This window comes from Lampris incognitus, chromosome 1 (genome assembly GCF_029633865.1).
Source record: "Lampris incognitus isolate fLamInc1 chromosome 1, fLamInc1.hap2, whole genome shotgun sequence".
NCBI classification, from domain to species: domain Eukaryota; kingdom Metazoa; phylum Chordata; class Actinopteri; order Lampriformes; family Lampridae; genus Lampris; species Lampris incognitus.
Window position 1 is genome coordinate 5245851 of NC_079211.1, and position 144179 is coordinate 5390029.

Genomic DNA, 144179 nt, shown 5'->3' on the forward strand with positions numbered 1-144179 from the left:
GAAACCAGAAACCTGGCGAAACAGCGGAAGCATGTGTGAGTACACTCAGGATCAAATCTAAAAGCTGTAATTCCGGAGTTCTCCAGCAGGAGCTGACCAGAGACCGTTTAGTGTGAGGCATTACCAGTGATACGTGTCAGAAAAGCACTACTCAAGGAAAGTGAGCTAACTCTAGCTAAGGCTATTCGTATGTGTCAAATAAGTGAGCTAGCTGAGCAACGCAGAAACAATCCGACCACTCCAACGCACGCCCCAGTCAGCGTGGATGCTGTCCGATATCCCAAAGCCTTTAGAAAAAAAGCAGAAGGGAGCGTGCGCGGAGTTTGCGGGGGGGGGGGGCATTGCCCCCTCTGGTGGCTGAAACGGGTAATTGCATTGTTTCAAAGATGAGTGGAATAATTACGTTTGGCATGACCAGATATTTTATCACCGATTTCAATTGAGCATCTTAAAACAGCTGTTAAAAAAACAACCTACCCAAATCTATAAAGTTTTCCAGTTAGCTCTCACTCTGCCGATTGGGTCCTCTACCTCTGAGCGAAATAAAAAAAAAGTATAACCATCTCAAGAACCACTTCAACAGCAGTAATCGTGAACACTGATTTTTGAAAATACTGACATATCACATAACATGCCCTGTGATGGCCTGTCCAGGGTGTCTCCCTGGCACCTGCCGCCCAATGACTGCTGGGATAGGCTCCAGCATCCCCATGAGAGCAGGATAAGCAGCTTGGATAATGGATGGATGTGAGGGTTAATACTCCTGTCTGTGCCCTTGACTGAGGCATGGCAAGACGAACTGGAGTTGATCCCCAGGCGCTGCACGGTGGCTGCCCACCGCTCCTAGCCACACAGCTAGGACGGGTTAAATGCAGAGTGTAAATTCCCAACAGGGATCATTAATATCTCTCTCTCTCTCTCTCTCTCTCTCTCTCTCTCTCTCTCTCTCTCTCTCTCAATTCAATTCAATTCAATATGTGCTTTATTGGCATGACATACATTTGTGTACATATTGCCAAAGCATGTAAAACAACAACACAATGATAATAACAATTTTTTCTCTCTCTCAACCGGAGCACACCCACGCAGACACGGGGAGAACATATAAACTCCAGACCCGGGACGAACCTTACCCCGGGGCTCGAACCCAGAACCTTCTTGCTGAGGCGACCGCGCTAACCACTGCGCTACCGTGCCGCCCTCATTAAACTATATATATATATTTTAAATCACTGATAAGCTCACAAGATATATACTTGTAAGCTATATATAATAAAAAATGAGCTGGTCTGACGCAGTTTGTCATAATGATGTAGCCTGTTCCAGAAGCCTCCCAGGTACAGGAGGCTTTTCTGGTGTTTTCTGCTCAAATGAGTCATGGTGATCACGGGTCTGATGAGTCACAGTCAGCTGGTGGAGATGAGGGTGGTCACAAACCACACAGATGTTCTGACGCAACGTGCAGAAAGTGCGCTGCATAACACTGGTCCACTTACACTGGTCCACTTACACCGGTCCACTCACACTGGTCCACTTACACTGGTCCACTCACACTGGTCCACTCACACTGGTCCACTCACACTACTGGTCCAATTACACTGGTCCACTTACACTGGTCCACTCACACTGGTCCACTCACACTGGTCCACTCACACTACTGGTCCAATTACACTGGTCCACTCACACTGGTCCACTTACACTACTGGTCCACTTACACTACTGGTCCACTCACACTACTGGTCCACTCATACTGCACGAAACTCTGCCTGTTCCCCACTTCCACATACACCTTAAGATCTGTCCGCTAGCTCCAAAGAAGACACGCTTCATAGAAGTACAGCACAGATTAACTATAAACTGCAGCGGCTCGCCGACCGGATACTGGCAGTCAGCTGTTGTAGATTTCTTTTACTTTTAATGAAAGTCTGTTGTAGAAGCGGGAAGACATCGGAACCGGAGGGAAACCTCCCAAATCCAAACAAAACAAACCCGATCCGGACGAGGAGCGCCATCAACCCGAGACCCGAGCAGGGAAATCCCCAATGGAAAAGCGCTGTGTCATCCTCGGCCTCCCATTGGCCAGAGCCGCGGAGCTCCGCCTCTTTGTTTACAAAACAGCGGCGCACGTGACAGAGCCGTGAGTGCTGATTGGGCAGTCCGCGGTATAAGAGCCGCGGTCAGGCGGACCGACGCACTAGAAGCCAGAGGACGGAAGAGACTCAAGACCGCCGACGTCTCGACTTATTTGACTTGTTGTCCCGCCCGCTGTCGCATCCGGCCGCGCACCGAGCCGAGTAGACCAGTAGACCAGTAGACCATGTCCCTGACGGTGAAAGCTTACCTGCTCGGGAAGGACGAGGTCCCGAAGGAGATCCGCCGCTTCGTCCTCGACGTGGACGTGTCGTCCAGCTTCGAGTTCCTGAGGGTGAAGGTTGTCGACGTGTTCTCCAACCTCCAGAACGCCACCTTCCAGATGTTCTACAAAGGTGAGTCCAGCGCTCGGTTCCGTGTCCACGGTCCTCCGCAACAACAAGACCATGTCCTGCTTTCCCGACTGTCATCGAGACAGAAACGGGTCGGCCAAGTCCTCCGGCTGTGCCGGACGTTCGCGAGGCGGGCCTGCTCGGTCCGCTTTCAGATTCGTGTGACTTTTAAAACCACGTGAGGTAATGATGGCGTGTGATGGCGTGTGACGGTAATGATGGCGATATGAAGTCTGACCCCCCCCACACACACACACGACACACACAACACAACACGACACAACACACACACACAACACAACACGACACACACACACGACACAACACATGACACAACACACACACAACACGACACAACACACACACAACACACACACACACAACACAACACGACACAACACACACACACAACACGACACGACACACACACACGACACAACACATGACACAACACACACACAACACGACACAACACACACACAACACACACACACACAACACGACACAACACACACACGACACAACACATGACACAACACACACAACACGACACAACACACACACACGACACAACACACACACAACACAACACACACACACACACAACATGACACACAACACACACACGACACAACACACACACACAACACGACACACACACGACACAACACATGACACAACACACACACAACACGACACAACACACACACAACACGACACAACACACACGACACAACACACACACGACACAACACATGACACAACACACACACAACACGACACAACACACACACACACACACAACATGACACACAACACACACACGACACAACACACAACACGACACAACACACACACAACACAACATGACACACACACGACACAACACACGACACGACACAACACACATAACACACACACAACACAACACACCACACACAACACGCGCTTGTGTGGGACTGCCGCGCCACTTGCTGACAGACGGATCAGTTTTATTGGGGACATGACTCGCTGGTGTCTCGCCAGGTGTCCCTGCAACATGTCTGGTTAATAAACGGAGGAACTTGGGACTAAACGGTCTTTTTGTTTTGGCCGGATTAACCAGCGGCCCGCCCCGTCCCAACAAAGGTGTCCTGGGTCAGCACACCTGTAAACTAACGGGGCCTTTATTTACAGTAATATACAGTAATATTCAGTACACAATCAGTACAAACAAGTCCTTAAAAGTAGCGATGTATAAGATGATGTATGGTTATTTAACACACGTGGCTCATCGCCCATGCGAGCCTGTTGTGTGTGTGACCTGGCTCTGAGGTCATGCCGGGAGATGTGGCCCAACCTCAAGGTGTAACCATTCAACATATAAATAGATTTTAACATTTCTAAACGGATCCGAGCCATAATATAGCAAACCTCGTGACACAACCCAGTCTTATGTGAGTGATGAGGCAAACAGGGCGCGACATTAGAGGTTACATAAGCCGAATTATTGGGAGTTAAATGATGGCGTGGAAGGCTCATGTTACACATCTTTCTGGAAGAGTCAAGCCCACTCGGTTTTAGTTGTGTAGCCCAAGATCACAAATGACAAGTTTGCCTCATGGGGCTTTGAAATGGCAGGGATGGTTGTGGACGAACTGCAAAGTTTTTATCAAACCACATTCTTGAGGTGGGCGGCGCGGTGGTTAGTGCGGTCGCCTCACAGGAAGGAGGTCCTGGGTTCGAGCCCCGGGGTAGTCCAACCTTGGGGGTGGTCCCGGGTCGTCCTCTGTGTGGGTTTCCTCCCACAGTCCAAAGACATGTAGGTCAGGTGACTTGGCTGTACTACATTGTCCCTAGGTGTGTGTGGGCTCTGTGATGGCCTGTCCAGGGTGTCCCCCCCCCCCGCCTACCACCCAATGCCTGCTGGGATAGGCCGCAGCATCCCCGCCACCCTGAGAGCCGGAGAAGCGGGTCAGATAGTGGATGGACATTCTTAAGGTATCACATAGTCTAATGTAGTCACGTGGTGTGTTGCTGTGCAGTGTGGGGCAGTGCAACTGGGAGATATGAGGAGGAGGCTGCACACCACACTGCACAAGGCCCCCAGAAGGGTCTTAAGGTCGGAGTATGAAGGAGGAGCGAGTGAACTACGTATTATAATGGGAGGGCCCACAGTAGTAGAGCGTGTGAGACAACGTTCTACTGCACTAATTTCAAAATCTCCAGAAGTTTAAAAAGCCAGTTAGTATTAACGGCAAACTCTCATTGGTATGCGGTAAACTTCAAGTTAACATAGGAATAAGAGATGGAAACTATTACGTACGACCAAAGATAAAAACTGTAATGGGAAGGTGGACCTCCACCTGTAGAACCACGACATGATGGAGTTCATTACAGCATCTCCCTGAAGGACGGCACAGAAGGTTGAATCGGTTCATCTGACATCATCATCTAAGTGACCTCTTCAGTCTCAACTGTACCCCACCCTTATAAACAACACAGTGACTGCAGGTACCCCCACCCTTATAAACAACACAGTGACTGCAGGTACCCCCACCCTTATAAACAACACAGTGACTGCAGGTACCCCCACCCTTAGTATAAACAATACAGTGACTGCAGGTACCCCACCCTTAGTATAAACAATACAGTGACTGCAGGTACCACCACCCTTATAAACTATACAGTGACTGCAGGTACCACCACCCTTAGTATAAACAATACAGTGACTGCAGGTACCCCACCCTTAAGTATAAACAATACAGTGACTGCAGGTACCACCACCCTTATAAACTATACAGTGACTGCAGGTGTCCCCACCCTTATAAACTATACAGTGACTGCAGGTGTCCCCACCCTTATAAACTATACAGTGACTGCAGGTGTCCCCACCCTTATAAACTATACAGTGACTGCAGGTGTCCCCACCCTTATAAACTATACAGTGACTGCAGGTGTCCCCACCCTTATAAACTATACAGTGACTGCAGGTGTCCCCACCCTTATAAACTATACAGTGACTGCAGGTGTCCCCACCCTTATAAACTATACAGTGACTGCAGGTGTCCCCACCCTTATTAACAATACAGTGACTGCAGGTGTCCCCACCCTTATAAACTATACAGTGACTGCAGGTACCCCCACCCTTATAAACTATACAGTGACTGCAGGTGTCCCCACCCTTATAAACAAGACAGTGACTGCAGGTACCCCCACCCTTATAAACAAGACAGTGACTGCAGGTACCCCCACCCTTATAAACAATACAGTGACTGCAGGTGTCCCCACCCTTATAAACTATACAGTGACTGCAGGTGTCCCCACCCTTATAAACTATACAGTGACTGCAGGTGTCCCCACCCTTATAAACTATACAGTGACTGCAGGTGTCCCCACCCTTATAAACAATACAGTGACTGCAGGTACCACCACCCTTATAAACTATACAGTGACTGCAGGTGTCCCCACCCTTATAAACAATACAGTGACTGCAGGTGTCCCCACCCTTATAAACAATACAGTGACTGCAGGTACCACCACCCTTATAAACAATACAGTGACTGCAGGTACCCCCACCCTTATAAACAATACAGTGACTGCAGGTACCACCACCCTTATAAACTATACAGTGACTGCAGGTGTCCCCACCCTTATAAACAATACAGTGACTGCAGGTGTCCCCACCCTTATAAACAATACAGTGACTGCAGGTACCACCACCCTTATAAACAATACAGTGACTGCAGGTGTCCCCACCCTTATAAACAATACAGTGACTGCAGGTGTCCCCACCCTTAGTATAAACAATACAGTGACTGCAGGTACCCCCACCCTTATAAACTATACAGTGACTGCAGGTGTCCCCACCCTTATAAACTATACAGTGACTGCAGGTGTCCCCACCCTTATAAACTATACAGTGACTGCAGGTGTCCCCACCCTTATAAACTATAGTGACTGCAGGTACCCCCACCCTTATAAACAAGACAGTGACTGCAGGTACCCCCACCCTTATAAACAATACAGTGACTGCAGGTACCCCACCCTTATAAACAATACAGTGACTGCAGGTGTCCCCACCCTTATAAACTATACAGTGACTGCAGGTGTCCCCACCCTTATAAACTATACAGTGACTGCAGGTGTCCCCACCCTTATAAACAATACAGTGGCTGCAGGTGTCCCCACCCTTATAAACAATACAGTGACTGCAGGTGTCCCCACCCTTATAAACTATACAGTGACTGCAGGTACCCCCACCCTTATAAACAATACAGTGACTGCAGGTGTCCCCACCCTTATAAACTATACAGTGACTGCAGGTGTCCCCACCCTTATAAACTATACAGTGGCTGCAGGTGTCCCCACCCTTATAAACTATACAGTGACTGCAGGTGTCCCCACCCTTATAAACTATACAGTGGCTGCAGGTGTCCCCACCCTTATAAACAATACAGTGACTGCAGGTGTCCCCACCCTTATAAACTATAGTGACTGCAGGTACCCCCACCCTTATAAACAATACAGTGACTGCAGGTGTCCCCACCCTTATAAACTATACAGTGACTGCAGGTGTCCCCACCCTTATAAACTATACAGTGACTGCAGGTACCCCCACCCTTAGTATAAACAATACAGTGACTGCAGGTACCCCCACCCTTATAAACTATACAGTGACTGCAGGTGTCCCCACCCTTATAAACTATACAGTGACTGCAGGTACCCCCACCCTTAGTCTAAACCATACAGTGGTGTAACGACCCAAACCAACGACCAGTTTCCTATGAAATAGAGCTCCAATGGCCGTGTGTACTGTTCACAGAGGATTTGGGAATGTTTGCAGTCCCAGCACTGTAGGAAATATTCCCTCATCCTCTGGGAACAGGACACATGGCCACTGAAACTCTAGTTAATGGCCACACCCATATTTGCATATGAAACCGGTTGTTGGTTTGGGTCGTTATGCCACTGTATTGTTTATAAGGGTGGGACACCTGCAGTCGGTTGAGACTGAAGAGGTCACTTGTGCCCCTTTTCCACTGCATGGTACCGGCTCGACTCAAGTCGACCCAGCTCGCTTTTTTTGGGGTTTTCCATTGGGCAAAAGTTAGGGATAGTACCCCCGGTACTTTTTATGGTACCACCTCCGTCGAGGTTCCAAGTGAGCTGAGGCGATACTAAAAGGTGACATGAAAATACCACTATAAATAAATAAAATAACATATATGCATATTTATTTAAATATAAATCTTAAAAAAAAAACTAAATACCAGTCAACACGCCCACAAATGGCCAGCGGGGCTTTGCCGTGGGGGGATTCTATCTGCTGTGGAAAACCAAATCCCAAAAGTCAAGCGAGTAGAGTCGACTAGAGTAGAGTCGACTAGAGTTGGTACCATGCGGTGGAAAAGGAGCTTTAGACGGGTGATGAAACGTATCTGTCAGTAAACGTCGTGTGTCCAGATGAACTGATTCAACCTGGGAAGCCTTATTGAGCGGCATCACTGAAGAACAGTGCAGCGGTTCGATTGTTGATTGCAACATTTAAAGATTTAAACGTAGTTATTGTCATGGAAAAGACCCGCAACAGTGAAAGTGTCTTTCTGGATGTGATTAATACACCTGCAAGCGTGCAATCACCCTTTAGCAGCGCATGTCTTCGACCGAGAGCAACTCCCTCGTGTCTCGGTCCTGATTTGATACCCCTGTTCTCACTATCTGGCAATCACCTCTGTTTTTCTCGACAATGCTGTGATCACACATGGTTGATGACCTCTTATCTTTACCCTGCAACCTCAAAGAGAGAGAGAGAGCCGTGAAACCTCGCAAAGCCGGTATGCGTATCCTGAACTCAGTTTGAGCCTCTCACCAGAAACAATGCTGTATTTTTCCATTACAGTTATCACATTATTTTATTGTATTGTTAGTAGTTTTTTTTAAGAGTATTGGTATTATATGTGAACACATGTAGATAAATACACACACACACATACATAAATATAAATACATATATGTAGGTAAAGTATATGTGCCAATGTATGTAGTTTGGTCTAGGTTAGGTTAGCTCTTATTTTCCAATTTATGTAGGTTATGCACCGATCAGCCAAGACATTAAGACCACTGAGAGGGAAGTGAATAACAGTGATTATGTCATTACTATGGCACCTGTCAAGGGGTGGGATATATTACGCAGCGAGTGAACAGTCAGTTCTTGAAGTTGTTGTGTTGGAAGAGGGAAAAATGGGCATGCGTAGGGATCTGAGTGACTTTGACAAGGGCGAAATTGTCATGGCTAGATGACTGGGTCAGAGCATCTCCAAGACGCCAGGTCTTGTGGGGCATTCCCAGTATGCAGTGGTGAGTACCTACCAAAAGTGGTCTGAGGAAGGACAACCGGTAGACTGGCAACAGGGTCATGGGCGCCCAAGGCTCATTGATGCGCGCGGGAAGCGAAGACTAGCCCATCTGGTCTGATCTCACAGAAGAGGCTACTGTAGCTCAAATATCTGAAAAAGTTAATGTTGACTATGATAGACAGGTGTCAGGACATAGTGCGTTGCAGCTTGCTGAGTATGGGGCTGTGTAGCTGCAGACTGGTCAGGGTGCCCATGCTGACCCCTGTCCACTGCTGAAAGCACCTACTATGTGCACGTTGAGCATCAGAACTGGACCATGGGGCAGTAGAAGAAGGTGGTCTGGTCTGATGAATCAGATTTTCTTTTGCATCATGTGGACGGCTGGGTAAATGTGCATCATTTAGCTGAGGAAGTGAAGGCACCAGGATGCATTATGAGAAGATGGGAAGTCAGCAGAGGCAGTGTGATGCTCTGGGCAATGTCCTGCTGGGAAACCTTGGGTCCTGGCATTCAAGTGGGTGTTACTTTGACACGTACCACCTACCTAAACATCGTTGCAGACCGGGTACACCCTTCATGCCAATGGTATTCCCTGATGGCAGCGGCCTCTTTCAGCAGCATAATGCTCCCTGCTACACTGCAGAAATTCTTCGGGAATAGTTGGGGGAACATGACAAAGAGGTCAAGGTGTTGCCCTGGCCTCCAAATTCCCAGATCTCAGTCCGATCAACCACCTGAGGGATGTGCTGGAAAATCGAGTCTGATCCATGGAGGCCCCACCTCACAACTTGCAGGACTTAAAGGACCTTTACGTCTTGCTAATGTCTTGGTGCCCGACACCAGAGGACACCTTCAGAGCTCTTGTGGAGTCCATGCCTCGATGGGTCAGGGCTGTTTTGGTGGCACGAGGGAGACCTACACAATATTAGGCAGGTGGTTTTAATGTGTTGGCTGATCGGTGTATGTAGTATATACCATGTTTTAACAATTACGTGTTGAATTATTTATGAATTATTGTATGTTTAAATGTTTTTAACGTGGACTCTTGGAAGTTTAGCAGATGAGCTAAAAGCGATTCAAATAAATCAAAATCCAGTAAGTTTTGAAGTGATTGTAGGGTCAGACTGGATCACATACCTTTGGATTGACATCATTACCTCTTACAATTAAAAAGTTAGATTGATTTGAAACCTGAATGTCTCGTGAATGTCCAATAATGAAGTACTTTACCATCCTATTTCCACAAAGCTAGCCAATCTAACCAAATTGTGTTTCTAACAAATACTGATCAAGCGTGTGTATATGCATTTAGTGTTAGTATCCTAACACTCATGGTAATACTGTGTACCGGGCGTCCGGGTAGCGAGGCGGTCTATTCCATTGCCTACCAACATGGGGATCGCCAGTTCAAATCCCCGTGTTACCTCCGGCTTGGTTTAGGGTCCCTAAAGACACAATTGGCCGTGTCTGCGGGTGGGAAGCCGGATGTGGGTATGTTTCTTGGTCGCTGCACTAGCGCCTCCTCTGGTCGGTCGGGGCGCCTGTTCAGGGGGGAGGGGGAACTGGGCGGAATAGTGTGATCCTCTCAAGCGCTACGTCCCCCTGGTGAAACTCCTCACTGTCAGGTGAAAAGAAGTGGCTGGTGACTCCACATGTATGGGAGGAGGCATGTAGTAGTCTGCAGCCCTCCCCGGATCGGCAGAGGGGGTGGAGCAGAGACCGGGACATCTCAGAAATTAGGGTACTTGGCCAAGTACAACTAGGGAAAAAAGAGGGGAAACCCCCCCCCCCAAAAAAAAAAAACCCAAAAAGGTTACTGTTTACGTGCAGAGATTGTAATGTTATGATTACACCTATGGACTAATCCAACTTAAAATGACCCACTGCTGGAAAAAGAAGAAACTGGATCAACTTGATTGTGCCGTCAGTGTTACACTTCCAAAGTGGCCCCAATGTTTCTTATTAAAACCTTATTTTCAGTCGCATTTCTCTGTTAATATTCAAACAAGAAAATTCTGATGACCTTTGTAATAATATTTTTATTAAATAGCATTAATTTTATTATTATAATTAATAATTGTATTAATATTATTAATAGTATTATTATTAATATTATTATTATTATTATTTACTATTATCATTATTATTAGGGAATTAATCATTCTAGAATGATTAATTCTTTCCAAATAGAGCTGTTCAAGTTATCTGGTGAAAATTAATGGCGGCACGGTGGCGCAGTGGTTAGCGCTGTCACCTCACAGCAAGAAGGTCCTGGGTTCGAATCCCGGGGTTGTCCAACCTTGGGGGTTACCCCAGGTCGTCCTCTGTGTGGAGTTTGCATGTTCTTCCCATGTCTGCGGTGGGTTTCTTCCGGGTGCTCCGGTTTCCCCCACCATCAAAAAGACATGCATGTTAGGGTTAGTACTCCAGTCTGCCCCTGACTGAAGCACAGCAAGATGAACCGGAGTTGGTCCCCGGGTGCTGCACGGTGGCAGAAGGCTGATCTTGTGAGATGATTGATGTGGCTCTTAAAATTCAGATCACTGTCTAAGATTGCACTGAGATTTCTAGCTTCGCTTTTCCACCCCAGAGACAGAGAGCTGAGATGAGCTGCCATTCTCTGTCTCTGAGTCTTTGTACCAAAAATGAGTATTTCTGTCTTGTCTTTGTTCAGTTGTAAAAAGTTCCCCGACATCCATCGATTAATATCATCGATACACTGGGATCTAGGTCATCAGGGGATAGGGATATGTACAGTTGTGAATCATCTGCATAATTATGGTAATTCACTTTGTGTTTCTGTATAACATGTGCAAGTGGGAGCATATAGAGATTGAACAGCAATGGTTCAGGAATCGAACCTTGGGATACCCCACACATTATACCCGCTTTGTCCAAGGAAAAGTCTCCAATAGACACAAAGAACTGCCTGTCCTGTAGGTATGTTCTAAACCAGTTGAGAACCAGGCCAGAGAGGCTGACCTATTTTCCTAATCTCTCTGGAAAATGTCATGATCAACAGTGCCGAAGGCGGCACTGAGATCCAGGAGCACAAGTACAGATATTTTTTAGAATCCGTGTTCATATGCAGATCTTTCACAACTTTGATAAGTGCTGTTTCTGTGCTATGGTGAGATCCAAAACCTGATTGATAAATGGCTAGAAGGTTGTTTAATATATACATCAGATTATTTGTTACATGTTGGAAAAGGAGTAGGAGGAAGTATACGCTTCATCATCCCTGTATCTCTTGATAATCGGACCTTTGTACTGCTTCTTGAACTGTGTAATGTTTGTACTTTGAGTTCCTGGTTCAAACTGTTCCACAATTTTACCCCACAGATTGAAATGCCCATGCTCTTCAAAGTTGTTCCAACACTTAATTTCCCTCTCAAATTTTATTGCCCTTCTCTGAGAATATTTTTTTGGTATATTACTTGGTAGTAAATTGTTTCTTGCTTTGAGCATTATTTGTGCTGTGTTAAATTCTATTAAATCCCCGAACTTCAAGAAACTTGACTTTAAAAATAGCTTGTTGGTGTGTTCACAATATCCTACATTGTTAGCTATCCTTATGGCTCTTTTTGTAGTATAAATAATGGTTGTAGGTTGGTTTTGTATGTGTTACCCCATTCCTCCACACAGTAGATCAGATATGGTAAAATTAATGAACAATACAGAGTGTGCAATGATTTATGATCCAGAACGTGACTCGCTTTTCTCACGACTGCAATGCTCCTTGCCAGTTTTGCTCGCACATATGTTATGTGAGGTTTCCAGCAGATTTTGTGGTCTAGTATCACACCTAGGAATTTATTTTCATGTATTCTTTCTAGTTGGTTTGATCTATTGGTTGGTTATGGTAGGTTTGTGCTATTAGTCCCAAAATTCCTACATTGAAGATGGTTGTGTGACCAAACGTTGGTATGCATGGTTCTATCCCATAATGTTAGCTAGACTTGGGTTGAACGTTACACAGAAAAAGTTGACGTTACTACTTTAATCTTCATCTCCAGAATGCAACTCAGCATAAATACAGTAGAAGAAAAATGGATAATGTTTTGTCTTGAGTGCTCCATTCACTGCTCCCAGCAGACTGAACTTGTGCATCTTTGGAGACTGGTGGAATCGTGGTGGTGTCAAGAGTTTTGGATTTTTCTCCATATTTTGTCTATTTCAGGAGTTCAGGCAGTATAGGGATATAGAACGGGCACTATTTGATTTATGTTCTTATGAGTTGGGGATGTGTGATGGCAGCTGCGATCTTGTAAATCCACCCATGGATCCCAGCTCCCACCCATATGTGTGGAAGGGTCTAACAAGCGGACTGTGTTTCCCTACAGATGAAGATCAGGACATGATTGCCTTCTCCTCAGACGACGAGCTGATGATGGGCCTGACTTGCCAGAAAGACAACACCTTCCGTGTGTTCATCAAAGGTAGGATGGAACGTTTCATCGTTTGTTTTTTCAGTTCATCGTGTAATGAATAAAACCAACAGAAGAAGTCCCTCGGGTATTTGGTGTGACGTTTCGAGGGGCGTTCATTTTGGATATACATTTCAAATGCTAAAGGTAACCAGTGTAGTCATAAATAATGCTGCTTTCTAAAACATGAAAAAGTAAGGCTTTCCAAATTACTTATGAGGTAGGCCGTGTATGGACCAACGGAGGGAGGTCTGCACATTGACATGCTGTCAAATCTAATTTTTTCGGTGGCAACATTTCGATCATTCCTTTCTTCTGGATTTGCCATTCTTGTCTTGCACCGTAATATTTTTTCTGGTGGGCACATACCTGCTTCCTCTTCTGTAGGCCACGTATGGAACATGTTTATTAGGCTTCAAGGACAGACGCAATGTGTTTTGATGAGAAATGTTGGAACGTTAACAAAAACGAGTGTCGGGCATCCCGTCACCTACCAACACGGGGCTCGCCGGTTTGAATCCCTGTGTTCCCTCCGGCTTGGTTTGGCGTCCCTACAGACACAATTGGCCATGTCTGTGGATGGGAAGCTGGATGTGGGTATGTGTCCTGGTCGCTGCACTAGCGCCTCCTGTGGTCGGTCAGGGTGCCTGTTCGGGGGGGGGACTGGGGGGAATAGCGTGATCCTCCCACGTGCTACGTCCCCCTGGTGAAACTCCTCACTGTCAGGTGAAAAGAAGCGGCTGGTGACTCCACATGTATGGGAGGAGGCATGTGGTAGTCTGCAGCCCTCCCCGGATCAGCAGAGGGGGTGGAGCAGCAGAGACCGGGACGACTCAGAAGAGTGGGGTGATTGACCGGATACAACTGGGGAGAAAATAACAATAATGAGCGTGTTTACAAGGAAAACTACACTGGGTACCTTTCTAAGTAATGTCAGCCATAATGTATTTGATAATGTTCATTCCCTAGAGAGATGTCGTACACGTTGTTCTTGTGTAAAAACAAGTTTGTTGTGAAGTGGACCATTTAAAAATGAATTTTAAAGCAGTTGGTCGATCAGAGAAAAGAATCGGGTCATGTACACAGTCTTCATATCACCACTTCATGTCTGCACAGCACCTCTCAGTTTGTTTCTCAACGTGTGACACCAAGTTTCCTTCGCCCAAACAGAGAAGAGGGAGCACAAGCGGGAGCTCCCCCACCATGGCCTCCCCAACTTCGCCTTCCCCCCTCCCCCTCCTGCTCCCGGGGGCCCCCATGGCCCTATGGTACACCCCAATGTGACCTGTGACGGCTGTGGTGTGAACCCTCTGGCCGGGACCCGCTTCAAGTGCACCGTGTGTCCAGACTACGACCTGTGCTCGCCCTGCCAGGCCATGGGCCTTCATAAGGACCATGCCCTGATGCCCATGTGGGCCCCACTCAGCAACATGTTTGAGGTGACAGCTGCTGTTCTTTAGAAAGGAAGCATATATGGGTGTCCGGGTAGCGTAGCGGTCTATTCCGTTGCCTATCAACACGGGGATCGCCGGTTCGAATCCCCGTGTTACCTCCGGCTTGGTTGGGTCTCACTACAGACACAATTGGCTGTGTCTGCGGGTGGGAAGCTGGATGTGGGTGTGTGTCCTGGTTGCTGCATTCGCACCTCCTCTAGTCGGTCGGGGCGCCTGTTTTGGGGGGGAGGGGGAACTGGGGGGAATAGCGTGATCCTCCCACCCGCCACGTCCCCCTGGTGAAACTCCCCACCGCCAGGTGAAAAGAAGCGGCTGGCGACTCCACATGTATGGGAGGAGGCATGTGGTAGTCTGCAGCCCTCCCCGGATCGGCAGAGGGGGTGGAGCAGAGACCGGGACGGCTCAGAAGAGTGGGGTAATTGGCTGGATAGAATTGGGGAGAAAAAAGGGGGGAGGAAGCATATATTAATTACTAACTGTGAAAAATTCAGTTCCAGTTGTCATTAGGATATCACAGTAATATTGTTCTAAAAACCCTCATCAGATAATAACCCCTCCTTCCAGGGGATTACAGGTATAGATGCTAAGAGTACGTCCACACTTGACTGATAAATTCAACAATCCATCTTTCCCTCGCCGTCCACACTAAGCTGGCACGTTCTACACCGAAAACAGCTGTTAAATAACGCTCCCCAGAGTGGATAGATTTGAAAAGGCCTGGCTGGGGCTGTTGTGGTCGGTGAAAACGGAGCTTTTTGACTACGCTGACATGTGAGCGTCATGTGATTCTAGGTAAAGCTGCCAGCTCGGTGACCAGTGGAAGAGACTTCAGCTTTTTCTGTTGTTTCCGTGTTTCAGTGTGGACGGCTAGCTTTTCCAACATGATTGGAAAACACAAGTGTGGACAGAAATGTTTCTTTCCATTTTCACCATGAAAACAGCAAACGTTCTCTTGTTAATGTGGACGTAGATGAAGATGAGCCTTTCCAAACATGGCGGTTGTATAAAGTGTTCTGATGGGGTGTCTGTGGTTGTATAAAGTGTTCTGATGGGGTGTCCGTGGTTGTATAAAGTGTTCTGATGGGGTGTCCGTGGTTGTATAAAGTGTTCTGATGGGGTGTCCGTGGTTGTATAAAGTGTTCTGATGGGGTGTCTGTGGTTGTATAAAGTGTTCTGATGGGGTTCTGATGGGGTGTCTGTGGGTTCTTCAGTGGTTTCCTCGAGGGAAGTGGATGAGGAAGATGAGGCACTGCATGTGGAATAACCCCCAGACCCAGGGTGGTGCCTGTGGAGACCAGTCCCAGAGGCAACCTGGTGGCACTGGGGCCCAGTCCTCTTCATCTGGCCCCAAGACTGAACAGGCTGCAACTGAGAACAGCACCCCACCTGGTGAGTCCTGGACATTACTAGAAGTAGTCCTGAAAGAGGGCTAGTTAGCTAAAGAGAGAGACGTACAGGGCTGGTCTTAACACTGTGACTGTTATCAAGCAGGTTTAGGTGTGGCATGAGTTACTTTTACATGCTGAGACGTTAACTCCAGTGTCCCTTTATGGACGTCACATGACAGTAATCCAAGTTAGAGATTTTTCTTGTTTTTTTTTATATCATGAATGTGACATTCTAGGTGCATCCAAATGCATTAAAAAAGTTATTTTTCCCCCTGAGCTCACTTGAATCGTCTCAGTGGTAAAAGAGAAAGAGGTGTTTTGGTGCGTCATGGGGAATTTGAATACCTCCCACATGCTGTCACAAAGTAAATGTAATATTAATATTATTTTTCAACAAGAAACACCACAAATCCACAAAGTAGCTACACACCTTCTATTTGCTGAGTTTCTGACCAGTTTTCTGACTTCCTGTAGGAGCCTCCCAGGCCAACGTTGACTTCCTGAAAAACATCGGCGAGGGTGTAGCGGCCATGTTGAGTCCTCTAGGTAAACACACCAACTGTCATTCACTGAAATCCAGCAAGAGTCCACATGGAGCTCCAGCCTCTTTCTGTATAAATCCTCATCTCTTGTGTGCGGGCGTGAAAGTCCTCTAGTCTGTCTTCCATCACCTCAGTTTCCTCTCAATGGCTGAAGTGGTTTTACCAGGTGACTCTAAAAGGCATCCCAGTTTTAACCTGGATTCACCTGCTAAAGCTTCGGCAGTCGATAGACCGCCTGTTTGTGATGCTCCATACGTGCAGTAGCTAGGCGCCCACCCCCCACCCCCCACCCCCACACACTTAATTAAGATCTGTCCAGGCATTGACGTGGACATCGACGTTGAACATGAGGGCCAGCGGACCAAGGTGACCCCCTCCAACTCTAGCGGTGCCCCTAGTATGAAGAGTGATGGAGGAAGAGGAGAGTCGGAGTCAGCAGTGGCTGCAGAAGGAGAAGTGGAGGGAGACGGACTGAACAGTGTGAGGAGCGCTAAAGGAGGTGCTAAGGTACTTACACTCACTGTTAGTCACACTCAAACTCAAACTAACACACATACACACACGCGAGCTCGCCCAAGCACAGAAAGTAAGGCTGTAGCCAGCCTACCAGAAGGGTGGTTGATTTCTCACTGTCAGCTGAGTGCAGGATGCTTTATGCTAGCTGACTTTTGACCTGCCTAGGTTGCTAAACCACCAACTGTTGCTCAGCTTATTTCCAGAACTTGTTTGAGGGTGTGTTGTATGGTAAGGCGTGGTCGCTCTTACAGGGATCGTTCACTGGGAACATTCAAGCTCCACCCTTTGCCATTAAAGCAAAGTTGTTATTGTGTTTGGCTTTTAACAGCATCACATCTGTCGGTGACCTGAGGACACGTCGGCAAACGGGTCTGTCTGGTTTCTGGGTTTGCTTACTTGCTTCTTTAAAGCCTCTTGTTCACTGCCGTTGCTCCTCAGGCCGACAAGGATCCAGGGGGCGATGAGGAGTGGACCCACCTGAGTTCTAAGGAGGTGGACCCCTCCACGGGGGAGCTCCAGTCCCTCAGGGTGGAGGAGGATGGGATCCAGTCAGCACCTCCCTCCGTGGGCCCGCAGGGGGCCACAGGTCTGCGTGAGGCCGCCCTGTATCCCCATCTCCCCCAAGGTATTCATTCACCCGTCGTCAAACTGATTTTATGCTGTCAGCGTGACGTTGGAGCTGACAGCATCGTTGACCTAACCTTTCTGACTGCTCCCTGCCTTCCTTCTCTCAGACATCTCTTCCCTTTTTTATTTTTATACTTTTATTTTTAGTCATTTGGCTCACTTGATGAATGACTTTCTCACTTGCTTGTTCATTATATATTATCTACTACTACTACTACTACTACTTTTGGCTGCCCCCTTTAGGGGGCGCCACAGCGGATCACCCGTTTCCATCTCTTCCTGTCTTCTACATCTTCCTCTGTCACACCAGCCACCTGCATGTCCTCCCTCACCACATCCATAAACCTCCTCTTTGGCCTTCCTCTTCTCCTCTTCCCTGGCAGCTCCATATTCAGCATCCTTCTCCCAGTATACCCAGCATCTCTCCTCCACACATGTCCACACCATCTCCATCTTGTCTCTCTTGCTTTGTCTCCAAACCGTCCAACCTGAGCTGTCCCTCTAATATACTCCTTCCTAATCCTGTCCTTCTTCATCACTCCCAGTGAAAATGCTTGTTCGTTATATACACATATATATATTTTCTCTCTTTTTGAAATAATCAAACTCTACCCTATTTCAGAGGCTGACCCACAGCTGGTGGAGTCCCTCTCTCAGATGTTGTCTATGGGCTTCACTGACGAGGGCGGCTGGCTGACGCGCCTCCTCCAAACAAAGGGTTTTGACATTGGAGCGGCTCTGGACACCATCCATTACTCCAAACCCTCCGGGCCAAAGTGATCGAGACGGGCTGCTGCAACCCAGCGAGAGATGGGCTCCGTGTTGTCTTGTCATGTTTCTTCTAATTCATTCCTTTGTCTGTTAGTCAATACTACTAACTTTTCACTGTCTGGTTGTCAAATTACTACAACCGCTTTGTGGCTTATATCATAATAATGGAGTAGTGATTCATTGTGTCGTAGTTACAGTGAGACCACTGCATTGAGTCATAGTCAAAATGACTCGAGATGTGAAACTGATATGGAAAATGCAGTTTAAACCTGTTAAATATCTGACCGTTAACCTCGATGATAGCTGACATTCAAATTCAACACCCTTCAAGTTCAGCTCATTAAAACAAGTCATTTATTTGTCAAAATGAAATAATGGGAGTCTCCATGTATCAACAATAAACTGTAAGCGATGAAGAATTGTGCCTTTTTTTTTGAATATTTTACTTTCCCGTGTTGCTTTGGTCACTTAAGATGATTTGTGTCATCACGTAAAAATGGAAACGAAACACAGAAAAAAGCAGAAGCTGGAAAGGTTAAACTCCTCCTACTGTTGTGTTGACAGTGAGCGAATCTGGATAAGGATGTCAGTTAAACGCTCAAAGGTAGAACCTTCCTGTCCTCCAGAGTCCAGATGGCCTCTCGCCTTGCCTCGGGTCAGTTCGGCTGAATGTGGAGTTGCTTTAAACTTCAGCTTGAACACAAACATTACCACATGTCGTCGAAGTCGTCTCCTGTGCTGAACATGGAGAACACTGAGCTGGCAGGCAGCGAGGCGTACGACCGCTTGGTGGGCCGAGTCTGCTGACCGACAGCTTCAGAAAACGAAGGCAGTATCGGCATGGGGGTGGGCGTCGTGTTCCCAGTGGTTTCTTCTTCAGATTGGCAGATGCCAACGACTGCCTTGAGCTTACTGGAGGCCGTCACACTGCCAGCCCCACCCAGTCCTCCTACTGGTTCGCCACAGGACCCCGAACCAGAGTGGAGGTCATCAGTACTGGGTCCATCTTCCTGTGGACAGCGAGCAGAAAAGAACCAAGTCCATTTGGACGCAGTCATAGTGCTAGTTGGTCTGGGCTGGCATGAGGCACCTGTGTTGTGTGTACTGGTAGAACTGGTGTAGCCTGGCTCCACCCCGCTGGTAGAACTGGTGTAGCCTGGATCCGCCCCGCTGGTAGAACTGGTGTAGCCTGGATCCGCCCCGCTGGTAGAACTGGTGTAGCCTGGATCCGCCCCGCTGGTAGAACTGGTGTAGCCTGGATCCGCCCCGCTGGTAGAACTGGTGTAGCCTGGATCTGCTCTACTTGCTGGTTGGCTAAAGGCTGGCTGAGCGATGGGCTCGTCCCTCGGAGCGAGTGCGATGGTGGAGGTGTTTCGTTGCACTGGCCGCTGTTGGGAAGAGACGGTAGGTCAGGGAAGGTGGTGCTCCGTCTAAACAACTCAGTCTGGTAGAATGTGTCTCTACTGTGTCATCTGTTTCTCACTGTGAAGTTAAAGCCCTCGAGACTGGAACTGGGATTTAATGTGATAAATAAAATGGGGAGGACTCGGGGTGGCCACATCTCTGATACAGCTTGGTTAAGAGGGACAGTTCAACCCAAATCCAAAAATGCACGTTTTTCCTCTTACCTGTAGGGCTTTTTATCGATCTAGATTGTTTTGCTGTGAGCTGATGAGTTTTAGAGATATGGGCTGTAGAGATGTCTGCCCTTTTTATTTTTTTAAACATGGTGATGGTGGTTGCGTGACTGAGGTCTCATTTATAACCGTTGCGTATGTGCAGAAAGAGGCACACGCCACTTCCCACGCAAAATTTGTGATCTATAAAAACAAACTTGACGGGAGAAGGTGCGCACCTGTAGGTAAACGCAGATGGTGAGGTGGTGAATAATGACGGCACATTTAAGTCCGATTTGTTTTGTCTTTTTGGCGCACGCCACTTTCGGCTTTTGTGCGCACATATTTTTAGTAAGGATCCAACGCACCGTTTTACTATAAATGAGAGCCCTGGGCTGTTCCGGTGGCGTCTGGACACTGCTTGGCATCCTCCTCCTCATATTCTTCATATAGCTTATAATTCCATTATCATTTTATCATCCGATGTTGTATTGTGTAAACGGTGTAAGCACCACCTCACTGCACGTTGTCCGTCCTGGGAGAGAGCTCCTCCTCTGCTGCTCTCCCTGAGCTTTCTCCCTGTTAAAGGGTTTTTTAGGGAGTTGTTCCTTATCCGATGCGAGGGTCTAAGTCAGGGTCTATACAAATAAAACTGACTGGCCGCTCTGATGGCGGAGCGGGATAAACCGCCGCTCGTCATGTGGCTGGGAGGTTCGAATCCCAGACTCGCCATAACCGGTCACAGCCAGAGCGTCCATGGGGTCAGGCCTTCATTAGGCCACCCTCACCCGAGGGATAGTGGGTGTAGATCGGTGTAGTGTTCGGGGACTCGTCGTTCTCCAGCGACCCCTCTGGCCCATCCGGGCGGCTGCAGCCAAGCAACCGGAAGCATTCTCCGTACGTCTCCTTCGCGGCCTGAAGGTGATGCAATCCATGCGAGGAGGCTGCAGCGTGTAAACTAGCGAGAGCAGCCGACACGAGTTTGAAGGAAGCTGGTGTTACGACTATCTCCTTCCTGTGGAAACGTGAGCCAGGGCAGTTATTGGACAAGAGTTCCGGCCATATGCCATTGGGTTAATCGGGTGGGGTAAGGGGAAAAACTAGAAATAAAGTAAAAAATAAAAAGTAAAACTGACTTAGTTCTCTCAGATAGAGTGGAACTGGATAGCCCTCGGCTTGAGTTGCTCAAAGTGCCAAAAAATACATTTGAAAAACTCAACGGCAATGTGTCTTTCCAGAAATCATGACCCTGTTACTCGAGATAGTCCACACACCTTGTTGTGAACAGTTTCATGTAGGTGTATTTCGGTCTAAGAAACTAGTCACCAATAGTCCGACTAAGCCGGAGGCAACATGGGGATTCGAACCGCTGATCCCCACGTTGGTAGACAACGGGATAGACCGCCGCGCTACCCGGACGCCCCTAGTTCCATGGTATTTGATAGAAGACAGACGTGTCTACGGTCGATATCTCCAACACTTGGCAGCTCACAACAACGCGATGCAGAGTGATAAACAGCACTGCAGGTGGGAGGAAAAACATGTCTTCTGATTTTGGGGTGAACTGTCCCGCTAAGCACAAACAGCAAACAGGCTGTTTAAACATCTTATTGTTTCATCGCCTATCGACAGCTGCGGTTGTCTTTTTAAAAACGTCTATTAGGAGTCTTGCTTAAAAAGGAAAAGTAAAATCCTCATTTGAAACAGAAACCCGTCTTGAGTTTCCATATTGAAGCTAGAACCGTGTCTCCGGAGTTTTAAGGAGTTTACCTGTGACGCCGTCCCGCTGGCGGAGCCGTGTCCTCCATCCGTCCATGCATCTCTTCTCTTCCTCTTCCTGTCGAGAAACACGGGGGGCAAGTTAGAAGAGCAGGACTGTGTGAAATCAAGCAGTTACTAGCAGGTCATTGTGTTCACCGACAGCGAGTGTGACCGAGCAACGCTTGTCACGCTGATAAGAAACGCTGCAGGACTGTCGGTTTGATGTTTCCCACTCGCAAGAAGACTCACGAGACACCTCGTCTGTCCTGCCAGACTCCTCGTGTGTGCTTTCCACTCCGTGGAGAATGACTTCAGTCCATTTCTCTGTTATGAGAGTTCACCCCTTATTCTGACAAATACCCAGTTTAACAAGCGCCACTTCTTGTGATCAAACTGCAGCCTGAGATAAAGCGGAGGCAGCGATGAGTAGGGTGTGCTTCACTGCAAGAAAAGGGGAAGTAAAACTAATCACTTTTAAAGTTCACCAAAGAAGGCTGAATCGGTTCATCTGGACACAGCGTGTACTGACAGGTATGTTTCATCATCATCTAAGTGACCTCCTCAGTCTCACCTGACTGCAGGTATCCCCACCCTTATAAACTATACACCCTTATAAACTATAGTTATAAACTATACACCCTTATAAACTATAGTTATAAACTATACACCCTTATAAACTATAGTTATAAACTATACACCCTTATAAACTATAGTTATAAACAATACACCCTTATAAACTATAGTTATAAACAATACACCCTTATAAACTATAGTTATATACTATACACCCTTATAAACTATACACCCTTATAAACTATAGTTATAAACTATACACCCTTATAAACTATAGTTATAAACTATACAGCCTTATAAACTATAGTTATAAACTATACACCCTTATAAACTATACAGTTATAAACTATACACCCTTATAAACTATAGTTATAAACAATACACCCTTATAAACTGTAGTTATAAATATACACCCTTATAAACTATACAGTTATAAACTATACACCCTTATAAACTATACAGTTATAAACTATACACCCTTATAAACTATAGTTATAAACTATACACCTTTATAAACTATAGTTATAAACTATACACCCTTATAAACTATAGTTATAAACTATACACCCTTATAAACTATAGTTATAAACTATATACCCTTATAAACTATTGTTATAAACTATACACCCTTATAAACTATTGTTATAAACTATACACCCTTATAAACTATAGTTATAAACTATACACCCTTATAAACTATAGTTATAAACTATACACCCTTATAAACTATAGTTATAAACAATACACCCTTATAAACTATAGTTATATACTATACAACCTTATAAACTATAGTTATAAACAATACACCCTTATAAACTATAGTTATATACTATACACCCTTAAAAACTATAGTTATAAACTATACACCCTTATAAACTATAGTTATAAACTATACACCCTTATAAACTATCGTTATAAACTATACACCCTTATAAACTATAGTTATAAACAATACACCCTTATAAACTATACAGTTATAAACTATACACCCTTATAAACTATAGTTATAAACTATACACCCTTATAAACTATAGTTATATACTATACACCCTTATAAACTATAGTTATAAGCTATACACCCTTATAAACTATAGTTATAAACTATACACCCTTATAAACTATACAGTTATAAACAATACACCCTTATAAACTATACAGTGGCATAACAACCGAAACCAACCATTGGCTTCATATGCAAATTACCGTGACCATTAACTAGAGTTATAGTTAGGGTTGGGTATCGAAAACCAAAATATCTCGGTCCTACCGAGTATCAAACTCTTTGGGGAAAAAACGGTGCCAAATTTCAATACTTTACGGTAGACGACGTGAACACTATCGCAGCCAGCCAATCACTACCAGCGTTGTTGTACACGGGTGACTGACCGACAAATCAGCATGAAGCTATTTGGTATGCGTGTGCGTCTCGTGACTGCGCTGGAGTTGAAAACTGGCGGGCAAGATTCAGTGAGCTACTATGTCTTCCAAAGCGTGGCTGCAAAAATAGACAGCAAACCTGACACAGTAAAAAGCAGCCGCTGCAAAGCCATCATCAAATGAGGGTCTGGGAATACGGCGAATATGATGAAACATCTGATCACACATGGGATAAATATACGAGTGGACAGCTGCTCTGTTTGATAATGTTAAATGTCCGGGCTGCTGCCAACGTTAACGTTAGCCGTTAGCTCTGGGACGTCTGCTGCTGGGTCTTCTTCTGGTGCCACTGCTAGCAATGATGAAACGGGTAAGGACGGTTATGATGATGTATATAAATAGGCTCATATACATTAAAGTTGTCAGTCTGCACGCTGACCTCATTGTCATTGTTGACCTCACTTTCAATCTCAAAGTGCGAGAGTACAGAACCAAAATAACACAATGTGTCAATGGATTATGGTGCTCGCTGTATAGAAAAGTAGTTTGTTGATCATCCTATAAGGTTTTCATAATATATAGTATCGCAAAAGTATTGTTTAGGCATCGTATCGAATTGGAGGTATTGGTTTTGGTATCGAAAATTTTCAAGCGATACCCAACCCTAGTTACAGTGGTCATGTGTACTATTCACAGAGGATTGGGGAATAGTTGCAATCACAGCATTGTAAGATGCTGACAGATGTACTCTTAACCCCCCCCCCCCCCCGGTTCAGGGATGGTTGTTCCCTCTTCACGTATGCCCCTTTTCCACTACATGGTACCGGCTCGACCCGACTCGTAGAGTGTCGTTTTCCATTACCGTAACAGTACCTTCTCAGTGTAGCTGGTCTGCATTGATTTTGGTACCCGCTCCAGTTTTTTTGGAACCTCGACAAAAGGTGGTGCCAGAAAAGAGGTAACAGTTACCAAAATGCCGGTACTTTCCGGTAATGGAAAAGGAAAAAGTCGAGTCGAGTTGAGCCGGTACCATATAGTGGAAAAGGGACAACAGATGGTCTCTCTGACTCCCCGTTCAAACCAGCGTTCCTCCCTATCAAGGATGTGCACATCCTCATCCCTGAAAGAGTGGCCACTGGCCTGTAGATGGTGTAGACTGTGGAGTCCTAGCCTGACGTGTTAGCTCTCCTGTGTTGTGTCCTCCTCTTGGCCAGCGTCTGTTTGGTTTCCCCCATGTACAAGTCACGGCAATCCTCCTGGCACTTAACAGCTACACTATACTGCTCTGTTTGTGCTGGGGGACCTGAGCCTTGGGGTGGACCAATTTCTGGTGCAGGGTGTTTTGGGTGTTTGAAAGCAACTGAGACGTGATGTTTGGAAAATACGCATCTCAACTATTCAGACACTCCCGCCACATACGGGAATCACCACTGGTTTAGGCTTAGGCAGCTGTTGTCCTCCTCTCCCATCAGATGGTGCACTGTTTGGGCGTCTTCCTGACTTTGATAAACACCCAGTTAGGATAACCACACTTAACCAGGGCCTGTTTAATGTGGGATTTCTCCTCTTCCTCGGCCGCTGTGTCAGTGGGGACGTTGTCAGCTCGGTGGTGCAGCGTCCTGATGACTCCTAGTTTGTGCTCCAGTGGATGATGAGAGTCAAACCTTAAGTACTGATCAGTATATGTTGGTCTACAGTAAACAGCAACAATCAAATGTCCCCCATCACCAACTGCAATTTCACAGTGTAAGAAGGCTAACCTGTCATGTTCCACATCCTCCCTCGTGAACCTGATGTGGTTGTCCACAGAGTTAATGTGGTACATCCTGAGATTTAAGTAATGGCAGACAGAGATGGACACCAGACACATGGCGTCGTTCCGACAATCAATGAATTGGAGGGGGGGGGGGTCAGAGTACATCTTTCACCATCTTACAGTGCTGTGACTTCAACTATTCCCCAATCCTCTCTGAACAGTACACATGGCCTTTGAAACTCTAGTTAATGGTCACACCCATATTTGCATAAGAAACTGGTCGTTGGTTTGGGCTGTTATGCCACTGTATTGTTTATAAGGGTGGTGGTAGATGCAGTCACTGTATTTTTTATAAGGGTGGGGTACCTGCATCAGCTGAGACTGAAGAGGTCACTTAGACGATGGTGAAAAGTATGAAGATGAACTGATTCACCTTCCTGTAGTCTTCTTACCTGGATTACTGAGCAGCATCAGGACATGTTAAAGTTAACGTTCTCCGACTGGTGGCTTTGCTTTAATGGACTTGATGCTAGCTGACATGCTCAGGCTTACAAACTGTGTCCAGCTCAAAAATCATTTTTACAGATTTTCCTTTCTGTAAAGCAGAAGGGTTATGTGCTTGTTCCTTTTCCTTTACTCGTTTCATTTAATCAGATTGTGCCGTTACATTTGTCCTTTTGTGTTTTTGTCTTAAAATCGACACCTTCTATTTGTTGTGTTCTGTAAAGTACCTCCGTAAAGTTGTTTTGTAAAGTTTATAATAGATACATTTTTTGACTTTGGGTTTGACATGCCTTTCCTTGGCCTATTTCTAGGTGTCCACTTCGTGCCTTTCTGTGAGTTTTCTGTGGAATTCAGCACCTCGAGCGGAGATTCTCCACCCGGCGACTTTTTTTCACAGATCTCTCCATGTTTTAATGCTGCCTGTCTGGCTGCTTTCTGTTCAAAATGGCTGGACGTTTTTAAAGATGCGCTGCGCTCATCACATGTGACAATAAAAAAAAAAGAATCTCTGTAAACCGACCAATCGCAGACTATATAGGGGCGGGGCGTAAACCGTTGACAGCGACAACACTGACGGACGGAAACGTCACATCAGTATGAGATGTGATTGTTATTGTAAACAATTACGTCTTAGCAAAGACACAAAATCCATGTGAAGCATTTTTGCTGGCGTTCTGGGGCCAGCCAGCCCGAAGGCAGAATTGTAGCACAAGGTTGGACTACCCCGGGGCTCGAACCCAGGACCTTGCTGAAAGGCGACTGCGCTAACCACTGCGCCGCGCAGTGTTACTGTGTGTGTGTGGGCCCTGTGATGGCCTGGTGGCCTGTCCAGGGTGTCTCCCCGCCTGCCGCCCAGTGACTGCTAGGATAGGCTCCAGCATCCCTCGACTCTGAGAGCAGGATGAGCGGTTTGGATGATGGGTGGATGGATGGAAGCAGCTCACCGGTAGTCTGAATATGAGGACTCTAACAGTATGATGTGACATACCTTTTGCCATGGAGCTGTTTCCTGTCAGTAGAAACATTCTCTTCCTCTTCATCGGTCTGCTCCTCTTGGTCCCGCCCTCCCACCGACGCGTCCAGGTATTTACTCCAGCGGCTCACCTGAGGCTCTTCAGCCTACAGAGACCAAGCAAGGTGTCATTAAAACGCATCTCACAGCAGACGGAAGTTTGACTTGAACCAACATTCAGTTGAACAAAACTCTAAACTCACCTTTTTCAGGTAGTCCTGCTGAAGTGTGTTCTCACAGGTTGCAGCTGCGTTGTCCTCTGGCTCCTGCCTTGTAAAGAAACCAATCACTAACCGCTTCTCTTTCCAAGCCTTTATATTTCATGCTTTTTTTTAAAAAAAAATTCAGGGCAGCAAGAATTTATGCTGAAGTCTGTTTCATGACCATATCCTGCATTACACGAGGCTGAAAAAGACCTTCAGGAACCACAGCCAGCTGCTGACACTGTAGTGCCACCAAGTGGATCGCAGCCAAGTCATGGACCAGAGTCAGGATTTCAGACGAAGGGAACGGCGTTTCAGAGTACAGCAACTATAGATGCAACGCTGGACCGCGTTCTCTTACCCCACAGACCAGAAGTGACGCAGGTCTTATTTGACAAAGGAAGGAGGTGTACAGACAGCTTTGATGAATGTGTTTAACATTCTGACGAACCTTCACGAGCACACAGTAACAAACAAAACATCTATCTTGTAGTTAGGAGAGGACATGCAGCTTAACAGAATATACAACTCACTGTATGCTCGGTGATACGGCTGAAAATGTTACCATCAATAACACTCTCATATCAGACCATGTTTTTTTACACAAAATGACTATTTGTCAAATTTAAAGGGCTAATTATCCATAAAAAGATAAACACTCAAGAAGGTTTACTGCCTGCCCCTCTGCCCCCTGCTGATGGACCTCCTTTTTGCCATTACACACACACACACATATATATATATATATATATATATATCATGTGTGTGTGTGTGTGTGCTTTTGTACATATTCATTCATTCAAACTTTATCTCAGACTCAGGGTCCAGATATAAAAATCAGTACATTACATTTAATTATCTTATCTTATTGTCTGTACCAGCAGCACCGGGCTACATGGCTGGTGTATATAATGTGGATATAATGCACATGGCAATAACATGACTTCTGATTCTGATTCCTTCCTTACCACTAAGACTGGGAATGCTAGATGATGCCATGTCCTGCCTGGTTATTGAAAGCAATGCGGTTATAAAAGACAATAAGCAGGAATTAAATTCTCTTTTAGTTTGATCTTTCTAATGCAGCGCGTCTCTTTGAATAAAGCTGGGTTCATAAAAACTGAACATTTTGTTGAAACAAATTTGGTAGCATCCGCTTTCCGTGAACCATGTGTAGTTGTGGAAATAAAATGTTAAGCTGTGACGTCAGCAGGTGTTCAAGTCTCCTACAGTTCTCTTTAGACACGCTGAAAATGCTGCTGTGAGTTAAAATTGATCCATCAAGAAAATAAAGTTAAAACAGACACACGTACCACCAGCAAGAAGGAGTCTCTGGTTTCGCTTTTTATGTGTTACCGTCAGACTCTAGCTTAGAGAATACGGAAGTTGTGGACTAATAATGAATAAAATAATGTACGAACGAATGAATAAATGAATAATGGAAAAACTCTTTTTACCACATGAAGCCAGCCGCCTGTTCGTCCATCATCTGCCCCCGCATGGTGTTCAGCTTCTGGACGTGACGTCTGCAGTCCAGCCCGGAGCCCCGACCAAACTCCTGTCGTAATAATCATAAATATAATCATCATAACATGTCTCCCCTTCCTTTATACTGTCATCACAATCGTATTTATACCAATCATATTTACACTGTCATCATAATCATATTTATAATCATATTTATACTGTCATCATAATCATATTTATACGGTCACCATAATCATAAATATAAACATCATAACATGTCTCCCGTTCCTTTATACTGTCATCACAATCATATTTATACTGTCATCATAATCATATTTATACGGTCACCATAATCATAAATATAATCATCATAACATGTCTCCCGTTCCTTTATACTGTCATCACAATCATATTTATACTGTCATCATAATCATATTTATACTGTCATCATAATCATAAATATAATCATCATAACATGTCTCCCGTTCCTTTATACTGTCATCACAATCATATTTATACTGTCATCATAATCATATTTATACGGTCACCATAATCATAAATATAAACATCATAACATGTCTCCCGTTCCTTTATACTGTCATCACAATCATATTTATACTGTCATCATAATCATATTTATACTGTCATCATAATCATAAATATAATCATCATAACATGTCTCCCGTTCCTTTATACTGTCATCATAATCATCCTCCTCATTTCTCCGAGGCCCTGTATTCTTCCAGCTGTGTTTTTCCAGCTGTGTTCTTCCAGCTGTGTTCCTCTGTGGCGTGTTGAGCTGTCGTGTTCTTGGGCTGACCATGTCTTTGTTTCTGTCACTTTACAAACTCTTTCTTTTAACCAACTGTAAAGTTATTGTCATGTATTGCGTTTGGATTTGACACCTGTGGGTACCCGTAAGGAGTGATGTCATACCCGGCAATGTTGTAACAAGAGAATTCACTCAGTAAAGTGTTGAAATGTGAGTATGTGTTTGTCGTTTGTTTTGATTCAATTCAGTGAATATTGTAATGGTCTAATTTCAAGTATTAAGACGTAAACACAACAATGGCGACGAGGATATAGCGACCATATTTGCTTTAACTCCTCCGAGAATCGTCACCTTAACGTGGTGGAGGGGTTTGTGTGTCCCGGTGATCCTGGGAGCTCGGTTGTCGGGGCCAATAGCCCCTGGTAGGGTCTCCCAAGGCAAACTGGTCCCAGGGGAGGGGCCAGACTAAGACCGATTACCAAAAAACCCAATGAGTACACCAGCAGTTACAGCACCTCACCTGAAAAAAGGAAACCGGGGTCCCCTCCTGGAGCCTGACTTGGGAGGGGAGCTTGCCGGCGAGCGTCTGGTGGCCGGGCCTTGAAAACAACATGGAGCCACCACCCTGTGGACCCACCACACACAGGGATGAGCATTGGGGTAGGGTGCAATGCAGGCCAGGGGCAGGCAAAGGCGGGGACCGGGGTGTGCCGACTTCCGGCATCGCAGATTGGTCCTCAGGACGTGGAATGTCACCTCTCTGGCAGGGAAGGAGCCTGAGCTGGTGTGGGAGGTGGAGCGGTACCAACTAGATATACTAGTTGGGCTCACCTCCACACATAGCATGGGCTCTGGTACCAAACACCTGGAGAGGGGCTGGACTCATTACTTTTCCAGAGTTGGCCAAGGTGACAGACGCTGGGCGGGTGTGGGGATACTCACAAGTCCCCGGTTGAGCGCTGCTGTGTTGGAGTTCTCCCCAGGGAATGAGAGGGTTGCCTCTATACGACTGCGAATTGCTGGGGTAAAGGCTCTGACTGTTGTGTGTGCTTATGCACCGAATAGCAGTTCGGAGTATCCAGCCTACTTGGAGTCTCTGGTTGGTGTCCTGGATAGGGCTCCGCCTCAGGACTCTATAGTTCTGCTGGGGGAATTCAATACTCATGTGGGCAACGACAGAGAAACCTGGAGGGGCGTGATTGGGAGGAACGGCCTCCCTGACCTGAACCCGACCGGTGCCTTGTTATTGGACTTCTGTGCCAGTCATGGATTGGCAACTGTACACAGATGAACGCCGGAGAGCAAAGCGCTCAGAGATCGAAGTCGGTGACACCGTGCTTGTAAGATGTCTGTGAATGTTCTCATTCATCCAGGTCACGGTTATCCAAAGGTTATAACATCGGTACACAAAAGAGCCACGCATATCTATGGCTCTGTTAGCGACAGGCGTTGGTAAACATCGGATCACAAAGAGCCACACATATCAATAGCTCTGACAACGACTCCTAGAGGATAAATTCTGAGTCTCATCAGCAGCCAGTCAGACTAGCTTGGTCTAGTCAGAAAGGCACGAACTGAGGAAGCCTCTTGGATGAGAGGCGAAACGTCTTCACGTGCTTGTAAGGCAAGACAGAGTGGATAAGTTTACCACTCCCTTTAACGCTACACCACACAAAGTTGTGAGTAAAACAGGAAGTCATGTGATTGTAGAATCCCCAGCGGGAGCACGGTATGCAAGGAACAGTACTTTCGGGAAAGAAATGCAGGACAACTGGACCGGAGGAGACAACCCATGAGCAGGACAACACACAAGGGGTTGAGGACATCACAGTGGACTCTGATAAGGACACAGTGACCCTGCCAACACCCACTGGCACCAGCATGGCAGACATGCCTCATGCAGGCAGGCCTCAGCGGGCCAAACGAGCGCCTCAGAGGCTGTCTGGCTGTGACTTGACTTGAATTTAAAGTAAGGGCACGGGCGACGTGAGGGTTGAGGACTTCTTGGTTTTATTGTCAGACACAGGTTTGTAAGATGTCTGGATGCAAAGTAATTACAGAATTCAATGATCAGACACAGGTTTGTAAGATGTTCGAGGATTTTCAAGGAAAAAAGGGACGTCACGTATCGCGTTTGGATTTGACACCTGTGGGTACTCGTAATGAGTGACGTCATACCCAGAAATGTTGTAGCAAGAGAATTCACTCAGAAAAGCGTTGAAATGCGAGTATGCGTTTGTCGCTTGTTTTGATTGTCTGTGAAGGTTCTGGATTCAGTCCAGTTCAGTTTTGATTCAATCCAGCGAATATTGTGATGGTCTGACTTCAAGTGTTAAGACGTAAACACAACAGTTATTTTAGTTGTCCAGACAGAAACCAACGTATTATGAATATTTAACCAGTGCCTCACGTACCTTGACCAGAGACTGCTTCTCTCCGCACATCTTACAGCTCCATTTCTTGGTCTTTTTAACCTGAGGAAAATCCCACCCGGTATTTACAAACGACACTTAAAACTATTAGCGCTTAAATGTAATTATAAGACGTGCGCCGTTACCTGCTGCACCTGAAAGGTCTGGCACGAGAAGCACCTCACGACGTGGAACTCTTGGACCATGTTGACTTCTTCTACGCCACTAACGTAAACTAGTTGACTTCTTCTACGCCACTATCGTAAACTAGTTGACTTCTTCTACGCCACTAACGTAAACTAGTTGACTTCTTCTACGTCACTTAAGTAAACTAGTTGACTTCTTCTACGCCACTAACGTAAACTAGTCGACTTCTTCTACGTCACTAACGTAAACTAGTTGACTTGTTCTACGTCACTGAAGTAAATTAGTTGACTTGTTCTACGTCACTGAAGTAAACTAGTTGTTGGAGCTCCCGAAACATCCAAACCTTACACCGAGAATTCTTCCTCCGTCTTCTTCGTCGTCATCTTCTTCTTCGTCTTCTTTTATTCTTACTGACTAGATGCAGCTATGGCGTATTGCTGCCCTCCTCAGTTTGGTGGCGGTCATTATAGGGTAACAGTTCAGATCTATACTTTTTGATTGAGAACAGTTAAAATTTCAGAACTAATTGTTTTCCTTCAGCCACTCGTTGTAGTAAAGTCTGCCGCTTCTTCTTCTTCTTCTTCGCGTCTTCTGCTTCTTCGTCTTCTTTTATTCTTACAGACTAGATGCAGCTACAGCGTATTGCTGCCCTCCTCAGTTTGGTAGCGGTCATTATAGGGTAATGGTTCAGATCTGTATTTTTTGATGTAGAACAGTATTATATTAAAATTTCAGAACTAATTGTTTTACCTCAGTCATTCCTAGTGGTAAAGTCTGCCATTTCTTCTTCGTCTTCTTCTTCGTCTTCCTCTTCTTCTGCTGCTGCTTCTTCTTTTATTCTTACAGACTAGACGCAGCTATGGTGTATTGTATTAAAATTCCATCTTCTTCTTCTTCTTTTTTTGTGTGCATTTTTTTTATTGAGAAGAGTACAAGTGGTACAAGAAGACTGAACGTACATGCCATCAGACCCACCAACCATAAACAACCTTACACATTCACATTCGATGGTCATAACAAAAATAATAAAAGAAATAAAAGAAACTATAGTGTTAACAATAATAATAATAATAATAATAATGCTGAATAAAAAAATAACCCCTTTGCCAGGGGGTAAATTTAAAGTGCACATTAAGTGAACATGTTATAATATAAGCAAGCATTATATGTTTTGACTGCTTTTCTGTTTGGGCTCCTGGAAATGGTAGATCAATATTTATCCATTTCTGTAATTAAAGCAGGAAAGAAAATGTTAAGATTTAAAATCTTCCTTTATGGATGTGACATTTTGCACAAAAGAAAAGTTTTATTGAGTAAAACGTATTGTTACTTTTACTAGTTATGTCATGGAAACCAAACAATACATATTCCCATTTAAGGGAAAATTATTACAGACTTAAGACATGATAAAAGCATTTAGTTCCTTCCAAAGTTTTCTGGAAAAGGTGCAGTCCCAAAATAAATGTGATTGTGTCAATTTGAGTTTTACATAAAGAACAACTGGGAGGGGTTCATTGTTTTTACAAATCTTCTCGAGTACTGACTCGTTGGGCAAAACTTGTGTAATAATTTAAAGGAAACCTCTTTTAATTTGTTATTTATCAATAATGTATGTGGTAGCATCTAGAACAATTCCCAACAGATATTAGTAATAAATGTACTCCAGTGAAAAATGACATATGGTACAGAGACTATATGTTGCTGGAACAAAGCACGAATAGCTGTGTTATTATCTTTATGAGATACAGAAAACAGATTTTGCCATCTGGAATGTCAGCTGCGTTCAACAATGGAGAGTCGTCTAAAGCCACAGAGGAAGAATTGTTAAAGAGCATCTAAAGCCACAGAAGAAGGGTTTTTAAAGAGCATCTAAAGCCACAGAGGAAGGGGTTTTAAAGAGCATCTAAAGCCACAGAGGAAGAGTTTTTAACGAGCATCTAAATCCACAGAGGAAGGGTTTTAAAGAGCATCTAAAGCCACAGAGGAAGAGTTTTTAACGAGCATCTAAATCCACAGAGGAAGAGTTTTTAAAGAGCATCTAAAGCCACAGAGGAAGAGTTTTTAAAGAGCATCTAAAGCCACAGAGGAAGAGTTTTTAACGAGCATCCAAATCCACAGAGGAAGGGTTTTAAAGAGCATCTAAAGCCACAGAGGAGTTTTTAAAGAGCATCTAAAGCCACAGAGGAAGGGTTTTAAAGAGCATCTAAAGCCAGAGGAAGAGTTTTTAAAGAGCATCTAAAGCCACAGAGGAAGAGTTTTTAACGAGCATCTAAATCCACAGAGGAAGGGTTTTAAAGAGCATCTAAAGCCACAGAGGAAGAGTTTTTAAAGAGCATCTAAAGCCACAGAGGAAGAGTTTTTAAAGAGCATCTAAAGCCACAGAGGAAGAGTTTTTAAAGAGCATCTAAAGCCACAGAGGAAGGGGTTTTTAAAGAGCACACAAACTTCAGCAGAAACAGCAACAACGACAGCGTGTTCTTTAGGTGAGACAGCAAGGTCACATTTAAAGTTGAACTCTCCATATTTCAGTAAAAGACCCTCCTTGTTGAAGAGATGATCCACCAACATCATTTTGTTGTCATACCAGTTCTGCAAAAACAAAGATTTGTTTTTATAAAGTACATATTTGCTGTTCCAAATGAAAAATGTGTGGGGTGAAAAAATGTGTTTGTAGAGAGAAGTACCTGTCTATGGAATGCTTAAAGTTTCACAGGGATTTTATCAACATTATAATTAAAAAGAAGAATAAAATGAAGACCACGGTGTTGGTTAAACCACTCTTGCTCCATGTCCTCTCCTGGTGAGATGACACTAACACAACAACACTGTTTTGTGTGAGTGCCCTCAGGACAGGTTTTGCTCTTTACGATTCTGTTTGAGAACATTTTCATTAGGTCTGGGATAGGTCTGGGGTAGGTCTGGGATAGGTCTGGGATAGGCCTGGGATAGGCCTGGGGTAGGTCTGGGATAGGTCGGGGTAGGTCTGGGGTAGGTCTGGGAGAAGTGAGCCTGTCCTTCTGCTGCCTGTGAGACTGTTTGCAGCCTGTTTGGTTGTCTTCTGATCATGTAATTTATCAATTCGCCTCCAAAACTTTAGCAACTAGCTTATGTAGCTAGTAAGCTAACATGCCTTCAGTTCACATGTACACCGATCAGCCAGCACATCAAAACCACCTGCCTGATATTGTGTAGGTCCCCCTAATGCCACCAAAACAGCCTTGACCTGTCGAGGCATGGACTCCACAAGACCTCTGGAGGTGTCCTCTGGTACCTGGCACCAAGACGTTAGCAGCAGATCCTTTAAGTCCTGTAAGTTGCAAGGTGGGGCCTCCGTGGATCTGACTTGTTTTTCCAGCACATCCTGCAGATGCTGGATCAGATTGAGATCTGGGGAATTTGGAGGCCAAGACAACACCTTGAACTCTTTGTCATGTTCCTCAAACCATTCCTGAACAATTTCTGCAGTGTGGCAGGGAGCATTATCCTGCTGAAAGAGGCCGCTGCCATCAGGGAATACCGTTGCCATGAAGGGGTGTACCTGGTCTGCAATGATGTTTAGGTAGGTGGTACGTGTCAAAGTAACATCCACATGAATGCCAGGACCCAAGGTTTCCCAGCAGGACATTGTCCAGAGCATCACACTGCCTCCGCCAGCTTGCCTTCTTCTCATAGTGCATCCTGGTGCCTTCTCTTCCCCATGTAAATGACGCACAGGCACTCAGCTGCCCACATGATGTAAAAGAAAATCTGATTCATCAGACCAGGCCACCTTCTTCCATTGCTCCATGGTCCAGTTCTGATGCTCAATGTGCGCACTGAAGGAGCTTTCGGCGTGGACAGGGGTCATCATGGGCACCCTGACTGGTCTGCAGCTACACAACCCCATACTCAGCAAGCTGCAATGCACTTTGTGTTCTGACACCTGTCTGTCAGCCAACATTAACTCAGACCAGATGGGCTAGTCTTCGCTCCCCATGTGCATCAACAAGCCTTGGGTGCCCGTGACCCTGTTGCGGGTCCACGGGTTGTCCTTCCCTGGACCACTTTTATTAGGTACCGACCACTGCATACTGGGAACACCCTACAAGACCTAGCGTTTTGGAGATGCTCTGACCCAGTCATCTAGCCATCTGACTTTGGCCCTTGTCAAAGTCACTCAGATCCCTACGCATGCCCATTTTTCCTGCTTCCAACACATCAACTTCAAGAACTGACTGTTCACTTGCTGCCTAATATATCCCACCCCTTGGCAGGTGCCATAGTAGTGACATAATCACAGTTATTCACTTACCTCTCAGTGGTTTTAATGTTTTGGCTGATCGGCGTAATCCAGACACAATGCTTTGCTAAAAGGAAAGAATTCCGACCATTTAAAAACAAGTCACAGCACCTGAACTTGTCCAGACTAAACATGAGGGAGTCAAACCTTTGGAAAAGATCTTGCTCCCCTGCGAGTGGTGTGGAGCCACCAAGGCTCTCTTACCACTTTACACAAGATGAGGAATCTCATCTATATATGCCCTATCGTCTGTCGTCCCAGTTTCCCCAAATGGTCCCATTGGCGGCATGGTGGCGCAGTGGTTAGCGTGGTTGCCTCATGGCAAGAAGGTCCTGGGTTCGAGCCCCGGGGTAGTCCAACCTTGGGGGTCGTTCCGGGTCGTCCTCTGTGTGGAGTTTGCATGTTCTCCCGGTGTCTGCATGGGTTTCCTCCCACAGTCCAAACACATGTAGGTCAGGTGACTCGGCCGTACTAAATTGCCCCTAGGTGTGAATGTGTGTGTGTGTGTGTGTGTGTGTGTGTGTGTGTGTGTGTGTGTGTGTGGGCCCTGTGATGGCCTGGTGGTCTGTCCAGGGTGTCTCCCTGTCTGCTGCCCAGTGGCTGCTGGGATAGGCTCCAGCATCCCCACCACCCTGAGAGCAGGATAAGCGGTTTGGATAACGACTGGAATGGTCCCACTGACTTCGGTACAAGCTCTCTGCAGGTGCAGAAAAGTTAAATTTAATGATTTTTAAAACGGTACCAAAATGCTGCACGTCTACACTTGCTGTGTACTGCGACTACACACACCCAGAGAACGACAGCAAAATGTCGATTTCATTCAGTATTTATTACACAATATAATACAGGGCTGATAAAGAACATTTTAAAAAGCAAGTTTGTGAATAAATATTAGATGGACAGAGTGAAGAGATTAGCGGTGAGGAAAACAGGAGGTGAAGCTGTGAAACGGCCCTCCCACTCCTCTAACGTGTAGACGCCGGTCTCAAACAACAGTCGTAAACAATACTCATTTTCAACAGATATCACGGTAAGATGCGGAGCAAAGAATACACATTGGCCAGAACATTAACATTATATTACATTACACAGAACGCTGCGAAACAGAAGCTCACGCCTCGTCGGGTATAATACTGCAGTCATTTAAAAGTGCTAAAATACTTGGTATGCCACTTAAACTGTAAATTCTCAAACTGATGTTAACCAGTAAAAATCTCTGGGTTTCCAACATCTGGACAGCGAGCAGGAGTCAACAGCAGTGGCGCCCGAAACGGAGCGAGCCTACAGCTGACCCACACGTGCAGCACAACATAACCATATTTATTATATTTATCATATTTATCATGTTATCATATTATCATGTTACTACCTGTAGAGAAGACAATAAAAATGCATATTCAAGAGTTCTAAAAGTATTTAAATGGCAAGAGAGTGCAACCATTCCTCATTTTACCATCCGAGTACAACACCAGGAATACTTCAGGACACTTGTAGACAAGAGAATTTAAAAAAGAGCGATATTTCATTCACTTTCTGGTCAGGGTTTAACTACGTAAAGCAAGAAAACATGAACAAACCGGTCCAGTTATAGGAACTATGGGGCGTTTACTCGTTAGTTAAGTGAGAAAGGCTGTTATGATGTGCAGGCTGTAGGTCTGGTGACTTGGTCGCAGTGTGGCGGACAGAAAATCCTTCCACACCGGTCAACGTTGGCGAGCAGAGATTGGTCATAGTTGTGTCGGGTCGCAGACTTCTCCTCAGAGAAAGTCTCATTAACATAATTTGAATTTTAGATTGCTTGCTAAAATCAGACACTACCTCCCTAACAAAACCAAGAATGGTGTGAAGCCCGTCTAGCATCGGGGTTAGTGTCATTTTCGGCGGGCGGGGCTTTAAGGCAGGGTGATCGGTGTGGTTCTGTACAGAAACATAAAGTGGCTGCTCAAAAGGCTTTTTCTCCCGTGTGACTGATTGTATTCTGCAGAGACGCAACAGAAAAAAAAGATTCATTCGTACCTCAAACACTTGATATTGGGCTACAGTCACTTTATACTGGTTCAGAGGTCCCTGTAAACTAGGTGTAAAGCGAAGCCTGGCAGGAAGTGAATATAACAGACCTGACCAAAGCAGACTGCCAATGGTCAGCTTCTGGAAGGTTCCGGGGGTCCCTCTCAGATAGAGTGTTGGGCCAGTTCGTGATCGCTGGATGAGCTGATCTGCCTCTCCACTGCCCGCTGGGCCTTGCAGGTCATCATCTTGTCCTGTATGTCCCCCTTCTTCTCAAAGTAGTCCACCAGGGCCGGCTCCGTCAGCATAGAGGCCAACACCTGCTCAAAGGTGATCGCCCAATCGCCGTCCACCACACTACCCCGCCTCTGCTCCCCACAGCCAATCAGGACTGTGTCGTCGGAGATATCCTCACACTGCAGCGAGCTGCTGCTGACCACGGAATAGGAGGAGACGGATGTGTCGTCTCTGATGTCCTCATCCGGTGTCTGAAGCGGCGGAGAATCCAGCTGGGCCTCGGCCAGGGTCTTGGAAGTCGGGGACTGTCCCGACACGCCTTCCTGGACCGAGTCCTTTTGCTCGGACTCGGCGTTGGGGAGAAGCAGGGTGGGGGCGCTGCAGTCTTGTTTTTTGGAGCCGTTGTTGTTGAACTTCTTGCCCACCTCCCCGATGCGCAGCAGCAGGCTGGCCACGGTGGCGATGGCATGGTAGAGCTCCTGTTCACGAGGCTCTTCACTGAACATGTTGTACAGTGTTTTACACAGCTCGATAAACTGCTCCTAAACAGCACAGACACAGGAGGGACACTGAGCGTCAACAGGACGTGGTAAGAGAAACACGGACACGCAACACTTTTTACATGGAGCAGTAAACACATCACCGTCCTCCTGAGACACGTTTACACGTTTACTGGTCTGGAACTGGTCTGAATTTAAAACCTCAGAACACAGGACAGGTTTGATTTTCTTTCCATCATCAAAATTTCATCAGTGGTTACGCATCATGACACACTGCCCAACATACAAATGATGTGCTGCCCCCTTGTGGCCGATCAATGTCATTTTAAATGAACCAGGCAGAGCGGGGAATCTCGGGTGGACTATGGAGACCAGAAAATATCGGGGCTCTTTCAAAACAAGGCTGAAGATTAAAATATAAGATTAAACATATAAATTGCTAGTGATATCATCTTTATTATCATCATCATCATCATTATTCCAGATCTGCTTACCTGGTTCATCTTTGGCAGATCTTTGATTGTCTCTTTCTTGGGCTCCTTCTCCTTGGCCCACATCCTGAGGTAATACTTATAGTCTTTCACCCTTTCCTCTGATGGAGACAGAGACAGACAGAAGAGCAGACGGGAAAAAGAAACAGACAGAAAGAGGTGTTATTATGGGTTCTAAATGCTTCAGACCAACTAGTTTGTATGACTCATTGTTCGACCACGTCGGGGAGCAGTCATTTACTTTTTAACCAACAGCTGAAGTCGCAGGTGTGGTGAGAAGCTGTCAATCAAACGGGGAGAGGTGGGACTATAACAAACACATACACATTTGGTATGTCAGACTCACAAAGTTACAGAACATTTCCAGTGTGGATCTTCCCAAATCTGACTGTCTAAAAAGAGCTTGCTAGGGGCGTCCGGGTGGCGTAGTGGTCTATTCCATTGCCTGCCAACACGGGGATCGCTGGTTCGAATCCCCGTGTTACCTCCGGCTTGGTTGGGCATCCCTACAGACACAATTAGCCGTGTCTGTGGGTGGGAAGCCATGTGTCCTGGTTGCCGCATTAGCGCCTCCTCTGGTCGGTCGGGGCGCCTGTTTGGAAGGGAGGGGGAGCTGGGGGAATAGTGTGTTCCTCCCACACGCTACGTCCCCCTGGTGAAACTCCTCACTGTCAGGTGAAAAGAAGCGGCTGGTGACTCCACATGTATGGGAGGAGGCATGTGGTAGTCTGCAGCCCTCCCCGGATCAGCAGAGGGGGTGGAGCAGAGACCGGGGCAGCTCGGAAGAGTGGGGTAATTGGCCGAATACTATTGGGGAGAAAGAGGGGGAAAAATCCACAAATAAAGAGCTCTCTGATGCTATCCAACGTCCCAAACAGCACTTTGTCTGAATCACGGAGTCGAGCTTACAAGGACCCACAATATACTGCAGTGACACATACAGTGCAGGTGGACACATACACACAAGGTGTGTGTGATGAAGAAGACCATGGTGGCTACGTGTTGTCAGCATCAAGGTGCGTGTATGACGAAGAAGACCATGGTGGCTACGTGTTGTCAGCATCAAGGTGCGTGTGTGATGAAGAAGACCATGGTGGCTACGTGTTGTCAGCATCAAGGTGCGTGTGTGATGAAGAAGACCATGGTAGCTACGTGTTGTCAGCATCAAGGTGCGTGTGTGATGAAGAAGACCATGGTAGCTACGTGTTGTCAGCATCAAGGTGTGTGTGTGATGAAGAAGACCATGGTGGCTACGTGTTGTCAGCATCAAGGTGAATGTGTGATGAAGAAGACCATGGTGGCTATGTGTTGTCAGCATCAAGGTGCGTGTGTGATGAAGAAGACCATGGTGGCTACGTGTTGTCAGCATCAAGGTGCGTGTGTGATGAAGAAGACCGTGGTAGCTACGTGTTGTCAGCATCAAGGTGTGTGTGTGATGAAGAAGACCATGGTGGCTACGTGTTGTCAGCATCAAGGTGCGTGTGTGATGAAGAAGACCATGGTGGCTACGTGTTGTCAGCATCGGCGTGAAGATGTGGTTGACAGAGGAAAAGGTTAGATGAACAAATGACCCACAGTGATTTTACCTTTCCTGTCTTCACTGTCGTCACTTCCGTCACTGCCGTCTTTAACCTTCTCTCCTGCACAGAGACGAAATCATCCTCATCATTATATTCATCATCATCATCATCATCATCATCATCATCATCAGCACCACAGAGTCCACAGTACTTCCGCTAGTAAAGAAGCCCCATAGCACACAGTGAGGTCGTTAAGTTCAGTGCTCATGTAATGAGTAGGACGACTGGATAAACCAGGACTGGTGATGGGAGTGTGTCAACCGATGAGACGTCATGACGCAACTTTCCAGAGACACCAATTACAGAGCAGGAGACAGTTCAAGTCCCTGTGGTCTGTTACACAGATCTGTAGTACAGACCGCATGGACAACACAGAGGAAGACAGAAGTACACATGGAACGGTGTTTATTTCTGACCACACACATACAGAGCCAAACCAAGACAAGACTGTAAACAGGACCAAATAGATGCGTATCAGTTGCTGCAGCTCATCACCAGACCTGCGTCACTACATGTGGCTGTTAAAACCCTCCTGTCTGGCCTACACTAAGGTCAAGAAGGCCAGTTTAGCCAGATGGTGGTCTTCATCAGACCAGAGAAGAGCTTTGAAACCTGGCAGCCTGTCGCAAGAGATGAAGACACAGACGGAGATGAGGAGACAGAGATGAAGAGACAGACGGAGATGAAGAGACTCACAGAGATGGAGACAGACAGAGATGAAGAGATAGACGGCGATGAAGAGAAGGACAGAGATGAAGAGACAGACAGATGGAAACAGACAGAGATGAAGAGACAGATGGACATGAAGAGACAGAGATGAGGAGACAGACAGAGATGAAGCAACAGACGGAGATGAAGAGACAGATGGAGATGAAGAGATAGACAGAGATGAAGACACAGACAGATGAAGAGACAAATGGAGATGAAGAGACAGACAGATGAAGAGACAAATGGAGATGAAGAGACTGACGGAGATGAAGCGACAGACGGAGATAAAGAGACAGACAGATGAAGAGACAAATGGAGAAGAACAGACAGACACAGATGAAGAGACAGACAGAGATGAAGACAGACAGAGATGAAGAGACAGACGGAGATGAAGAGACAGATGGAGATGAAGAGACAGAGATGAGGAGACAGACAGAGATGAAGCAACAGACGGAGATGAAGAGACAGATGGAGATGAAGAGATAGACAGAGATGAAGAGACAGACAGATGAAGAGACAAATGGAGATGAAGAGACAGACACAGATGAAGAGACAGACGGAGATGAAGAGACTGACGGAGATGAAGCGACAGACGGAGATGAAGAGACAGACAGATGAAGAGACAAATGGAGAAGAACAGACAGACACAGATGAAGAGACAGACAGAGATGAAGAGACAGACAGAGGTGAAGAGACAGATACAGATGAAGAGACAGACAGAGATGAAGAGACAGAGATGAAGAGATAGACGGCGATGAAAAGAAGGACGGAGATGAAGAGACTGACAGATGGAGACAGACGGAGATGAAGAGACAGATGGAGATGAAGAGACAGAGATGAGGAGACAGACAGAAATGAAGAGACAGACGGAGATGAGGAGACAGACGGAAATGAAGTGACAGACGGATGAAGAGACAGACACAGATGAAGAGACAGACACAGATGAAGACACAGACAGAGATGAAGAGACAGATGGAGATGAAGAGACAGAGATGAGGAGACAGACGGAGATGAGGAAACAGACGGAGCTGAAGAGACACAGACGGAGATGAAGAGAGACAGACAGAGATGAAGAGACACAGACGGAGATGAAGAGACAGACAGAGATGAAGAGACACAGATGAAGAGACAGACGGAGATGAAGAGACAGACAGAGATGAAGAGACAGACGGAGATGAAGAGACAGACAGAGATGAAGAGAGACACAGATGAAGGGACAGACAGAGATGAAGAGACAGACAGAGATGAAGAGACAGACGGAGATGAAGAGACAGACACAGATGAAGAGACAGACAGATGAAGAGACAGATGGAGATGAAGAGACAGACAGAGATGAAGAGAGACACAGATGAAGAGACAGACAGAGATGAAGAGACAGACGGAGATGAAGAGACAGGCGGAGATGAAGAGACAGACACAGATGAAGAGACAGACAGATGAAGAGACAGATGGAGATGAAGAGACAGACAGAGATGAAGAGAGACACAGATGAAGAGACAGACAGAGATGAAGAGACAGACGGAGATGAAGAGACAGACAGATGAAGAGACAGATGGAGATGAAGAGACAGACAGAGATGAAGAGACAGGCGGAGATGAAGAGACAGACACAGATGAAGAGACAGACAGAGCCCTGTAGAGGAAATGTTGGGAGGAATCTCAGTGAATATTTTGACCTTCCACTTCTTTGTGTGTAGATGATTTATTTAGGTGATGTCACTGTTTGACATAAGACATGTCCAACCATCAGACATGTGACCGACACCCTTAAAATGTCTTGGTGGGGACATGTAACCCTTCATGTTACTTGTTAACATGTAAGGTGACCTGGTCGCCAGTAGTCTGCCTCACTTCCTGAAGCCTCCCTGCTGTAGAGGGGGTTTAAAACACATTTTACCAACCCCACCAAGTCACTTTAATGCCACGTCTCTCAACCCCCCCCCCCTCACATTCTCCCCAATTGTATCCGGCCAATTACCCCACTCTTCCGAGCCGTCCCGGTCTCTGCTCCACCCCCTCTGCCGATCCGGGGAGGGCTGCAGACTACCACATGTCTCCTCCAACACCTGGAGTCACCAGCCGCTTCTTTTCACCTGACAGTGAGGAGTTTCACCAGAGGGACGTAGCGAGTGGGAGGATCATGCTATTCCCTCCAGTTCCCCCTCCCCCCTGAACAGGCGCCCCCGACCAACCAGAGGAGGCGCTAGTGCAGCGCCCAGGACATATACCCACAATCCAGCTTCCCACCCGCAGACACGGCCAATTGTGTCTGTAGGGACGCCCGACCGAGTCGGAGGCAACGCGGGGATTCGATGCTCTTCAGTCTTAATCACTTTCTTTGCTGAGCAAACCAAAAGCATCGCAGAACCACACAGACACAAACCTGAGGTCACTTCCTGCAGCGCCAGGAAGTCCAAATCAGACAGGAGGGGAGAGTCTAGAGGCCCAGGAAACGTGGAGCGTAAAGAGAACGATGGAAAGGGAAAGGGGAGAGACAGAAAACAGAGGGAAAGACATTCAGAGAGCATGTGAGTGAGAGGAGGGAAACAGAAGTGTTCTGTTATCAAGGAAACAGTGCAGCTTCTTCACAAACAGGCAGCTAATCAGAAACATTCCCACCGATATGATTTACATACTTTAATGATCCCCGTGGGGGAGTTCTTGTCTGCATGCAACCCATCCTAGCTCCAGCTCGTCTTGCCATGCCTTGCTCAGGGGCACAGACGGGAGTATTAACCCTAACACGTATGTCTTCATGGTGGTGGGGGAAACCGGAGCACCCGCAGAAAACCCACCGCAGACACGGGGAGAACATGCAAACTCCACACAGAGAACGACCCGGGACGACTCCCAAGGTTGGACAACCCCGGGGTTGATGATGCAACGTACAGCTTTTCTAGACACTGTGAAACGCTTGCAAATGGCAGTATAGCCTTCCCTCTGAAGATGAGCATCCAGTATCTTCTTTCTGAGTTCCAGACTGATTTCTTTACTTTTTGGCATGATGAAATTACTTCTTACCAAGAATTTAAGAGTAGTCCCTCCCAATCAAGCGTTCAAGTGCCACTAGCCCTGTTCATTGGAGTCCCTTAAGTAAAGTTCAATGCTGACTGGTTGCTCAGGTGTGGTTTGAAAGCTGATTGATTGCTCAGGTGTGGTTTGAAAGCAAAAAATCACATGGGGGGCTAATAATTTTGACCGCCTCAATTTTCACTACATTTGGTGTAAAGCAAACCTGAAGATTTATTTCACATTCCAAAATGTACCAAATAGGGGCCTTAACACTGATGAATGTTTCACTATGTACAGTTTTATGAATGATGCAAACATTGGGCAGAATTTTAGGGAAATATTCCATAGTTCCTTGGGGGCTAACCTGGCATCTACATGTCTATCCTGGCATCGACGTGTCTAACCTGGCGTCTACGTGTCTAACCTGGCGTCTATGTGTCTAACCTGGCGTCTACGTGTCTAACCTGGCGTCTACGTGTCTAACCTGGCGTCTACGTGTCTAACCTGGCGTCTACGTGTCTAACCTGGTGTCTACGTGTCTAACCTGGCGTCTACGTGTCTAACCTGGCGTCTACGTGTCTAACCTGGCGTCTACGTGTCTAACCTGGCATCTAACCTGGCGTCTAACCTGGTGTCTACGTGTCTAACCTGGCATCTAACCTGGCGTCTACGTGTCTAACCTGGCGTCTACGTGTCTAACCTGGCGTCTACGTGTCTAACCTGGCATCTACATGTCTAACCTGGCATCTACGTGTCTAACCTGGCGTCTACGTGTCTAACCTGGCGTCTACGTGTCTAACCTGGCATCTAACCTGGCGTCTACGTGTCTAACCTGGCGTCTACGTGTCTAACCTGGCATCTAACCTGGCGTCTAACCTGGTGTCTACGTGTCTAACCTGGCGTCTACGTGTCTAACCTGGCGTCTACGTGTCTAACCTGACATCTACGTGTCTAACCTGGCATCTACGTGTCTAACCTGGCATCTACGTGTCTAACCTGGCATCTACGTGTCTAACCTGGCGTCTACGTGTCTAACCTGGCGTCTACGTGTCTAACCTGGCATCTACGTGTCTAACCTGGCATCTACGTGTCTAACCTGGCGTCTAACCTGGTGTCTACGTGTCTAACCTGGCGTCTACGTGTCTAACCTGGCGTCTACATGTCTAACCTGGCATCTACGTGTCTAACCTGGCATCTACGTGTCTAACCTGGCGTCTACGTGTCTAACCTGGCGTCTACGTGTCTAACCTGGCATCTACGTGTCTAACCTGGCGTCTACGTGTCTAACCTGGCATCTACGTGTCTAACCTGGCATCTACGTGTCTAACCTGGCGTCTACGTGTCTAACCTGGCATCTACGTGTCTAACCTGGCGTCTAACCTGGCATCTAACCTGGCGTCTACGTGTCTAACCTGGCGTCTAACCTGGCGTCTACGTGGGATAAAATGACCATGAAGTGTACGCTCCACACCTGCAACACTGGAATACTGATTTTATATTGATTTCACAAAAGGAAGGCTTATACAACAGGTCCAGCAGATGTCTGGTAACAAGGACAGAGGAACAAAGATGTGCCAAACGGTGCCTAGTGAGTCTCACATGTCAGTGGGGGTGTTAAAGGGTTGTCGCCACAGTCTCGCCACGTGAGACCGCTGCTGCTGCTCACATCAACACAAGCGTTTCGAAATGTTGAGTCATGATGTGACATGATGGTGAAGGACTCGTGATGCAGAACAAGGAAGACCAACGACCCCCCTCTCCTGGTAAGCATGTGTTGTCAATGACAACAAGAAGTCTAACAGGAGTCAAGTTAATTTTATTTCTGTAGCCCATTATCACAAATTGTGAAAAAAATTCATAATTTTTAAAAAATTAATTATTGAATTTAAAAAAAAGAAGGTTTTATAGCAGTTTTAGAACTGTGTCACAAGACATGGTCTAGGCTGGAGAGTGTACTGTGTGTGTGTGTGTGTGTGTGTCTGTGTGTGTGTGTGAGAGAGAGGAAGACATGTAATACCTTGTGGCGTGTCCTCGGTGAAGAACTGAGCTGCCTCGAGTGCCGACTCGGCCTCCTCTGGAGACAACGCTGACAGATAAGAATGACAGTTCACATACAAACCCAACACTGCCTCAGTCTGGATGAGACTATACACAAAACACCACTTTTCTGTCAGCTTAAGTTTTACACACACACACACACACACACACACACACACACACCAGCTCTAGCAATGTCATTTCCTGTTATGTTTGCTGATACTTCCTGTTTCCATGTTCTGTGTGTGTGTGTGTGTGTGTGTGTGTAGCGTGTTTGAAAACATGCTTACTAAGTTATTCTACTGTTTGACGTGGCAGCAAACAAAATGAAAAATGAAATGAAAACCACTTTATTTTGTTATTCTACGGTTACAACAAAATTTCCATCCATCCATCATCCAAGCCGCTTATCCTGCTCTCAGGGGTGCTGGAGCCTATCCCAGCAGTCATTGGGCGGCAGGCGTGGAGACAACCTGGACAAGCCGCCAGTCCATCACAGGGCCAACACACACACGCACACACACACACACACACACACATTGACACCTAGGGACAATTTAGTGCGGTGAGTCACCTGACCTACATGTCTTTGGACTGTGGGAGGAAACCGGAGCCCCCGGAGGAAACCCACGGAGACACGGGGAGAACATGCAAACTCCACACAGAGGACGACCCGGGACCACCCCCAAGGTGGGACTACCCCGGGGCTTGAACCCAGGACCTTCTTGCTGTGAGGCGACCGCGCTAACCACTGCGCCACCGTGCCACCGACAATGAAATTTGTTTTCTGCATTTAACCCGTCCTATTGTATAGGAGCAGCGGTCAGCTGCAGTGCTGCCCCCCGGGGACAACTCCAGTTCTCCTTTCCATTGCTGAAACAACACCTGCCAGTTACTTTCACTGGTTCACCAGCTGACCGTCTTTAAAATAACAGGATCTCAACAGGAGGGACTAATGAACCAGACCCAGACTATCTGCTACCAGCATGGTAAGAGTGATGTGTTTGAGTTACCTGGCGGCAGGTGGAGCTTGTACAACATTTTGAGTTTCTCCGTCATGTCACCGTGATACATCCCACCTGCAGCAGGAGGAGAGAGCGATCAGTAGAGAACTTCATGATGAAACTCTTATTTCTTACACAGTCCTGCTCTTCTACCCAGCAGCTGAATCAACTGCCCCTCGCCATCTTTGTTAGAACAGAACAAATGAGCAACACCTGATGTAGGAGCTTCTGTAGCTGAAAGTGCAAGTTCAAGTTCACTGAAGACCAGGCAGATTTTGGACCCGTTAGTGATTTGACGTGTTAGGATCCTCAACATAAAGTTACGAAGACATAAGCACAATGTTTTTAAGGAGAAAAAACTACAAATATCAAACGATATCTATTAAAAAAAATATCCTCGTGCCCAAGATTACTGCAATATCTGCTTTAGCTGCTAAGTAGGGACTCGGGTCACTCCCCGATTTCCTGGGTGTCTTTTGGTGCATAGTGCTAAAAATCTCCTGGATTGCCACCTTGTCATGGTGGAGAAGCTTGCATGTACTAATGATCCCAAGAGGTATGCCATCTGGAGCTTGGCTCCTGGTAGGGTCACCCAATGCGGACAGGTCAAGGGGGAGGTTCCAGACGAACCACGATCCAACAAAGACCTCAACAGCGGAACTGGCGGAAGATGTCTTCAGGTCACAATGCCAGTGAAGGCGGATGAAGGCTGCAACAGAGGGTGGTCCCCAATCGTCTTGGTTCTCCATGCCATTGGACTACGGCCACCCCCTGCCAAGGACCGTGTGGTGGCTGCAGGAGCGTCAGCCTCTCCACGTAAAAAGCTGCCATGCACAGGAGTCCTCCCTCAAGGATTAACCCATAAACATCCTGGGTCAAAGCCTTGTGGCGATCAGGAAGAGGTGATGGGGGCAGGACAGTGAAGTCTGGCAGACCCTAGCCACCACCTGACACACAGGCGGTGGGGGGGTGTATGATCAGTCACCACACCCTGGGACTGAGGCAGAGGGGCATCTCGGCTGCTGCACCCATGACTGAGCAGCCCTATTTAGGATCCGCTCTGCTCACCCCAGTTGGGTAGGGGGCTAGAAAAGGTACCCTAAAGAGTCTGCCTCATGTCTCCTGTCTGGACCACCACCATGTGGTCAGAAACTCATATATTTTGGAGGCTGGAACATATGAACAGCCATGGGTTGATAAGAATGTTTTTTAATGAATTATGCTTGTTAAAGCTATAATCCTGGAGATGATGCTTTGAGTTTAATTTAGGTGGGTGTTGTTTGAGCTCCATTCAGAATGAATGAGAGTCAGCAGGGCTGTTGTGTCAGAAACAAACCAAAAAACCTGGCTGAACCTGAGTTTTATTTACTGATGTAGTACTATCTGTTGGTAAAGGTCTTCCACCAGCTTGTTCTGTCATATCTGCTGGTTAGATTCAACACCCTCACTTCTTCAAACTCAACACCACCTGCCTTCTTCTCTATGATGAAGATGGAAAACACTACGCACCCTTAATTTTTCCTGGCAAAGTCCAACCAGACACCAGCCATTCACATCAAATATGACAAAAGGGTTGATGATTAAGATATATATGAATTAGCTATTGTTTTAATTACGCCACCAACAGAATGTATCAAAGGGCACCTTTGTTTGCATGTTAATCGTCAGAACAGTAGCTTTTATTAAAGAGCCAGTCCAACAAAAATCATGTCTTCAATTCTCAGTGTATTTTTTAACAGAGGGTTTATTAATGTAAAATTATCCAAACTATTTGAACTGCTGTTGTAGGGAAAATCTGACTAAAGCCCCTCCTCCTGGTTGTCAACATACACTGATGAGCCAAAACATTATGACCACTCATAGGTGAACAGAATAATGTTGATCATCTCCAAACAAGGGCACATGTCAAGGTCTGGGTAGATTAGATGGTAAGCGAACAATCAGGTCTCGTAGTCAACAAGTTGGATGCAGGACAAATGGGCAGGATTTAAGACCTAAGCGACCTTGACAAGGGCCAAATTGTTGTGGCCAGACCACTGGGTCAGAGCATCCCTGAAACGGCAAGGCTTGTGGGGTGGCTCCTGGTCAGCAGTGGCTAGGTCCCTACCGACAGTGGTCCAAGGAGGGACAAACCACAAACCGGTGACAGGGTGTTGGGTGCCCAAGGCTCATCAATGCGCGAGGCCAACGAAGGCTATCCTGTCTGGTTCAAACCGACAGAAGGTCTACTGTGGCGCAAGTCACAGGAAACTTTAATGATGGTTATGAGAGCAATGTGTCATAACACACAGTGCATTGCACCCTGCTGCGTATGGGGCTGCGTAGCCGCAGACCTGTTAAGAGTGTCTATGATGACCCCTGTCCACTGTTGAAAGCACCTACAATGGGCACACGAGTATCGGAACTGGCCCTTGAAGCAGTAGGTCAGCTGGTCCGACGAATCCCGTTTTCTTTTAGATCACGTGGATTGCTGTGCATGAGTACGCCATTTACCTGGGGAGGTGATGGCACCAGGATGCATTATGGGAAGACGACAAGCCGGTGCAGTTAGTGTTATGCTCTGGGCAATGTTCTGCTTGGAAACCCTGGGTCGGGCCATTCATATGGACGTCAATTTGACACGTGCCACCTACCTACACATCGTTACAGACCAGGTACACCCCTTCATTGCAATGGTATTCCCTGATGGCAGTGGCCTCTTTCAGCAGGATAATGGACACTGCACACATTGTTCAGGAATGGTTTGAGGAACATGGTGTTGCACTGGCCTCCAAATTCTCCAGATCTCAATTCGATTGAGCATCTGTGGGATCTGCTGGACTGACAAGTCTGACCCACGGTGGCTCCACCTCACAACTTACAGGACTTGAATGATCTGCTGCTAATGTTTTGGTGCTGGATACCAAAGGACACCTTCAGGGGTGTTGCAGAATCCGTGTCTTGGTAGGTTGGCACTGTTTTGGCTGCACATGGAGGACCAACAGCATATTAGGCAGGTGGTCATAATGTTTTGGCTCATCAGTGTCATTAAACCATTTTAGAAAACCAAGCAGCTTCTGGTAACAAATGTCATCATCTAATACTCTGATTTTATTGGACAGTCAATGAATTGCCATCATCAGTCTGTTAGCTGATTGGTTTTGAAAGGTTGCCTAGCAACATCATGCTAGTCAGCGAATTAGCTAGCTATCAATAGAGTCTTGTGAACTCAGCCTGTTGAAAATTGACTTTGTTCAGAAAAGGGGGCGCTATCACAGTTGTAACAAATCAAATGAAGCTTCTGAAGATGAAGACATGACTCCTAACATTAATATTACACAATAAAACTTGTTTGCCTGAATTAAAATCATTGGACTGGATTTTTAAGCCATTTCAGCATGACGGCAGGATCACTTATCCTCACTCACTCAGCCCGGTGATAAACTCCTTAAAGTTGATGAGGCCATCTTTGTTGGTGTCTAAGAGACGGAAGAGGCGGGCTGCTAAGGTGATGGTGTGGATGCCACACACCCAGGGGCCCAGGGACCTGAAGAGCTGAGAGAACTGGCCCAGGTCGATGCGGTACTGCTCCAGGTAGGGCAGACTGGGGTCGTGACGCTCTGCAGCAGTGCTGCTGGCCCCCCAGTAGCAGCTCATGATGTGTTTGGCCTGGAGGAGACGTTCCAAGATAAAAAATAAACTTTACACCCAATACATATATTCATTCATTCATTCCCTTTTGATCCCTAAGCCATGTGAGGGTTGTGAAAGGATGCAGTCTATCTATCCCAGCATGCATTGGGCTGAAGGCAGAGACATCCGAAACAGATCACAGCATTTCTAAGGAAAGGACATTTTTAAGGATAACTCCAAACTTCAGTGTTTCATAGACTTTCATTTGTTTTCCGAGTGCTCAGGAACAGACTTTCAAAAGCTTGTGTCAATTAAAGAATTGTTTAAGTAAAAGTTGCTACCCTTTTTTAAGAAGAAGTAAACCCTTTCTTATCTTTTGATCAGAAAACATGCATAGGAAGGCAGAAATTGTCCTCGTGAAAAATTTAAAAAAAAAAAGAAAAGAAAAGAAAAAAAATGGTGGGAAGCCGGATGTGGGTATGTGTCCTGGGTCACTGCACTAGCCTCTCCTCTGGTCGGCCGGGGCACCTGTTCGGGGGGTGGGGGGATGGGAAACTGCGGGGAATAGCATGATCCTCCCACGTGCTACATCCTCCTGGCGAAACTCCTCGCTGTCAGGTGAAAAGCGGCTGGCGACTCCACATGTATCAGAGGAGGCATGTGGTAGTCTGCAACCCTCCCCAGATCGGCAGAGGGGGTGGAGCAGCGACCAGGACAGCTTGGAAGAGACCAGAGTAAGGCGCACAAGACCGCACATGCACACACACCAAAAGGCTGTAAACACCACCTTAAAGAGGCAGTAGAGCTCCTCAAGTTCCTCGATGGTGAAGGCAGACTCGGTCATCATGGCTCTGACCTGTAAAGACGAACAGCTAGAATCTCCATGCTCCATATTTTGTGTTGTCATAACAGTAGAGTCACAGCCAAAGAAGTGAAGCACCCACCACGCTCCTCTTGGCCGTGTCTTCAAGAGACTGGATGACCTTTAACCTTTGTTTGAACCTCATCTGCTCAATGACGTCAGAGCGCAGGCTGCCAAATTTCTGATCGGGGGAAACAATAAGTTTCACTTTAACCAACAGTTCCAATAAACAAGCTGTAAAATCTCTGTCTAACACAGAAAATCTAAGGCTTTGACAGTATCTAACTAGACCCAATCCAATGAAAATCATGTACATTAAGCATGTTGATGCTAGTAGTGACATGATGAGGGGATTCAACTAGAAGGACCTCAGACCTCATAGGAGGATTTGATGAGCTCAAACACGTCAATCTCAGGAGGCGGCTCATCACCACTGGTCAGCAGGGCATGGAGGTGGGGTATGGGTTCAGAGACGGTCTGCTTGTTCACAACATTATCCAGATATCTGCAAAAGAATGACAGACGGACAGAGGACATTAAATGCATTCAGCACTTTGTCCCCGCTGTTGAAACCTGGTCATGTTTTGTAATGGGATTTTCTAAGAAAGCAGAGCTATGGCTGCATCAGTTTGAATAAATTATGTCTGTCTCTTCCTTTGTACATACAGAGCCACAGAAAGGTCAATGTGCATGCATCTGGTCATTAAATAACTCTGGAAGTATGCAAACTATTTCCTTTCTGTTACCAGAGCCAAAATAAATCCAGCAGGTTGCACGGCATTTTCCAAGCTAGTCTCTTTTCTTTGAGAAAAGTCTGTTGACATCAGGGAGGCTGAATCTGGAGGTTCCCTCAAATCAAAACTAAAAAGTTACTTATTCTCATTATCATTTGACTAATACCATTCCTGCATCGCAAGCTAACCTTACTTAGTACTCATTGAGTATAGTCGCTGAAACAGCCAAGGAAAACTGACTGAATTTTAATGTTAGGATCACGAGTCGGTTGGTGCTTAACCTTGACATGTCGTCTCTGGAAGGGTTCCAGGCTCAGTGTAAGGTTAGTTTCTCTAGTGAGCAGTAGTCTGTAAGTCCGGCCCATGGAAACATATTATATATATCTTCTACCCGACCTTCTTGGCACCCCCCAACCTGCACGTTGAGTCTGGCTCTATCTCCTCGTCCTTTCTTTTTTCAGACTTGTGTACTGACAGTATCGTCCTTATAGACCGTGTGTCTTTTTTACAACTTTATACTGAAAAAGATGCATGTTCTGATCACAATACTACTTGCATTTACATCCTGCATCAATATTTTTCTTTATTCATTACATTAAATTACATTACGGTCATTTAGCTGACGCTTATATCCAAAGCGACTTACAGTAAGTGCCTTTAATGTAGGAAATCAGGAGAGCTACTAGTCATCAGGGTCATAAGTGCATCTTCTCTCTAAACAAGCATCTAAGAGCAAAACCAGTGCTAAAGTAAAAGCGCAAGAAAGAGATTTTTTTTTAAATGCGTGAATACAATAAGTGCTAAAAGCAAGTAACAGGGGAGTAGTTCTTGAAGAGGTGAGTTTCCAACCTGCGCTGAAAGATGGGCAGCGACTCCACTGTCCTCACATCAGTGGGGAGTTCATTCCACCACTGTGGGGCCAGGACAGAAAAGAGCCGTGACCGGGTCGATCGGCAGCAGGGGCCTCTGAGCGACGGGGCAACCAGGCGTCCCGAGGCAGCAGAGCCAAGTGGTCGGGCGGGGGTGTAGGGCTTGACCATGTCCTGGAGATAGGAAGGAGCTGTTCCTTTCACTGCCCTGTAGGCTAGCACCAGAGTCTTAAACTGGATGCGAGCAGCTACTGGGAGCCAGTGTAGGGACATGAGAAGGGGAGTTGTGTGGGAGAACTTAGGACGGTTGAACACCAGACGAGCTGCAGCTTTCTGAACAAGCTATTCAAATAATATATCTGGCTACCGATGGCATGTTAATACAAGGTATAAATGGGGTCCATATGTAGGGTCTTCCATTGTTTTTATTGTTCATACCAACTCAATCCAATCCAGGGATGCGGTAGACCAGAGCCACCAGTCCATCACAGAACTCTCATATACCCCTTTCACACTGGCCAAAAAACCCGCTAATGTCCGCCTTTGGTCAATGTAAAAAGGCAGATGTTAGCGGGGTTTTTTGGCCAGTGTGAAAGGGGTAATACAGTGGATATAAAAAGTCACTCTTATGAAACCAGGTTATTTTCGATTTTTGATAAATTTCAATCCGGCTTTCGTCACAAGCATTGTACTGAGACAGCATTACTAAGAGTGTCGAATGACATTCTTATGCATGCTGATAAAGGTGAATACTTTATTCTTATTCTCCTAGAATTAACCGCTGCCTTTGATACCATCGATCATGCCATCTTACTCGATAGGTTGGAGAACTGGGTTGGCATTTCTGGTACAGTGTTAAATTGGTTTCACTCTTATCTGACTACTAGATATTTTAATATTTGTATTAACAATCTTGTATCCTCGTCAGCTCCCCTACTGTGTGGAGTCCCTCAGGGGTCTTTCCTTGGGCCAGTCCTCTTCTCTTTATACATGCTTCCTCTGGGTCATTTGTTTAGTCACTTTTCAAGACGTAATACCACTGTTATGCCGATGATACTCAGATCTATTTCACTGTCAAATCCAATAACCTGAATTAACTGTTCCCCCTCCATGATTGCTTAGCTGCCACCCAAGAGTGGATGTCTCTTAATTTCCTCCATCAAAACTGAAATTCTCTTAATTGGTCCTGAGGACTTTGCCACTGCAGTCGATCAGATTACTGGTTCACTTCATTCAAACATCAAACCTACCGCTAAAAATCTTGGTATCATCTTTGACCAGAATATGTCTTTCGAGCACCATGTTACTAAGCTTGTCCAATCCTGTTTTCTTCAGGTAAGAAATATTGCAAAAATCAGAAATATCTTGTCTTTTAAGGATATCAAAAAATTAATTCACACTTTCATTTTCTCCTGTCTAGATTACTTTAACTCCCTCTACTCTGGGCTCAACCAAGCTACTTTAAATCGTCCACAGTTGGCTCAGAATGCAGCTGCTAGACTACTATCTAGAACTAGACTATGAACTAGGACTAGCCGTAGGTCCCATATTACCCCTATTCTTGCATCCCTCCATTGGCTTCCCGTAAAATTCAGAATAATCTGTAAGATCTTATTGATTACATTTAAAGCACTGCATGATCTTGCCCCCAGTTACAATTCTGATCTCACTCCTCATTCCACTTCCCGACCACTCCGATCCTCAAACCTTGGTCTTTTATCCATCCCTCACTCCAACTGCAAAACAAAAGGTGACCACACCTTTGCAGTTTTAGCACCAAGCCTCTGGAATAATCTACCCCAATCCATTAGACTCGCTGAATCTTTGGACTGTTTAAAGCGGCTTCTAAAAACCATCTTTTCAGGCAAGCCTTTTTATAGATTCCCACCCCTGCCTTCTGTTTTGCTTTGTTTTGTTTTTAGCTTGGCCTGTCACGCCCTATGCCATGTCTTATATATTCATTCAATTTATTTTATGTATTTATTCGTATTTGTGTATTGAGTGTAAAGCCCTTTGTAACTGTACGTTTTTAAAAGCACATATAAATAAATTTTTGCTTGCTTGCTTATTGCAAGCTTTTTTTCCTTCCTAAAAAGTTTCGGATTTGTTTTTCGCTTTATTTTTATAGGTTGCAATTAAAAAAGAAAAAAAAAAGCGGGAAAAGTTCTGACATGATTTATCTCGGTTTCATTTATTTATATCACACAACCTGCCATTTTAACAGGGTTGTGTAGACTTTTTATATCCACTGTATCTTCATATCCTACTTATTTGCCTACATTCAATATTGCCCTCGCTGGGCTCCCAACCTGACCCCCATCAAACAGGATCCAAGGCAGCAAACTAGAGTGTAATTGGTCAGGTAACCATAACCAGTAGACAGCCAGACTGGTCTGTTACCTACCTGCCCAGTATAGTCATGGCTTCTCCCTCATCGCTGCAATTCAGCAGAACGTCCATGTTATCATGAAGCACAGTCAACGCCACCTAGAAGTGGAGTCAATAGAGGTAAAGGCAATTTATTGATCCAAATATCTGTCCTTCATTCCATTCATTCATTCCAATATGACATAACAGCTGCTGGTCATGGTCAGCAAATAAACACCAATGAACATATTTAGTGGGGTTTTTTTTAAATTTCGTTGTCTGTGTAGTAGCCCCATAAAGTTCTGCTAAATGCATTGAGTGGAATTCCAAGGGTTGCAATGATAATGATGATGACGATGATGATAATAAAAGCTGTGGTAAAACTGGGTAGGCATTTGAAGAGTTATGTGTGCTGTTAGCCCCCCGAACTCACCGTCTGTACATGAAATGCTTGGAACATGGTACTGATTCAGATGAAGTCAGATTGTGGTCGTCACCACTCCACAATAACAGTATTCCATTTTTTAATGTCAAAATGCAAACACTACATTATGAGATCATAGTTGGCACAAGCCTTAGTCCTTCACCCTGACTTTGCATGGGCTATTCTGCTACAACCAAAGTATTTAGTCTTCAAAATATTTGTAAGATTTATAAAATATGAGACCATGTTTTCATGCTACTGTGCACAGTTGTGCACAGGTTATGCTATAATGTGTCATATCAACTTACAATAAGATCATCTCCTGCGTGTTGGTTAGGGTTATCACCAAATGCAATAAGAGGACAGCTGGTTCATTAATGTATTAAGTGTTAATCTGCAATTACTCCAGAATGCATTACTAGATAATTACTAGAATAATAACTATTATTGCCTCAAGTGAAGGAGTTCATGTATCTCGGGGTCTTGTTCACGAGTGAGGGTAGGATGGAGCAGAAGATTGACAGACGGATTGGTGCAGCATCAGCAGTAATGCGGACGTTGTACCAGACCGTTGAGGTGAAGAGGGAGCTGAGCTGGAATGCAAAGCTCTCAATTTACCAGTCAGTCTTGGTTCCAGCCCTCACCTATGGTCATGAGCTTTGGGTAGTGACCGAAAGGGTGAGATCGCGGATACAAGCGGCTGAAATGAGTTTCCTCCGTAGGGTGTCTTGGCTCAGCCTTAGAGATAGGGTGAGGAGCTTGGACATCCGGAGGGAGCTCGGAGTAGAGCCGCTGCTCCTTTGCGTCGAAAGGAGCCAGCTGAGGTGGTTCGGGCATCTGATTAGGATGCCTCCTGGGCACCTTCCTTTGGAGGTTTTCTGGGCACGGCCAACTGGGAGGAGACCCCAGGGTCGACCCAGAACTCGCTGGAGGGACTATATGTCCAATCTGGCCTGGGAACGCCTTGGGATCCCCCAAGAGGAGCTGGAGGGTGTTGCTGGGGAGAGGGACGTCTGGAGTGCCCTACTTAGCTTGCTGCCGCTGCGACCCGACCCCGGAGAAGCGGCTGAAGATGAATGAATGAATGCATTACGAGATCCATTTCATTCACTAAACACATTTTCGTCCCATGGAGTCCTAGTGAAATGATGTTCAATGAAATGGAATAAATTCATGCGAGGCAACCAGTATTTGTTTTAAGTGCCTAATGTGATGCTTTTCATCTGCTTTTTGTTTTTTTGTATAATGTCTCCTGATCATTCAATTCAAGCTCCTTAGTAGTAGCCAGCTACAGCAGTTATCTACTGTGATGTATGCCAACGATGTCTTTCTGTTCTCGGGGGTAAAGCTTCTCAAAAGTGCCACACACGCCTGCATTCATTTTCAAACTAGTCCCAGAGCTATCCATACCCTACTTTGAAAAACCTTTTCTAAATCTAGGCTATTCTTTTTTGTTTTGGGAGTATTGTAGGTAACACGTGATGTGATCTGTTCAATGTTATATTGTTAGATGTGCATAATATATATATATATATATTTTTTTTTTAGATTATTTTAATGACATTTTTTGCTTTATTGGAGAGTACAGTTGAGCGCGATATATGATTGAAAGTATAGGGGGGATAAAATGCAACAAAGGTCTCAGAATTGATTCTGACCAAAGACGTATAGTTGAACAATATGGAAAATATTATCAGGATAATCAGACAGAATTGTAAACAATATCAATTTAAATCAGGATATCTGCTCTAGATATGTAAAAATAACATGTAAGAATCCAACTGAGGTTCATCACATTGAACTGTTTGGTAATGTAAAGTATAATTCCATCCATTATCCAAGCCGCTTATCTAACTTCGGGTCACAGGATGCTGGAGCCTATCTCAGCAGTCACTTGGCAGCAGGCGGGGAGACACCCTGGACAGGCCGCTAGTCCATCACAGGTCTGACACGCATGCACACACACACACACACACACACACACACACAGATCTAGGGACAATTTAGTACGGCTGATTCCCCGGACCTACATGTGTTTGGACTGTGGGAGGAAACCCACGCAGACACGGGGAGAACATGCAAACTCCACACAGAGGTCGACCTGGGACGACCCCCAAGTTTGGACTACCCTGGGGCTCAAACCTAGGACCTTCTTGCTGTGAGGCAAAATACATGTACATGTAGGTGTAATGTATGTAGGCTGCGAGGTAAAGTATAATATCAAACCAAAACTACTTCTTTTGAAATGATACTCCCTCAAATATGTCAAATCTAATTTTGTGAGAAATTCTAGGTCACAGATTCTCATTATGGGTAATTTAAATGATAGAATTATGTATCACTATGACAATATCCGAATTTCATCCCGATACAATATCATTGAAAAATGATTAATGATAACAGTGACCTGATATTTATATTTGATTTTGATTTGATACACTTTATTAGACCACTCAGTGTGCCTGATGTGTGTGCAGCACTTTAAGTCTTGGTTTCATTCCCCTCCAACAACACCACATGTGGAGCTTCATACTTCATGGGTGTTCCTGGGTGGAACTAAATCCCACATATACGGTACAGACTACCACATATACTCATTTTTATAATCTAGAGTATTTTGTCCCCCAAAAAGGTCTGTGCACAGCTCTGTCACTAAGACAAATGTACAAACCTAACAATGGACTGAACAGACGTAGACCCACTGAGGCATGCTGACCTGAAAGATGACCTTGATTCCCTCATAGAAGAAACAGTCGACCAGCAGGACGGCACTGTCGAAGGGCATGACCGACAGAAAGAGGGTGAGGAACCAGGAGAGGGAGATAGTTGAGATGACACCCAGCTCCTGCATGTGTTCATAGAGCAGGGGCAGACATGCCCTGGTCAGCTCCTCAAACACTCCCTGGTCCACCAGCGCCCCTACAGGTGCACAGAGAAAGACAGGACCAATCTTACAAAGGTAGATACTCTTCTAGGAGGTAAATACTGTTCTAGGAAGTCTGGAGGAGGGTTGGAGAAAGTGCTTCTCACAGGATGGTTCTCGGGGACCATTGCTCAACACTGGGTGGTTTTAACTAGCAAGGTAATTACAACACACTGCTCACTAAAAACAAGCTGAGGGTGCTGGTAAAACAGCAGTTACCAAAGCACAAGGATTAAACTGACTTGGTGCAATCGGGCAAAGGTACACAGCCAAGTTATTACAGCACGTGTGATGCCCAGCACCTGTACCGACACCTTTTGTAATAACCGCCACTGTAGCACTTTGTAATAATTCTGTCACACTTTGTAATACTGTAATACCTGTCACACTTTGTAATACTGTAATACCTGTCACACTTTGTAATAACTCTTTGTCACACTTTGTAATAAATCTCCATCATACTTTGTAATAATCATGCTTAAAAATGGCTTGTCATATTTCTAAGGAATAAATAACGCTGCAGTCAATATCTGTATGTTTACTTTTAATATCTTGTATTATTCCAAGAGCCTTTGGTATATTTCTCTTTTTTTTTTGTCTAAATTGTTTCTTTTTCCTCTTTCCTCTTATATCTATTATTATTACAGTTATTGTTATTATCATTACTTATTTCAGTTTTATTGTTTTTCAGAACTGTTCCATGTTGAATGTTTTGTTTGTTAAAATTGAAAAAATGGCAATAAACTTTAAATCATAAAAAAATGGTTTGTCATGAAAACATAAAAAATGATGGCTCAATATGTGACCAACTGATCCTGTGACTCTTCCAAAACTGACCACGTGACTCTTCCAACAGTGTGCACTTTGTAGCTGCCTCAACAGCAACAACGTATTTGTGAAAGTAATGAGCATACTAGTATCGAATGGTTTTTAAATGCCAGCCATATCTATAATTATAATTTTCTGCCATGGGAAGGTGGAAAGTGTGGACTGGGAGAGCTGGGGAAAATGTTGTGGGGGGTGCATCGAGCTCCTCCCTATGATCCAATTTTAATTTTCTTGGAGAGAAAAGGTCACTCTTATATATCTCCCTTCTAGAAAACCAAACATAAAATGTTTCAGATGTATACTACTTCTTTACCATCTATCCATCCATTATCCAAGCCGCTTATCCTGCTCTCAGGGTCACGGGATGCTGGAGCCTATCCCAGCAGTCATTAGGCGGCAGGTGGGGAGACAACCTGGACAGGCCACCAGTCCATCAAAGGGCCCACACACACACACACACACACACACACACATTCACACCTAGGGACAATTTAGTATGGCTGATTCACCGGACCTACATGTCTTTGGACTGTGGGAGGAAACCCACGCAGACGGGGAAAACATGCAAACTCCACACAGAGGACGACCCCCAAGCTCTAACCCAGAACCTTCTTGCTGTGAGGTGACCGTGCTAACCACTGCACTACCGTGCCACCCTTCTTTACCATTATAAATTCCTACATTATACGCACATAAAAAAAACCCCCCAAAAAACCTCCACCCAATGCGGTTTGTTACTTGGATACGGTTCAGTATGGTACTGGGTGTTGCATTGTATACAGCTGTGGTTTACATATACCGTAATGATTCTAATAAACACCCCGGGCACTTATTTCTTTTTGAGATCAATCAGGTGGTGGTGGTGGTGGTGGGGGGTTATTGGAGAGAGGGTGTATAGATGTAGATAGAACACAATGGCCTCTGAGAGAATATCATCTTACACAACTGAAAGATATTTTCATCGAATCCACTAATCTGTAACTGGAAAACACTTGAAAAGGCGGTCCACTTAAAGCAGCTCTTGTAACGTTAAGAAGGCTTTTGCACAGCCCTCTGAATCATTTACACATAACTGGATTAAATAATTGATTAACTGTTAGGCGTGAGAATATTGGTGGTTAGTGGGGTGTGAATGCGGATACGGACCTGCGGATAATTCTTCCCCCCCCACATTCCATTTTATTGTTTTCTGTTCAATTTTATTTCTATTATATTTTTGTTTTCTATTTTACACTTGTATATACATTCTCTATTATTTCATTATTCTCTTGGTTTCTTCTGCCAGCACATTATTACATTATTCAGCTGTTATATCCCAAACTAGGGCAGCTTGGTGGCGCAGTAGTTAGCGTGGCCGCCTCACAGCAAGAAGGTCCTGGGTTCGAGCCCCGGGGGTAGTCCAACCTTTGGGGTCGTCCCGGGGTCATCCTCTGTGTGGAGTTTGCATTTCTCCCCGTGTCTGCGTGGGTTTCCTCCGGAGGCTCCGGTTTCCTCCCACAGTCCAAAGACATGTAGGTCAGGTGAATCCCCTGTACTAAATTGTCCCTAGGTGTGAATGTGTGTGTGTGTGTGTGTGTGTGTGTGTGTGTGTGTGTGTGGTGTGTGTGTGTGTGTGTGTGTGTGTGTGTGTGTCTGTATGGGCCCTGTGTGATGGCCTGGTGGCCTGTCCAGGGTGTCTCCCCGCCTGCCACCCAATGACGGCTGGGATAGGCTTCAGCATCCCCGCGACCCTGAGTAGGATAAGCGGTTTGGATAATGGATGGATGGATGGATGGATATTCCAAACTAAAGATGAAATGGTTTCTATCATATTGTCAGTACAGCCGCCGGAGAAGTCGATTAAACCAAAAGCAAAAGAACGAACGAGAGAACGGTACTATAGGGATTGGAGTCTATGCGGATTTCTCGCAATTCGAATTATTTGGAATAAACCTGAACTTAGGGATCAAAAACACCTTATGGAATTGCAGTCTGGTTTAAGCTAAAGAGATACAGCCCTTTATTTTCAGGCCTGTGCCAGACAAGTCAATGGAGAACAAATTTTTTTTCCCCCTTTTTCTCCCGGGTTGTATCCAGCCAATTACCTCACTCTGTTGAGCCGTCCCGGTTGCTGCTCCTCCCCTCTGCCGATCCAGGGAGGGCTGCAGACAACCACATGCCTCCTCCAATACATGTGGAGTCGCCAGCCGCTTCTTTTTACCTGACAGTGAGGAGTTTCGCCAGGGGGATGCAGCGCGTGGGAGGATCACGCTATTCCCCCGTTCCCCTCCCCCCCGAACAGGCGCCCCGACCGACCAGAGGAGGCGCTAGTGCAGCAACCAGGACACATACCCACATCCGGCTTCCCACCCACAAACACGGCCAACTGTGTCTGTAGGGACGCCCGACCAACTACAAAGCCGGAGGTAACACGGGGATTCGAACTGGCGATCCCCGTGTTGGTAGGCAATGGAATAGACCGCATTGCTAACCGGATGCCCACCTTAGATTGCAACGTCGCTACAAGTATGTTACCTGTCACTTACCATCTCATCGCGCTAAACAATGACATGACATCATTATGACCACCCTTTGACTATGGAGTTCCTTATAGTAGTCAAGTCAATTTTATCTGTATTAAGCCATTATCAAAAATTACAAAAGTTATGAAGCTTGACTCATAGTCTTCTGGCTTTGGGGATGTTTTCAACCAAAAGTGCAAAGACAAACACACACACAACACTGACCTACGACCCTGGTGTTGTAGTAGTCTGGTAGCATCCTCTCACACAGCGCCACCAGCAGCCAGAAAGCCTCTTCCTCATTACAGTAGAGCAAGAGCACTGATGTCACTATGTTCATTGCCTGGAGGGGGAGAAAGAAAGAAAATGGAGAGAGAGAGAGAGAGAGAGAGAGAGAGAGAGAGAGAGAGAGAGAGAGAGAGAGAGAGAGAGAGAGAGAGAGAGAGAGAGAGAGAGAGAGAGAGAGAGAGAGAGAGAGAGAGAGAGAGAGAGAGAGAGAGAGAGGAGAGAGAGAGAGAGAGAGAGAGAGAGAGAGAGAGAGAGAGAGAGAGAGAGAGAGAGAGAGAGAGAGAGAGAGAGAGAGGAGAGAGAGAGAGAGAGAGAGAGAGAGAGAGAGAGAGAGACTTTGTTGCTTTGACCTAAATTTCTGCAGGAAGGGTTGTTTTTAATCATGAGAGGAATCTACTTGGGGGGGTCTTTGCTGCACTTTGGACTTTTCTAAGCCGATTTCCCTGTGGACTCCATGATGGCAGTGGCGAGGCTGTCAACATAATCACCTACAGCCATGAGTTACTCCTTGCCCTTTGACCACTGGCAGTAAGTGACAACCTTTACACATTCCCCGATCACTACGAAGTAGTAGCATAAATGCTGCAGTGAGCGGAACATTGTCCAAAAAGAACCGGAGGAAGAGAGGGAGGAGGGGAGGCGTTCAATACAGACTGAGGAAATATGGACTAAGCAACAGACGCCAGCTCCCACTGCTCCCAATTATTCTTCTCTCGAACATACAATCCATTCGCAACAAGATGGATGAACTGGAGACTTACGGCAGATGTGAGCGTGATTTCAGAGAAACACGTGGTTTTGGGTACCCTGAACAGTGATTTTTTTGTTTTGTTTTGTTTAGTTTAGATATATGTGTTGGTTTGAATATATGTGTTCTTGTAGTTTCTGGATGTGTTTTTTGTGTTTGTGTTGTTGCTCTGCTGTGGGCTGGGGCAAACAATGTTTCATTTCATTTCATGTGCGCAAGTGCAAGAAATGAAATGACAAATAAAGGGTTTCTGATTTCTAATTTGGCGAGTGACTCAGAGGTCTGGTGTTGGTCTGGTCTAATAGAGCACTACATGGTCATCATATCATAGCCAAGAACACAAATCAAGTCAAGTGTATCGAGTGCAAGTTTGTATTAGAGCATCATGAGGCAGGGAATAGAAGAATATTAGAATAGAGGAATAGAAGAGTACATAGCAGACATGCACTGCCACAAATCAGAAAACAGGCAAGTTCAGTTGTCAAGTGTTAAGTAGGAAAGGGCTCAACAGTACTTCTTCTTGGGGACTTTTCTGACATGACCGGATAATTGCACTAAGATTTACAGATGCAGGACTCCTATCACTAGTGTTCCTTCTGATTCAAACTAGAGGAGGTCAAACCAGCCACATAATCGGAAGGAAAGTTGGCAGTGTCGTACCTGGCAGTATCCAATGCCGGGGTTTCGGTGGGCGTAGGCAGTGAGGACACGGCGCAGTGCGGCGATGCCCATCTCATTCTGGAAGGCTCGATGCTCGGGCATGGAGCGGTGGAGGTCTCTCTCGATCTCCTCCGTGGCCAGAGAGCAGCGGCCCATGGCCTGCTCCACCAGGTCGGCGTAATAACCCGGATGGGTTGCCATCTCGTTTTGGGCCCCTTGAGAGGTGGAGTCTTTTGGTTATAAATCAATTTCAGAGCAGGCTGTTTAAACTCATCTAAGATCTGGTTCCTCCTGTTATTCTCACACAGGAAAAACACATAAAAGAACATAGACAACTTTCAGTTTGTAGAAGGGAATGAAAAGTTCTCAAATCCAATATTTTTCCTGTATCTTTTCTGTGATGGCAGCCTGAAGCTGAGGATCCACTAGATGACTGAGCAAACTGAAATGATTTGACACTTCATATTCAAAGATATCCGTTTTTAGGTCTTGAGTAAAAGATCACTTAAACAAGACAATAAGCCTAAGAACATTCTCTTAACTTTTTCTCAGATTTGTTCCAACAAGAAGTCCATCCATCCATTATCCAAACCGCTTATCCTGCTCTCAGGGTCATGGGGATGCTGGAGCCTATCCCAGCAGTCATTGGGCGGCAGGTGGGGAGACACCCTGGACAGGCCACCAGGCCATCACAGGGCCGACACACACACACACACCTAGGGACAATTTAGTATGGTCGATTCACCTGACCTACATGTCTTTGGACTGTGGGAGGAAACCGGAGCAAGACAGGAAACCACGCAGACATGGGGAGAACATGCAAACTCCACACAGAGGACAACCCGGGACGACGCCCAAGGTTGGACTACCCCGGGGCTCGAACCCAGAACCTTCTTGCTGTGAGGCGACTGCGCTAACCACTGCGCCATCGTGCTGCCCTCCAACAAGAAGTATGTGAGAGAAATAAACTAACCCTAATCCAGATTTACAAAATTTAACAATCCAAACATTTTTCTTTCTCGTGTTAAATGCCACTTGTTTGTATACTGATTTCTTGTGCAAGTGAACTTTTTTCAAATAGCAACTCAACGAATAAAAACTGACTTGACTCAACATGGTGGAGGATTTGCGATTCACAATAAGATGGGTTAGTGACACCCTCTCACTGCAAAAGGTAGTCATATTGCTTATCAATAGTATTAAACGGCAGCATCACCACGCTAAAAATGGGCCCCATGATGAAAAGTCTAATAGTACACATTATTCTCCATCAAGTCTACTCAGCTCATGTGGGTTTCATATCACATGTCAGTCTGTTACCTGAGAAGAGCAGCCAGAGCTCCCCCTTCAAACTCTCTGGGATACCGTTCAGCACAAGCTCTCTGGTTTTAGAAGTGCGGTACATGCACACACCCCGACCAAATTCAAAGAAGTGGATGTTCCACGACTCCTCTTTCATCTTCTCTTTCGCCTGATGGGAAGTGAAAGAGAAAGGAGAAGGAAATATGTCAGCATGACTTTATCATATGAAAGACCTCAAATGAAAAAAAAAAGAAAAGAAAAAAAGACCATCAGTTGAGAAAGTCATGGATCAAATAAAATTAGATTGTTTGCCGTTAGAATACAGTACATTACATTACATAATGTTGGATTGGACTGCATTTGATCATGCTAGATTAAAACATAGAATGTTTTGGTGATATTAGATTAGATTACATTACACAATGTCAGATGAGAATTCATTAAATCATGGTATATATGTTACACTAAATTATATTTGATTATATTATTTTAGATTATATTTGATAACTTTATTCATATTTTATTATATCACAAAGTTCCGTATTATTGTGGTGGAAAAAAAACTTTAACAATGTGTTTCTAATAAATGGCTGTTTAGCCTTCAAACACCTTATAAATTGAATTTGAAATAAAGGAGGCCTTTATCTGAAAATCATCACCTAATGTCAATAAAATAGAAGATCTCCTTCACTTTATACCCCTAAAATAAGTTGTAAAAGCACCATCATGTTGCTACTATACTACTACTACTACTACTACTACTACTACCTCCAGCAGATGTATAGTACTACAAATAATACAACAAGTGCAATTGAAAGTTCCATTTGAAAGCAAGTGGATAATAATAATAATAATGATAATGATAATAATAATACATTTTATTTGTGGGCGCCTTTCAGAGCACTCAAGGACATCTTACAGAACACAGTTAAAAAACCAGCAGCACTGTATCAGATAGCATAAAGTCAAAATAAAGCAGGGTAGACCATAAAAAGTTAATACAAAAGATGAGTAACAACAACTTAGTTTTGTATAGTGCCTTTCAAGGAACCCAAGGATGCTTCACGTTAGATAAAAATAACAAAAGAAGGAATAAAACAAAGATCAAAAGACGACAGACCATAGCCCTTATTAAAAAGGTAGTAGGTTTTCAGCAGTCTTTTAAAAATGTCCAAAGAAGCAGCGTCATCTGCACAAAACTCAATGAAGCATGGATCAGAGTGAATATGTCAGTTTGAAAAGGTGCGTTTTGAGACGGTATTTGAAGGTCGAAAGAGAGTCAATGTTGTGAATGTCTTGTGGGAGAGAGGTCCATAGGCGGGAGGCAGAATGACTGAAGGCTCTAGACTCCATGGTAGTCAAGTGGGCCGATGGCATAGTGAGTTGGAGAGCAGAAGAGGATCTGAGAGTGCGTGGAGGGTGTGTGGATATGAAAGAGTTCAGAAAGATATGAAGGAGCTAGGTTATTAGGGGCCTTAAAGGCGAGGAGCAGGTTCTTGAAGTCCATACAGTATTTAACAGGGAGCCAATGGAGTTGCTGAAGAACAGGAGGGATATGATCGATGGAAGGAGTTCTGGTGATAATACCGGCAGCTGAATTCTGGACCAACTGAAGTTTATGAAGACACTTGAGGGGAAGACCCAAGAGGATAGAATTGCAGTAGTCAATACGTGATGTAACCGGGGTGTGAATGAGTATGGCGGTGCTGTTAGGTGTAAGTGACGGGTGAAGACGATTAATATTGCATAGGTGGAAGTATGCAAACCAAGTAACATTGCTGATGTGAGCTTTAAAAGATAATGTGCTGTCCAAGATGACACCCAGACTCTTAACCTCAGGCGATGGAGGAACTATAGAATTGTCAATGGTCAGAGAAAAACTATCAGGTTTAGCCAAAATAGATTTAGTACCTACTAGGTACCAAAGGCTGCACTCAGATCAAGGACAAGTATGGTTAGGAGCCCAGAGTCAGCTACCATCAACAGATCATTAGTGATTTTCACCAAGGCTGTCTCCATACTGTGCATGGAGCGAAAACCTGACTGGAATTGTTCAAACAGATTGTTGTGAGTCAAGTGAGCGTGTACCTGAGATGCGACTGCTCTTTCAAAATGGTAAATTTGAGATTGGGCGAAAATTATTCAAATTGTTGGGATTTGCACCAGGTTTCTTGAATATTGGAGTTATTGCAGCTGTTTTGAGAAATGAGGGAACAGACCAGAGGTAAGCGAGGAATGTATGATATCAGTTATTAAAGCGGATGGAGAAGGTAGACAGGCTTTTACTAAATGAGTAGGAAGAGGGTCTAACTGACAGGCAGATGATTTGGATTTGCGAATAAGTGAATAAGACCAGATATTTCAGCAACGGTTGGGAGTTTAAAACTAGATAGTGAAAAAGAGAGGGGATGGGGTAACTCACAGCCTTGGGTCCCAGGTCCTCTGGGGCATCCCTCTGGTAGATCTGTAGGAGCCCCTGGGTGGCTGTGGGCAGGCCAGAGTGGTAGTAACGTTCCCCCTGACAGGAGTCATCAGGAGCTCCTGAGGAGGACGATGGGAGGTGGGAGGGGAGGGAGGAGCTGAGACCAGAGGCCTGGGGAGAGGAGGGCAAAGTACATCATCTTTGTAAAAGAGAATCAAAATGAATGCATAAAATACTTTCAGGCATCACAACCTGTGAGGAATCTAATGTTTAAAACAAAAACTTCAGACATCTAAAGTTAGCTGTATGAGTTCATTCTATACAGCCTGTGCTTACAAATGTCTTTCAAGACATAAATTTGAATGGAAGGAAGAGTCAAACTTTTGCAAATGTCAAAAATTATTTATATGGATCATTTAATCCATTTAGATACCAAAGAGGTGAATTTTGTTTGGTCCTTTTCAGGTACCAGAGGTGCCCGAGCTTAACAAGACTAAAGATCAGAATGTTTAGCCAGTCATCGGAAAGTCAGTTTGGCCTACTTTTCTGTGACCCTAAATGAATAATGCTGATTAGACCATCATCTGGCATTATCAAGATTAAAACAATATTAATATCTTGTGAGATAACATTTTGTCCATGTATATTAAGTTGGCGTGCTGCTGAAGAAACATCTCAAATAAGGATGAGCACAGCTAAAAGCTCGCCCAGAATGAGTAATCCAGTCTAGTCATTGACTGAGAGGTGTGACTGACTCACAGATTGGCCAGTTTGAGACAGGTGATTAAAATCGCTCCACATGCTGTCGGGGGTGCGCTGCAGGAAGTCAGAGATGCGCTGCACCAGGAAGTCTCTGTCCTTGAGGTTGGCAAACAGGAAAGTCATCTTGTTCTTTGTGCTGATGGACACTGGGCAGGGCAGCACGCTGCTGCTGTCTGCCTTCTCCACAATAGACACCTGGAGGACAGACAGAGACATGACAGATAGACAGGTTAGTGGCTGCAGCAAAGGACTGTTGTTGTACTGGGCAGCTCCCATTCAATAACAAGAGAAAACTGGTTGTAATGTGCCGTGTCCTCCACCAGTAACTACTTTCTCAATGTTCTTGGTCAAATGTCCTGATTCAGTAAATGTTGCTGTTTGTTAACTAGTCTTGTTTGAACAATGTCCACAATGATCAGGCGAAAATTGCAAACAACATTTTTATGGCGAAAACTGATAGGTTTTCCGTCCACACTAGCGTTTTCCAATCATTTTCAAAAAGTTCTCTGTCCACATTGAAAAACTGAAACAATAGAAAAACGCATCTCTTGTATGGGTATGCGCAAGCCACTTGAGCTGACAGTTTTTCCCTGATCACGACCTGATCAGCTTTTCCCCGATCACACGACCTGATCAGCTTTCCGCTGATCACGACCTGATCAGCTTTCACCTGATCACGACCTGATCAGCTTTCACCTGATCACGACCTGATCAGTTTTCCCCTGATCACATGACCTGACCAGCTTTCCCCTGATCACATGACCTGATCAGCTTTTCCCCGATCACATGACCTGATCAGCTTTTCCCTGATCATACGTCAACGTTTTCGAAAAGCTCCGTTTTCACTATCCACACTACACTGCCAGACCAGCATTTTTAAATTTATCCACTTGGCAGAATGTTTTCGAAAGGCTTTGTTTTTGGTGGCTGAAACACTTTATGTGGATTGAAGGCCGAAACGGAAAGGAAAAGATATTTTTCTGAATTTATTCATGTTGGTGAGGACAACCTCTTAAATAAGTTTTTGAATATGTGGACAAATTATCCATCAGCCACTGTAATCTGTATTCTACAGAGGAAACGCAGGACAGTTGAGAGATACAAATTAAAGCAAGATATATGATATGTGTGAGTGTGTGTGTGCGCGCGCGCACATGCATGTGTGTACCTCTCTGAGTGGAATGATGAGATGACAGAGGTCTTCTTCTCTGCTGGCGAAACAGATGTAGTTATTGGAGACAAACAGCTGTCCTACAATGTGCATCTTGGTGAAGGGCGTCCACAGCGTGCAGTCTGTGTGTCCGTCCAGACGTTCATCCTGCGTGAGGCGGAACAGCGCTCGGTAGCGCTCGTTCTTGGCCCGCGCGTCCAAATCCCTGAAACCAATAAATACACATCTGACATGAGAAAATGGCCCCGGCCACATGCTGGTGCCTGATGGTAGGAGCTCATTATCGTACCTGCATGCCTATATAGATTTTACTGACATTGTTTACCAAACTTCAAGTGAGCCATCTTTTAACAATCAAAGCAACAGCCGGTTCAGGTGATCTAGTAAATGATGGTCTCCAGGGTTAAAAAACACAGCAGCATTACATGTTTTTTTTTACTTTTCTTTAGGAATAAAGGTGGCCAAAATCCACGTAACGCGAGTAAAATGATAGTTTGGAATGACAGAATTTACGAGATACATTCCCATGTTATGCTACAGTGACATGATACCACACTGATGAATGTATATATCCAGCTTTCTGGTAGTTCTCTGGATTGTTGCCATACAAGACATGAAAAATAGAATCCAGCAGACAGAATCAAACCTCTTGAGTGCAGAGACATTTTTGAGCATCTTGCAGGGTTTGGGAAGGGAGCGGTCGGCAGCGAAGCCCTCGTTGTCCAGCAGCTGCCTCATGGCGATGTTGGCAAGCTGCTCCATCAGCTTGAAGGTGTCGTTGATGTTGAGGAACATGGAGAAATAGTGCTCCGTGTTGCGCGTGTTCACACACACGCTCTCCGGGAAGAGCAGCGTGGCGTTCTTCTCGAGCTGAGTCACGTCCGTCCACTGAATCACCAGAGTGACTGAGTGAGAAGACAGGAAAGAAGAATCCAGAATGAGAGAAGATGCACTTAGGCATTTTCTAAACCATTTCAGAGGCATAGGCAGCTGGAGTCCCACCCAGAATGCATTGGGACAAAACAAGGGAGTCATCCTGGGAACAGGTCGCCAGTCCACCTCTCTCTCACTCACACACACACACACACACACACACACACACACACACACATCATAACCAGCAGCCATTTGTCTTTTTCCACCTGAAAACACAACTAAACTGTGTGAATCCGTGTTGCAGCCAGCAGAGGAAATGCGTCAAATGTGGATTAAATAGACAGATGCTGTTGCATAGCGTTCTGTTGTAGTCATTTTAGTTTTTCTGTGGGACTTCCTAGTCCTGATTTCAGCTCCAATGCGAGGAAACACAAAAAATAACCCTGCATACAACTCTTTGCCAGCAGTTGCGGTGCGCTGCAGCCTCAGTGCCATAATGGAAAAAACACATTTTAATGAGGCAACAGTGTTGACTACTAAGCAAGATGAATGAAGATTTAACCAACAACTGATCTGACCAGGGGGTGGCACAGTAGTTAGCGCGGCCACCTCACAGCAAGAAGGTCCTGGGTTCGAGCCCCAGGGTAGTCCAACCGTGGGGGTCGTCCCAAGTCGTCCTGTGTGGAGTTTGCATGTTCTCCCCATGTCTGTGTGGGTTTCCTCCGGGGGCTCCGGTTCCCTCCCACAGTCCAAAGACATGTAATTCAGGTGAATCGGCCATACTAAATTGTCCCTAGGTGTGAATGTGTGTGTGTGTGTGTGTCGGCCCTGTGTGACGACCTGGTGATCTGTCCAGGGTGTCTCCCTTCCTGCCGCTCAGTGACTGCTGGGATAGGCTCCAGCATCCCCGCAACCCTGAGAGCAGGATAAGGGTATGGACAATGGATGGATGATCTGACCAGCTAAATGTCAGCTACAATGACATAAGCCGTGTTTCCAGCCAACCGTAAAATAAATTTCAAGCAAATAATGATGTTACAAATCATCCAAATTAAGGTGCGTTTTCATCAGATCGGTTTCATCAGAGTAAAACCCTGAACATGGTTTTAATTGGTCTTATGTCACATGTCCATACTTCCACACCCACCAGTAAGATGAACCAAGTAAGATGAGCTCACAGATCAGCATTCCATTGTTTTATTTGACATATGCCTTACCGTCGCAATTTACCACATTTGTTTTTGTCGAATTAAAAGTTTTTCCACCTCAAGGGAGTGTAAAAAATGTAATTCACATTTTGGGGATTTTATTTGTTATGTGCTGTTTCCATCAAGCCCTTTTTGGTTTGAAATGACAACATTCTTTTATTTATTTTGAAATTTTCCCCCCTTTTCTCCCCAAATATATCTGACCAATTACCCCACTCTTCTGAGCCGTCCCGGTCTCTGCTCCACCCCCTCTGCTGATCTGGGGAGGGCTGCAGACTACCACATGTCTCCTCCCATACATGTGGAGTCACCAGCCGCTTCTTTTCACCTGACAGTGAGGAGTTTCGCCAGGGGGATGCAGCACGTGGGAGGATCACGCTATTACCCCAGTCCCCTCCCCCCGACAGGCGCTCTGACCGACCAGAGGAGGCGCTAGTGCAGCAACCAGGACACATACCCACATCCGGCTTCCCACCCACACACAGCCAATTGTATCTGTAGGGATGCCCGACCAAGCCAGAGGTAACACGGGGATTCGAACCGGCGATCCCCGTGTTGGTAGGCAACGGAATAGACCCCTACGCTACCCAGACACCCAATGACAAAATTCTTATAAAAATATTTGGATGTAAATGTGGTTATTCATTCAAAAACAGTTTAAAATAGCACCTTCTTTCCCCAGCAAGAAGGAGTAGAAGCACAGGTGATTGACACTGAGGTATAGCCAACCCTGGCGTGGGACACGACCCTTCCAGTAGCTGCAGGAATAGTAGTTGACAAGTTTCTCCTCGTCTGGCATCCCAAACAGCTTCCTCATCTTAAGCTCGGCCTCCCGGAACTTACTGCAGTCCTCGTCTTCCTGCTGCTGCTTGCTCCTGTTCTCCTCTGCAATGATACCCTGACACACACAGACAGCAGTCATATGACTGTGTGTACTGCAAACTACACCTGAGAACTGTACATTAGTCATTGGAAGGTTATACTCCATGTTCATGTTACTTCTCTTTAATTGTTTCTTATGCCTAAATGCCACTGTGAGTAGCACATCAAGTCAAATCCCTGGTCCATGAAAACCTACTTGACAGGTTAAACAGATCCTGGATCTGATTCGGAAAAGTAAATTGCGAGTCACATCATCTGAACAACTGTCCATGAGTTTCTATTCCCTGCCGATGCTCAAGAGCTCCGCGAGAGCAGGAGTGCTGTGCTACTGACCCTCTGCCACTGACATAATCTGTCATGAAGTCAAACTCATTTTAATTGGCGAGTTATTAAAAGGTTGTGTTACTCTGCTTAAGAGAAAAATCACATACTGAAATTTTGCCCTTGACAAAGGTAGTGATGTCCTCGTCATTTTCAAATATTGAGAGGGTCTGGAGGAGGTTGGCCTCCAACCACTCCCAGTGAGCTGTGATCTCCTTTCGTGAGGAACCTGCGGGAGCAGACGTGGACAGTTAAGAGATACAGATGCATAATAAACACTTGCACCAAACAGCAACAAGCTACACACAGCAACAACTTGTCTTATCAACAATTCTGGAAACTTGTTAGTATTTTCAAACTATCATGACTGCTCATTAATATTGTTTATTACCAGTATTACCACATTTTGACACAAGAGGCAGCAGAGAGCCTTTCTTATAGAGCTTTGCATGTGACATAATGATCCTAAAAGTTTGGAACCGCCTTGATACACTGTCACTGATTAGTTATGACCAAGCACATTAATCCCAAGGGTTTTTTTTTTAGGAAGTCATTCAGTCAACACTGTCCACAACAAACCTGACAACTGTTTTTGTGTTATCTAGACCCATGCTCCAACAGAGGAATGAAACTGCTCCTTAAAACATAAAGCGGTGATTTTCCTCAATTGATGAATACTTAATTCCATGTGTATGGTGGAGTCAGGCTCCAAAATACTACCAGTCATCTTCACCATGGTTGGAGACACTCTCCAGTCTCCGTATACCGCTGTTGAGATGTTTTGACCGGGTAAGACGAACATTGGCTTAATTAAAGCTAGAATGAACACAAAAATAATATTTGGTTTCTTGAATGACTAAATACAATCGCTAAGCTAATCGTGGGCCCAGGACCACGGCCCTGCCTGGAGCTGTGCCTGTAGAGGAAACACCGAGGGCGCACTGACAGGACACGGAAGCGGGACAGGCTAAGCTAACTGCTAGCCCACGCAGACCGGCAGTTCCAATAACACTGAGGGTGGTCTCGCCTAGCCTTGACTGTGTTTTTGGTGTCATTGTGTGGGGTGTGGGGAGGTGTGTTAGGGGTGTCTGGCTGGGACAGCTGGCGTTGGATCGGCTGGTAGAGCTTGGTCTGCTGCGTCCGGTGGGCCCAGGGACCACGGCCCCGCCTGGCGCTGCCCCCCGAGGAGAAAACACCGAGCACTGTCTGACAGGACGTGGAAGCGGGGCAGGCTAAGCTAAGTGCTAGCCCATGCAAACCAGCAGTTCCGACAGTTATGCTGGCGTTCACTCTCTGGAACAGTGAATTTTTTTTCTTTTCTTTTTTTTGATATGTTGGATATATATGTTTTGTAGTTTTTGCAGGTTTTTTTTGTAGTTTGGATATATGTGTTCTTGTAGTATGGATACGTGTTTTTGTGTTTGTGTTGCACTGCTGTGGGCTGGGGGAAACGATGTTTTGTTTCATTTCATGTGCACAGGTTCATGGAATGAAATGACAAATAAAACTTCCTGATTCCTAAGCTAAAGAGTAAGGATCTCCTTGTTAAGTGTTATGGAAGAACTTGAGTGCTGAAAATGTGAAACAATGGAAGTAAATCTGATTCAGGCTTGGCCACAAGTTGAAGTTTATAAAGAGTGGGATGGCAGGACATGCTTCAGCGGACCTCATCATGTCTCTGATGCCCTCATATGATGTATGATGCTCATCGAATGGTGACGATTGATCATTATTTGTTTTACCCCAGAAGAAATGAAATATCAGTTTTCAGCTCAAAAACATGTAAATAAAGGTTACTACTAGGGTTGGGTCGATGTAAACATTTTGAAACTGGTTTGATATTAAGCCAAACACTGGACCACTAGGTGTTGCATTTGACACAGCAGCTGCCCCGAGTGGAACATAAGGAGACTGGGTGACAGTATAGCAACTCCAGTCCAGTTGGTGGCAGTAATGCACCTCTAAGCTGGTTTGCCAACACTAAACAAGAAGTGTAGTGTTTACACACTGCCTTGTCTGTTTTTCGGCTCACCTCTTTCATCAGCTTCGTATCCAAAATGTTGTTTGAGGGCTCACCTAGAAGGATGCCATGGGGGAGTAGTCCTGAACTCCATATACTACCACGCCTACCTCTGGCAGACCTGCAGAGAAAGCAGCTGACGGCCATATCCAATGAACCACCAGCGGCAGCTAGTGTGCAATCACTCTACACAAGCCAGACAGACCAAGACTTGGGGGGGGAGAGAGGGAGTAGAGTGGAGAAATGTGAGACTAGCTTGTTGAAAACGGAGACATGGGTTATTTTACCATGTTCTGTGATGGCGGCATTGGAGAACGAGTGAACCCGGCAACCAGACAGCGGAGCGAGAGACGTGCATGGACAACGGATGAATGGCAAAGACGACTTGGTGCCCTTTTTCCCTCTCGTGTCTCACTCCCTCTACTTTCTGTCTTCCAGAGCGAGCCCTGTTAAGTCTCCCAGCGCACCGTAAAGAAGGACCTCAAACAGGAAGAACCTCAGTTTAACTCAGCCCCACTTCCTGCCCCGTCGTTTAATAAATTGTATTTGAGTTCTGCAACACTAGTTTGTCTCTGTCCAGCATATTCCCAGACCGGGAGCCCAAAGTTGTCATATTGGCGCAGTTTTCGTTTTCTTTGACAGTAACTCTGCCATGTCTCGTCTCTCTCTCGTCACCCGCAAACAAAACAAACACACTATGCGCTGTATGCACCCCCCCACCCCCACCAACGCTACTGAAATCTGATCTCCTTGTTGCTGGCCTTGGCTCGGCACTAATGGCACTTCCCTACTGCATTGTACCGGCTCGGATCAACAAATTGCACACAGCTCGTCAGACACTAGTGGCTCCGTTAGTCCGTTTATAAACAAACGTGGATAAGGGGCAAGAGTGTCCCAAGCAATAAGTGTCCTCTACAATAAGTGTTTACTGGAATAATTGGTCTCCAACAGGCTTGGCCTACATGTAATCTGGACCCACCACATGCAATGCTCCAGTAGACCTGGGAGTCTCCAGTCTGCAGAAGGATTCTGTAAGGAGCCACTCTGGCACTGGAATCCAGGACAACATCCAGGGTTCCCACCAACAAACCTGATGAAAAACACATACACACCGTTTCAAATAATGGACTTTTGTCAGCACCCTATGCTTACTCGCTCACGTCCTTGAAAAAAAAAGCTTAAAAAAACTTTCTTCTTCAAGACCTACCTTGATCCTTAAATTGGACTCTGGTGGCATTTCGTTATGGATTTGAATTGGCACCGGCGGTTGCTGTCGTGCTTGTACTACTTAAACACCATTACTACAGAGCTTTTTCCACTTGACCTTGACAGCTGAGATTGCCAGTTTTCTGACTTGTGGCAATGTGAATCTACTTTGTTAATTGATTATCCTATTGCCCGCCGACTGATGAGCTCAGGTGCAGTCAAACTAGATGCATGCTACTGGACATGTACTGACATGAGAACTGTATAGCGCTCTGTGATACCAGTGGATACCAGCTGAATCTATCTGCTCATTGCTGAAACTGTTTTTTTGGATCCCCCCCCCCTTTTTTTCTCCCCAATTGTATCCGGCCAATTACCCCACTCTTCCAAGCTGTCCCGGTTGCGGCTCCACCCCCTCTGCCGATCCGGGGAGGGCTGCAGACTACCACATGCCTCCTCCCATACATGTGGAGTCGCCAGCTGCTTCTTTCACCTGACAGTGAGGAGTTTCACCAGGGGGACGTAGCGCGTGGGAGGATCACGCTAATCCCCCCAGTTCCCCCTCCCCCCGAACAGGCGCCCCGACCGACCAGAGGAGGCGCTAGTGCAGCGACCAGGACACATACCCACATCCGGCTTCCCACCCACAGACACGGCCAATTGTGTCTGTAGGGACGCCCGACCAAGCCGCAGGTAACACAGGGATTCGAACCGTCGATCCCTGTGTTAGTAGGCAGCAGAATAGACCATCATGCCACCCGGATGCCCGCTAAAGCTCTTCTAAGTCACTTTAGATAAAAGCATCTGCTAAAAGAGTAAAGTTATACATATATTATGCCAGTGTTTGGAATTCATCTCTACACAACAGACAAATCAGGTTAAACTGTATGTGTACTTACTCTGTACACCGTCTATAAAGGTCTCTAGCTAAAGCAGTTAAATCATTAGCCAGAGAACTGGATTCAGTGGGGTGTTCACAAAAAAATGCAAACGATAGAAGAGAGCATGTCCTTTGGATTGTTAGTTGAAGTTGAAGTTTATTTTGTTTAAACATTAAGCAGCTGAATTTTAACTGCCGGAATGGTGGACTTTAAAACTGGGAACAACAGGCTGAGATTACGAGCTGCTGTGGACAAGCTGGCAGTATTACATGTGACACTCATGACATCATTGTAAATCTCACAGACTTCAGATACGAGATGGCTCAGGTTGCTTTTCATCCAACATACTTTTGTGAACAGTGCTGAAGAAAATAATGCAAACGGTGTGATCCTGCGTAAAGAAAGAACGAGAATCCCAGCTGACTTCTCATCGACTCCCAGTTTGTTTGGCCTCCACCCTGATCTCAGCTGCTGGTTTATTGATAGACTGTATTGTTAAATATGAGAAGAACAAAACAAGCATTATTCTATTTAGCTGGACACCCTTCTCCCAACTTTTCTGATTATTTTGTTGACACAAGCAGAGACTCCAATACATGCCTCTGTTTCATCCAGACTTGATTACTGTAATGTTCTGTTTTCAGGTCTGCCACATGCTAGTACTAAAATTCTTCAGATGCTTCAGAATGCTGCAGCTAGAATCCTAACTAAATCTAGGAAATTTGGCCATATTACACCAATTCATGCCTCCCTTCATTGGCTTCCCGTCCATGTTAGATCAGACTTCGAGGCGCTTCTGCTGACTTACAAAGTCCAAAATGGGCTTGCCCCATTTTGGATTTTGTAAGTCAGCATACTTATAAGTTGCCCCATCATACCTGTAAGATGAAAGGTAAGGTAAGATGCAAGGTAAGTTGCCCCATTTAACCTGTAAGATGTAAGGTAAGATGCAAGGTAAGGTAAGGGGCAAACAGGCAAGATGGGGCAACTTATAAATTGCCCCATCTTACCTGTTTGATCTCCTTAAACCGTACATGACATCTCGAGCTCCCTGCTCTCAAAATACAGGGCTCCTGTGTGTACTCAAAGTTAAAAAGAAGTCAGCTGGTGGCAGCAGGGCCTTTTCCTATCGGGCCCCGTTCTTGTGGAATAACCTGCCTGCTGCCATCAGACAATCAGAGTCTGTTGAGTCCTTTAAATCCAAACTTAAACTCATCTTGTTGCCTTAACCTACAATTAGTTGCCTTTAAGTTGAGTGGTTCACAACCTGGACTGCATGGCGGGTCGGTTTCTGTCTAAATGAATGTACCAACCACTGTTCTGCCGACGAGATTATCGAGTATAGATTACAGAGTATAGATTACTGACTATTGCAAACTGTTCTCTTCTGTCATGTGTCTTTTCTCTCTCTCTCTGAATGTCTTCTCCTTTCTCTTCTTCTGTGAGTGAATGGTGTGACGCGAGTCTCCCTTGTGTGCACATGCAGTCTGTCCTCCTTCCAGGTCTCCATGGTGATGATGGTCACTACCTGGCATCCCCCTCATCACATTTTCCTTTTATATATCTTATAAATCCATATAATTTGTTATCCTGTTTTAATGTTATATCCTTCTCTCAACTCAGATGTGTGACTAATGTGTGTGTGTGGGTATTTCTGTTTAACATGGTGATGGCAGTCGCGTGGCTCAAGTCCTGGGCTGTTCTGCTGGCATCTGGACACTGCTTGGCATCCTCCTCATCATATTCTTCATATATTTTATAACTCCACTAAAATTCTGTTATCCTCTTTCAATGTTGTATTGTGTAAATTGTGTAAACACAACATCATTGCACGTTGTGCGTCTTGGAAGAGAGATCCCTCCTCTGTTGCCCTCCCTGAGGTTTCCTCCTATTTTTCCTCCCTGATAAAGGTCTTTTAGGGAGTTGTTCCTTATCCGATGAGAGGATCTAAGGACAGGATGTTGTGTTGCTGTTAAGCCCCCTGAGGCAAATTTGTAATTTGTGATATTGGGCTACACAAATAAAATTGACTTGACAAAAGACCCAATCTCTGATTTATCTGACCATATAAAACGAGGTGTGTTTACATAAATAATTTTTGTTATAGATTAAAAATAAGCATGTTGTCTTTCTCAAGTGATCGTAACTGAAAATATGAGCTTATTTTATGCCAATTATCTTTCATAACGTATTGATTTTTAAAAACGCTGCAACACTTCTTAAAAGGTAGAACGAGTAGGATTTAAAAATCAACGTATAGATTCATACAGAAATAATTCCTCTTAATCATCACTTATGAGCTACTAGACGTGTGTGGCGGTGTCTGTATCAGCAGAGACCCTTCCTCTGCCTGTATTGTCTTATTTCGCTGTGTACGGGACGTTTCTGGGCGTTAGCCTTTGGGCAGCGGGACTCTATAAAAACGTAAGCATGCATCCAAGAGGAAGCTACGACAATGGCAGACACAGCACCGAAAAGACCCAAGTATAGCGAGACGAAACACCAAGCGGACAAAGCTTGTTCCAAAACGAGAGTGAATCTGGGGTTGGCTTTCACCCGCTGGTGAGCACTGAAGGAGAGGATGGGGATGAAGAGCGGCGCAGAGTTGGCCTGTACACTGGGATGTGTTCTGGTAACTGCGGTCAGGGGGCGTGTCCTTCTGGTGTCGTTGAGCCAGGGGGGAGGGGCCAACTTTGAATGTTGTTTACGAACCGCAACCAACAAATCCTACTCGTTCGACATTTAGGATTACACATTTTGAGCCCTTAACCGAATGTAATGACCCATAACCTGGAATTTTCTAGAACCATTGTAAGTTCTGGTATAGATTCTTCTTTTTGTTTCCATTGTATTTTGAGAACCGTTAAGCTCGGGAAATACGGCACAAAAAGAGACGGTCACACTGTCAACATCATTTATCATAAAACGTTGTGCACAGCGAACAATATTGGTTGTCCCACCGCTGTCTTTAAAAATGCTGATGGTGGCGGTAGCATAGCTGCGGTGATGTGATGACGCATTACCATACCAATCATGATCGGTGGGGCTGCGCCGACTTCAAGAGGCTGAATGAGGTTGTCAAGACGTTCTGCCAACAGCAGATGAGGTTATAGCAAAGCTCAGCGGAGCCACACTCTTCTCCTCACTGGATGCAGCCAGCGGGTTCTTCCAAATACCACTACACCCAGATAGCTGTAAACTCACCACCTTCATCACACCGTCTGGCAGGTTCAACTTCAAGCGGCTGCCATTTGGCATAACAAGTGCACCCGAAATCTTCCAGAGGAAGATGGCGGAGACCCTACAGGGGTTGGAGGGTGTTGAGGTGTTTATGGACGACATCCTTGTCTATGGTGCTACAGAGGAGGAGCATGACAGTCGCCTTGGGAAGGTGATGCAGCATATAGAGAGCGCTGGTCCGAAGCTCAACCAAGAAAAGTGCTCCTTCAGGCAGAGTGAGCTGCGGTTTCTCGGGCACCTCATTGACCGGTCTGGGGTCCGGCTGGACCTGGATAAAGTGGAAGCCATACAGCAGCTCTCACCACCCACAGTCATGCACGAGTTAAAGAGGATATTGGGAATGGTGAGCTATCTTGGAAAATACGTTCCCAGCCATGCAACCGTGGGAGAGCCTCTGTATGAACTTTTGAAACACAAAAACACATGGACATGGGGTTACGCACCACAAGCGGCATTCGAACAGATCAAAAGGCTGCTGACGTCCGCATCCATGCTGGCCTACTATGATGTGACCAAACCCACTAACATGTCGGCTGATGCGAGCAGCTACGGGTTAGGGGGCGTACTGCCTCAACTCCACAGGGAACAGTGGAAACCAGTGGCGTATTGCTCCAGACGCCTAACTGAAGCAGAGACTCGCTACGCCCAAATTGAGAAGGAGCAGCTGGCGGGTGTGTGGGCATGCAAGAAATTTGACAGATATCTTGTGGGACTGGAGCAGTTTAAACTGATAACTGACCACAAGCCACTAGTGCCTCTCATAAACAGCCGCAGTCTGGACAACGTCCCCATACGTTGTCAGCGCCTTCTAATGAGGCTCGTGAGGTTTAATGCACTAGCAGAGTATGCTCCTGGAAAAACTCTGCTGGTTCCAGACACCCTGTCATGCAGTCCACTGGCAGGCAAGGGCAAAGTGAGTAACACAAACAGCGAGGTGGCTTTCTACGTGGCCAGTGTAGTGGAGGCAATCCCCGCATCCAAGAGTAAGATGGATGAAATTAGAGGGGCGACTGCAGCTGATGCCGAACTGATGATTGTCATGCAGCTTATAAAGAGAGGACAGCCAGAGCACTCACAGACTGTACCTAACGATGCTAAAGCATACTTCCAAGTCAGGTCAGAGCTATCAGAGTATGATGACCTTGTCCTAAGAGGGAGCAGGATTGTAATACCGAGGTCAATGAGGGCAGAGATCCTTCAAAAGATTCAAGAAGGGCACCAGGGCCTCACAAAATGTAGGGAGAGAGCATATTCATCCGTGTGGTGGCCCAGACTCGCTACGGAGATTAACAGGCTAGTGATAAGATGCCAGGTGTGCTGTGAAATGACAAGAACTCAGCAGAAGGAACCTCTCATTTCCACACCTCTCCCTGGAAGAGAATTGCCATGGACCTCTGCGAGCTCAATCACCGCAGTTACCTGGTAATATCAGACTATTACTCGAGGTTTCTAGAGATACTGCACCTTCCCTCCACAACTAGCACACAAGTCATCCAAAAGCTCAAAACAGTTTCTGCCAGGTTCGGTATCCCAGACGAGGTGGTAAGTGATAACAGACCTCAATCTTCAAGTGCAGAGTTCAGAGAGCTCGCCAAGCAGCTCGACTTTAAACACTATACATCCAGTCCTCACCACCCACAAGGCAACGGCCATGCTGAGAGGGCCGTGCAGACAGCCAAGAAAATTCTCAAGCAACAGGACCCAGTGATGGCTCTAATGAGCTATAGGTCCACACCCTGCTCCACCACAGGCTACAGCCCAGCCGAGCTGTTGATGGGGAGGAAAATACGCACCACACTCCCCACTTTGGAGAAAGTCTCCTGCCAAAATGGCCCAGCAGAGTAGCTGAAGATTAGGACAGGAGAGGAAAGGCCAAACAGGCCCACTACTACAACCTTCGCCATGGAGCTAAGCCACTGCTTGCCCTGCGACCAGGAGACGCAGTGCTCTCCAAGTTAGACCATGAAAAATCGTGGTCTCTGCCAGCGGTGATCTTGGGTGAGAGCTCTACCCCGAGATCCTTCGTCATCACGACGCAGAATGGAGATGTGCTGCGACGGAACCGCCGTCACCTCCAACCAGGGCCGGTTCCCCAACCCACCACAGCAGCGCCGGATGAGAACTCTGGGACAGGTAACCACTCTGACACAGCCACCAGGATAGAGAGTGTTCCTGTCAGTCAGAGTGTGGCTACTCCCACATCCCCTCTGCCCGGTCAGACTGTGACCAGATCTGGACAGGTATCCAAGCCAGTTAACAGGATGAACCTGTAGACACTGTCGTATCGATCTATGGCCTTTTTTTTGGGGGGGGGGTGATAAAAAAAGGGGGGGTAATGTGAAGAAACTGAAGAAATGTGTGTTGACATTTATGTTTGCATTGTTCATGTTGTGGGAAGTCAAGTGAATTGAAATTCACTGATAACTGTATTGAAACTGTTTACAGTTGTATTACAGGGCCTTTGCTGAGTCAGAATAGGGACCAGTAATAGTATGTCGAACTGTCTCCATTTAAATAATGTTTGGGTTAGGTTATGTGCCATTGAGAATGGTCATTCTTTAAGTTTTCCCAGCAGGTTGTTAAAATAACACTCAAAAAGGAGGGCGGTGTCATATACGGTAATACATGTGCGCACATACTGCAGTATTTACGGTAATCGAGAGCGTCATATTGTCCCGGGAGTACTGTATGTTGCCGCCCGCCTCGCAGTTTCGTTAAGAACTGACTGACGCTACAAGAAGCCTCCGTTCCGTCATTCACACAAACGCCCCAGAAAAGAAGCCAAACTTACCGACTGACCAACACGTCGGCTCCTACTCGCTGTGTCCCCGGGTTAAGTGGATGGCACAGTGTTGGGCCCCCATATGATCAATAAATCCACCTGTTTATGTGATAACGCTTCAAAACAACGCTCTTCAAAATGGCGACTGCGAAAGGCCCCACGTCTTCCCCGGAAGTTCGGCTGGGACGTGACAGGCTTTCCAAATAAACGGCAGCGGATCGGATCCTCTGGTGATAAACGAAGGCTTCGCCGTTTCTCCTTTTGTGAAGCCGCAGCCGAAAACAAAAACATGTTCGCCGTCGTTTGGAAAGTGACGAAACTCACGGGAGCGAAATCGCGTCGCCGGAGCGGGCGCACATAATGATATGTAAAGCGCCGACCCGTCCATTGACGCGATTGGTTCCTTAGGATCGTGACGTATGAAACCCCGCCTCTCTGAAGCGTCTTTTTCTTCTTCTTCTTCTTCTTCTTTTGAGACCGTCCCTGGTACGCAGCAGGTATGCTCTGCTACGGCACTGCCTTCTGACTTAGCCCCTAATATGTCGTGTAACATTACGCTGACACCACACATACATGTCAACAAGGGTAAAAACCTGGCTTTTATTAGAGGGGGGGTCTTTAAAAGCCGGCAGTTAGAACGGAAGTACCGAGAGTCGTTGCCATGGAAATGATGCCCCGCCTCTTCTAGTCTCACGGCCAGCGGCGTGGTAGTGGGGAGAAAAAGGGGAAGGATCTACCAGGGCCCAGAAGGGGGGGGGCTCGGGAAGCCTGAAATTAAAGTTTGCTTTGGTTTGCTCATTTTTATTTCTAACTAATTAGCGTCATAACTTCAGTTAAAATTGGCTCAATATTTCGGTTGAGGGACTTAAAGAAAATAGCGGAGGCTCTCTGAGGCCCCTCTCACCCCTTACAAAAGGTGCAAAATGGTTTAGTCCGCCCCTCACGAGCGTCTCTCAGTGCAGCTCATCTAGTCCTGTCGCGAGTGACTGCTGATACAAGCACAAGCACAGAGTCCTGTCTTTCCCAAAGAAAGCTAAATCTGGGTTCCAGGAAAGGAAAGGAAAGAAGGCAAAATGAGGGAAAACAACAGTTGAGCTTACTGTGGAATAAACATCACGGGTGTCAGCATCAGTACCCTAAGATGCGTCAAGGTTTGCAGTGATACTATACATCTGTTCAATCACTGTAAGATAGTTAAGTCAGGTTAGACCAGATTAATGCACTGTGCTTGTAAATAATATACAGTATGCTAGAACTCAAAAAAGGGATGCGTGAGAGACCAAGGAGAAAAGGGGCCCACAGAGACTGCTTATGGATAGGGCCCAGAATTTTGTGCTACACCCCTGCTCACTGGTGTGCACTGGCAGGTTTTGGAAGGTTGCGGACCACATTGTTGCAAGTATTTGCAAGTTTCAACTCGTCTCGTCGCGAATCTTTGGTGTAAACCGTGCTTACGGGCCAAGAGAAAGATGTGGCAGCGTCTCTACTTCATTGTGTTGTTTCCATCTCTGACCAATAGGTGGCAGGTGAGTGTTGTAACAAGGCAGCACCGAACCACAACAACGACATGCATTGCCACGCCACGATTACTTTGATTTCATGCACATTGAGGTGTTTTGTCATTTTCCAAACACCCTGACATAATACTGCAGTGTGTTACAGTGCTTGTAGAATCACAATACTAATCATGACAATTGGGTCATGATTCCAATAGTGCCGCTAAATGCTTGCCATTACACAGCCCCTTACAGCGTTAAAAAAACATTAGAAACTCCGTTTTAGCTGTTCCGTGTTAGTTCTTGTGTTAGGAGAATTTGCGGAACCCTGTCAATCAATATGGGAAACATGTCAATCAGTTTGAAAGACCTGTCAATCAAGCTGGGAGTGACAGCAGATTCCAGGCCTGTGTTTTGCAGTTGGGTCGCGGGGTAAAGCTTTTGTTTACATCGAATCAGGGATTGTGTCTTTAAACGGGTCCAAGCACGAGATCATTTAGGCTAGCTTACAACTTTTGCTGCATCAGTAAATGGTGACGAACCAGCTGTTCTTTGAGATACTTTACTGATCCCCAGTGGGGGAATTCCTCTCTGCGTTTAACCCAACTAACTAGCTGTGTAGCTAGGAGCAGCGGGCAGCCGCCGTGCAGCACCCGGGGACCAGCTCCAGCTCCAGCTGGCACAGACGGGGGTATTAACCCTAACATACGTGTCTTTTTTTATGGTGGGGGAAACCCGCGGCACCCGGAGAAACCCCACCGCAAACACGGGGGAGAACATGCAAACGCCACACCGGATGACCTGGGATGACCCCCAAGGCTGGACAACCCCGGGGTTCGAGCCAAGGACCTTCTTGCTGTGAGGCGACAGCGCTAGCCACTGCGCCACCGTGCCGCCCTACGGTTACTTTGTAACGACACTAGGTTACCAGGTTACTATGTAACTAGCGCGCGGGGGGGAGGGGGGGGGTCTGTCTTTAAATTTGGCCTGCTTTCCCCATCCACACAGCGTACGTGTAAAAGATTTTAGGACTCGATGACAACAAAGTAGTCAGTCGCTGACATGAGTGTACAGAGCGTAGGTTAAAGGCTTTGCGATGGCTAGAAAAGCGGGTACACGACCCGTCTGAGAAACGAGAGGAGCGAGCTGAGAGCCGCTCGGGGTCGGTTACCGGTGATGCCGCCGCCTTTCCCGTGGCCCTTCCTCCGCTGCAGGATGAAGAACGGGTTGGCCCGCTCGCTCACCCACAGAGCGTTAGCCAGCAAGACCTCCTCGGGACTAATCCACATCTTCAGGCGGGGTGACAAGCGGAGCAGCGCAGTATGCCGACGTCGGGCCGAGGCCGTTATTTACCGCGTCCCTTACAGAAACCGCCGCCGCCGCGAACGCGCCACTTGCAGCAGCTCGGGATTCATGTCCGTTGTCCGGTCTGTCCGTCAGACTCGGCAGCGTCGAGCGCACGTCCGCAAACGACGACCCGCTTCCGGTCAAGCTTTTCAAAATAAAAGCCCCGCAAAGCGTGTGGTGGCGGCGGTCTGCGCGGCCGGCTGCTGAAAACACGTTGATATGAGCTAAGATCGGCTTTGCCTTTGTCGTCTCCATTAGCCGAAACTTGACTTGGGTACTGACGTAGCAACACACAGCCTCTCCACATACACTTACACAATACATATACATATACTCAATACATATACACAATACATATACATATACACAATGCATATACATATACACAATACATATACACACACACAATACATATACATATACACAATACATATACATATACACACACAATACATATACATATACACAATACATATACACATACATACACACAATACATATACATATACATATACATACACACAATACATATACACAATACATATACATATACACACACAATACATATACATATACACAATACATATACACATACATACACACAATACATATACATATACACAATACATATGCATACACACATATACATATACACAATACATATACATACACACAATACATATACATATACATACACACAATGCATATACACAATACATATACATATACACAATACATGTACATATACATATACATACACACAATACATATACATATACACATTACATATACATATGCATATACACAATACATATACATACACACAATACATATACATGTACACAATACATATACATATACATACACACAATACAGTTAACATGCAGTATCACGCACGGAGCCACGTACACCACAACAATATTGCACGCTGCCACATTAATATTGTACATTCCCCCATTATCCATTGCACAGATGCCCTACACCAAGATACTGCACATTTCCCCCCATCAAAAGCCATGACGTTCCACCCCCACCCCCACCCCCCAACCTCACCACACACACACACACACACACACACACACACACACACACACACCTCATCTCTTACTGCTCAGTGGTTTGATTGATGGCGGAGTGGAACTGACAGGTTACTGAACCATGCTGTGACGTCATAGTGAGTAATCACTAGCCTGTAAAGCAACAACACGCTGCTTTGACCCACTCCGTGGACCCGAGCCTTTGCAGAACACGACTGATTCGTAGACAAACACGTTCGGTTTGAGGAGCCCATGGCAGCTGAGCAATCAGTGTGACTATGGTTGCACCACGCTGTGCTGTGCTGTGCTGTGCTGTGCTGTGCTGTGCTGTGCTGTGCTGTGCTGTGCTGTGCTGTGCTGGGGAAAGGAATGCAGTCGAGCATACTGCGCTAAGAGACAAGAAAACCACGTGATGTGTGATAGGCTCTATATGACAGATGAGACTACTACTACTACTACTATTACTACTACTACTACTACTATTATTACTACTTCTACTACTACTATTACTACTACTGCTACTACTACTACTACTACTATTACTACTACTACTACTATTACTACTACTACTACTAATAATAATAATGATGATAATAATAATATAACAATAATAATATTAATAATATAATAATAATAATAATAATGATAATAATGATAATAATAATAATGATAATGATAATAATAATATAATAATATAACAATAATAATATTAATAATATAATAATAATGATAATAATGATAATAATAATAATAATAATAATGATAATTAGTAATATAGCCGTAAGCGGCAGTTCCAGGATTCAAGCTACCACAGACCGTCAGAAGCTGAAAGCTTCAGCAGCCTAGTTGAGAATCTCCACCTGCTTTGGTGGTTTCGGACAAACTGTCATTGATGTATGGTCAGATCTGCGCCAGGCCCATGCAGGAGTTTGGAACTGGTGGCGCCCCCTTTTGGGCGATTTCAAAATAGTTTTACGTACGTGGTTCAACGTCGTCACGAAACATGTCCGGCGAGTTTTGTAACGACTGGTCTGATTTGTGTTATGCCGCGCCCATTTTTATTGTCTTGTTTTAGTGCCCCCTTGCGGTCGATTTGTCCTGGGTACGACGTTAAACTGCAACCGTCGGGTCGTCGGCGACTAAGGCGGCGCCCCCACCTCAACCCTTGGGTTGTTGTGAGGAGGGTGTGTGGACACCCAGCAGGACTAAAAACAAAACCTGTTAAAGGGGCGGAAGAGTTCCTCTGTGGACCAGCAGCCATTCATACCTGGAGAGGAGATAGGGACCACCAGGGGCTCCCCCTACTGGAACACAGTGACGACTCAACCTGCTGAGGCATCGGCTGTGCTCCTACGACCTCCATAGGTCACGGAACTGATGATGATGATGATGATGATGTCGATCTGAATGACACTGTAGCGAATTCGGGGGGCAGTCTGGGCGACCGTCGCCACAGCCGGGACGCGAACCCGTGTCTCCCGCTCCGCAGGCGACAACGTTAACCAGTCGACTAAAGGGTCAGACTCGTTAGTCAAGGACCAACGGGTCTACTTATCCATGCACGTCACAACACTTTCAGGGTATATGTCAGGTGCTTGTGTGGACACATCCTGCACGTTTTGTGATGACTGGCCCAGCGGTTGTTGACTTTGGTTTATTTGTGTGCTGAGCCGCATCTTTTTGGAGTTGGTTGGTCGATATCTTGAAAACTAAATAAGATACCAACAAGCTTTACGCCAGTTTTAATGAGCTTGGTCCGATTATGAGCCACAGAAAATTTGGTAGCAATCGGACCGACGGTTTAGGAGGAGATGTCAAAAATGTGTTTGTTTGTTTTTTAAATTCAAAATGGTGGACTGTAGTCAGGCTGGCGGACCTCAGTGGCTCTTGAGGACGTTTTGTAGAGTGAGGATAGACTAACGTCTGTCCCAAGTTGCGTGTAAATCAGATTTACGGCGTAGAAGTTATGACTTTTCAAATTTCAAAAATGTTTACCTTTAATTATAGCGCCCCCGTCAGGCCAATTGGGGTTCTATTTCTTGGGCAGCGCTTGCACACAAATTCCAATCAATGGACAAAATGTTACGTCTCTACCGATTACCATCTCATGGACATTTACACAAACAAGAGTGGGGGTAAACCAGAACTGTAGAATAGTACACATGGCCATGAACAGCTGCGATCTGGATCTGGATCTGGATCTGAGATCTAGGTTAACTGTCACGCCGATACTGGTTGTTGGTTTCAGTCGTTATGCCACTGTATGTTTATAAGGGTGGCGACACCTGCAGTCAGTTTAGACTGGAGAGGTCATTACATGACATGACATGACATGACATGACATGACATGACATGACATGACATGACATTACAGTCATTTATCCCAAGCGACTTACAATAAGAGCATCATGTAACGTAGGAAATCAGGAGAACTACTAGTCATCAGAGGTCATAAGTGCATCTAAACAAGCATCTAAGAGCAAAACCAGTGCTAAAGTAAAAGCACAAGAAAGAGGTTTTCTTTTTAAATGAGTGAATACAATACATGCTGAGAACAAGTAACAGGGTGGTAGTTCTTAAGAGGTGAGTTTCCAACCTGCGGTGAAAGATGGGCAGCGACTCCGCTGTCCTGACATCAGTGGGGAGTTCATTCCACCACTGTGGGGCCAGGACAGAACAGAGCCGGGACCGGGTCGATCGGCAGCAGGGGCCTCTGAGCGACGGGGTAACCAGGCGTCCCGAGGCAGCAGAGCCAAGTGGTCGGGTGGGGGTGTAGGGCTTGACCATGGCCTGGAGATGGGAAGGAGCTGTTCCTTTCACTGCCCTGTAGGCTAGCACCAGAGTCTTAAACTGGATGCGAGCAGCTACTGGGAGCCAGTGTAGGGACATGAGAAGGGGAGTTGTGTGGGAGAACTTAGGCCGGTTGAACACCAGACGAGCTGCAGCTTTCTGAACAAGCTCCAGAGGTCTGATGGCCGACGCTGGGGCACCAGCAAGGAGGGGGTTGCCGTAGTCCAGCCGGGAGATGACCAGAGCCTGGATGAGCACCTGTGCCGTCTCGTCGGCGAGGAATGGGCGATGAAACGTTTCTCTCAATAAACGTTGCGTCCAGACGAACTGATTCAATTTTCTTTGATTTCTGAATAATAATAATAATAATAATAATAATAAAATCATGATCCACTATCCAAACCGCTTATCCTACTCAGCGTCGTGGGGCTGCTGGAGCCTACTACTACTATTATTATTATTATTATTATTATTATTACTATTATAAACCAGCACAAAAGCAAAAGGGTTGAAGTCTTTCGGGCTTGAACCCTAATAAATTAACTTGAGCGCCAAAAATGACATTTCATGCTTTTATTTTGAAGGGAAAATAACGACTTGGCGTCTCAGCCTGGCTGCCCTTCGCTAACTTGGCTGGCTGTTCAATGACAATAAATACACGGTTGTTGTTTCCGCGCAGACGCGTCACTTCCGGGTTTGGTTCAAACCACGCCTTCCTCTTCGCATGCGACAGGAGAAATGAGTCACACAATGTCGCGCTCTCTGCCGCTGCGCCCCCAGGCGGCGTAGTGGTGTCACCGCCTCTAGAGTCATTTCTCTTAACGTGCGTCGCAGCTTCGCCCAGATGCTGGTGGTGGCGTGGCGGCTTCAGGTTACTAGAATTAAGACGTAAAGAACTCAAGGGGGTTTATGAAGGCAGCAAGCCACTAGCCGCCTCTTCTAAGAACCGCTGCCTGCAGAGGAGCTGCCCCTGTGCATCTTCAACTTTCCCTTTTCTGGCTCTGCAACACTGGACTGTTCTAATTAACCATTCATTACCTCGGACACGTCATTTGAAGCTACGATCCTAAACATCCCGATTTTATTTGAAAAGCGTGTGTCCGTCAAATGTAGATGATGATGATGATGATGATGATGATGCTGACATTGGTAAGGTGAGTGGCGTTCGAGCGCCATTCCAGATGAGTTATCAGTTGGTGAAGGTATTCTACTAGCAGCCTCCTTCCACAGGTGAGCGTTGGGTGTTGCCACTCGTCTGCGATCAGGACAGGGACAGACTACCACGGACGGTCAGGTCTGCAGAGGAAATCACTGGTGCCAACCTGCCCTCCATTCAGGACTTACACACCGCCAGACTCAGGTAACGGGCAGGCGGCATCACTGCAGACCCATCACCCCCCCCCCCCCCCACACCCCTCTCCCCGGTAGGAGCTACAGAGCTCTGTACCCCAAAAAAAACAGATATAAAAAGCTTCTTTCTGAAGGCTGTCATTCAAACGAACGCTTAACACTGTAGGTAAACCCAACCATGTTGTATATACTGTACTGTACATGTTGTGTATACTGTACTGTACATGATGTGTATACTGTACTGTACGTCGTATATACTGTACTTTACATGTTGTGTATACTGTACTGTACATGTTGTGTATACTGTACTTTACATGTTGTATATACTGTACTTTACATGTTGTGTATACTGTACTTTACATGTTGTATATACTGTACTGTACATGTTGTGTATACTGTACTGAACGTTGTATATACTGTACTTTACATGTTGTGTATACTGTACTGTACATGTTGTATATACTGTGCTTTACATGTTGTGTATACTGTACTGAACGTTGTATATACTGTACTTTACATGTATATACTGTACTTTACATGTTGTGTATACTGTACTGTACATGTTGTATATACTGTACTTTACATGTTGTGTATACTGTACTGTACATGTTGTGTATACTGTACTGTACATGTTGTATATACTGTACTTTACATGTTGTGTATACTGTACTGTACATGTTGTGTATACTGTACTGTACATGCTGAGTCTCGGGTTTTTGTCACATGGCTTCTAGTAAAGCGTGATCTATTGTATTGTTGCAGCTTCCTTCACAGTTGCGGTGTCTTCTAGTAGCTTCCTTCTTGCCGTTCTCCCAGAGGTCCTCCCAGTGAAGTGCTGAAGAAACGGTTTATCTCCGGTCAGATTCTCCCATTTCAGACGCTAATAATAATACATCACTTTTCTGAACAAGGTCACAAAGTGTCACAGAACAGGATAAAATTGTTAAAAATCACACACACGCACACACACACTTTAACAGAATAGAACAGAAAGCACTAACAAGTAAAATGAGCCGAGAAGCGGTGTTTTGTACCACCTGCAGACGGTGGGGGGAGCCGTCGCTCACACCAGAATAAAGTGCAATATGTCCAGTGTTACGTCATGCCAATAAAGCCACTTGGATTTGAATAAAGTGCATTACAGTAGTCAAACCGAGGACAGATAAAAGCATGTACAACCTTTTGTAGCAATTGATAAAAATGACCTAATTTGAATGACAATGACCTCTGTCAATCTCAGGTCTGTTCTTGGTCACTTTGCTGAAGTGGTGAACAGTCCGACTCGTTTTGCTGAGCTGGCCAATTCTGGGTGCCTCAATGAATCAAATTTTCAAGGTTTTTGTCCCTCTGATTTGTACGAGTATATTAGAGGAACAGCGCAGGTTGGACGGTTCAGAGACAAAGCAAGAGAGGCAGCTATCGACCAGTCTCTAATCTTCCATTCTTTTCTAAAGTACTAGAGAGAGTTGTGTATCAACAACTTTCAACCCATATAAGAAAAAACTATCTATATGAACCTTTTAAATCGGCTTCCAGGGTCTGTCACTCTCCTGAATCTGCTCTGACCAGAGTGGTGAATGATCTTCTACTAGCTATGGACTTCGATACCTCTTCTGTGCTTCTGCTACTGGACCTCAGTGCAGACTTTGGCACCACTGATACCTGTATACTATTAGACAGATTAAATTGTAATTTTGGTGTCTCTGGCTTAGCTCTCTCTTGGCTTAAATCCTACTTATCTGGAAGAACACATTGTGTCTGCTACAATAATATTACATCAAAAGTCTCTGACATTAAATATGGTGTACCTCAGGGCTCAGTTCTTGGCCCTCTACTTTTCTCTTTTTCTATTTCACCTCTTGGCCAAATTATACGTAGTAATGGAATACATTTCCATTGCCATGCTGATGATACTCAGCTGTATGTGCCTAAAAGGGCAGGTGATCATACTCAAATGATTAATGTAGAGGCCTGCTTGGCTGCTGTGAAAAATTGGTTGTCACTAAATTTCCTGCTTTTAAATTCAGATAAAACCGAAATGCTGGTCATTGGCCCTGCTCAACAGACACCAACTTGATCAAGCAACAATAACGTTTGACAAGTCTGTGGTTTCACAAAGTGTGGCAGCAAAAAATCTCGGTGTTACGTTTGATCCCAGCCTTTCCTTTGATAAACTCGTTAAAGAAATCACCAAGACTGCCTTTTTTCACTTACATAACAGCGACAAATTCGGTCTTTTCTCTCCACGGCTGACGCGGAGACTCTAATACATGCATCTGTTTCATCCAGACTTGATTACTGTAATGTTCTGTCTGTCTGCCACATTCTAGTACTAACATTTTCAGATGGTTCAGAATGCTGATGCTAGAATCCTAACTAAAACTAGGAAATTTGACCACATTACACCAGTTCTTGCCTCCCTTCATTGGCTTCCTATCCATGTTAGATCAGAATACAAGGTTCTTCTGCTGACTTATAAAATCCTAAATGAGCTTGCTCCATCTTACCTGTCTGATCTCCTTAAACCCTACACTCCATCTCGAGCTGTTCGCTCTCAAAATACAGGGCTCCTGTGTGTACCCAAAGTTAAAAACAAGTCAACTGGTGGCAGGGCCTTTTCCTATCGGGCCCCGTTCTTGTGGAATAACCTGCCTGCTGCCATCAGACCATCAGAGTCTGTTGAGTCTTTAAATCCAAACTTAAAACTCATCTTTTTGCCTTAGCCTACAATTAGTAGTTACCTTTAAGTTGGGTGCTTCACAACCTGGACTGCATGGCGGGTCGGTTTCTGTCTCAATGAATTTACCAACCACTATTCTGCTGACGAGATTATAGCTTATAAACAGTATAATTATTGACTATTGCAAACTGTTCTCTTCTCTCATATGTCTTTTCTCTCCCCCCGAATGATGTCTTCTCCTTGCTCTTCTTCTGTGTGAATGGTGTGACGCGAGTCTCCCTTGTGTGCACGTGCAGTCTGTCCTCCTCCCAGGTATCCATGGTGATGGTGGTCGCCAGCTGGACACTGCTTGGCATCCCCCTCATCACATTTTCTTTTTATATAGCTTATATAAAATGCAACCATATTATATAACCATATAATTGTTGTTATCCTGTTTTAATGTTGTATTCTCCTCTCACTCAGACGTGACTTTTTTTTTTTGGTCTCCATGGTGATGCTGGTCACATGGCTCAGGTCCTGGACTGTTCCGGTGGCATCTGGACACTGCTTGGTATCCTCCTTATCATATTCTTCACATATTTTATAATTCCATTATAATTCTGTTATCTTCCTTCAGTGTCGTATTGTGTAAACACAACATCATTGCACGTTGTGTGTCTTGGGAGAGAGAGCCTCCTCTGTTGCCCTCCCTGAGGTTTCTTCCTATTTTTCCTCCCTGTTAAAAGGCTTTTTAGGGAGTTGTTCCTCATCCGATGTGAGGGTCTAAGGACAGGATGTTGTGTTGCCGTAAAGCCCCCTGAGGCACAATTGTAATTTGGGCTACACAAATAAAATCAACTTGACTTTGCTGTTCAGATAGATGTTCTCAGACGACGAGGGAGGGTGGAAAACTTTGCTCTGTCATTCGCCATCCTCTTGTTAAACCATTCAAATCTTTCTTTTGAAGGGAAGCGGGGTAAAAACACGAGTCCCTCTAGTTTAGGCAATAATGACAGTTTTAATGTGGAGGCAGAACTGTATGCAACACAGTGACCCACCAGCATCCTACAGTTTATCAGATATACAAACACTACAACACAAAGAGAACGTGAGAACAGGAGGACGGCCTCCTCGGCCTGCTTTGAGGGAACAAAACTGAAAACAGTGCTTAAATAGGCCACTTTTCAGCTATATCATCATGTATATAGATTGTACATACTGTTTATATTGTATATACTAGGTCCCCATTAATGGGGTCTGATTAGTACACACTGAGGGTATTTGATAAGCTTTCAGAGTACACGTTGAACTTTCCCTATGCAATACAGAGAATCAGTCGGGGTTTGGGGGGTCTTTTTGTGTTTTTAACTGAGTTCCTCAAATTACAATTCATAAACCTCAGCCAACAGTCTTTTCTCAAACAGAGGACGAGGACCGCGGATGGGTCGCCCGGTTCTGAACCCAGAATCAGAACCCTATCAAGAGGAACCGCGTCCACAGCAGTCTGTGTTGGCTTTCCTGGAAGCCTGAAGAGCCAACGCACAGCGGGGAGGTAAATGAAGGAAGCTAAATCAAATCCCGGTTTGGATCGTCCTATTTACAGATGTGGACTACTGGAGGTTAGCGAGGCTGAACGGAGGGACTGTACTGGTTCTGTCTGTTTGTGACGTTTCTAGCTGCGGTGGAGAACGACAGGGTAATGCAAAGTAACACTAAAAGACGAATTAAATCCTCACTAACAGCTTCACAGTTTGTCGAAAGATGGATCTGCAACAAACAGAAAAACCGAATCTGGGAGGAGGGATTTCGTGGACCCAACAGCGATAAAACGAAGGAAAACGTCCCCATGGCTCCCCAACTGGCGATCTTTCATCGGTCGGCGGAATAAAGTCTGTGATGAGAAGTGTGGATGTTTGGGCTTTGTCGTCCCCTTCAGCCCCGCGCTTCACAAACGCTCCATCCGTAGGATCGAACCCCATCCTGTCCATCAGCCGGGTCAGCAACCTCACGACTTGTTGTCATCGTAGAGATTGAGCGATGCCTGGATATCGGGAAGCTCTATTTCACAGACGACGCTACGGGGAGACCCGGAGTTACTGTTGAAGAAATGACCACCTGTAGGAGAGAGATGATGTTTAGTTTCGTCCTCATCACTGAGAAAAATAGGACATATGCAGAGAAAGATAACAGCCTGACAATCAAATTAGGGCAGTTGACATGAAACAAACTTGTCATATATACTGTAAATTAACATGATCTGTACAGTCTCAATGAAACCACACTCAAGTCTGAGATAGGAACACATCTTGTGAGGAGGAAACACTTGAAACAACGTAATTAGCTGGGGTTGAAGGTATGCAGGGTCATTCATAAGTCTGTAGGTGGCAATGGGGAGCCTATTAAGAGATAAGTACATGGAATCTGATACCCCTTTTCCATCAAGGCATTTCGGGGGCTGGTTCAGAGCCGGTGCCTTCACTCGAACCAGTTCGTGTTTTGACAGCCAAAGAACCGGCTCTTGGCCAGGAAAACTGGTTCCAGAGCAGCACCAACTCTTTGCTGGGCTAGAAGAAGGAACCACTTACGTCAGGGGCTGGATTACCGGGACCAACAAGACCAATAGGGGATGCATTACTCGGCAGTAACCATCAGTTCTGCCGAATAATGCATGCACCCTTTAACACTCAGTAATCCATTTATTTCCCAAGCCGCTTATCCCAAAAGGGTCGCAGGGTGCTGCAGCCTATCCCAGCACTCACTGGGAAGAAGGCGGGCAAACAGCCTGGGCAGGTCGCTAGTCCATCGCAGGGCAGACACATTCAATTTAGTATCTCCGATTCACCTGACTTACATGTCTTTGGACTGCAGGATGAGACACCAGAGCTCCCGGCAGAAACCCACGTAGATACAGGGAGGACATGCAAACTCCACACAGAAAGGACCCTGGCCAGGCGAGAAACGAACCAAGAACCTTCTTGCTGTGAGGCGACAGCGCTAACCACTGCGCCACCGTGCCGCAACACCCAGTAACGACACGTTCAAATCAAAGTTGATAGGAATCAAATGGTTTTATCAGCACATTTGATCGACTTTGACAGAGTTCCTTCGAAACCCTACATTCATTTTTCCGCATTTAGAAATCTTTTTAGTACAACTAGCTGAGATTCTATACTTAAAAACATATCAACGAATAACACAGAAGAGTCCGCCCTAAGAAATCTCGAGATATTAACCAAGGAAACCTTGTAAATTTCGGACCAGTCACCCCACAGGAGAACAAGGCAGATGATCACGGGTTCGGTTAATTTTGTAACGGACATTTGTGTTCTATTTAAACAGACCGTCCATCAACAGGGCACTAAAAGCCTCGTGTCTCCAAGACCCGTCTCTTGACAGTTGACAGAGCTGCAGCCAGCTCACAGCAGGCTCTGTGAGTGTGGCTGGCCAGCTGGGCACCAGTTTATGGAGCTTCCCCAAACTCCGAAAACGTTGGAGCAAATTTTCCATTCGCCACCGATTTTCGTACAACTGCCAACATTGGAAATCTGCACAACTGATTTCTCGCCTCAAACATTCTCACACCTCAATCTAATGCTGAAATAGCATATGGCAATTGTGAAAATTTTGAAATCTACAGTTTATTTCTCGCTTCATCTTTGGAGACGTATACAGTGATGCAATGACGCGGCTCTCTAGCCAGGTTTAGCAAACCAGTTCTTGGAAGGTTCGCAAGTTGAACCAGCTGCGAACCGGCACTAGCAGCAGCCCAGAGCTCGAACTAGAACTAGGGTCACACTGGTGGAACTTTATTTTACGCTTTATTGGACATTGTACTGTTGTTTGGTTACAATGACATTTGCAGTCTGCATTTAACCCACCCTCTTGTAGGGCAGCTGTGGTGCAGCACCCGGGCAACAACTCAAGTTCTTCTTTCCACTGCCTTGCTCAAGGGCACAGGCAGGCGTATTAGCCCTAACATGCATGTCTTTTTGATGGGGGGAGGAAACCCACGCAGACAGGGGGCGACCATGCAAACTTCACACAGAAAGGACCTGGGATGGCCTGGGGTTCGAACCCAGGACCTTCTTTTTTTTTTCGGGCCCCCCTCCCCCCTTTTGTTTTCTTCCCAATTGTAACTGGCCAATTAATTACCCCACTCTTCCCAGCTGTCCCAGTTGCTGCTCCTCCCCCTCTGGTGATCCGGGGAGGGCTGCAGACTACCACATGCCTCCTCCGATACATGTGGAGTCGCCAGCCGCTTCTTTTCACCTGACAGTGAGGAGTTTCCCCAGGGGGACGTAGCGCGTGGGAGGATCACGCTATTCCCCCCAGTTCCCCCTCCCTCCAAATAGGCGCCCCGACTGACCAGTGGAGGCGCTAGTGCAGCGATCAGGACACATACCCACATCTGGCTTCCCACCTGCAGACACGGCCAATTGTGTCTGTAGGGAGGCCCGACCAAGCCGGACCCAGGACCGTCTAACTGTGAGGCAGCAGAGCTGACCACTGGGTCACCGTGCCGCTGACACAACAAGAGGTGACGCTGTGGCTCAAACTGTCAACCTCAGTGCTCGAGTCTGCTGAGCCACCCAAGCACGCATTTTAAGTATTTTCACCTAAATTCTGGACAATATCATGACCAATCAAAAAGTTTGATATCAAAGGTTTGATGCGTTTAAACATTAATTTGCTACACCCGAGGTTTAGACTTTCAATGAAAAAAATAGGGCACCAAGGATCAGTTATTCTGGGAACTCCTTATTTACTTCGCTAAGCTACAGTTTTGGTGTAACATTGGTGGAGATGGTAGACCCCATGTTGTGCTATTTTTGCCATGCATTTTTATTTTTCTGTATCTTCAACATCATGGATCATGTGTAAAATGAGGTGATTACTGATGCATGATTCATGCATGAGGATGCTTTTTCATTAATACAAGTTAACAGAGACATGCTATTCTTGCCATCACCATCGAAGCGTGGCAACGCAATAACTCGCTTAACTCAAAGACCAGAGAAAAAGAAAGAGCTTTTCAGCGCCGAATCGCCACTATTCATTTCTGTTTTGTAGTGGGCATACATACATGTCAACGAGAAAACAAAGGCAGCTGGTCCCAGGCCAGGCCTCTGGTCGCTTCTGTTTTACGGTAAGGGCTAGTCCCAATTAACTGTGTTATTCAAGGTTAGCATTGTCTTGTACGTGTTGTTATAGGCTGCTTTGTTGATACGTGACCCTCGCATTTGATGTCTTCGTTGTACCGAGAAATTATTGTGCTCATCTGTATGTGACGGACAACTTTAACTGTTGTTGATGAGGACTCGATCCCTTGTGGCAGCCTGGCGTCCTCAGTTGTTTTTTTTTGGGGGGGGGGGGATTTCCTCCCGTTTTTCTCCCCAATTGTACTTGGCCAATTACCCCACTCTTCCGAGCCGTCCCAGCCGCTGCTCAACTGCCTCTGCCAGTCCGGCCGACCACATGCCTCCTCCGATACACATGGCGTCGCCAGCCGCTTCTTTTCACCGGACAGTGAGGAGTTTCACCAGGGGGATGTAGCGCGTGGGAGGATCACACTATTCTCCCCAGTCCCCCCCCCCCAACAGGCGCCCGACCGCCCAGAGGAGGTGCCAGTGCAGCGACCAGGACACATACCCACATCCGGCTTCCCACCCACAGACACGGCCAATTGTGTCTGTAGGGACGCCCGACCAAGCCGGAGGTAAGACGGGGATTCGAACCGGCGACGCCCGCTGTTTTTGATTGTTAAGCAGCCTACGGTGAATTTGACTGATTTGCTCAGTATTACACACAGACAGAGAAAAAACTGACAAGTCAAACACAGCTTTAAAAGGCATTTATTGGCTTAAAGATAGTACTGTATACACACACGGGTGGTCAAACCTAACACATGTGGTAAGGAAACGCTGCGTAGGGAGGTCTGTCTGCAGGCGGCAACCAGGAGAAACAAACCAGCGCTTTCACTCCAACCATGCCAACCTGGAATAGAGAGGGAGGGGAGCTCAGTGAGGAGCAGGAAATTGAGGTCTGGAAAAGCTTTTTGTAAAACAGTCATACAGTGAAGCCGTTGTGTGTCCTGCGGGTCCAACGCAAGATGTGAGCCGGACAGTGAAAGACATTAACAAGTGTGTGTTGACAGTTTGCTGATTTCAAATTGGTTTAGCATACAGCACGACTTTCCATTATTACATTCCGGATATCTGCAGTACTTCTTTTAAGATTTAAATGTTTTCCATCCATGTGGGTGTGAGTTAAACACGAGAAACTGAAACTCCTGCAGTTCTGCACAGACGGATCTTATCTGATGTGCTCTGATTCACGCATATCTCTGGGGTCACCAAATGGTCAGACGTTCACAATAATCCTCCTCTCATCTCTTATAACAAAAGGTTAGATGAACTTCAAACTGTTCTGAGGTTGACTTGACCAGTTTTTCTATGAAGCTCCATCTGAGGTTGAGACCAGTTAAGACAACAATAAACAGGTATAATTATTCATCTAATTCTCAAATGAGTTAGACTTGAAAAGCAAATGAAGCTGTAAACCTACACAAATGTGGTATTTGTATGACGCTACAATTTGTAATACTGTTAAGCAATCAAGTTAAGCACTCAAGTTGTTGTTGTTGCATGAGTCTGACCAAAGATTCTGAGGTTATGAGGAACGACACTACGTTTTAGCACTACAGAGGTGTACATTCGTCACAATGTAGACAGAACAGTGACATGATGAAGGTGCAGAAGTGTATTATTGTAGCGGCACAGACACAGGACTGCCTATTTGTACACCATTTCACCCAGGTGACTCCACCTTAACCATTTCCGCCCTTGTTCCCCCCCCCCCTTTTCTCCCCAATTGTACTTAGCCAATTACGCTAATTTCTGAGCTGTCCTGGTCGCTGCTCCACCCCCTCTGCCGATCCGGGAGGGCTGCAGACATGTCTCCTCCCATACATGTGGGGTCGCTAGCCGCTTCTTTTCACCTGACGGTGAGGAGTTTCACCAGGGGGACATAGCACGTGGGAGGATCATGCTATTCCCAAACCCCCCCCCCCCGAACAGCTGCCCCAACTGACCAGAGGAGGCGCTAGTGCAGTGACCAGGACACATACCCACATCTAGCTTTCCACCCGCAGACACGGCCAACTGTGTCTGTAGGGACACCCGACCAAGCCGGAGGTAACACCGGGATTCGAACTGCCGATCCCCATGTTGGTAGGCAACGGAATAGACCGCTGCGCTACCCAGACGCCCCGCACTGACTGTTTTTAACCTTAACCTCCACCCCAGCCCTGGCTCTAACCTTAGCTTTAACCCTTACCATACCCTAATATTGACCGACCCCCGGGGTGAAGCAGCATACAAACAGCGTGGCCCGTAGTGATACCAGAGGTTTAAAGGTAATTGTGTTGACGTCGTACTCACTGGAAGCTGCTGACGCCGGCCGTGGCCTTGATGATCATGTAGCTGAGAGTCAGAGCAGTGAGAAACCCAAAGCAGGCGATAATAAACCACTCCTCTGTCAAACAAAGCAGAGGAACCATGGTGAACTCCAGAGAAAACTACTGGGAGATCCAGCAGCCAGAGGAGGGGAGAAAGCTGTGTCTTTTGGCTTGGATGCTAGTCAGAGGAGGAAGGGCCAGGGCGACCGAGAGACAAAACGATAAAAGAGAAAAAAAAAGCAGCTTCCTGAAGGAATCCGTAAAGACACAAAGTGGATGAAGTCACAGAGAAGATTTCAACAACACTAAGTCTGTATGTTCTGAACATGGCAGCTTGGAAGCTTGAAAGAAGAAAAAGCATGTCGCTGTGCACACTCCCATGAGGCGCTGTATCTCACACACACACACACACACACACACGCCGGCAGATTTAGGTATGGGCGAGATGGGACGGCATCTTACCGGGCGTGACACAGGGCGCCCACACAAAATGTTTTTGAAATGTTTTGTTTTTGACATTTGCGTGCTCAGTTTTCTATTGCGCGTTTGCACGTCACACCAGTGACATCGTGTCACCATGTCAGACAATCAACCTTGTCGGGGTGTACGCTCTGATTCTAGTTTGTGAGCTCGGCAGGCTACTGCCTGGGAAGGTCTCTCACTCAGAAGTAGGGGATAGGGAGGGGGTAGACTGACCTCAGCTCTCCCCACTGGAAGCCTGAGGTAAGGGGAGTGGGGAAATCTATCAAATAGTGCACCTCTAACTTTGTACAGTACTAATGCCAATAATAATTTTTTTTAAATGTCCCCCTTGCTCTCCCTAATTGTACCCGGCCAATTACCCCACTCTTCCGAGCCATCCCGGTCTCTGCTCCACCCCCCCCCCCCGCTGATCCAGAGAGGGCTGCAGACTACCACATGCCTCCTCTGATACATGTGGAGTCGCCAGCTGCTTCTTTTCACCTGACAGTGAGGAGTTTCACCAGGGGGACGTAGCGCGTGGGAGGATCACGCTATTCCCCCCAGTTCCCCCTCCCCCCCGAACAGGCACCCCGACCGACCAGAGGAGGCGCTAGTGCAGCGACCAGGACACATACCCACATTCGGCTTCCCATCCACAGACACAGCCAATTGTGTCTGTGGGGATGTCTGACCAAGCCGCAGGTAACACGAGGATTCGAACCAGCGATTTGCATGTTGATAGGCAATGGAATAAACTGCCACGCTACCCGGATTCCCGCAAATAATAACTTTTAATAACTTTATTTATATAGCACTTTTCTAAAACAATGTTACAAGGTGCTTTACGAAAAAATAAAACCTGACAAGGCAAAAATAAGAGTAAGACCAAATGAGTAAAAACAAAAACAGTATAAATATCAAACGTTTGTAAAAGCTTTCATCAAAAGAAAAGTTTTAAGATGAGATTTAAAAGAAGCTAGACTTGGTTTGTCTTAGTTCAACAGGAAGAGAGTTCCATAGTGCGGGGACTCTAACAGCAAAAACCCAGTCACCCTTTGTAACAAACTGAGACCTGGGAATAACCAGCAGGGCTCCATCTGCAGGTCTTAATGGTCGAGGGGGCGTATACCAGGTCAATAAATCACAAATGTATAAAGGAGCAAGACCATTTAAAGCCTTAAAAGTGAGCAATGAATTTTTAAAATAAATTCGAAATCTAACAGGGAACCAGTGTAGGGAGGCAAGCACAGTAGTGATATGGTCGTGCCTCTTTGTCCCGGTAATGAGCCAAGCAGTGGCGTTTTGTACCAACTGCAGACGGTGGAGGGAGCCCTTGCTGTGATCAGAATAAAGTGCATTGCAATAGTCAAGCTGAGAATAGATAAAAGCATGTACAACTCTTTGCAGATCAGTAATTGATAAAATGACCTAATTTTGGAGATTAGCTTGAGCTGGAGAAAGCATGACTGAACATGCTTGATTTGATTATCAAAACTGAGGTTAGCATTGAATATTACCCCAAGATTCCTTCCAGCCTGCTTAAGACTACCTGACAGACCACCGAGATTAGTAACAAAAGGGCAGATGGAATTTTTGGGACCGAACCAAATGACCTTAGACTTATCATCCTTAAATTTGAGAAATTTTTCAGACATCCAGGATTTAATGTCAGAGAGGCAAGTTGTGAGATTTGCTAGGGCGCTAGGATCTGTGGGTTTTAGTGGCATGTAGGGTGTCGTCAGCATACAAATGGTAGAGGACATCATGATTTTGAATGACCTGGCCTAGAGGCAGCATGTATATAGAAAAGAGTAGGGGGCCAAGAACTGAGCCCTGAGGGACACCACAACCCAACTGAGCCACCGAGGAGGTAGAATTACCGAGAACAACAGAAAAAGTTCTGTTGGTGAGGTAAGAAATAGTAAAATCAGTTTCACTATGAAATGCTACCAAATAAACAACAATTCATTCATAAGACAAATTGTTGCATTTTTTCTGGTTTGTGCAAAATTGTTAAGAATAATATAAAACCAGTGTGCACAAGGGTGTGAACTACAGGGAAGCCAGGGGGAGCTTGGCACTTCTTAATGAGACATGAGCGCCCCTGAAAACATGACTTATGAAATTTCTTTTTGGGGGGGTGGGGTGGGGGTCTCTGAAATATTGACAATATGCAATTTTGTCCATGCATTTCTATTTTTTTGTAACTTCACCATCGTGGATCATGCGTAAAATTAGGCTATTATTGATATATGATTCACGCGTGAGGATGATTCATCACTAATACGCTTTAATAAAGATACTGACATGCCTGCTATTCTTGCCATCACCATCAAAGCGTAGTGATGCAATAACTCCCTTTAACTCGAAGATCAGGAAAAACAAACTCTCTCTGCACTGTATCGCTATCATTCATTTATCTGTTTTGTGGTTCAATCAATCGCTCAAAAAGAAAACAAAGGCAGCGGATCTCACCTCTGTGGTCACGTCAATTTTACAGTAAGGGCTGTTCCCAATTAACTGTAGTATTCATTGTTAGCACTGGGTTTTAATGAGGACTTGTAGGCAGCCTGGTCTATTTTTGTTGGTATTTACAATGCTCACACATGTGTGTGCATGTGTACTGTTGTGTGTTTGATGATACATGACCCTCGCCTTTGATGTCTTAGTTGTACCATAGTCATCATCATCGTCCCGAGATATTATTGTGCTCATCTGTATGTGATTGGCAACTTTAACTGTTGTTGATGAGGACTCGGTCCCTTATGGGCAGCCTGGTGCCCTCTGTTTTTGATTTAATACTCATACATCTGTTTTTTGCTATTTGACCGAAACTATAGAATACAGTATGTCACCCTGCAGAGTATACTGTGCCCTGCTTTAGTTGGTTGTGTTGTATCACACTGTGATGTTTGATTTTGATACCCGTGTTGAGGTTTGATGTGGTCATTAACTGATATAAGATGTGCTGACATAAAGCAGGTGGGCTTACATGCTTGCAGCTATGAATGTTTCTGTGCAATAAGAGTCACAGTCAGTCTCCTCTTTGAAGAACATGCATGGGCACCCCCCTGTGGTGCAATATTTCAATAGTGTAATAATGTAACAGTGATGCAAACCAGTGCAATAGTGTCATAATCAGGTTATCTTCTTTATAGGTGTATTATTCTATTTGTGTGATATAGGATTTGTACAATTTAGTTTTATTTGTGTGTGTGCTTTTTTTTGTATGTGTTAGCAATAGGGCAATAGCATAATAATTAAATTCTCCTTTTTTACTTGTATTTATGTACTACAATTTATATACTAAATGTATATACTAAAAAGTGGACCGGAGGGTGTGCTCCAATTATCGGGACGTCACACTGCTCAGTCTCCCTGGGAAAGTCTACTCTAAGGTGCTGGAAAGGAGGCTCTGACCGATTGTTTAACCTCGGATCCAGGAAGAACAATGCGGATTCCTTCCTGGCCGTGGAACAATGGACCAACTCTTTACCCTTGTGGAAGTGCTGAGGGAAGCATGGGAGTTTGATCAGCCAGCCTACATGTGTTTTGTGGACTTGGAGAAGGCTTACGACTGTGTACCCCGGAGAACTCTGTGGGGAGGAGTACTGCGAGAGTATGGGGTACCGGGGCAGTTGCTACAAGCCATCCGGTCCTTGTATAATCAAAGTGAGAGGCGTGTCCGCATTCTCGGCACAAAGTCAAACATGTTTTCGGTGGGTGTTGGATTCCGCAACGGTTGTCCATTGTCTCCAATTCTGTTTGTGATATTCATGGACAGGATCTCAAGGCGCAGCCAAGGTGAGGAGTGTGTCTGTTTTGGGAACCTCAGAATTGCATCTCTGCTCTTCGCAGATGATGTGGTTTTGTTGGCTTCATCAGAACGTGACCTCCTGCGTGCACTTGGGGTGGTTTGCAGCTGAGTGTGAAATGGCCGGGAAGAGAGTCAGCACCTCCAAGTCTGAGACCATGGTTCTCTACCAGAAAATGGTGGATTGCTCCCTCCGGGTTGGAGATGAGTTGTTGCCTAAAGTGAAGGAGTTCAAGTATCTCGGGGTCTTGTTCACGAGTGAGGTTAGGATGGAGCGGGAGATTGACAGGCGGATTTGTGCAGCATCAGCAGTAATGCAAACGTTGTACTGGACCGTTGTAGTGAAGAGGGAGCTGAGCCAGAGGGCAAAGCTCCCAATTTACGAGTTAATCTTTATTCCAACCCTCACCTATGGTCATGAGCTTTGGGTAGTGACCGAAAGGGTGAGATCGCAGATACAAGCGGCTGAAATGAGTTTCCTCCGTAGGGTGTCTGGACTCAGCCTTAGGGATAGGGTGAGGAGCTTGGACATCCGGAGGGAGCTCGGAGTAGAGCCGCTGCTCCTTCACTTCGAAAGGAGTCAGTTGAGGTGGTTCGGGCATCTGATTAGGATGCCTGCTGGGTGCCTTCCTTTGGAGGTTTACCGGGCAAGTCCAACTGGGAGGAGACCCCGGGGTAGACCAAGAACTCGCTGGAGAGACTACATGTCCAATCTGGCCTGGGAACGCCTTGGGATCCCCTGGGAGGAGTTGGAGGGCGTTGCTGGGGAGAGGGACGTCTGCCCTACTTAGCTTGCTGCCACCGCGACCCGACCCCGGAGAAGTGGCTGAAGATGAGATGAGATATATATACTAAAATTTGTGTCTTTTTTTCTGTTACTTGCTTTTGATATTAATAAGTCGTACTTTTGTATATACTCATATAGTTTTAAATGTTATGACTATTTATTGGTGTTGTTCCAAATTTCTGAATAAAAATTACAGTTAGTGCAGAATAGTGCTTTTTGTTGGGGGCTGAAGGGGGGGGGGGGGGTCGCCCAGGGCGCCATACAAGGTAGAACTGCCACCACGCGCACACACACACACACACACACACACACACACACACACACACACACACATACACACACACACACACACACAGCCCTACCCCGAGTTCGGCTTTGAAGAAAGAAAACAAAGGAATACCTGACCCGACAAACCAAACCACCAGGTGAAAAATCTAAACGATCAAGCTTCATGTGATTCTGGTTTAGAGCTGAAACCTGACTGAATAGATGTCCCATTCATTTTCTCCACAGACATGTCAGAAAATCCCCTTATACCAAGTTTTAAGTCTTGAATCAATACAACCAGCGATGAGATGACTCGTGGCCTTATAACAATTATATTATAACTGATAAATAAATAAAATTGAAAAACACAGAGACAAAGTACAACAATGTGTACTTAAGGTTTTATGACGATAGAGCGAACTACTCATCCCACAAGGCATTTGGAACGACGTCAACAATTCCTTTACTGCGCACGTCAACTGGTTCTAACCAACTTTTACAACCATGCATATTTTCTCTTTAATGGTTTTTTTTAAAATTTAATGTAGTTTTCTATGGTTTGTGTTTTTCTCATCCCTAAAAAAGCCCATCGGGTCTGACAGAAAACATGGCGACGCAGCTCGATACCGACGTAGATGATGTCCCCTCGCTACATTCTGGTTTCCAACCGCGCGTCTTGGGAGTGGTTTACGTCCCCATGACAACAGCACCGACTCCGATTGGTGGAGCTCACTTTAGGATCGTAGGCTTTGGGAATAAAATGAGACGTTTTTTAAAAGGAAGTAGTTGGAATCAGACTGACTTTTGGCTTCTACAGGGACGTTTAATGTGCTTCACAATGTGGCAGCTCATGTTAAGTCTACCTCACACACTTAATACGTTGTAGCTGAGAATCACGTTCACTGTGGCGACGATGGATGGACTCCCCTTCCGGCGTGGGGAGGCGGCAGTGTGAATTCACATCTGCGGCGGCCTCACCCAGTACCGTCGATGCAGCGTCTTCGTCCACATCTGTATCTCAATTTCTGTCTCTATTTGATGGCTGGGAGCGCTGGCGCTGGATCGGCTGCGAGAGCTCGGTCTGCTGCGCTGTGGGCTCAGGGGCCGTGGCCTCGCCCGGAGCTGCACCCGAGGAGGTAACACGGAGGGCGGTCTGACAGGACGTGTAATCGGGGCGGGCTAAGCTAACTGCTAGCTCATGCAGACCGGCGGTTCCGACAGTCATCCTGGCTGGCGTTTGCTCCCTTGGACAGTTATTTTTTGTTGTTGTTCAGTTTGGATATACGTATGTGTTAGTTTGGATATGTGTGTTCTTGTAGTTGTTGAATGTGTTTTTGTCTTTGTGTTGTACTGCTGTGGGCTGGGGGAAACAGCATTTTGTTTCATTTCATGAGGTGAAATGACAAATAAAGTGTTCCTGATTTTTACTTCCTGAATCAAACATTTCAACTCTATTAGAATCAAACGTCCCACAATCCTTTGCTGGACTACAAAATATTTGTCTACAACAAGCAAACTGAAGAAAACGTGTTTATTTGTGAGGCGGAGCAGGTGTTGGGCCACTCCCTGCCACGCAGGGTTATCTTTAGGCAGATGGGAGAAATGGACTGAAGAGTATACAGAACTTAACCTTCAGGACAAAGCAAAACATCGTCACATTTTACAAAACTCTAAACATTGTGTGTGTGTGTGTGTTTGTGTCTCCCTAAAGTGTAATTGGAGATGCGCAAACTTGCAGAAAGAGACAAAAAGAGTGAGAGAGTGGGTCGAGAGAGAGGCTGAGTGGGTAAAGACCAGAGCTTCATGCGTTGAGCGTGTGAAGGAGATTTGCTGGTCGACTGTAGCTTCAGCTGGGATGAAACACTTGTTGTGTGGAATTGTGGTGGACAGCCGGGTTTACCAGCTATGTTGTACGGTTTGGAGACGGTGGCAAAAAGACAGGAGGTGGAGGTGGCAGAGTTGAAGATGCTCAGATTTTCACTGGGAGTGATGAAGAAGGACAGGATTAGGAACGATTATATTAGAGGGACAGCTCAGGTTGGACGGTTTGGAGACAAAGCAAGAGAGACAAGATGGAGATGGTTTGGACATGTGTGGAGGAGAGATGCTGGGTATACTGGGAGAAGGATGCTGAATATGGAGCTGCCAGGGAAGAGGAGAAGAGGAAGGCTGAAGAGGAGGTTTATGGAGGTGGTGAGGGAGGACATGCAGGTGGCTGGTGTGACAGAGGAGGATGCAGAGGACAGGAAGAGATGGAAACGGATGATCCGCTGTGGCGCCCCCTAACGGGAGCAGCCGAAACAGGAAGTAGAAGAAAATTGTGGTGGGCAGACAAGCCAAGGATCTGCCCAACAGTCTAAGGGACATGACACACCAGGACGATGGTTGGCCAGTGTCGGGCCGTCGGTGAGCGTCTGTGACCCTAGTTTTTGTGGTGTGTCCCGCCCCGTCGGCACTAGTCGGACCCGTCGGCAGCTTTTGGGCTGATTCAGCATGTTGAATGGGCGGAGCCCGTCGGTGAGAGAGATCACTCTGATCGGCTGTTCAGCTTCGCGACTCAGTGCAGAACGTACATGCTAGTTGGCCGTCGGCTGTAGTCTTTGCGGTGTGTTCAAGTGCTACTTTTTGGCCCAGATGGGAGGCGACGTGAGGTGACGCAACAGCCGGCCTTCGTCGCCGCTTGTCGGTTTGGCGTGTCTGGGCCCTAAGGTTGTCCAGCCAATCACACAAACCCAATTTAACATCGCACTGTCAAACCACCTCTTCAAAATTACAGGTAGATTTTAACAATTGTGGCGGTGTTGAAGCATGACCAGATGCTATCAGCGTGGTAGAGATGAAGAGGAGCGATGGGGGTCAGGGTCTCTGAGTTTCGACCGCTGGACGGTGAGGGAACCGTTCAGCTATTACAGAAACTCTCACTGAAGAAATTCCTTTGCACAATTTCCATTCGGCTTGCATATCAAGAACCATGTCTTCATTGCCAAGAGTTGAGTATTATTATTAGTATTAAAAAAGAAAGGTGACTTTCAAAGCCACTGATTACATCCTGAAGCTTCAGTCGCCTTGTTTCCAGTGCGTCTTCCAGCGGCAGTCATTACAACGCCCCAGATTCAGGTACCAGTCGCTTTGTTCGTGCTTCGCGTTCAGGTACAACAACACAAACAACAGACACCCAACTTTTATGCGGAGGCTAGAAAATAAAATATTTATATTCTATGAGTTTCTTAGATGAATTTGCAGATTAATTTGACCCCTCCTTCAGTTCATCCCCCAGAGAGCTTCTGACAGAAAAATTCCATTCATCATTTCACCGAAGGGGCAGGTGAACACAAAGCGTGAGAGAGAGAAAGAAAGGAAGAAAGAAAGAGAAGGAAAAGAGAAATGGAAAAACTAAGCAGGACCAAAGTGTGGCGATCCGCTGCGTGTCTTACTGGTGACGGCGATGTTGATCTCCCCGTTGCGGGGCGTGACCTCTCCGTCCGAGGGAACCGGAGGAGACCCAGAGTGCCTCAGAGGCTCCAGACTGATGGAGGCTTCGCTGGACAGATCCACCAACGCCGTCCTCTGGCTGCTGGACGTCTGACTGCGCCCTATCCTCTCCATGTCAAAGGCCCCATTGTCCACACATGGCAGGTTGGGCTATAGAGGGGACACACACAGACACACACAGACACACACACATGGATGATGTAATATGGTTTCCATGTCACCATCTGACCCCAAATCAAGCTTCTTCTGTCCTAGCACTGCTCTTGTTTTTGCTCTGTCTGGGTCTCTCATTCGTCATAAGGCGGTCTGCTAACACTGCTTATCAGCAATGACTTACAAATGAACTTTAACACACTTGACGACTCATCAGAATAATATTCAGCTTTCTGTCTCACAGACAGGGAACGAAGCCTTAGTCGCTGTTCTCATGAAGGTGACTCACTTTTAAACCAACCATAAAGTATGTCACCATAAAGTATATTACCATAAAGTATATCACCATAAAGTATGTCACCATAAAGTATATTACTATAAAGTATATCACCATAAAGTATATTACCATAAAGTATATTACCATAAAGTATATCACCATAAAGTATATTACCATAAAGTATATCACCATAAAGTATATTACCATAAAGTATATCACCATAAAGTATACTACCATAAAGTATATAGCCATAAAGTATATCACCATAAAGCATATAACCATAAAGTATATTACTATAAAGTATATCACCATAAAGTATATTACCATAAAGTATATTACCATAAAGCATATCACCATAAAGTATGTCACCATAAAGCATATCACCATAAAGTATATCACCATAAAGTATGTCACCATAAAGTATATCACCATAAAGTATGTCACCATAAAGCATATTACTATACAGTATATCACCATAAAGTGTGTCACCATAAAGTATATTACCATAAAGCATATCACCATAAAGTATGTCACCATAAAGCATATCACCATAAAGTATGTCACCATAAAGTATATCACCATAAAGTATGTCACCATAAAGTATATTACTATAAAGTATATCACCATAAAATATGTCACCATAAAGTATATCACCATAAAGTATGTCACCATAAAGTATATTACCATAAAGTATATTACCATAAAGTATATTACCATAAAGCATATCACCATAAAGTATGTCACCATAAAGCATATTACCATAAAGTATATTACCATAAAGTATATTACCATAAAGTATATTACTATAAAGTATATTACCATAAAGCATATCACCATAAAGTATGTCACCATAAAGCATATCACCATAAAGTATATTACCATAAAGTATATTACCATAAAGTATATTACCATAAAGTATATTACTATAAAGTATATCACCATAAAGTATGTCACCATAAAGCATATCACCATAAAGTATATTACCATAAAATATATCACCATAAAGCATATCACCATAAAGTATATCACCATAAAGTATATTACCATAAAGTATATTACCATAAGTATGTCACCATAAAGTATATTACCATAAAGTATATCACCGTAAAGTATATTACCATAAAGTATATTACCATAAAGTATATCACCATAAAGTATATTACCATAAAGTATATCACCATAAAGTATATTACCATAAAGTATATCACCATAAAGTATATTACCATAAAGTATATTACCATAAAGTATATCACCATAAAGTATATTACCATAAGTATATCACCATAAAGTATATCACCATAAAGTATATCACCATAAAGTATATCACCATAAAGCGGCTCTGAAACAACTTATATTCAGACTATTAGGTTATATCCTTAACATCAACCTACAGTGCTGTGTAAAAGTATTTCCTTTATTGTTGCACATTTGTCACACTGAATGGTTTCAGATCTTCATATAAGATGCAGTGAGACAGAACCAGGGCAAACACAAAATTCAGTTCTCAAACGGCAGTTCCATTTATTAAAGGAAAAAGGCTACCCCAGCTCATCCACTGGCACTCATCAGCTGCCAGTGAGTCACACTGAGTCACACTGGCAGCTGACGAGTGTGCGACGCACCAAACAAGCTTGTACTGCAATGTATTAAAGTTTATTTCCCTACATCTACCTTAATATTACGCTCCTCATTTGTTCAGCTATTTAATCTACACCCTGGATGGTTTCCAGAAGAAGAAAACCCCACTATCTCTCTCCGTCTCTCCATATTGCTATTTTACTACAGGAGCCCTAGTCTGACTCACACAGGGACCTGACAAAAGGTCGTAACCCCTTGACAGAGGTGTAGGCTTATCGTTGATGAAGAGCGTAGAGACATGTTGGTGTTAATGTGAATGGGCTCAAGTACGGACCTGTTAAAAGGAGTCTTGATACACCTGAAAAAACTGCAAACTGGTATTGCTTTTACACAAGAGACCCATCTTACCACACAGGAGCATAAGCAACTGAGGAAGACAATGGGTAGGACATGTATTATCTTCATCCTTAAAGGAGCAATGATTTTGGGCAGAACTTATAAATATTTTCAAAGCGAATTCAACGCCGCCCTTCCCAATCAGAAAGCATCAGGACGCCTCCAAAGCCACGCCCCGAAAACACACGCACACGCCGGACACCCCAGCGGATTGAAGCGAAAGCATTTCGCCCGAGACCTGCATCGTTCTGAGCGGAGCCGAACTAGCTGTGCCGAATGATGTCACACACGCGAGAGAAAACTAACTTTATTATTATAACGAGCATAAACAACGAACATGTCTATTGTTAGCACTCACAGCTGTCAAGCTAGCGTGTTATTATTGAACATTTTGTCGAAAACTGACTGCTGCAGTAAGCTGACCGGTTTTTGATAGACAGCTCACTCGTTCCAATCATTTGCCTTGGTCGTTCATTTGATTGGATGTCATTGTTTTGGCTCCTGCCCCCTACAGGAACGACGGATTTTTTTCATTTCAGTGTCAAACGTCTTATTTTTTTGAGTACTATCGATTACTGTTGAGATATAATAAGACATTTAAAATTTTGACAAAAATTGGTGGCCGCCTATAGCTCCTTTAATCCCAAAGCCTGAGGAGTGGCTATTTAGTAGAAAAACACTCCGGTGATGATTGGACAAAGTATTATTGAGCCATCAGGCCAATATGTGTCAGTCAATTGTCAGATTTACCCAGAACCCTGGACACTTTACATTTATATGCACTCAATGATGATGATGATGAATCCATTATTCAGGACATCTTTCTCAGGGTATCAGGGGGATGACAAAATGTACTTGCTGGGGGTGACTTTAATTTTTGCTTGGATCTTGTTCTGGATAAGTCAACCTCGACAGTATCCAAAACAAAAGCAGCCAAAACTACCTTGGCTTTATGAAAGATTTTAATTTGATGGCTGTGTAGAGACAAATGCTCCTCAAGCCAGGGACTAATCCTTCTATTCCTGCCCCCATAACTCTCATACCAGGATTGACCTGTTTCTGTTATCAATGTAGCTAACTTATAGACCATTACAACCTGAATACTTATCTAGAACCCTGTCGGATCACTCACCTTTGACCCTTTCTATCTTGATGCCAGAAAATCCAACTAATTCATATCGATGGCGTTTGAACCCTACTCTTCTTCAAAAACCAGATTCCTGCAAGTGTATTAGGGACCAGATAGAGTTATTCTGTGAGACAAACTGTACCTCTACTCCCAATAGTTTTATATACACGCTAAAAGATTATTAAAGGGGACACATAATCTCCTATACCAAAGGTATTAAAAAGAAATACATGGCAGAAACAGAAGAACTGGAAGCAGAAACTTTGAAATTGGAAAAGGAGTTCCAACAGACTGGGTCCAAGAAGTTATACCAATCACTGGCAAACAAAAAGTTCAAATACAATACATTCCATACTTATAGAATTGAAAATGCATTCCCCCCCCCCCCTTTTTCTTCCCAGTTGTATCCGGCCAATTACCCCACTCTTCCGAGCCGTCCCGGTCGCTGCTCCACCCCCTCTGCTGATCCAGGGAGGGCTGCAGACTACCACATGCCTCCTCCTCCCATACATGTGGAGTCGTCAGCTGCTTCTTTTCACCTGACAGTGAGGAGTTTCACCAGGGGGACGTAGCGCATGGGAGGATCACGCTATTCCCCCCAGTTCCCCCTCCCCCCTGAACAGGCGCCCTGACCGACCAGAGGAGGCGCTAGTGCAGTGACCAGGACACATACCCACATCCGGCTTCCCATCTGCAGACATGGCCAATTGTGTGTGTAGGGACGCCCGACCAAGCCGGCGGTAACATGGGGATTCGAACTGGCGATCCCCGTGTTGGTAGGCAACGGAATAGACTGCTACGGTACCCAGACACCCCTTGAAAAACCACTTATAAGAAGTACATACAGATATTATGAATTGGGAGAGAAGGCACGCAAAATCTTGTCCTGGCAACTGAGAACAGAGGGAAGCTCAAGGACAATTAATGCAATTCAAACTGAAACGGGTTCAGTCCCATATAACCCAATAGACATTAATGACACATTTAAACAGTTTTATACAAATTCATACACATCAGAATCTCCAGAAGACCTGACTTAAACTGATGAATTTCTGTCCACCACTGAACTGCCCAAACTTGGCCAAGAAGACCAAATGAATCTTGATCTTCCCTTCACACAGAGAGAAATTGAAAAGGCCCTGGACTGGGAAGACGGTTTCCCCCCTGATTTTACAGAGAATGTAAGGATGTACTCATCCCCCTCATCATGGATGTAATTAACTTAGCATCTAAAACTCAAAATCTTCCCAAATCATTCTCTACTGCCATAATCACTGTATTCAGGCTATAAATTGATCTCTCAGGCCCTAGATAACAGGCTTGGCCAACATTTGCCACAATTAATAAATCCAGACCAGAGTGGCTTTATTTTGAATCGCTCATCAGCTAACAATTTATGTAGGCCCTTTAATATTATCCACCTAACAAACTCTAAAACTGAGCTTAGTATAGCTGTAGCTCTAGATGCTGAAAAGGCCTCTCAGAGGCTGGAGTGGTCGTATTTATTTAAAGTTTTGGCCAAGTTTGGGTTTGGCCAGTTGTTCGTTAATTGGATAAAAACCCTTTATCATGAACCCCGGGCAAAAATTACCACTAACGGACAGATCTCGACAGCATTTCCCTTGAGTAGATCGAGTCGACAGAGTTGCCCTTTGTCTCCAGGACTCTTTGTCTTGGCTATTGAGCCCTTAGCCGAAGCAATTAGACAGGATCCTGATATAAAGGGTTTCAAAGTAGAGCAAACAAATCATAAAATTACTCTCCTGGCAGATGATGTAATTTTGTACATAACAGACCCTGGTAACTCCCTCACCAAATTACAGACTCTGTTAAACGCTTATGGTGTTATTTAATGTAATGGCTTCATCAGTGTATGCGTGTGCGTGTGTGTGTGAATGTGAGGCATATATTGTAAAAAAGCGCTCTGAGTGGTCGGTAGACTCGAAAAGCGCTATATAATAATAGTAATAATAATAATAATAAATTAAACATATATAGCGCTTATATATATACACTACCGTTCAAAAGTTTGGGATCACCCAAACAATTTTGTGTTTTCCATGAAAAGTCACACTTATTCACCACCATATGTTGTGAAATGAATAGAAAATAGAGTCAAGACATTGACAAGGTTAGAAATAATGATTTGTATTTGAAATAAGATTTTTTTTACATCAAACTTTGCTTTCGTCAAAGAATCCTCCATTTGCAGCAATTACAGCATTGCAGACCTTTGGCATTCTAGCTGTTAATTTGTTGAGGTAATCTGGAGAAATTGCACCCCACGCTTCCAGAAGCAGCTCCCACAAGTTGGATTGGTTGGATGGGCACTTCTTGCGTACCATACGGTCAAGCTGCTCCCACAACAGCTCAATGGGGTTCAGATCTGGTGACTGCGCTGGCCACTCCATTACCGATAGAATACCAGCTGCCTGCTTCTGCTCTAAATAGTTCTTGCACAATTTGGAGGTGTGTTTAGGGTCATTGTCCTGTTGTAGGATGAAATTGGCTCCAATCAAGCGCTGTCCACTGGGTATGGCATGGCGTTGCAAAATGGAGTGATAGCCTTCCTTATTCAGAATCCCTTTTACCCTGTACAAATCTCCCACCTTACCAGCACCAAAGCAACCCCAGACCATCACATTACCTCCACCATGCTTAACAGATGGCGTCAGGCATTCTTCCAGCATCTTTTCATTTGTTCTGCGTCTCACAAACGTTCTTCTTTGTGATCCAAACACCTCAAACTTGGATTCATCCGTCCACAACACTTTTTTCCAGTCTTCCTCTGTCCAATGTCTGTGTTCTTTTGCCCATCTTAATCTTTTTCTTTTATTGGTCAGTCTCAGATATGGCTTTTTCTTTGCCACTCTGCCCTGAAGCCCAGAATCCCGCAGCCGCCTCTTCACTGTAGATGTTGACACTGGTGTTTTGCGGGTACTATTTAATGAAGATGCCAGTTGGGGACCTGTGAGGCGTCTGTTTCTCAAACTAGAGACTCTAATGTACTTATCTTCTTGCTCAGTTGTGCAACGCGGCCTCCCACTTCTTATTCTACTCTGGTTAGAGCCTGTTTGTGCTGTCCTCTGAAGGGAGTAGTACACACCGGTGTAGGAAATCTTCAATTTCTTAGCAATTTCTCGCATGGAATAGCCTTCATTTCTAAGAACAGGAATAGACTGTCGAGTTTCAGATGAAAGTTCTCTTTTTCTCATTTTGAGCGTTTAATTGACCCCACAAATGTGATGCTCCAGAAACTCAATCTGCTCAAAGGAAGGTCAGTTTTGTAGCTTCTGTAACGAGCTAAACTGTTTTCAGATGTGTGAACATGATTGCACAAGGGTTTTCTAATCATCAATTAGCCTTCTGAGCCAATGAGCAAACACATTGTACCATTAGAACACTGGAGTGATAGTTGCTTGAAATGGGCCTCTATACACCTATGTAGATATTGCACCAAAAACCAGACATTTGCAGCTAGAATAGTCATTTACCACATTAGCAATGTATAGAGTGTATTTCTTTAAAGTTAAGACTAGTTTAAAGTTATCTTCATTGAACAGTACAGTCCTTTTCCTTCAAAAATATGGACATTTCAATGTGATCCCAAACTTTTGAACGGTAGTGTATATATATATATACACTACCGTTCAAAAGTTTGGGATCACCCAAACAATTTCGTGTTTTCCATGAAAAGTCACACTTATTCACCACCATATGTTGTGAAATGAATAGAAAATAGAGTCAAGACATTGACAAGGTTAGAAATAATGATTTGTATTTGAAATAAGATTTTTTTTACATCAAACTTTGCTTTCGTCAAAGAATCCTCCATTTGCAGCAATTACAGCATTGCAGACCTTTGGCATTCTAGCTGTTAATTTGTTGAGGTAATCTGGAGAAATTGCACCCCACGCTTCCAGAAGCAGCTCCCACAAGTTGGATTGGTTGGATGGGCACTTCTTTGAGCAGATTGAGTTTCTGGAGCATCACATTTGTGGGGTCAATTAAACGCTCAAAATGGCCAGAAAAAGAGAACTTTCATCTGAAACTCGACAGTCTATTCTTGTTCTTAGAAATGAAGGCTATTCCATGCGAGAAATTGCTAAGAAATTGAAGATTTCCTACACCAGTGTGTACTACTCCCTTCAGAGGACAGCACAAACAGGCTCTAACAGGTACTATTTAATGAAGATGCCAGTTGGGGACCTGTGAGGCGTCTGTTTCTCAAACTAGAGACTCTAATGTACTTATCTTCTTGCTCAGTTGTGCAACGCGGCCTCCCACTTCTTTTTCTACTCTGGTTAGAGCCTGTTTGTGCTGTCCTCTGAAGGGAGTAGTACACACCGGTGTAGGAAATCTTCAATTTCTTAGCAATTTCTCGCATGGAATAGCCTTCATTTCTAAGAACAAGAATAGACTGTCGAGTTTCAGATGAAAGTTCTCTTTTTCTGGCCATTTTGAGCGTTTAATTGACCCCACAAATGTGATGCTCCAGAAACTCAGTCTGCTCAAAGAAGTGCCCATCCAACCAATCCAACTTGTGGGAGCTGCTTCTGGAAGCGTGGGGTGCAATTTCTCCAGATTACCTCAACAAATTAACAGCTAGAATGCCAAAGGTCTGCAATGCTGTAATTGCTGCAAATGGAGGATTCTTTGACGAAAGCAAAGTTTGACGTAAAAAAAATCTTATTTCAAATACAAATCATTATTTCTAACCTTGTCAATGTCTTGACTCTATTTTCTATTCATTTCACAACATATGGTGGTGAATAAGTGTGACTTTTCACGGAAAACACAAAATTGTTTGGGTGATCCCAAACTTTTGAACGGTAGTGTATGTATGTATGTATATATATATATATATATATATATATATATATATATATATATATATATATATATATATATATATAGCTTTTCTATCACTCAAAGTCGCTTTACAATAAATGGGGTGAAACAAGATGACAGATAAACAGAACACAGACATGGATGGGAAGGGGGGCTACGAGAGGGAGAAGCAGCAGCCACACACGACTCCAGCAGTACTCTCCCACTTAAACACACTCAAAAGGGAAAGAAAAACAAACATCATAAATCACATAAAACACAGATGAAGTCTGAAGAGGTGAGTCCAGATCAATGACCTGAATGTGGGCAGACCGCAGCAGTGTCCGATGCGCTTGGGGAGGGAGTTGAGGGAGGAGGGCAAGCCGAGCGCTCGGTCCCAAATAAAATGCAGTCCACTTACCATTTATTTCAAAATATAAGGTGAACTGGGAAAAAAGTGAAGTTATTCCACTGACGAATTTTGATTACAGTGAGTATAAGAAAACAAGCCCATCCAAGTGGCTTCCGAATGGTATAAAATATCTCAGAATAACTGTAGATAATGACCTTAAACATTTGTACACATTTAATTACCCCCCCCCCCATTGCTCAGTAGAATTGAAGATGATCTACATAGGTCGATGAGTTTGCCCGTTACTCTAATTGGCAGAGTTAACGGTGTGAAAATGGATACATTACCGAGGTCACAGTATCTTTTCCAGTCCTTGCCCATTCCACTACCCAAAACTTTCTTTAAAACCCTCAACAAACATGTTAGACAATGTATATGGAAGTGTAAAGTGCCCAGGGTACCTATAGAAAAATGATTATAGATTAGGGGGCCTTCGATTACCCAGTTTTAAAATGTATTATTTGGCAGCTCAAATGTGATTTATTTCATCCTTTTTTGAGGGTGATAGTGTCCCCTCCAGGATACAACTTGGATTGCACTCCTTGAAAGAAAGGGTATCCAGTGATTTTATTCTGTAAGCGGATCTCCAGAATTATATCCAACAGGACAGACAATCCTATTTTAAAGCATTTGATTAAAATATGGTGTGAGACTCACGGAAGTCTTGGGCTGAAAATGGGACTATCACAAAAAACACCTCTGACACAACATGAATTCATACCCATGACTCTAAACAACAAGATTCTGGAGACTCGGCATCATAAAGGGATCCAGCATTAGGAAGACTGTTACGAAAAAGGACTTCTCACGTCCTTTGAACAACTGAAGAGGAAATACGACATGTCCAACAAGACATTCTTCTGCTATCTTCAGTTAAGATCTTTTCTTAGAACCAACCTGGGCCCTGGAATGACTTTACCTGTACTTACTGATGTGGAGAAACTGCTTCATGAGGGAAATGTCTAAAATTTCTAAAATATACTCCTTACTGCTGAATAAGGGCCCGGGCTGCACAAATCTTGAGCGAGATGGGGATCAGATCGGAACATAGCAATTGATGAACAACTCTGGTCAGATTTATGTCACGGCAGTTTGTCAGCCACCATTAATGCCCGCCACAGACTGGTTCACTATAATTTCCTCCATCAACCGTTCCTCACCCCACAGAAACTACATAAATCCAACCCTGAATCATCAGACATGAACTTCAGATGTGGTGTAGAGGTCGGCTCCTTCCTGCACTGTACCTGGCTTTGTTGTGGTACAACTTCTGTGACATCTTGACCAAGATCACAGGCATTACCTTCCCATTACATCCTGAGTTTTGGTTACTGGGGAACTTCACAAGTGTCAGTAGCTCCTCAACCAATTCCCAAATTAAATTTATGGAAATCACTTTATGTGTGGAAAGGAAATGCAAAACAGTGACATGGAAATCTGGTTCCCCTCTCCTCACTGATAGATGGTCTTTGGAAATGAACAGTTGTATTCCTCTTGAAAAGATCACATATATGTAGTCTTAGAAAAGGATACAACACCTTTCTGAAAATTTGGCAGCCTTACCTAGAGTACATAGGTACATCACTGACGCCACCATAGGGATGTGATCATTTCTGGTTAGCCGGAAGGCCTCTTTAAAGGATATAACACTGTGTGAGTGCAGTGTCTCTGTATTTCAATCTAAGCGTTGACCCCCCCCCCCCCCATGTCTTCCGTTTATAGGAAGAGTAGGGAATTGGGGTTTCTTTGGTGTTTTGTGTTCTGTATGGTTGTTAAACTGGGTTTGGAAATGGGGGGGGGGGCAGAACCAAGAGCAGGAAAAGATATTGAAAGAAATTGAGGCTTTGCAGCTTTAGTCGGCAAGCACACAGAAACAGAGTGAGAAAGATGAGCAAGAGAAGAGAGAAATCAAAAACATGGTTTCCAACAGGAAGTTAGCACAGAGCACAGCCCACAGTCATCCACCTCCTCCATGGCAAAAGGACTTTAGGATCTCTGGCCAAATCTGTGATCCCAGACAGAAAGACCGACTTACATTTTGTCAAATTGAACATGGTCTAAGTAAGGGGCTTCCAGAAATACTGCCGGATACTCTGTTCTCACTATCAGGGAAAGAGTACAATGGCTCTCTATAAGCAGCTGACCTCAGAGGTTCAGGGCACCAAAGAAAATCCACAGAATTTCCTTATTCATGCATTCGATCTGAGAGAGGATCTTGTTTGCCTCGCAGGAAACTGAGTCAGGCCTCAAGTATGACCCAGGGTTAGTGCTGAACACATTGCTTCACACTACGTCACCTGGCCTGCAGAGTGACAACATAAAATGTGATCGCTGTTACTTCAGCGAATGAACACAGCATGTGCCTATGAGGCAGAGAGGCAAAATGTGAGAAAATTGTTAGGGCAACAATGGCCTGTCTATCCACTCAGCCCAGTCCAACAGTGCTCTTGTAAAGAACTAAAAAAACAAACAAAAAAAACCCATCTGCTCAACAAAACTTGGGGAAATCAGGAAGCTTCGGAACTACTGGGAAGCTTGCCGCCACAAAGTCATCCATCAGGTGGGAAAACATATACCAATATATGAAGTGCTGCCGGAGCAAAGTCAAGTCAAGTCAATTTTATTTGTATAGCCCAATATCACAAATTACAAATTTGCCTTAAGGGGCTTTACGGCAACTCAACATCCTGTCCTTAGCTTAGACCCTCGCATCGGATAAGAAACAACTGTCTAAAAAAATCCCTCTGACAGGGAGGAAAAAAATGGGAAGAAACCTCAGGGAGAGCAACAGAGGAGGGATCTCTCTCCCAAAACATAAAAAAAGTAAAGGGAGAGGAAGTAGAATTCTGCACCGTAATCTCCTATTGCCATGTGACCACTTGCCCCCAGAGATCCAGCTAAAACCTGCCAAATTAAAGAGACAAATTACAGCTCAGACCAGTAGAGACAGGGAAGAACCAAATCAAGATGATGATGATGATGATGATGATAGTAATGACAATGACTATGGGCATTATTATATGTACAGGGATCAGCCTCTGCCTGTGATGCAGCCCCAGGTAAACATAGACAGAGAGGATGCTGACAGGGAACTCGTAGGACCCTCACAGGATGCAGAGCATCAGACAACAAGACATATCCCAGCTGCGACAGCCTCAGGACAGAGGAGACAAGCTGAAAGAAGGGGAGACATCTGGCCAGGGGAGATGATAGTTCAAGAGGAAATTGCCCTGGAAAAGCAAATGCCAGCATTATTGTCACCTGTTCCAAGGGAAAACAGTGAAACAGAACAAGGATACCAGCAACCAGTGAGAGAGAGACGAGTGCTGAGAGTTTTCCACATGTAACCAGCAGGATAATCCAGTTTTCTACAGCACTGGACTCCCAAGTAACACCATGTACTGGTACCGGCCAGTGCCCTATGGAGCAATGCAAACAACAGTTGCATGGATAACTCCAGTAGAGCCCTTGAACTACCAGCCTGTTGTTGTATCTGGGTACTGAATGAAGAGCACCTAAAAGACTATTGCGCACACACACAGTCGATACACTCATGGACTGTTGGAAAAGCCGAGTGCTAACATACACACACACACACACTCCATACACTCATGGACTGTTGGAGAAGTGAGAGGTGCTTGTTGAGACCTTGTAGCCTACTTCATATTGATGGTAAGGTTCTGTATTAGTCATGTTTAGATTCAACAGGGCTGGCAGTAATCAAGCCTGGGTGTGTCTGCTCTAGCTGAATCCAATGGTCAATTAAATTTTGGTAATTGTTTTGATTGAGTAACTAAAATGTCAGTTACTTTTTCACACTGGGTCAGTTGGTGTTGGATAACTTTTTTCCCTTTAAACAAATAGAATAATAATTTAAGACTAAATTTTGTGTTGACTTGGGTTCACTTCATTTTAAATTACATTTTTATGAAGATTTGAAACAATTAAGTGTGACAAATATGCAGAAATAGAGGAAATCAGGAAGGCGGCAAATACTTACAGCACTGTATGTGAGAACATTCATTCATTCATTCATTCATCATCAGCCGCTTCTCCGGGGTCGGGTCGCAGTGGCAGCAAGCTAAGTAGGGCACTCCAGACGTCCCTCTCCCCAGTAACACCCTCCAGCTCCTCCTGGGGGATCCCAAGGTGTTCCCAGGCCCGATTGGACATGTAGTCCCTCCAGCAAGTTCTGGATCTACCCCGGGGTCTCCTACCAGTTGGCCGAGCCCGGTAAACCTCCAAAGGAAGGTGCCCAGGAGGCATCCTGATCACATGCCCGAACCACCTCAACTGGCTCCTTTCGACACGAAGGAGCAGCGGCTCTATGTGCTCCCTCCAGATGTCTGAGCTCCTTACCCTATCTCTAAGGCTGAGCCCAGACACCCTACGGAGGAAACTCATTTCAGCAGCTTGTAGGGTTGGGTATCGAAAACGGCGCCCATATGGCACCGACTGAAATATCTCGGTCCTACCGAGTATCAAACTCTTTGGAAAAAAAAAAAAAACGGTGCCAAATTTCGATACTCTACGGTAGACGACGTGAACGCTATCGCAGCCAGCCAATCACTGCCGGCGTTGTTGTACACTGACAAATCAGCATGAAGCTATTTGGTATGCGTGTGTGTCTCGTGAGTGACTGGTTGGAGCTGAAAACCCGCGGGCAAGATGCGTTCCAAAGCGTGGCTACGCTTTGTAAGAATAGACAGCAAACCTGACACAGTGAAATGCGACCGCTGCAAAGCCATCATCAAATGCAAGCCTGGGAATACGTCGAATATGATGAAACATCTGATCACGCATCTGATAAATGTACGAGTGAACAACTGCTCTGTGTTTGATAACGTTAATGTACGTGCTGCTGCCAACGTTAACGTTAGCTCTGGGACAACGGCCACTGGGTCTTCTGGTACCACTGCTAGCAATGATGAAACAGGTAAGGACGGTTCTGTCCAGTGTTTCTGGTTCTAACGTTAGCTGTATGTCTGAGGTAAAAAAGAAATTAAGCTAGTCTAACGTCATAGAACGTTAGCTACGCTAGGTTATAAAAACGAAGCTAATGTAGCTAGCACTGGCTAACTTTAGTTAACAGTTAGCAGTCTGAGGATAAAAAAAAGAAAATATAACGTTAGCTCTGCATTTTCCTGACTTTATCTCCTATTTCATTCGTCCCTACTCCAAGCCTGCAGTAGTGTAGATTGCCAAGTCGAGCCAAGTCAAGTCTGTGTGACTCCATTCTCTTTGGCTAGTACCAATGCTAAGATGAGGAAAGAAAAGAGGGGGGAATGTTATTGGGCTGTAACCCGTTTCATAGTTGTTTTTTTTTAAACTTATTTCTGATTTTTCCCTTTTTTCTCCCAATTTAGTGGCCAGTCGATCCCTATTTTAATTCAAACACCCTCGTACTGCACATCCAAAGACGCATTCATGTGACGAACACAGGCCGACTCCACCCCCCTCCCAAAGACAGCGTTGCCAATTATCGCTGCTTCATCGAGTCCGGCCATAGTCAGATCTGACGAGACCGGGGCGCGAACCCCGGTCCCCAGTGGGCAACTGCATCAACACAAAGCCGATGCTTAGACCGCTACACCACCGTGGACTAACCCGCTTCATAGTTAAGGGGTTGCAGCCCTTCAATACAGTTAAATCTCCATCTTTTAGGTAAGTTACATTTGCAACGATCTACTAGGAAAAGTAACAGTAAATACATGAACTCTTTGAGGACGAAGACAGGGCCCTAACCATCAGCGGAAATGTGGAGGGTGTCAGCACAAACGTGCAGACTGAAGCAGAGAGGGCAAGAAAGGAGTTGGAGCTGTATAGAAGCCTACCTAATGTGCTGACCTCAACAAATCCAGTAATCTGGTGGTTTGAGAGAAAGGAGACTTTACCAGTCTTGTTTGGTCTAAGGGCTAGGTATTTGTGTCCCCAAGCATCCTCCACTCCCGTTGAGTGTAGAAAGGGCCCGTCTCCTGCCAGATAGGGCAGATATGCTTATCTTCCTGCGTAAGAATGCTAAATGAGAATGAGCAAACATACATTAAAGAGGTCAGCCTGCACGTTGACCTCATTGTCATTGTATCCTTTCAATCTCAACGTGTTAGAGTACAGAACCAAAATAACATAATGTGTCAATGAATTATGGTGCTCGCTGTATAGAAAAGTAGTTTGCTGATAATCCTATAAGGTTTTCATAATATATAGTATCGAAAAAAGTATCGTTTAGGCATCGTATCGAATTGGAGGTATTGGTTTTGGTATCGAAAATTTTCGGACGATACCCAACCCTAGCCGCTTGTATCCACGATCTCACACTTTCGGTCACTACCTAAAGCTCATGACCACAGGTGAGGGTTGGAAAGAAGACTGACTGGTAAATTGAGAGCTTTGCCTTCCGGCTCAGCTCCCTCTTTACCACAACGGTCCGGTACAACGTCCGCATTACTGCGGATGCTGCACCAATCTGCCTGTCAATCTCCCGCTCCATCCTACCCTCACTCGTGAACAAGACCCCGAGATACTTGAACTCCTTCACTTGAGGCAACAACTCATCCCCAACTTGGAGGGAGCAATCCACCATTTTCCGGTAGAGAACCATGACTTCAGACTTGGAGGGGCTGACTCTCATCCCAGCCATTTCCATTTCACCACCCCAGTGGGCACTGGAGGTCGCGTTCTGATGAAGCCAACAAAACATCATCATCTGCGAAGAGCAGAGATGCAATTCTGAGGTTCCCAAAACGGACACACTCCTCACCTTGGCTGTGCCTTGAGATCCTGTCCATGAATATCACAAACAGAATCGGAGACAAGGGACAACCTTGGTGGAGTCTGACACCCACCCAAAACGTATTTGACTGTACTGAGAATGCGAACACAGCTCTCACTTTGGTTATACAAGGACTGGATGGCTTGTAGCAACTGCCCCGGTACCCCATACTCCCGCAGTACCCCCCACAGAGTGCCCTGGGGTACACGATCGTAAGCCTTCTCCAAGTCCACAAAACACATGTAGACTGGCTGGTCAAACTCCCACGCCCCCCTCAGCACTTCTGCAAAGGTAAAGAACAGGTAAAGTATGTGAGGACAGTTAGCCCTATTTTCCACAGCAAGGTGAACGGCCCTGAGGACAGAAGAAATCCATTTCAATGGCATTTCCATTAGCGCTTGGATTGATTTGATGTGGAATGGATCCAAACTGTTCATTTCTGGACTTTTGGCTCGGTTTGAATCGTGCTGAATGTGGCCAGATCATGGTGGTGGGCGGGGCTTAATGACATTGGTATTCAATGAATAATAATAAATGAACGCCACTTTATTTCGTCATTGTACAGGTTACAATGAAATGTGTCTTCTGCGTTTAACCCATCCTATTGTATAGGAGCAGTGGGCAGCTGTAGCGCCCGCGGACCACCTCCAGTTCTTCTTTCCACTGCCTTGCTCAGAGGCACAGAGAGGAGTATTAACCCTAACATGCATGTCTTTTTGATGGTGGGAGGAAACCAGAGCACCCGGAGGAACCCACGCAGACATGGGCAGCACATGCAAACTCTACACAGAAAGGACCTGGGACGGCCTGGGGTTCAAGCCCAGGACCGTCTTGCTGTAAGGGCCAAGACACACCAAACACACATCAGAGAACTAGCGGTGACGAAGGCCAGCTGTTGCGTCGCCTCACGTCGCCTGTGTCTGGGCCAAAAGTAGCACCTGAACACAGCAAAGACTACAGCCAACGGCCAACTAGCATGTACGTTCTGCGCCTGCATGAGAGGAAATAACTCACCAAATAACTCGCTTCTAATTGAGAATACGTCTGATAAGAAGTTGCAAATGGCACTGGTGTTGTCAGCCCTTGGTCTTTTGATTGTGGAAGAAGAAAGGAAGAGGTGGAGGTGAAAAATAAAGAGGAAATCGCACTAAAATGGGTGAAATCATGGATATTACAGCGACAGGCTCAAGGGGGTTTCCTGAAGCTGTGTGGAGAGCTGGTGATAAATGAAACCTCTGATTTTATACATTTTGCTCGGCTGTTTCCTGTTCAGAGCCTTCTGTGTGTGGCCTCTTGACTTTGTTGTTTGCTTGCTTTCGTAACTTTCATTTCTCTATTTGTGCACTGATTCGCTAAGCTGAACAGCCAATCAGAGTGATCTCTCTCACCGACAGGCTCCACCGCCGATTCAACATGCTGAATCGGCCGAAAAGCTGGGGGACAAGGGTCCAACTAATTCCAAAGACGCGGGACACACCGCAAAAACCAGGGCCACAGACGCTCACCAACAGCCCGACACTGGCCGACCGTCGGCCTGGTGTGTCACAGCCTTAAGGCAACAGTGCTAACTACAACAGTGCTAAATTCACATCACATCCAGTGACACCACATCTGATACAGTGTTGATAACCTATGACACCATTATTACATCGTGTACTGAGCCTACGGTGTGCACTGAAATCACAACCAGCAGCTGTTTGCGTTTTTCCATCAGAAAGCTAAACGAAACTGGAATGTCTGAAACAGTGTCACAGTCAGCAGAGGGGTGTGTCAAATGGCATTATTTACTGTAGTCATTTTAGGTTTTTTTTGTGGGACTTCCGTTTGTTGCTGCCAACGGATGTCAAACTACCTATGAATCTTTGTTAATACGTCACAAATTAGGCAGGGAAACCGGGGAAATTTCAACCCAATGATGGCAGCACACCCACATTTTCTTTCACTGAAAGTGGTTTGGTAAAGTTGTCTTGGTTAACATTACAATAATGTTTGGTATCGATAGGTTTTATTGGCATTTGGATGTGTGTACTTCTCAAAAACATGACTGCTGAGTTATGCCGTAACAGATGAACTCATTAAAGAAGTCATTTAATCATTACGTCCAATGTTCAACAGCTCCCAGTATCTTGATAGTATGCTGATACTCAAAACACCCAGGGATCACTGAGAGGAAAAAGCACAAATCAATCATTAATCCATTCACACTGTGCACTCTGTCTGGCAGTGGTTTTAAAGGCCAGCAGATGTCACCGTGTGCTAGAGGATAGTATAAACAAAATTATGCAATCTGCCAAATAAACATTGAGATACTGAAGTCAGAACGTGAATCGGCATTAACAATGAAGAGCCGGGTGATCAACAGTTCCTGCATGATTTTAAGTTAACTGTGCTCAGACCTCCAAGCGGAGAAAAATGCAAATGAATTGCATAGAAATAGTTTAAAGAGAGATTTCACCAATGGTTTTGTGTGTGTGCAATCACTACTGATGCATAATGTAGCTGACTGAAGTAATAAAGCACTCACTATTTACTGTATGATGGAGAAATCAGTGTTGTCCTGCTCACAGAGTCTTCACTACAGTGCCAACACGTACCAAAACGCATTGCTCCACACTCGCTTCTGGATCGCCGTCCATAAAATCCTTTGCGCTAATGCTGTGGGATGTCAATTACACCATCAGAAATGGAGCTTCTGATGGTGGACAATAAGGATTTGTGTGTTTTTTGAACAGCGCGTTTAGAGTAGATTAGAGAATTAGAAACCCTGCTAGGCTGTAGCGTCTCAGATCAGGAACAACTGCAGGTGTTTTTCATCCGCTATCCCTGTCGCAGACTGACAGAGATTAGGATGAAAATCAGCGATTTTTCCCTTGGAGACCATCCAATCTTAAAGCTCATAACTCAAGAACTCTATGTCAGTTTCAAGTGTTTAACAAGAGATTTCTACACTCTCATCTCATCTCTCGTTTCATCATCAGTCACTTCTCCGGGGTCGGGTCGCGGTGGCAGCAAGCTAAGTAGGGCACTCCAGACCTCCCTCTCCCCAGCAACGCCCTCCAGCTCCTCCTGGGGGATTCCAAGGCGTTCCCAGGCCAGATTGGACATGTAGTCCCTCCAGCGAGTTCTGGGTCTACCCCGGGGTCTCCTCCCAGTTGGACGTGCCCGGAAAACCTCCAAAAGAAGGCACCCAGGAGGCATCCTGATCAGATGCCCGAACCACCTCAACTGGCTCCTTTCGATGTGAAGGAGCAGCGGCTCTACTCCGAGCTCCCTCTGGATGTCCGAGCTCCTCACCCCATTTCTAAGGCTGAGCCCAGACACCCTCCGGAGGAGGCTCATTTCAGCCGCTTGTATCCACGATCTCACCCTTTCGGTCACTACCCAAAGCTCATGACCACAGGTGAGGGTTGGAACGAAGACTGACTGGTAAATTGAGAGCTTTGCCTTCCGGCTCAGCTCCCTCTTCACCACAACGGTCCAGTACAACGTTTGCATTACTGCCTGCCGATGGTGCACTAATCTGCCTGTCAATCTCCCGCTCCATCCTACCCTCACTCGTGAACACGTCTTCCACACTCTGCTAAGTTATAATTCAAGAATATCAAATCCCTCTCATTTTAATTCAATCCCATCCTAATTTATTAATTTAATGACAGGTTTATCAGAACAGTGCTCTGATCCCCTTTCCATATTGGTACGATTAGACTGCCCCCTAGAGGCCAACCTACATGGACGTTACTAAACGCTTGGCTTGTTTTGCTGGTATCTCCGGTGTGCTGCGATTGTTCATATCAGCAATTACTTACCATAATCCCCAGCGCTTTAAGGATGTTGAGTTTACACATGGGGCAGGTACAGTGCTCATTCAGCCAGGGGTCGACGCACATTTTATGGAAGACATGTCTGTGTGTGGCGAGAGAGAGAGAGAGAGAGAAAGAGAGGAACCAGTTACCACAGCGTTACGGTCATTTCAAGAGCTTTAGGAGAGTTTTGTGGCTTTTTAGCCCATATGCAGGCTTTTAATCTGGAAGATTTACATGCAGAGAAATTTCCTTTTTGATTCTGACTGGATTATTGAAGACAATAGCTATTCCACAAATACCCAAAACATGATCGCTTTAGTAGTAGTACTTTTGCAGGGAAAAATAATTGGGTACACAGTGTTTTGCATGTGATATGACAGAACACGCTGATAGAAGACCTTCACCAACAGATAGTACAACATCCATAAGTAAAACTCAGGTTCAAGCAGGGTTTTTTTTTGTTTGTTTGTTTCTGACAACAGCACTGCGGACTCTCATTCATTTTGAATGGAGCTCAAACAACACTAACACCTTACCAACACCTACATAGCACACACACAGTTAGAATACAAATGATCTTCAGGACTGTGGCTTCAGGGAATTAAGTGGATCCACTTAAGACACAATAGCCATACTGGATCTGAGTGTGCTACTACACACGCGTAAAGGACCCCTAAAACATACACTGATGAGCCAAAACATTATGACCACCTGGCTAATGTGCTGTTGGTCCGGTGTGTGCCGCCAAAACAGCATCAATGTGCTGAGGCATGGACTCTGCAAGACCCCTGAAGGTGTCCTGTGGTATCTGGCACCAAAATCTTAGCGGCAGATACTTTGTTGTGTATTTAGGGCTAGCACGACTCCCGTAGTGAGGGGAAAAAAAGGGCATTATGGGTAACGTAAATATTCTGTGTGGTTGTCATCAGACATACTGTTTTGGAACGTAACGCAGTTGCAGAATAAATAATTAGCGCTGAGTCGGAGGCTGGGTTATCATTGTTATAACAAAAAGTGGCGACGAGGACGTCTGAACCAACGAACGTTGTCCGCAACAAAGAAGTGACCTTTTCTCTGTTTTCCCCCACTGATACCTCGCACTGATGCAGGTGACCGATGGTGCCACCAGCTAAGAGGGGAGGAGTGGAGCAGTGGACAACTGACAATTATTATCATAAAATGTCCCGAGTCATGAGTACTGCTGGGTAATTTGAGAAGAGTACAGAAGGGGACTGTCTGTCAGAATCAGAATCAGAAACACTTCATTCATTTCATGCACTTGTGCACGTGAAATACAAAACATCATTTCCCCCAGCCCACAGCAGTGTAACACAAGGACAAAAACACACATCCAAAAACTAAAAGAACACATGTATCCAAACACACATATGTCTAAACTAAAATAAAATAAATAGATAAATAAAATCACTGTTCAGGAGAACGAATGCCCGCCAGGATGACTGTCGGAACTGCCGGTCTGCATGGGCTAGCAGTTAGCTTAGCCTGCCCCGATTCCGCATCTTGTCAGACTGCCCTCAATCCACGTTCTGTCAGATCGTCGTCGGTGTTTCCTCTTTGGGTGCAGGTCCGATCAGGGCCATAGTCATTGGGCCCACAGGATGCAGCAGACCAAGCTCCCTCAGCCGATCCAATGCTAGCTCTCTCAGCCAGACACCTTCGACACACCTCCCTGCACTCCACACGACGACACTAAAAACACAGTCAAGGCTAGGCGAGGCCGCCGCCAGAATGCCCTTGCACCTTCAGTGTTATCAGAACTGCCGGTCCGCATGGGCTAGCAGACTGCCCTCGGTGTTACCTCTTCAGGCACAGCTCCAGGCAGGGCTGTGGTCCCTGGGCCCACAGAACGCAGCAGACCAAGCTCTCCCATTTGATCCAGCGCCAGCTCTCCCAGCCATCAAACGAAGACAAACTTAGATGCGGATGTGGACAAAGACACCGCATGGACAGCACTGGGTGAGGCCGCTGCAAACGTGAATTTGCACTGCCATCTTCCCACACCGGAGGCAGAACCTTCCGTGAACCTTCCGTGAGGGAAAAGCAGCATCATACAACCAGGAGCTTTAAAATGGCTGGAATTATTGGCTCAGTCAGCCCCTTCAATGAGAGCATACAGCGACGGGGCTCTTATACCGAGAGCTTTGACTACTTTGTTGCGACTAACGGAATAAACGATGACAAGATAGTGCCCACTTTTTTGAGTGTAATAGACTTTTAACTTCCAGTGCAATGTACTACAGCCAACAAAGCCAGGCAGTAAAACATACAAAGCAATTGTGAACACACTGACAAACCATCTTTCACCGACGCCTCTGGCGACCACAGAAAGCTTCCGATTTCACAGATGCAACCAGGAAGCGGGCGAGTCTGTCACCATGTTTGTTGCAGCATCACGCAATTTAACTGAACACTGAGAATTCAAGGATGCTTTAAATAACACGTTGAGAGAGACCTGTGTGTGGATTGAGAAATGAAGCAGTGCAGAAGATATTACTCACAGAAAGCGAATTGACTCTTGAAAAAGCCACTAATATTAGTGTAACAATGGAAATGGCCTCAAAAGAAGGCCAGCTGCTAAATGTTTTCGCGATGGTAAATCTGGACACCTTGGATCCGCACGCTGGCGTAAAGATATGGACTGTCATAAATGCGGGAAAAAAGGCCATGTAGAGTGGGCATGCAGAAATAAAAAGAGCACAGAAAAAAACAACAACACAAAGACTGAAAATAAAAGAGACACTATAAAATACAAAAAGAACAGAATTGTTTTCACAGTTAAGCATGGCAATGAGAGGAACAGTGATTCTTCAGAGGAAGAATTGCCTGCTGCAGTAAATACTGTGCAGACACCGAGTGTGGATGAGAGCTCAGATGGCTATTGGGCTAAACCCAAGTTGGGTGGACATTCAGTGAAAATGCATGTAGACACTGGATCGAAGGAATCACCAGTGTCACACAAAATCTACAGGAAATTCACGAGGAGCCTTCCACTACTTCCTTCAGACACAGTTTTTAGGGCGTTTACAGGACATCGAGTACATAAATGAGATGACAGATGTGACTGTTCAGTGCAATGGCCAAACTGCAAGGCTTCCAGTTTATATCTTTATGCATGCTCAATAATCCAGGTAAGAAAATCAATGCTGGTTTGGAGGACCGTTGGTTTGAATGGGGAGCCAAAGAGGCCATCTATGTGAAGAGGGAACAACCATCCTTGAGATATAACAAAAAGTGGCGACTAGGACGTCAGAACCAACGAATGTTGTCTGCAACAGAGAAGTGACAGATGGGGCAGGCTAAGCTAACTGCTAGCCCATGCAGACCAGCAGTTCTGATAACACCGAGGGCGGTCTGGCGACGGCCTCACCGAACTCCCCACTGATGTCAGGACAGTGGAGTCGCTGCCCATCTTTCGGTGCAGGTTGAAAACTCACCTCTTTAAGAACTACTACCCTGTTACTTGTTCTTAGCACTTATTGTATTCACCCATTAAAAAAAAAAAAAAGAAGAAAAAGAAAAATCTCTTTCTTGCGCTTTTACTTTAGCACCGGTTTTGCTCTTAGATGCTTGTTTAGATGCACTTATGACCTCTGATGACTAGTAGTTCTCCTGATCTCCTACGTTAAATGATGCACTTATTGTAAGTCGCTTTGGATAAAAGCGTGGGCTAAATGACTGGAATGTAATGTACTGTGTGGAGTGTGGGGAGGTGTGTCGAAGGTGTCTGGCTGGGAGAGTTAGCGTTAGATCGGCTGAGGGAGCCTGGTCTGCTGCATCCTGTGGGCCCAAGGACCACGGCCTTGACTGGAGCTGGGGCTCCAGGAAAAAGGAAACACCGAGGGCAGTCTGACAGCACAGGGAAGCGGAGCAGGCTAAGCTAATTGCTAGCCCATGCAGACCGGCAGATCCAGCAGTCATCCTGGCTGGCGTTTGTTCTCTTGGACAGTGATTTTTTTTTTTATGTGTTAGTTTGGATATATGTGTTCTTGTAGTTTTTGGATGTGTTTCTGTCTTTGTGTTGCACTGCTGTGGGCTGGGGGAGGCGATGTTTCGTTTCATTTCATGTGCGCAAGTGCATGAAATGAAATGACAAAGTGTTTCTGATTCTGATTCTATCCCATGCCTTATGAAATACCTAATGTTCCTGAACTATGTTCTGTTTTTCATCAGTTTTTTCCTCTTTGTTATCCTATTACCTCGACTGCCCAACCAGCGTCTTTCTACTCCTCCTCCACATTTCTGTTTTTCTCAAACTGTCTTCCATGTCATGTAACACGGCATGACATGCACACTACATTGCACCTGATGATTAATGTTCAACATCTCTCACATGGAGAGAGTTGGGAAGCTACATGCGAGCTTCCCAACTATTTTTAACCCGTGGCCAGGATTTCTCTCGCAGCCGTAGCCTATCAGTTTCTGTCAGAATACTTAGCATGTGAAGACTGTCAGGCCACCACCAGCGGAGTGTCATCTGTCTGGCTGTTATCCCTCATCAAGAAAGCTTCACAAAAAAATCACAACTGAGGACAATATTGAAATTCTGGTGTGCACGCAAATGTAGTCAGTTGTGTCTTCTTGTGTATAGAGAAGTAAGAATGTGGTTTTAGTACACTCTGGAACATAGAAAGTGGTGTCAGTACCGTCTAGAACACAGATCTATACGGGCTGTCCGAACCTTCTGCATTCTCTATCTATGTAGGTGATCAAAGCGGTGGTGGTGGCTTCTGGAATACTCTGTTATGCTGTACACAGTGGAATACATGATGATGAGAGGTGTGGTCTGACTGAACTTACTTGCAGGGCAGGATGCGAACGACATCGTTAAGCTGGTAGCCTTCAATACACACTGCACAGTGGTTGAAGTCTGGGTCAGTTTCCTACAAAAACACACACACAGAAAAAGGAGAAAAGAAGATAACACTGAACAAGCAGATTCAGGAGGAAGTGGCTAAAATATCATCATTTCCCCATTTTCGTTTCTCAGCCAAACCCGTTTTCATTTGATGTGTTTGTGTTTCGCCAGCCAGATATTAGACTGAATAGAAACCCTGAACTTCTGCTTCTAAAGGAAACGCATGTCTCTCACGGTTCACCGCTGGATGACAACCAAGTCTCCTGATACACAAACTGTTCTGTTTGTATCCTGCGTTAAGCCGTCAACTCCTGCTCACGACTACAGAGGATTTAATAATTCTCATCTGCATGCAGAGGTGAGCCAGGTGCCAGGGGAGAGAGAGAGACAGAGACAGACAGAGAGAGAGGGAGACAGAGAGAGAGAGGGAGCGAGAGAGACAGAGAGACAAACAGAGACGGGGAGAGAGAGAGAGAGACAGAGAGACGGGGAGAGAGACAGGGAGAGAGAGAGACAGACAGAGAGAGAGGGAGACAGAGAGAGAGAGGGAGCGAGAGAGACAGAGAGACAAACAGAGACGGGGAGAGAGACAGAGAGAGACAGGGAGACAGAGAGAGACGGGGGGAGAGAGAGAGAGAGAGAGGGAGTAATTAAAGCATCGATTCACTGAAGAAATGAACTGAAGAAGTGGAGGTGGAGAGAAAGCTGAAGACTGAGAGAGTAGGGACAGAAAACTAGACCAGTAGGGGGAAGAAAAAAGGAAGATAGTAATTGATAGAGCAACTGAAGGGGGGGGGGGGGTCAATGGTGAGTTATTTTTGGATGCTGTCTCTCTGTCTCTTCTGACACGGGAGAAGCCACCATGGAGCCAAGGACGCGGCGCTGCACTGCGGGTGATCGATACACCTGGTGCAGCCTCCGCCCCTCGCCCCTATGGACGTCCATGCTATAAATATCAGCTCCATTAAGGAGGAGAGGAGGAATAATATCTGTATCATCGTGACACTGATTACAGCCAGTGCTGGCCGATACGAAAAACATCATCACGGTAACTACGAGGAATTTTACACGATGTCGACACACATCACAATATCTGCCTCCGTGTGAGAAACCACCGTACGTAGTATGGCTGGCTTTACACGGTGCACGAGTTGCACGGTGTAAATCCTGCAGTGCACTTGACACTCGTCGGAAACTCAGCCGCGATAGCTGCAAATATTGCAACATTTTGAAACTAGTTTCATGCAACAGCCAATCAAAACGCCGCTAACCTGTGAGGCGATGATGTCACTCACGACATTTCACGTCCTTTCAAGTGCGTGAGTTCAACTTCAGTTTTCATCAGATGGATAAGACACACAACATGGTGTCTTCGACAAAGAGAGAGGGAAAGAGAGACTGTCCTTATCGACTTCATGCAGGGCTGGCAGACAGGTGTTCATTTGGTTAGTGGGCGGAGAGACGGCAGCAAAGCAAACCGAGCGACACAACGTTGGCTTAGGTCGCAGTCAGACGGTGATCAGCTACCCGCTAGCTAAAAAACGATGCTTGGCTGAACTTTTTGTTGCATGCAGCTTTATTTCTTCATGAAAACCAGGTTGCGCACACTTGACAACCTGCAGCTAACTGCCTGAAAGCATCCAGCCGATGTTCATCACACTGATCTGTTTGGAAATCTACAGTAGGCTATCAAGTCAAAAATAGTTTTCAGGGTGTCCGAGTGGCGTGGCGGTCTATTCTGTTGCCAACCAACACGGGGATCGCCAGTTCGAATCCCCGTGTTACCTCCGGCTTTGTCGGGCGTCCCTACAGACACAATTGGCCGTGTCTGCGGGTGGGAAGTCGGATGTGGGTGTGTGTCCTGGTCGCCGCACTAGCGCCTCCTCTGGTCGGTCGGGGCGCCTGTTCGGAGGGGAGGGGGAACTGGGGGGAGTAGCGTGGTCCTCCCACACGCTACGTCCCCCTGGTGAAACTCCTCACTGTCAGGTGAGAAGAAGCAGCTGGTGACTCCACATGTATGGGAGGAGGCATGTGGTAGTCTGCAGCCCTCCCCGGATCAGCAGAGGGGTCGGGAACGATTTATTGTCATTTCTTACATGTACCTGCATACACAAAGAAATGAGGTCTCGCCTCTCCCAGCCCACAGCAGTGCAACACAAAAAACACACGTCCAAAATTTCCCAAAAACGACACCACCAAAAACATACAGAAACAGAGAGAACAAAGCACAAAAAGAAAAGAAAAGAGGGGGTGGAGCAGTGACCGGGACGTTTCGGAGAGCAGGGCGATTGGCCAGTTTTCAAACAATGTATTTCAAACCTAATTTGTGTGAAATTTTCAGCAACGGTATCTCGTTATCATTAATTTAGACAACACATTTGTAATTCACAATATCAATCAATCAAGTTGCATTGTTTATAGCGCTTTTCTGACAAATCCTGATTTTATTCTGACAACACCTCGGAAATACAGTAAAGTGTAATACTGACTTCCTGCCCGGCCTGTTGTGTTGCTGCTGTGATACAAGAAGCAGACAACAGCAGCAGACACCGTCCTGACCGCACCGCACAACACGGGATTTTAAAAACCAGTCTGGGACTCGTTTTGACACGCAACACATTTCCCCCCCCCCAAGATCCCCGAACTGTCTTCGTATCGTTTTGCATTTTCAGGCGCTTAATGGCTAAAAAGATGGAAGGTCGTGGTCTGCCGGCCCTGACAGGAGAACTGATCAGAGAAGGAAACGGGTGAGCGGTGGCAGATGTTCTGCAGAGAGAGTTAATGTGTATTCCTGCAGACTTTCAAAAGCCAGAATATCCTCCGCAGCACATGTCCCTGCCTCTTCACAGGGAAACCCCACAAGCCACTCTCACTCTTATCTTATGCCCCTCTTCCACTGCATGGTACCGGCTCAACTTGACTCCGCTCGCTTGACTTTTGGGGATTTCGTTTTCCACCGCAGACAGTATCCCCTCACGGCCAAGCCCCGCTGGCCATTTGTGGGCGTTGAGATTTTATTTATACTTAATATACACATATTTATTTATATGTTATTAATTTATAGTGGTATTTTCATGTCACCTTTTAGTATGGGCTCAGCTCACTCTGAACCTCGACAGAGGTGGTACCAAACAAATAGCTGGTACCAGGTACTATCCCTAACTTTTGCCCAATGGAAAACCAAAAAAAGCGAGGGGAGTGGAGTCGAGCCGGTACCACGCGGTGGAAAAGGGGCATCAGTGGCCCTATTTTATCCATATGCAGTCCTGAAACGTAGATTAAGAATAATAAGTCATGGACTTTTGTTCTCACAGTGCTGCGTCACTCTGTGGAGAGAGGACAACACTGAACGCCAGCAGCCAAACAAACTCATCCTGCAACGGCAAATGACAAAGTACCACAACTACAAAGTCCAGCGCACAACAGATGTGCTGCCAAAAGGTCAGCGATGGTTTTGTGGTTGTTTGCAGCGGCGGCGTATTTGGGGGAAAAACGGGAAGGACCTACCAGGGCCCAGAAAGGGGCGGGGGGGGGGGCGCTCGGGAAGCCTGGAATTAAAAGTTTGTTTTGGTTTGTAAATTTGTATTCCTAACTAATTAGCGTCATAACTTCAGTTAAAATGGGCTCAATACATCGGTTGAGGGAAAATAGTGGAGGCCCTCTGAGGCCCCTCTCACCCCTTACAAAAGGTGCAAAATGGTTTAGTCCGCCCCTCACGAGCATCTCTCAATGCAGCTCCCCTAGTCCTGTCGCGAGTGACACCCATAAACATCATGGCTGTCAGCATCAGCACCTAAGATGCATCAAAGTTGAAGTGATACTGTACATTTTGTCAGTCACTGCAAGACAGTCATGTTAAGTCAGGTTGAGTCAGGTTAGAGTAGATTAATGTACTGTGATTGTAAATACTATACAGTACGCTAGACCTCAAAAGAGAGACGCATGAGAGACAAAAGAAGAAAGGGGCCCACAGAGACTGCTTGTGTACAGGCCCAGGATTTTGTGCTACACCCCTGGTTGTTTGTGTCCGGCGGCTGCAGAGATATTCAAGGTGGATGGGAAACTGAAATGAAACGGTGATGACTGAAATGGAAGCGACGGGAACAGTTTGTCCATCCTGTCTGAGCTGTACCACCTCAACACATCTGTACCACCTCAACACATCTGGTTGCTGGCCTCGAAGAGACGCAATGACCTTTTAGTCTCATTGCTTTTTGGCTGCATTATTTTACTGAGCCGGCGACAGGTCTTCCGACTGTTAAACTAAAATATCCTGCACTATGGTAGCTATCATGGTTGATATTTTAATTATTTAAAAGTGCTATGAAAATGAATTTGAGCGATGTCATCACAATGTAAACAATCTTTAAGGAAACTCGGTGGGTGTCTGGGGAAATGGGGAAACTAGCCGTTAACTGTAACTACATTACTGACTGACCACATCCAGAGCCTCGTTTCGCCCGTCTGTTTGCCATCATCCATAAACTAATTAGCTCTTCACAGCATGGCCTGGCGCTCGGCCTGTCCCTGGCCTAAATGGAAACACAGCCAAGGTCAAGCAAGCGTACAGCGTCATCTGTCCTCTGATTGCCTATGGACTTCTGGGGTTGTATTTTATGACCAGCCTCTTGACTCGATACCCCCCCCCCCTTCATTTTCTCCCGGCAAATATTGAACCATGTGGCCACTGTACCCAGTAGATCTGCGCCGCATAGAGGGATTGGGTTTCTTCCTTGTTATGAGGAAGAGCCGCGACCTTGAGTAGACTCCAATCAGACAAGATGTTGTTCTGATACTCTACACCAGTCTAAACCAGCCAAATACCGTCTAAACCAGCTTAAACCTGCCTAAACCAGTCTAAACCACAAAAAACAGCCTAAACCTGTCCAAACCAGACAAAACCAGTCTAAAGCATTCTAACGCAGTCTACTACTATTTGTTTTTTTTTAATTTTGAGATACAATAAGTTAATTATTTAATTAATTAAATAATTAATTACTACTACTACTTTCGGCTGCTGCTGTTAGGAGTAGCCACAGCGGATCATCCATTTCCACCTCTTCCTGTCTGTCCTCTGCATCTTCCTCTGTCACACCAGCCACCTGCATGTCCTCCCTCACCACATCCATAAACCTCCTCTTTGGCCTTCCTCTTCTCCTCTTCCCTGGCAGCTCCATATTCAGCATCCTTCTCCCAGTATACCCAGCATCTCTCCTCCACACATGTCCAAACCATCTCCATCTTGTCTCTCTTGCTTTGTCTCCAAACCGTACAACCTGAGCTGTCCCTCTGATATACTGGTTCCTAATCCTGTCCCTCTTCATCACTCCCAGTGAAAATCTTATCATCTTCATCTCTGCCACCTCCAGCTCCGCCTCCTGTCTTTTCGTCAGTGCCACTGTCTCCAAATCATACAACATAGTATGTGTGTATGTATTTTTTAGGGATGTCCCGATCCGATCTTAAGGATTGGGATCGGGGCCGATTCAGGCATTTTTTAAGAGGTCGGATCGGATCGGATTGCGCAGAAAATAAGTCCGATCTTTTGCTTTGTTTTGCGACACCTCCGCTCAGTCCGCCGTCACGCAGCTGTCGTAAACATGAAGCACAATTTGCGGCAGAATCAGGCATGACCAGGACGCAGCTAAAATGTCTGAAGTGTGGCGTTATTTCAAAATAGAAACTGAAAGTAGCCCAACCGCCCCGCGAAATGCTTGCTTTGCAAGTATTTTGCGGGGCGGTTTTTGTAGAGCTGCGTACAATACCACTAACTTGATTAGGCACCTAAAAAAACACCAAAAGGAATTTAAGGACTTCACTCAGCTAACCAAGGCGAAGGCTGCACTGAAACAACTCACACTGGAGGGTACTTTTATAAAGAGAGGGACATTTCCTCCCGGCAGCCACAAGGCCAGAAAGATAACTGGAAAAGTCGCTGAATTCATCGCTTTGGATGACCAGCCCGTCGCTGTGGTAGAGGACACTGGTTTCCGCCGTCTTCTGGAGCTGCTGGAGCCACGTTACGTCCTACCCTCCCAGCACTACATGTCATGCAAGGCCCTGCCGGAGCTGTGCAACAAGGTTCGTCACCACCTACGAGGTCTTTTATCAGATGTGAAGGCTATGGCATTTACTACAGACGTTTGGAGTCCTGACGTTAGCCCTATGTCACTGCACACTGGGTCGACTCTGCTTTTGAGCTGAAGTCTGCGGTTTTGCATGCACATCCGTTTCGCGAGTCTCCTACAGCAGAGCATATCAAGCAGGCAATGGAGGGGATGCTGAACATGTGAGAAATAGCAAACATTTTGTGACTATTTGCACTAAGTGGAATAAGCTATATATTTTAGTTTGTTTACAATTACTTGGCTATTTTGTTAAAGAACACATTAAAACCAGTGCTGCATTACAAGAGGACTTGTGATAAGAGGCATATTTATACCGTTTTGAAAATACATAAAAACCCATTAAGGAACAGCTTGGATGCAGGCATTTTCTTTCTTAATGCATTGCAGAGCTATTCAGTTGTCAAGCATATACGTACATTGGATTGGTTATTCTAGGAAAATGTATCGGATCGGTATCGGTATCGGCAGATAGCAATATTAAATGATCAAAATCGGATCGGGGCCCAAAAAACTTGATCGGGACATCCCCAGTATTTTTTATTTAGTTATTATCGGAAACAAGATCTTGATTATTTCACTGCCTATATCTTGTTTTCCAGTAAACAAACATATTTTAAAGACCAATTCTTATGCAGTGGGCATTTTTCACGAAGTTCGTGAATTTAAGCACCCCTTAAGAAAAAAGGTTCTGTGCTGTATTACAGAAATTTTGGAGAACCTTTTTAGATAGATGGTTCTTTGGCAGAGGATATAGAACCTTAGTGTTCTATATAAGCTGTTTTATAGAGAACCCTAACGAACCCCTTTTTCTGACGGTGTTCTCTATACTTCTCCACCAACACCCAAAGCAAACATCGCATCTGCGGTGCTCTTTCCAGAGGAAAGAAGAAGAAAAGAAGAAAGCCACTTTAGTCAGTCATTGTAGGTTACAACCAATTGTATTCTTACAGTGAATGTGTTCTCTGCATTTAACCCATCCTATTGTATAGGAGCAGCGGGCAGCTGCAGCGCCCGGGGACCAACTCCAGTTCTTCTTTCCATTGTCTTGATCAGGGGCACAGGCAGCAGCGTTAACCCTAACATGCATGGCTTCTTGATGGTGGGAGGAAACTCATGCAGACGCTGGCATGAAACCATACTCCTGCTCGCTAATCGTCACCTCTCCTGTTAACCTAGCTTCCTCTACTGTTTCCTCCTCTTTCCCCTGTGGCCGATCAACTTTATACCTCTGTAGTTATTGCAGTTCTGCACATCACCCTTATCCTTAAAAATCAGTTCCAGTATACTCCTTCTCCACTGCTCAGGCATCCTCTCACTTTCCCAGATTGGGTTAAACAATCTTAGTTAAAAACTCCACAGCCCTCTCTCCTAAACACCTCCATGCCTCCACAGGTATGGCATCTGGACTAACCGCCTTTCCACTCTTCATAGCTGCCCTCACTTCCTCCTTGCTAATCCACCACACTTTGAAAGCCACTTTATTTTCATCATTTACAGGTTACAAAGAAACGTGTTCGCTGTATTTAACCCATCCTATTGTATAGCAGCAGTGGGCAGCTGCAGCGCCCGGGGACCAACTCCAGTTCTTCTTTCCATTGCCTTGCTCAGGGGCACAGACAAGAGTATTAACCCTAACATGCATGTCTTTTTATGGTGGGAGGAAACGGGAGCACTTAGAGAAAACCCATGCCGACACGGGGAGAACATGCAAACTCCACACAGAACAGACCTGGGACGGCTGGGGGTTCGAACCCAAGACCTTGCTGTGAGGCAACTGTGGAAACTATTGGACAACATCCATTGCACTTTGTCCGTCTTGGGAGAAAGATCCCTCCTCTGTTGCTCTCCCTGAGGTTTCTCCCTACTTTTTCTCCATGTTAAAGGTTGTTTTTTTTAGGGAGTTGTTCCTCATCCAATGTGAGGGTCTAAGGACAGGATGTGTTGCTGTAAAGCCCCTGAGGCAAATTTGTAATTTGTGATATTGGGCTACACACATAAAATTGACTTGACTTGACCCATGTGCTGCAAAACTTCCTGATTCACTATCCCGGCATCATCCAACCTTATCTCTCTCATTTCCTTCATTCATCAGCCCCTCGAAGTACCTCTTCCACCTTCTCAACACACTCTTCTTGCTTGTCAGCACATTTCCATCTCTATCCTTCATCACCCGAACCTGCTGCACATCTGTCCTAGCTCGCTCCCTGTGTCCAGATTTGGGTTTGGGGGGAAAGGAATTAAAAAAAAAAAAAAAAAAAAAAAAAAACTTTGGCCTCCAGTCTCTCAGGATAACATGCATTTGTTTTAAAGTTTCATAAACAACACATTTTAACCACTACTCTTTCTTTTAGCCCTAAGTTTAGCTAGTATTATCAATTTTGCATGAAAGCTGATAATTGTTATTTTAGAAGTGGTCAAATGATTCTGTTATGGGAAATGCTGTGGACAACAGTAACAGTAGACTCAGGGCACACAGCAGGATCAGCAATATCAATAAAACTCGGTTCCATACAGCACTGGCACCTTAACGACTGTTAGCCCACTGTATGCAGGCGGGGAGGCAGGCATCCATGTTTTAAGGAAATCAAGCTTCGAATAACTTATTTGTACACTGTCAACAACCACCTGAAATTATCATTCATACAAAACGTATAGATTTAGGATATACTCTGCTCTTATTTACATAAATGTATACAGTTAATATCAGAAATCTAAAAAAAAAAGGAATGAGACAAGCACTTGAACGAATCAAGTTCAAATTGAGCGAGATACTGTGGAATTACTTATTGTTTTCAGACTTGGGTTTCCGCAGCAAGCTAATGTAGAAGAAGAGGAATTGGTGTGATTAGAAATAATTAAAGCTAAGACATCATTGCTCAAATTCAGATTCAGAACTTTGTGCTTTCATGCATCCTCACGGTTCAGAGCTCTGAACGGGTACACACATTCGAGTCACAGAAATCCATCTGTCAGCAAG

General features: G+C 45.4%; 4 protein-coding genes across 7 annotated transcripts in view; 1 reads left to right on the forward strand and 3 right to left on the reverse strand.

Annotated features, from left to right (window-relative positions):
* Positions 1-2178: 2178 nt before the first annotated feature.
* Positions 2179-18965, forward strand: sqstm1 (sequestosome 1). The gene is made up of 8 exons (XM_056282028.1): positions 2179-2486; positions 13165-13260; positions 14419-14687; positions 15914-16091; positions 16565-16636; positions 16952-17139; positions 17587-17773; positions 18398-18965. Exons 1-8 carry the CDS (start codon positions 2318-2320, stop codon positions 18553-18555), a joined length of 1317 nt encoding a protein of 438 aa, XP_056138003.1. The 5' UTR covers positions 2179-2317; the 3' UTR covers positions 18556-18965.
* A 130-nt stretch (positions 18966-19095) lies between these two features.
* On the reverse strand, positions 19096-32717 carry mrnip (MRN complex interacting protein). Of its 2 annotated transcripts, XM_056282040.1 has the most exons (7): positions 32145-32717; positions 32002-32061; positions 28806-28906; positions 27349-27415; positions 27122-27252; positions 21933-21999; positions 19096-19934 (listed from the first exon to the last, which is right to left on the reverse strand). In XM_056282040.1, exons 1-7 carry the CDS (start codon positions 32202-32204, stop codon positions 19254-19256), a joined length of 1167 nt encoding a protein of 388 aa, XP_056138015.1. In that variant the 5' UTR covers positions 32205-32717; the 3' UTR covers positions 19096-19253. The 2 variants fall into 2 exon arrangements, with proteins under 2 accessions (XP_056138015.1, XP_056138022.1); XM_056282047.1 differs by lacking the exon at positions 32002-32061.
* Positions 32718-37234: 4517 nt separating this feature from the next.
* On the reverse strand, positions 37235-86839 carry LOC130114971 (TBC1 domain family member 9B). Its single transcript, XM_056282759.1, has 22 exons — positions 86556-86839; positions 76759-76869; positions 73870-73988; positions 73226-73454; positions 71119-71377; positions 70470-70677; positions 69299-69496; positions 68540-68710; positions 66136-66286; positions 64816-65030; positions 63345-63462; positions 59584-59786; positions 56481-56563; positions 52849-52978; positions 52556-52654; positions 52399-52467; positions 51407-51647; positions 48009-48074; positions 46976-47044; positions 41246-41299; positions 39663-39760; positions 37235-39210 (listed from the first exon to the last, which is right to left on the reverse strand). Exons 1-22 carry the CDS (start codon positions 86671-86673, stop codon positions 38596-38598), a joined length of 3624 nt encoding a protein of 1207 aa, XP_056138734.1. The 5' UTR covers positions 86674-86839; the 3' UTR covers positions 37235-38595.
* An 8735-nt stretch (positions 86840-95574) lies between these two features.
* The window catches only part of rnf130 (ring finger protein 130), a 77549-nt gene continuing 28944 nt past the window's right edge, over positions 95575-144179 (reverse strand). For 2 of the 3 annotated variants that reach the window (XM_056275772.1, XM_056275789.1), the window contains 5 exons: positions 135017-135099; positions 130202-130298; positions 110791-110998; positions 102010-102103; positions 100411-100564 (listed from right to left, as the gene is read on the reverse strand). In XM_056275772.1, coding sequence (XP_056131747.1) covers positions 100546-100564; positions 102010-102103; positions 110791-110998; positions 130202-130298; positions 135017-135099 — 501 coding nt within the window. In that variant the 3' untranslated portion in view covers positions 100411-100545. Of the gene's footprint in view, positions 96686-100410; positions 100565-102009; positions 102104-110790; positions 110999-130201; positions 130299-135016; positions 135100-144179 lie in introns of those variants that run through there. The other variant, XM_056275780.1, reaches the window with a different exon arrangement.

Coding starts and splice junctions, on each gene's coding strand:
- sqstm1 (XM_056282028.1), top strand. CDS start 2,318: ATGTCCCTGACGGTGAAAGCTTACCTGCTCGGGAAGGACGAGGTCCCG. Junction 13,261..14,418: donor CTTCCGTGTGTTCATCAAAG/GTAGGATGGAAC, acceptor TCGCCCAAACAG/AGAAGAGGGAGCACAAGCGG. Junction 16,092..16,564: donor TGAGAACAGCACCCCACCTG/GTGAGTCCTGGA, acceptor GACTTCCTGTAG/GAGCCTCCCAGGCCAACGTT.
- mrnip (XM_056282040.1), bottom strand. CDS start 32,204: ATGGTCCAAGAGTTCCACGTCGTGAGGTGCTTCTCGTGCCAGACCTTT. Junction 28,907..32,001: donor AGAAGCAGTCTCTGGTCAAG/GTACGTGAGGCA, acceptor TTATTACGACAG/GAGTTTGGTCGGGGCTCCGG. Junction 22,000..27,121: donor AAACAGCTCCATGGCAAAAG/GTATGTCACATC, acceptor GTTTCTCGACAG/GAAGAGGAAGAGAAGAGATG.
- LOC130114971 (XM_056282759.1), bottom strand. CDS start 86,673: ATGTGGATTAGTCCCGAGGAGGTCTTGCTGGCTAACGCTCTGTGGGTG. Junction 68,711..69,298: donor TGTCTCAAACTGGCCAATCT/GTGAGTCAGTCA, acceptor TCCTCTCCCCAG/GCCTCTGGTCTCAGCTCCTC. Junction 65,031..66,135: donor GCTCTGGCTGCTCTTCTCAG/GTAACAGACTGA, acceptor CCACCTCTCAAG/GGGCCCAAAACGAGATGGCA.